Source organism: Rana temporaria, chromosome 6, assembly GCF_905171775.1.
Source record: "Rana temporaria chromosome 6, aRanTem1.1, whole genome shotgun sequence".
Classification (NCBI taxonomy): domain Eukaryota; kingdom Metazoa; phylum Chordata; class Amphibia; order Anura; family Ranidae; genus Rana; species Rana temporaria.
In genome coordinates, this window is record NC_053494.1 from 5,745,796 (window position 1) to 5,867,263 (window position 121,468).

Here is a 121,468-nt window from a genome sequence, read left to right on the forward strand (position 1 = left end):
AAGATTTAAGGCTTATTGTGGAAGAAATAAATATTCGTCTGTTTGCCTATTAGTGCCACCTATCAATGGCCTTCAGTTCCACGCATCAGTGTCACCTCTCAGTGCCCACCAGTGCACCTATCAGAGTTCACAAGTGCCACCTTATTGGTGCCCACCCTTGCCGCCTTATCGGTGCCCATCAGTGCAGACAGATTACATTTTTTTTATATTTTTGTATATTTTGTTATAAAATTTTGCCAACAGGCCATTTTTCTCCTTCATTGATGTACCAGCGTACATCAATGAAGGAGAAAAATGGCCTGTTGGCAAAATTTTATAACAAAATATACAAAAATATAAAAAAAATGTAATCTGTCTTTTTTGAATATTTCCACAAAAAATAAAAACCGCAGAGGTGATCAAATACCACCAACAGAAAGCTCTATTTGTGTGAAAACAATGATACAAATGTCATTTGGGTACAGCGTTGTATGACCGCGCAATTGTCATTCAAAGTGCATCAGTGCTGGAAGCTATAAATTGGTCTGGGTTGAAGTGCCCAGTAAGCAAGTGATTAAATAATTTGTACATTATATCAGTTTGGCGTTCTTCTTTCTACATTTATACATTAGTAAACATGGGTAGGTTGAATAAAACACATTCAAGTTCATGAAAAAAAGATCAAAGGTCACTAAAATATTCATCCCGGGTGGAAGGAGGAAGAAGAGTTAAAGAAATCCAGCTAAGATTGTAAAAAAGAACAATAAACATTACACAGTACAATGTCTCGAAGCGCACACTTTACAAGGGAACACATTTGTGTTGAAACCTCCGGGAAAGCTTGTACACAAGTGCCCAAGAGTTGGATACAAGGAACGATTATTTATCCTACATAGTTTAGGTAGATTTAATAGATGTGATTATGGAAAAATCAAAGCTGTGGTCACAAATATGAACTGGAGAGACGTCACCTTTGGCCACATTCGGGAAGGTGTGAGGATCGGTGTCATGTCAGCAAGAGAGGTATGATTGTTCTACATTAATGATTGATACTGCATGTTACTTTTATGAATTTTAAGTTACCATTTGAATCATTTTATGATTGCTTTGTACATTAACATGGCTGATTTATAACAAATGTATCAAACAGGACGTGAAATGTATAGTGAGATAAGGAATGATTACTATAGTACCGTATTTGCCGGCGTATAAGACGACCTCCTAATTTTCCAGCTAAAATGTTGGTTTTGGGATATACTCACCGTATAAGATAACCCCTCACTATGCCATTATACATGCCTCACTGTGCCATCTGTACATGCCTCACTGTGCCATCTATACATGCCTCACTGTGCCATCTATACATGCCTCACTGTGCCATCTATACATGCCTCACTGTGCCATCTATACATGCCTCACTGTGCCATCTATACATGCCTCACTGTGCCATCTATACATGCCTCACTGTGCCATCTATACATGCCTCACTGTGCCATCTATACAGGGCTGGACTGGGACAGAAATTTGGCCCTGGACTTCATCCAGACTGGCCCACTTTGACAGGTCTCTCCCATGGCGGCCGGACAACTCCTGCACCCCCCCCCCCCCTAGCCACCCGAGCCCCCTCTCCTCCTTAACTAGCCATTCTACTTTATTATAGTAGAACGGCTGGTACTGGTACTCTTAGAGGCAGTACCAGTGGGGAAGCTAGACATTATTTCACCCGGGGCAAAGAATCAGTTCGGTGCCTGTTAGATTTTAAATGTATTGATATTATGTTATAAAGGTCTCTGAATCAATGCTTAAACATGGTAGCATTTGAAGGTTTGTTAAAGACAAACGAAGGTCAATGTAGGACAACAGAACAGATGGTAGGTTAGGCCATATCTATTCTTAAAAGTCCTAAGTCAAGGATAGGGGAGGAGATGTTACTTAAATGTACATAGCGAGCGTTAGAGCTCATCGCGACCTTGTTTGGAAACGAGCCAATTGTGCTTAGTTAGCTGTTAAACCTGTATAAATGTACACGTGGTAAGCATAGTAAGTTAGGATTTCCTGGGTCTCCCGGCCCGACAGGAGAGATGGGGGGAGGGATGGGACCCTCTTCCAAGCAAGAGAGATCAAATCATCTTAACATCTATTTCCTCCTTCTGTAACTTTGTGATGCCTACCTGCCATGATGTTTGACTAAGCTGTAACAACGTAAGCATGAGTCTGTTTGCTGTCATAATCGTTGGAAGAATAAACCATCATATAATGAAGTTATGTCTGAATATTTTGGAAGCAACGCCTGGATAGGAAGAGGTTTTTGACAACACATCGCATGACACCTGTTAGAGGCATATGTCCACTATGTCCTCTGTTCTATCTCTGTCACCTCTTCCCCATGCCCCTCGGCATTTAACATTTGTCGCGCCAGCCAGACTGGTCATTTTTTTCCTAAAGCCTTGACAAGGGGGAACTGAAGAAATGAAGTCAAAGTTGTTCTTTCAAGTCTTGAAGAAAAATACGACCAAAGAACCTATAGAAACGAAAAGGCATTTGTGTTCCATCAGACAACAAGAAGGCTCTAAAACACAGGGTGAGTTTTTATTTGTTTTCTCACCTGTCAGAATGCTTGTAGATTACGAGCAGAAGAAAAAAAAAAAAACGTACAAGGCTTACACAGGGCTACTGAGCCAAAGCTATTTTGGACAGAAGGTTTCAAGATATCATGCAAAATCCATTGAGGACTTTTCAGGTTATGGAGAAAAATCGTAGACGTTTACGTACGTGAAGAAAGCTGCCAAATAGAAGCTTCACGTTATTTTTTAAGGCCACCATTGTAGTCACACAGGCAGATGTACACTTTGAGTGAGCTATTATGGATTTTGATGTTTGAACTGTCCAAGAATACACTATACATTATACATTCCTTTCGCATACACAAAAAGGAGAAAGACATTATTTTTTACGCACGCATCTTTACATTGGTTTACTTGAGGCTACTTTACAAGCTTAAATAAACATTTACACTAACACGTGAGCCAAAAAGAAGGCGGGCCAGAGGAAAAAGACAAGAACTGTTAGAAAATTAATTCTTCAATGAATAAGATAAGGACATTACTCTTCCAAGATAAAGCAACGTATGAAGATACAGCAACATGAAAATGCAACAAGAAAAATCACCAAAGATAGACAATGTAACAAACAAACGAAAGAAACTAAAGTTAAGAAGACAAAGTTAAAGGACATTGCATCTCTTGTTTTTTTAAGTGTACACAGGAAAATCATTCTAAACAAGGGGTAAATATGTTTTTTATATAAGTGGTTTAACATGGGATGGTTAAAAATCTCAAGGTTCAGAAGTATATCTCAGTAATATTCGGGAATTTATATATTCTATATATATATATATATATATATATATATATATATGTGCAGGCATGTAAACAGTAGTGGGGTAATTAATTAATTAATACCAGAGTGTAAGAAGTTCTTTAATAAGGAAATTAAGTTTAATGCTGCATATATATGTTTAGGAATATTTTAGCCCTAAACAACATAAATGTGTTATTGCATGTCATTTAAAGCACAGAACAGGGGTAGAAGTTTAAAGGAAAAACTATTGATTAAGATTATGTAAGAACTGTATAAAATTCAGTTAATGGTAAACAACAAGGTATTTAGTATTTAACAAAAATCCTACAGATTTGGTTGTAGAAATAATAAGTTAAGGATTGAGTAATTTTACAAAAGTTTCCAAACTTGGGTTTGGTTATTTAATTAAAAGTAGTAAATTGTTCTAAATTACTAAAGTTTACCCAGGAAAAATATTAAAATATGAAAGTTTTGTTCAATCTAAAATTAGCAAAAATTGAAGAAAAAGTATTGTTAAAAGTTTTTATAATTGACTATTTCAGATGAGAATGAGAATTTTGTTTGGAGGAATTTTCTCAGGAAATTGGCCAATTCACAGTTCATTAGGCTGGAACTAATCTGTGAAGTTTCATGAGATTTTATCCTAGACAATGTTTTGTCATTATTATAATCAAAGTCATATTATAATGTAATGTACATGATTTTTAGCAGATGTACAAACCAAATATGTTTTAAAATTTTGAAAAAAGGTTAAAAATTGTAAAAACGATAAAATGAGATTGGTTGAAAATTGTATAGTGAATGGTAGCTAAGACTGACAGTGACAGATCTTTCTCTGAGAGTGTGTCATTAACAGAGAAATGGAGGTAGAGTTACGAAGCAGATGGTCAGTCATGACAAGAGTTTTTTCCCCTATGGATCTGAACACGTTAGTGTTTAAACTTTTTTCAGAAATCTGAAATAAAGTTTCATGGATGGAAAAAAATATTTAATAAGGTATTACTAAGTACTAACTAAAGTAATTGTTTTAAAAAAACACGTGGATTTTACACCATTTGTTAAAGGTGTTATTTTTAAACATGAGGTGTCAACACAAGACTTTGATTAAGCTTTTGTCTGAGTGACAACTGGATGTTAAAAAGTAAGGTCAGTTGAAGCTAAAATTATGCAGTGTAATAAGCCACAATTATGCAAGTAAATCATGCAAAGGTTACTTTATCAATTTTTCAGTGGATATTTATTGAGAGGGTTTTTTTGCTTTTATTAAATGGATCCAGGAGGCACAGATGAAACTTTCTGAGTATCTGTCTACACTGAAAAAGTGATCTTAAGACTTGTTTGTTTAGCAGTCAGAGTGACAGGGCATGTGGTTACAATTAACCATACTGTATAAGTTGGTTAAAAAGGAAAAATACTTAAACATGATTTAAGTTTCTTTTTGAAAAAAAAGATATTTAGGATACCCAACCTAAATGTTCTTTTGCAAAATTAAAGCTATTATAAGTAAAGTATAGTAAAGAAAAGTACAATAATATGATAAAAATATTACTTTTACAAAATATAATTAGTCACAGAATAAAAAGGGGGACGATGAAAATTTTGTCTCAGTACAGACTGATAATGAAGATAAAATTCATTGTAAAAATAATTGATTCCAACAATAATGGATAGAATTATTTTTAAATGAAAATATTTATTTTTGCATATCCAGGTACCTGACAGATTGACTGACAAATTGATTAATTGATTTTTTTTTTTTTTTTGAGCTAATGAAAGAAATTTTGAACTACTCATTATTAGAGCATTTTTGTCATCAAACTTCTTGAATATTGTTTTATTATGTTTATAGAGCAATCCAAAAGGCAAAGAGTGATCTGATACTATAAAGTATTGAGAGATTTGCAATATATGTAGATTGAGTATATTAGATTTTTTTCACCTGCTGAAGGAGTATACAAGTATATTTTTAGTTAATTTTTGATAAAATTAATTGAGGTAATTCTAGGAAAAAAATAATATATTTTTAATGAAAGCTAAGTTATGAACTTTGTCACATTCCATTGGGGTTGTTTTCAAACCATGGAATCAGATAATGATTTTTTCATTTTTATAGGACAGGTGATGGAGGACATGTATGCAATTTTAGTATTTGATAAAGTTATTGTTTCTTATCATCTTTAGTACCCAGAGATTATAGAACACTACAATAGTATTTTAGAGTCTAAATAGGGTAAGATGATTCAAGAAAAGGTAAATACTAAGTGACTTATTTGCCTGTTATATTTTTGGTTTAAAACCTTTTCTAAAGTAAGGGTTGGTTACATTTTTTTTGAGTTAATGACAGGATGAAGAATGTCTGTTCTTCTATGTTTTTTTAAAATTAGCATATGTAGTTATTTGCAATCTGTTGAATAGGACAAAGTACAAGTATAGGAATTTCAGAAGTTTGTTCACAAAATACGGCTAGGCCTTTGCTAAATTTGAATAGAAATTATGTTTTGAATAAGATTTCTACTTTTTATGAGTATGTTTCATAATTTATTCCAGTAGCTAAAGTTAGGAATTATAATTCTGAACGTACCAAGGATATCAATAGGAATGCCAACTGAAATATCAGATTTCAATTGGGAAGGTTATTTTATTTTTTGTTTTCTTTCATGACCATGAAACAAGCACAACTAAAATTCTATTTTGGTTATTACTTCTAGTTTTTTCAAAATTATTTTTTGATTATGTTATCAAGGATCAACATTTTTGGATGAACTTCAATGATTTATTCATATGGACTTACATCAAAAGTGACATATTGATCGATTGATCATTATGTAAGGGGGAGTTGGAATGTAATTCTAATATAGGAATTTTTTGAATTTTTTGAAATATGGAAAAATAGTTGTTATATTTTGGTTTCTAAATCTTTTATAAGAATACATATTGATACACATAAAATTATTATTTCACATAGAATAATTACTTTTTTATTCATTTTTATAGAACACATAACTTGGGAATATTGGATGGATAGTTTGTTATTACACGAATGTATAACAAAGTATACATTTGAAGTATTAATATAGTTAAACATACAAGTTTGTGTGGAAGAAAAGGATTTTTAAAGTATCTAAACAGAATTATTGTTGAATTAAATAATATGGAACATTGAAAAATAAATAAAAGAAAGAGTTGCTTGCCTTTTCATGGATAGATAAATAAATGATATGGATAGATAAATAAATTATATAGATAGATAAATAAAATGAATAGATTAAAAAGATAGAAAATAAATAGAAAAAGATAGAATATATAAAAATACGACAATCAAATAATGGGAAAGTTATGTTTTTATGTATCCACAAACAAATAGATTATGTATTATGTTTATAATTGTTCAGTGTCTAGGATAATGTATAAAAAACTTATACTGAAGAAATTTGGTTATTGAAATTTCAAAAGAAATTAAAACATTGTATTTATTAATTAATATTATAGAGAAATATAATTTGATACATCAAAAATATATTTATTTCTTCTTTATGATAAAATATAAAATAATTATATGATATGGTTGAAGTTATAAGAAGTAAAATTTATGAAGGTAAAGGAAGAAAATTTTTAATAGTACATCATTTAGATGGAGAATAAATTAAAAATTAATTAATAATATGATAATTTATAGTTTCTTAAAGAAATGAAATGGTTAAATATTTCACAAGAATATCTCTGAATTTTGGAAAAAGTTTATGTACAATATCTGAAATGTTAAATTGTATTGTTTGTATTTAAAAAAAAAGTGAATCAGAAACCTTTTTAAGATGAATGCACTTATTTTATTTGTTAATTACAGTGCATTAAGGGGGAATTGTTAGATTTTAAATGTATTGATATTATGTTATAAAGGTCTCTGAATCAATGCTTAAACATGGTAGCATTTGAAGGTTTGTTAAAGACAAACGAAGGTCAATGTAGGACAACAGAACAGATGGTAGGTTAGGCCATATCTATTCTTAAAAGTCCTAAGTCAAGGATAGGGGAGGAGATGTTACTTAAATGTACATAGCGAGCGTTAGAGCTCATCGCGACCTTGTTTGGAAACGAGCCAATTGTGCTTAGTTAGCTGTTAAACCTGTATAAATGTACACGTGGTAAGCATAGTAAGTTAGGATTTCCTGGGTCTCCCGGCCCGACAGGAGAGATGGGGGGAGGGATGGGACCCTCTTCCAAGCAAGAGAGATCAAATCATCTTAACATCTATTTCCTCCTTCTGTAACTTTGTGATGCCTACCTGCCATGATGTTTGACTAAGCTGTAACAACGTAAGCATGAGTCTGTTTGCTGTCATAATCGTTGGAAGAATAAACCATCATATAATGAAGTTATGTCTGAATATTTTGGAAGCAACGCCTGGATAGGAAGAGGTTTTTGACAACACATCGCATGACACCTGTTAGAGGCATATGTCCACTATGTCCTCTGTTCTATCTCTGTCACCTCTTCCCCATGCCCCTCGGCATTTAACAGTGCCCCCTCTTATGGTACAAGATTAGGCAGAAGTGAGAAACTCCCAGGCCATAGCTGTTGAGTCAGCTGTCTGTCCCCTCCCCCCATGCTCCTCTGTCATCCCCCCTGCTCCTCTGGTCCTCCCCTGCTTCTTTATTCCCCCCAGGTGAGCGCTGCAGGGAGGGAGAGACAGAGAAGCGGAGGAGGGCGGCAGTCCGCTGTCACTGAAGACGGCCCACTGAGCCATCGGCCCACCGGGAAACTCCCTGTAGTCCCAATTTGCCAGTCCATCCCTGCATCTATACATGCCTCACTGTGCCATTTATACATGCCTCACTGTGCCATCTATACATGCCTCACTGTGCCATTTATACATGCCTCACTGTGCCATCTATACATGCCTCACTGTGCCATCTATACATGCCTCACTGTGCCATCATACATGCCTCACTGTGCCATCTATACATGCCTCACTGTGCCATATATACATGCCTCACTGTGCCATCTATACATGCCTCACTGTGCCATCTATACATGCCTCACTGTGCCATCTATACATGCCTCACTGTGCCATTCCATTCCCTGCCTCGACGATCTCCCTACCTTCTCCTGTTTGCAGAGTATGTCAGACGGCGGTGATTCCATTATTCAAAAGCCGCGCCTCCTCCTCAGGCTGTTCCGTGATAGGCGGAACACTAATTTTCCCAGCAGAGCCTCTGTTCAGTGTTCCGCCTATCACGGTTGCCCTCTCATCCGAGGCCAAGGCTGAGGATGAGAAGGCATCTGTGATAGGCGGAACACTGAACAGAGGCTCTGCTGGGAAAATTAGTGTTCCGCCTATCACGGAACAGTCAGAGGAGGAGGCGCGGCTTTTGAATAATGGATGGCCGCCGTCTGACAGACAGGTACCCGGCGTATAAGATGACCCCCGACTTTTGGGGCATGATTTTTGGATGCAAAAAGTCGTCTTATACGCCGGAAAATACGGTACATTGGTATGCATGCCAGGTTGCTAGTGACAGCGCACTAATTGTCGCAATTCACTCCACTAACAATTATCTCAGGGAACACCTGGCGGCTACTTTTCCAATCCACTCCTACGAATTGGTTCACAAGTTTTAGATCAGCAGATCAGTACACTTTTCTGAATTGTCTGAGAGTTTCGTGAAGAGGGAAGTGAGGTGGATTATGGGGCTTATCTGAAACTTACCTGTGGGCAGGGATAGCCCGTCCATTGTGGGTGCACGGGCGCTGCCTCCCCTATCCACCAACCTCCCCATCCATGCATCTGGCCCCTTTTAGGACACCAAGCGCATATATTCGTATGGTGGGGGTGGGCGGGGGGATGTTTTTTGAAGCACCAGGGGCTCTAATAAGGATTGGGGCAGCTGGGAGGGGCACTGCACACAGAAGTTTTTTTTTACCTTCAGCCTTTAGAACCATTTTAAGATGACCCAACTACCAGGTCATTGCCTTAAGTACAAAAAGGTGGCAATGAGTATAGACATTAGAGCAAGAGAAGAGAGAATGGTAGGGAATAAGCAAGGAAAATTGTATGTGGTGTGGCAGGGGGCACTTAAAGAAGGATAGGGGACGACATTGGAACCAAGAGAAAACCCCCTGAATCCTTGGGGCATCCAGGAATTGCTTAAACTAGAGGGTCATAGGAGTGTACAGGGGGTGTGCCGTATGTGCCTAGGCACACCCTAATCACCAAGGTTGCCAATCATGTAGTGTCTGTAAAAAGCCCAAGGCTACAGTCCACGTCTCTGCTGCCTCCTTAGTCAATGGGAACGACACTGTTCCCACCCCTTTTCCCAACGTTATTTGATTTTGCAACAAGCGGTGCCGGAAGCTTGAGCGGAAGGGAGAGGAAGGAGTAAACACAGCCTGAAGTGTGGGACGGACTCCAGCCTACCAAGAGAAGCTGGGCAGAGCACAATGTAGTCAGTACACATACATACACACGCATGCATGCGTGCATGAGCTTTGGGGTGCACACCCTAATGCAGGGGTGCCCAACCTTTTGAAGAGTGAGGGCCACTTAAGCAACTTGGTAACCAGTCGCGGGCCACATTGAGCGGAGCGGACGGATGACAGATCACGGCTACTCTATAGGTCCTCCGATCCTCCCAGATGGAATGGGACGAATTCCCTTTTGTTGTTTGAATTAGAGGTAGGCGAGCGTAAACGGATATCTGTCGCTCTGTAGAGGTTAATTGAGGGTCCTATTTGGTTGGGCTGATCGTGTGAAAAGGGCCTAAGACTGCTTTCACCCTGATGTGCTGTGGTTTACCCACAACGTGGGTGCAGCAAAATGCACCTGTGTCTATCCTGCTTTATTTGCCATAGACTAGCTGTAGAGAAAGCATCAGCCTATGGGGCTCTGCTCTGCAGCCGCTTTCTTCCTCTACCACCACCATTCACAACACTGATGCTGCAGTATGGCGGGTTGGCAACCTGCGATCTGGGCTTGTCAACCCACCATTCCAGAGCAGGAGGTCGTGGGCCACATCAGAGGGCTCCGCGGGCCACATGTGGCCCCCGGGCCACTGGTTGGCCACCCCTGCCCTAATGCAATAGGCTGCCCTCACCTACTGTATGTAGGGGGTGTCAAATAGTCAATAACGAGCGATCAATATCCTGCTGGAGATAGTGAGTAATCAATGGATTGCAGGTCTTTTTAAGCTTTGATTTGTCCATGTGTTTATTTTAGATCAAGTAGCTTTTGAAGCTCAATTGTATATTTTGTTTGAAAAGATCACCTTGACAGCTCCATGTCCAGAGAAGCCCGGCAATTAGGGGGGGAAAACTGGCAGCACACTGACGGCATTTGATGGGGCAAACTGGCAGCACACTGGCAGCATTTGATGGGGCAAACTGGCAGCACACTGGCAGCATTTGATGGGGCAAACTGGCAGCATACTGGCAGCATTTGATGGGGCAAACTGGCAGCCACGCTGGTGCCATTTGATGAGGCAAACTGGGAGCACACTGGCGGCAATTGATGGGCACACACTGGCAGCAATTGATCGGGCACACTGGCAGTAATTGATGGGCACACACTGGCAGAAATTGATGGGGCACAGAAGCTGCGTTTGATGGCACAGTGGTGGCAATTTATGGGCACAGTGGCTGCATTTGATAGGCACAGTTGCTGGGTTTGATAGGCACAGTGGCTGCCTACCTAAAGGGTAAGCAGATAACATCTGTTATACAATAGTCATGGTTTCTTTATTTTTCTTGTTTTAGAAATATTATTATTGAATGCACCATCCAGAGGAATTTCAGACCAAGAGTTCAATTACTAGCAACAGAATGGATCAGACTGTGAGATACACCTTTCCTAAGCCATAGATAAGAAAAATCATGGAAGAGATGCAAAGTAAGTCCTATGGACTGTTGATGATTCTGTCCAACTTTTATTATCTTTCTGCACAATTATTTCTATATGACCAAATGTGAAAATGTTGATAAAAATCTCTTAAGCATTGTAGAATATTTTTAAACCATATTTGTTTTTCTCTGTTGCCTACAAATTTCAGCCCATCATTAATATTATTGCCATGAATGCTGCAACGGCTTATCAAAAATCATGGGAGCTTCTACTAGGACCACAGTCCAACATTTCTTGATTTGTACATTTCTTCCTTCCTTATTAATTTCATCCAGATATCATGATCTGGGTCAACCAACGTGTTTTTCTACCCACTTCCAATCTGGGCCTTTCTGACACTTTTTATATATTTTTTTATGTCGCGCGGTATTTGCGTAGCTGTTTTTTTTTGGTGGGGGGGGGGGGTAATGTTTTTTTATTTTAATGCAAAAAAAAATCATAACACAATTATTTTTGTAGAATGTGAAAGATGATGTTGCAACAAGTAATTAGATACCAAACATGTCACGCTTTAAAATTGCGCCCGTGCTATGGCAACAAACAACGTAAATGTTACTATTCATAGGTGACGCTTTAAAAGCATTTACAGGTTACCACTTTAGATTTATAGAGGAGTTGCTGGAATTACTACCCATGATCTGATGTTCACGGCGATCCCTCACATGTGTTGGCCGATCGTTGTTTGCTTGCATGCGGATTAGTGTTTTTGAAGGTGCCCCTTCCCTGTTCCACCAGTGCACAAAGCAAGGTCCAAGACATGGAAAGGTGTTTCGTAAAGGCATCCCAAGACTTTTGACAATATAGTAAGATAAGCTATAGTAAGACAGGTATGGGGTAAGATGGGAGAAAGGAAGGAGAGGAAGAAAGTGGGAGGGAAAAGGAGGATGTTGGTCAACTTTCAGTGGTGCCTTCATCATTACTACACTACAGAGTTCTCATAGGAGGGAGGACAATCTTGTTGTCATATGTTTCTTGTCCAGCATTGCTTGAAGTCCCTAAATATATTCCGTACCCCAAAACATGTTGCTGCAAGGAAAAAGGTATATTTTAAGCATAATGAACCATTTATTGCCTGGAGATTATCTTTATTTTTCTTCTTCTTCTTCTTCTTCTTCTTCTTCTTCTTCTTCTTCTTCTTCTTCTTCTTCTTCTTCCTCTTCTTCTTTCTCTTCTTCTACTACTCCTTCTTCTTCCTCTTCTTCTTCTACTTCTTCTACTACTTCTTCTTACTCTTCTACTACTCCTTTTTCTTCCTCTTCTTCTTTTACTTCTTTATCTTCCTCTTCTTCTACTTCTTCCTCTTCTTCTACTACTCCTTCTTCCTCTTCTTCTTCTATTACTTCTTATTCTTCCTCTTCGTCTTCGTCTTCCTTTTCTTCTTCTCCCTCTTTTTCTTCTTCTCCCTCTTCTTCTCCCTCTTCTTCTTCTTTTTCTTCTTCTTTTTCTTCTTCTCCCTCTTTTTCTTCTCCCTCTTCTTCTTCTTCTCCTTCTTCTTCTTCTTCTTCTTCTTCTTCTTCTTCTTCTTCTTCTTCTTCTTCTTCTTCTTCTTCTTCTTCTTCTATCTCCTAACCTCTCCCTTCATGTAATATCATGCTGTTCCAGGTTACCAGCTCTTTTCCAACCTAAAGCCCACAGACCTGGGGAGATCTTATGTCTCCAATCTATCACCTCCACAAAGAAATCCCTACAATCAAGGTGAGTATTTATTTATAGACTGTAATAATGTGTTGTTTGTTACAATATTATATATATTCGTTGATGACATACCTTTGTTTTTTATTTAGAAAGTCCCCCCAGTTCATCCAACACAGATCCCCCCCAGGTAAGTAACGTGTATAGAGTTGACCCTGCTTTGCTTTTATTTCAGTCAACAGAAAAGGCAGAGTTGCCTCGTTGATTATAAGAGATTAGATCGATTCCTTCAATGCAGTATTTCAACACCTTATAGTGGGTTGGTGTGACATCTTAAGTAGTGTTGCTCACGAATATTCGCATTGCGAATATTCGGCTCGGATATGGCATATTCGAGAAATCGCGCTATATTTCGAATTTCGCGGTGAATATTCGCAATTCCGAATATTCGCATTTTTTCAATTTGATTTTTAAAACAGATCACATCCTATCGACGTCTAAAAGCATTGCTGGTATGATTAGAGACCCTGGGCCGAGTAGCTAAGCTGAGGCGATCCTTTTATGTTGCCAAATTGAAAAAAAAAAATTGTGATTTTTCGCTATTGCGAATGCGAAAATGATTGCGAATTTTCGATAACTTTGGTAGGAGAACTCTGATTGTCTCTGATGCAAAAGGGGGGGGCTTTGTGTATGTGTATGTTATGAATATTTGTATGTTTGATATTATTTTTTTTTGTAAGAAGGAAAAAATTGCGCATACCTTAAAAAAAGGGGAGAATACAGCAGCAACTCAAAAATGTTATACAACATAAATTAATACAAGACAGAAAATGGAGTCGCTCTACAAGAATAAAAAATATGTCTAGTGACAAGACATGTGGGCAAATTATAAAATAAGCAAGCGCAAATAACTTGTGAAATACACAGTGAAACAAATATATAAAGAAATATAGTCCCAATAATAGAAAAATAATCTTTCATAAAAATGTCTTTGATATGTGAAGTGAAAAAAAGTCCAAAGCATGCAGCATGAACGTGTTCAATCTTCAAGGTGTTTGATTGACAAACGGCTGTGACAGATGGATAGAGTAAAGAATCACCACCAATGCAAAACACTTTTTATTTTCTATTGTAAAATATCAAGAATATTCTGAGCCAATCAGAGTGCTCCTTCTGCATTTGCCGAATATTCGCAATTATTTTGTATTGTAAAATATCAAGAATATTCTGAGCCAATCAGAGTGCTCCTTCCGCATTTGCCGAATATTCGCAATTATTTTGTATTGTAAAATATCAAGAATATTCTGAGCCAATCAGAGTGCTCCTTCCGCATTTGCCGAATATTCGCAATTATTTTGTATTGTAAAATATCACGAATATTCTGAGCCAATCAGAGTGCTCCTACAGCATTTGTCGAAATTGCGCAGTAAATATCGCATTCGCATGTTGCGATATTTCGATAAAATATCACGAATATTCTGAGCCAATCAGAGCGCTCCTCCAGCATTTCTCGAAATTGCGCAATAAATATCGCATTCGCATGTTGCGATATTTCGATAAAATATCACGAATATTCTGAGCCAATCAGAGCGCTCCTCCAGCATTTCTCGAAATTGCGCAATAAATATCGCATTCGCATGTTGCGATATTTCGATAAAATATCACGAATATTCTGAGCCAATCAGAGTGCTCCTACCGCAGTTATCAAAAAATCGCAATTATTTTCGCATTCGCAATAGCGAAAAATCGCAATCATTTAATTTCGATAAAATATCACGAATATTCGAATTTAGCGAATATATCTCGAATATTCGAATATATATTCGAGATATATCGCGAAATCGAATATGGCATATTCTGCTCAACACTAATCTTAAGGCCCCTTTTAACCTAAACACTAACATTTTATATACTGCAGCTTGCCACTTTAAAATTGCCTTTTTTTGGGGGGGGGGGGGGGCTTTTTTTCCTTTTATTTTCACCTGGTGAACTGGCCGACAACAGACTTCCTATCATGGGCCCCTTTCACATGAAGGGTCCAATCAGGTCCTCATGTCAGTTTTTCATTTTTTCACCATTGTGCACTGGTCCAAATCATTTGGGAGAGGGGGAATAATGGTGTGGGGATGTTTTTCAGGGGTTGGGCTTGGCCCCTTAGTTCCAGTGAAGGGAACTCTTAAGGCGTCAGCATACCAAGACATTTTGGACAATTTTATGCTCCCAACTTTGTGGGAACAGTTTGGGGACGGCCCCTTGCTGTTCCAACATGACTGCGCACCAGTGCACAAAGCAAGATCCATAAAGACATGGATTAGCGAATTTGGGGCGCAGGAACTTGACTGTATTGCACAAAGTCCTGACCTCAACCCCATAGAACACATTTGGGATTAATTAGAGCAGAGACTGTGAGCCAGGCCACCAGGCCTCCATCAGTGCCTAACCTTACAAATGCACTTCCGGAAGAATGATCAGACATTCCCAAAGACACCCTTCTAAACCTTGTGGAGAGCCTTCCCATAAGAGTTGAAGCTGTTATAGCTGCAAAGGGTGGGCCAACTCAATATTGAACCCTACGGACTAAGGGTGTGATCAACAACTTATAGCGGGACTGCGACATTGGACATTATGTGACACTTTTTTGGGGACCAGTGGCCAGTGCTAAAAAATATGCACTGTCACTGTACTAATGACACTGGGAAGGGGTTAACATCAGGGGGGTCAAAAGGTTAAATGTGTTCCTAAGGAGTGCTTTCTAACTGTGGGTGAGGTGCTTTTACTGTGAGAAGGCAGAGATCCATGTTACTGCTTAGCAGACGCACAGGATTTCTACCTCTCCTTCTCACAGAATGGCGATCTGTCTTTTTTACATCAGCAGACCGCCGTTCTGTCTCTTTCTCTGGAACGATTGGCGGGTCCTGGCAGACTTAAGGTCGCCAGCGCCGCATGTTCGTGCCTCAAATTCAGAGGTGCAGAATCACATACAGGTACATAATTCTGCACAGGGAAGCCAACTTGCCAAAACACCCTCCCATTGTTGAGGGCATGTGGCCTGGTACAGTTCCAGGGGAGGGCGATCTCTTGTCCCACCCCTTTTCCTGCAGCATGCCAGGTTGCGTGGTCGGATAAGGGTCTGGTATGAATTTTGGGGGGACCCCCATGCCATTTTTTTAAATCTTGGTGCAGGGTTCCCCTTAATATCCATACCAGACCTTAAGGGCCTAGTATGGATTTTAGGGGGAACCCCCACGCCATTTTTTTTAATCTTGGCGCGGGTTTCCCCAAAGGGCCTGTTAACGGACTGGGGGGGACCCAATGCCGTTTTTTTCAATGATTTTTTGTATATTGCTGGGATCCGGCAATACATTACAGCTGCGAGCATGTTTTAAATGTCATTTTGCTGCTCTCATTCATAAAACTATGTACGGCTGCTATGTAAGCATCCTAACATATTGTGGGGTGTGGACCTTTGGCCAATCATGGCTCTCACAGCAGAGCGCGCTGTGATTGGCCAAAGCATGCAGGTCAGGTACATGCTTTGTGCTATCATCAGCCGTCAATGCACTGCGATCTCGCAGAGCATTGACGGTCTCGCCGTTCATTATTGGGGCGTTCCACGGGTGCTCGAATTTCCTGCGAAGGCCCCATAATGTTCTTAATTCGGCCATAAACACCCGATATTCGAGTCGAACTTACGCTCGACTCGAACATCGGTCTCATCCCTACATATTAGCATATTATGTGAAACTTACCTCTGAACGAAGCCCTTCCAGTGCCGAGCTGTCACTGCTGGAAGGGCTTCCCTCTTCACCCGGTCTTCTTTTGCAGACTGCGGCTGTGTGAGTGGCCGGAGCTGTGATGACATCACTGCAGCACGGGGAGCCGCTGTTTATGGCACAGGACTCTGGATGAATAGCCTAGGTGGTGATGTCACAGTAAATATCTCCTAAATGTTGCACGTTTAGGAGATATCCACAGCACCTATAGGTAAGCCTTATTATAGGCCTACCCATAGATACAATTAATGTATGGGGGTTTACTCCCACTTTAATTTCATTGATTGGTGGGAAGATCTGATTATGTTCATTTATGTTTATGCTCACATGCTCAGTAATGAATGAATATTTATGTATAAAGCCTCGTACACACGATCGGATTTCCATCGGAAAAATCCGTGGATTTTTGTCCAAAGAGCGTTGGCCGTAAACTTGTTCTGCATACAGACGGCAGAACTTTTTCAGCCAACATTCACCAAACTACATGGTTTTCATGCTCTTTACCGCCACCCTTCGGGCAACTTCTGCTATTGTTGTCTGATGTTTAGCATTGGTTTGCGTGCGTGTTTGTACTTTGGATTTTAGTCCAACTGACTTGTGTACAGACGATCAGAAAATCAGGCGGAACACATTTGTTGTCGGACAATTTCAGAGCATGACCATCCAACATTTGTTGTCGGATATTCTGACAACAATTGTCCGATGGAGCGTACAGACTGTCCATCGGACAATTGTTGTCGGAATATCCGATCGTGTGTATGGACCTTAAGACTTCCTCCAAGATAATACATTATTAATCTTCCTTTGTTTTTATTTTGTCTTATGAACTGATGGGACATCTCAGAGGGACGTTGTTGGGATCTTCTCCAGATCTTCTAGTGAGGATTATTCCTGGCTGGTGGAACTCCTGAAATCAAAAAAGACAATTATAGAAGTTAGACCTTGTTACATCTCCAACAATGGATTCCAGTTCATGGATGATTTGTCTCAGTGCACATTTGGGATTCTGTATCACACCAAGAACAGAGGAAGAGTCAACATCACCAACGTCACAGACTCCCTGTATGATGAGGAGTTGGAGAACCTCAATAAAATACTTGGTATAGAACACAGAACACAACAAAAGTGAACTTTCTGTTAGCTAGGAATCAATAGGAAACCAGACACTCCCCCTTCTTTGCCAGAAGCTACTACCATCCAACAGTCCAACATACAAACACACCATATGTAATGAGTATCACTTATAGGAAGACATACTGTATTTATCGGCGTATAACACGCGCCGGCATATAACACGCCCCCCCAAGCTTAGAAGGGAAATTTAAGGAAAACGATGTTTAGGAGGGAAGTTTAACCACTTAAGGACCGCCTCCTGTACATATACGTCGGCAGAATGGCATGGCTGGGCACAAGCATGTACAGGTATGTCCTCTTTAAATGCCCAGCCGTGGGTCGCGGGCGCGCGCCCACGGCGCGCACCCGTGACCCTGTCCATTGATCCCTAATTCATTCATAAATAAAAAAAAAATGTATGCAAAACCGCTATACAGCCCCTTTAAAATAAATGTCACTAAATTAGAAGTTTTCATTCAAATTATACATTGTACATAAAGAGAGGGACATTCAAAGAACATTTTCACTGACAGACATTTCAAACAATACAGGTCAATTAAAATGTATCTATAATGACTGATAACCTCCTCTGTGTGCCCAGGGAAGGACAATGTCATTGTGGTGGTCGATGATCTGGAGGACAGCAGTGAGCAGGAGAAGTCTCGGATCCTGGAGAATCAGCCCCGTATTGAAGAATGGGCCAGTGACATCCTCCTCATATCACAAACACAGAAAGCTGATACAAGAGAACTTGAAAGAATACTGGAGAGTGTAAAGCGATTTTGTCATCCGTCAGGTAATTATCCTTTGATCTCTGTCCATTGGTGATAATAATATGGTAATTCACAATGCTGGTGGGTTTAACAGGGGCATTGCTAGGATCCCTAAAGACCCGTGGACACCCCTGGACACATAGGCCCCGATTCACAAAACACTTACGCCAACGTATCTCGAGATACGCCGCGTAAGTGTAACTATGCGCCGTCGTATCTGTGTGCCGTGCCCACAAAACTAGATACGCCTGAAAATAGGCTTCCTACGACCGACGTAACTTGCCTACGCCGTCGTATCGTGGGCGCATAGTTATGTCGGACGCTCCCATAGATTTGCACATATGCAAATGAGGGAGATACGCCGATTCACAAACGTAGTTTCGCCCGGCGCATCATATACGCGGTTTGCGTAAGTCGTACGTCCGGCGTAAAGTTATTTCCCATATAGGAGGCGCAACTCATGCAAAGGTATGGACCAGGGAACACAGCCGTCGTATTTTACATCATTTATGTAGTTTGTGAATATGGCTAGGCGTAGGTTACGCTCACGTCGTAGGCAGTGATTCGACGTATCTTAGGCAGTTGTTTCGACGTGATTCTGAGCATGCGCACTGGGATGCGTCCACGGGACTGCGCATGTGCCGTATGTTATTCGTATCTTTATGGTGCTCAATCCATCATTTACATGGGGTCACGCCTCATTTGCATGGCTCACGCCCACTTCCACTTACGACGAGTTACGACTAAGAAACCCAGCGTAGATTTGGAGGCAAGTGCTTTGTGAATTCGGTGCTTGCCTCTCTGCGCTACGTCGGTATAGCGTATATTAGATACGCTACGCCCGCCTAAATATACGCCGACGTCTGTGAATCCGGGCCATAGCCTGAAGTTATTATAGAGCTGTAGTGATGACAGTGGAGGAAACAAACTCACCAGAAAACTTAAATAAATACGCCTTGTATCAATTACATGAGTCCCACAAGTCCCATGGTGGGCAGCATATCTGAAGGGGATGGTTCTTGGCTCCAGAGGTACCTCTTTATACTGATCTACCATAAAAGCTTGTTTAACCACTTGACAACTGGGCACTTAAACACCCTTAATAACCAGACCAATTTTCAGCTTTCGGTGCTCTCACATTTTGAATGACAATAACTCAGTCATACAACACTGTAACCAAATGAAATTTTTGTCCTTTTTTTCCCACAAATAGAGCTTTCTTTTGGTGGTATTTGATCACCTCTGCGGTTTTTATTTTTTCCGCTAATAATGAAAAAAGAACGAAAATTTTGTAAAAAAATGAATTTTTTTTCATTTCTATTATAAAATTTTGCAAAAAATGAATTTTTCTTCATAAATTTGGCCTAAAATGTATACTGCTACATATCTTTGGTTAAAAAAAAAAAAAAATTGGGTTATTATTTAGTCTGGGTGAAAGTTATAGGGTCTACAAGCTATGGTACCAATTACTGAAAATTTATCAATTTGATCACATCTGAAGTACTGACGGCCTTTCTCATTTCTTGAGACCCTAACATGCCAGAAAAGTACAAATACCCCCTAAATGACCCCTTTTTGGAAAGAAGACATTCCAAGGTATTTAGAAAGAGGCATGGTGAGTTTTTTGAAGTTGTAATTTTTTCCCACAATTCTTTGCAAAATCAAGGTTTTTTTTTTTTTTTTTTCCACAAAAGTTTCATATTAGCAGGTTATTTCTCGCACACAGCATATTCATACCACAAAATACACCCCAAAACACATTCTGCTATTCCTCCCGAGTATGGCGATACCACATGTGTGAGACTTTTACACAGCATGGCCACATACAGAGGCCCGACATGCAGGGAGCACCATCAGGCGTTCTGGAGCACCCAGACCAGTTCTGACATTTCTCTCCTACATGTAAAAATCATCATTTATTTGCTAGAAAATTACATAGAACCCCAAAACATTATATATGCTTTTTTAGCAAAGACCCTAGAGAATACAATGGCGGTCGTTGCAACTTTTTATCGCGCATGGTATTTGCACAGCAATTTTTCGAACGCATTTTTTTTGGCAAATAAAACAGTTTTGTGCTTTTTAAAAAAAAAAACATTAAAGTTAGCCCAATGTTTTTGCATAATATGAAAGATGAAGTTACGCCGAGTAAATAGATACCCAACATGTCACCCTTCAATATTGCACACGCTTGTGGAATGGCGCCAAACTTCGCTACTTAAAAATCCCCATAGGCGACGTTTTAAATGTTTTTACTGGTTACATGTTTTTAGTTACAGAGGAGGTCTGGGGCCAAAATGATTGCTCTCGCTCTAACGTTCGCAGCGATACCCCACATGTGTGGTTTGAACACCGTTTTCATATGTGGGCGGGACTTACGTACACATTCGCTTCTGTATACGAGCACGCGGGAACAGGGGCGCTTTAAATATTTATTTTTTATTTTTATTGTTCATTTTACTTTATTTATTTTAGTTTGACACGTTTTTCCCCAAAAATAAATGTTTTGATCACTTTTATTCCTATTATAAGGAATGTAAACATCCCTTGTAATAGGAATATAGCATGACAGGTCCTCTTTACAGTGAGATGTGGGGTCAATAAGACCCCACATCTCACCTCTAGGCTGGGAAGCCTGAAAAAAAACAAAAAAAAAATGATCCTGGCTTCGATCGCAGCGGTGAGTCAGAAGAAGCACCGGAGGGTGAAGGGAGTGGGGACGTCCACTTTTGCCTCCCGTAAGAACGATCAAGAGGCGGAACAGCCGCCATGATCGTTCTTATGGTGTAGAGAATCGCCGGCTGAAAAAAATGATATCTGAATGATGCCTGTAGCTGCAGGCATCATTTAGATATCCCTGCACAAAGTCAAGGACCTCATATGACGTGGGCGGGAAGTGGTTAAAACACATTTTTTTCCCCAGAGTATTTTCTGGGTATTGCAGAGTATTGGCCGGGGTATTGCAGAGTATTGGTGCGGGGGTATTGCAAAGTATTGGTGTTGGGGTATTGCAGAGTATTGGCCGGGGTATTGCAAAGTATTGGCCGGGGTATTGCAAAGTATTGGTGCGGGGGTATTGCAGAGTATTGTGTGGGGGGTATTGCAGAGTATTGTGTGGGGGTATTGCAGAGTATTGTGTGGGGGGTATTGCAGAGTATTGTGTGGGGGGTATTGCAGAGTATTGTGTGGAGGGTATTGCAGAGTATGGTGCGGAGGGTATTGCAGAGTATGGTGCGGGGGTATTGCAGAGTATTGTGCGGGAGGTATTGCAGAGTATTGTGCGGGGGGTATTGCAAAGTATTGTGTGGGGGGTATTGCAGAGTATTGCGCGGGGGGTATTGCGCGGGGGGTATTGCAGAGTATTGCGCGGGGGGTATTGCGCGGGGGGTTTTGCAGAGTATTGCGCGGGGGGTATTGCAGAGTATTGCGCGGGGGGTATTGCAGAGTATTGCGCGGGGGGTATTGCAGAGTATTGCGCGGGGGGTATTGCAGAGTATTGCGCGGGGGGTATTGCAGAGTATTGCGCGGGGGGTATTTCAGAGTATTGTGCGGGGGTACTGCAGAGTATTGCGCAAGGGGTACTGCAGAGTACTGGCAGGGGGTACTGCAGAGTATTGCGCGGGGGCATTGCAGAGTATTGCGCGGGGGCATTGCAGAGTATTGCACGGGGGCATTGCAGAGTATTGCGCGGGGGCATTGCAGAGTATGGCGCGGGGGCATTGCAGAGTATGGCGCAGGGTTTTTGCAGAGTATGGCGCAGGGTTTTTGCAGAGTATGGCGCAGGGTTTTTGCAGAGTATGGCGCAGGGTTTTTGCAGAGTATGGCGCAGGGTTTTTGCAGAGTATGGCGCAGGGTTTTTGCAGAGTATGGCGCAGGGTTTTTGCAGAGTATGGCGCAGGGTTTTTGCAGAGTATCGCGCGGGGGGTATTGCAGATTATCGCGCAGGGGGTATTGCAGAGTAATTGCGCAGGGAAGGCAGAGTATTGCAGGGGTTAATGCAGAGTATTGCACAGGGAAGGCAGAGTATTGCAGGGGTTAATGCAGAGTATTGCACAGGGAAGGAAGAGTATTGCAGGGGTTAATGCAGAGTATTGCACAGGGAAGCCAGAGTATTGCAGGGGTTAATGCAGAGTATTGCACAGGGAAGCCAGAGTATTGTAGGGGTTAATGCAGAGTATTGCACAGGGAAGCCAGAGTATTGCAGGGGTTAATGCAGAGTATTGCACAGGGAAGCCAGAGTATTGCAGGGGTTAATGCAGAGTATTGCACAGGGAAGCCAGAGTATTGTAGGGGTTAATGCAGGGATGGCTGAGCAGGGATGGATGGATCTGTGACTGCAATAGTCACAGATCCATCCACAGCGCTGCTGACACCCCGCGCTCCCCCCTCTCACACTGTATCGATCGGTACAGCGAGAGGAGGGAGGAACCGGCGTCATCAAATGACGCCGGTTTGTTTACCTGTGATCGCGCCGTCATTGGACGGCGCGATCACATGGTAAAAGACCGCGGTTGTCGGTCAATTACCGAGATCTGTGTAGCGCCGGGTCTCATAGACCCGGCGCGCACAGAATTTTCAGTGTGCGCGCCCGAGGCGGCGCGCATTACTGCTTCTGGTGGGCGCCGTTAAATAACGGCGACCCCCAGTTAAGCAACCACCTTGCCGCCGTTATATGACGGCGGCTGGTGGTTAAGTGGTTAATATCACAGTGCAGTACGTTTAATAAAACATCAATTCAAATAAGTGTATATACGAATGCGCACTTACATTTCCAGGTGCTGTAAGTCAGCATCGACATGTACAGCCAACCAAGTGCTCTCGCCATCTTTCCAGGTTGCGGAGTACATTCCAAAGCATGGCGGAACCAGAAAAACCCGGAAGTGGCGCTATTAAGGGCAGACGCACAGCCTCAATGCATTTCGTGATCAACACGTCATCACGTCATACATGCACAAAGAGAACCATGCGATTAAGGATGGGCGAAGGATTCGGCCCAGGCATGAGTTTGGCCCGAACATTGGCTGTTCGCCCATTGGACGGACACCCGAATTATAGACCGTTTGTTCGGTCCGTTGAATGACCACAATGCACTGCGCCACTGCACAGTGCATTGTAATCCCTGATTGGTTGAAGCAATGAAAGCGTTGTCCAATCAGGGCACAGAGCACTGTCAGAGCCATGATTGGACACTGTCATGGTGACTCTATCCAATCATGGCTCATTGCTCTTAGTCCAGCCACACACTATAAAGTATTCTTTCAATAAGGGCCATTTGTAGTGTGATATCAGAAAATAATACAGGGCTCTGTTCGCTGCTACAAAATACTGATTGTCAGTGTAAAATATCAGTTTAGTGTAGAATCTAGTGACAGTTCAGTAAGTGTGAGTGTAGTGACCGTTTACCAGTATTTACCAGTATAATTCAGTGCGTTACTACAAGTTAAATTCCATATATTTCAGTGCATTACGTGCCGTTTAACACAGTATATTTCAGTGCGTTACTGCAAGTTTAACTCTGTATATTTCAGTTGCACTAACTGCCATTTAACGCTGTATATTTCAGAACATTACTGCAAGTTTAACGCCATATATTTCAGTGCATTACGTTCTGTTTAACGCAGAATATTTAATGCGTTAGTGCACTTTTAGTGCAGTATATTTCTGTGCGTTAGTGCGCGTTTAATGCCATATATTTAACAAAAGGGGTGCTATTCTGTTCCTCCTCCTTCTCACTTCAGTCTGCCCCCAACCTCCACTGACAGGGATGTCGGTATAGCGCAGGGTGTCCCAGGTCTTTGCAGCACATATGCCAGCAGCACACATACCAGCACACATACCAGCTGGCAAATTTCTCAGCCCCATCTGCTGCAGCGGAAAAAAACTACAGTCACTGACACCCACATGCCCAGTGTCTAAATGCAAGCTTGTCAAAGCTGCTGGCTCTGTAACTTCTGCCTTGCCGTCGGGTGGATTCTGTCCCCTTCCGTGAATTTGCAGAATGTGCTGTACCACAATGGCAGGTTCCCAGTCATTATTTATTTTCATGTAAGGCCATTCCAGCTCTGTACCATCACATGGAGGGCAATGTTGTGGCATCGTTGGACAAGGAAGTCAGCCGCAAAGTCCACATTACTTCTGAGTCTGACACGTGGTCCAACAAGCATGGTAAGAGACTATATATTTAATTCACAGCACACTGGGTAACTCTGCTTGCAACTTGGAAGAATGCAGAACATGGCTCAGTGCTGCAGCTTTTTGTGCCGCCACGTCTCCATACAGCAAATGTCGATGATGCAACATTTGTCAGCTCTACAACCTCCTCCTCCATGCCCTCCTCTATTGAATTGTCCTACGAACCACAAGTCCCCCCTAAGCGTTCAAGGGGCTATTCAATGAGTTAGGCTAAAAGATGCCATGCAGTGCTTCAGCTGGTGTGTCTATGGGACAGAAACCACATCGGAGTAGAGATTCTTGCAGCTCTGCAGGGGCAGGCCCAGGGGTGGTTCACACCATGCCAGCTGGAGCCAGGAATGGTGGTGTGCGATAATGGCACAAACCTCCTGTCCTCCCTTAGACAGGGAAAGTTAAAACATGTGCCATGCCTTTCACATTTCCTCAATATGGTGGTGCAGCGGTGGTGGTGGTGCAGGGTTGGAAGATCTGCTTAGGCAGAATAGAAGAGTCTGTAGCCATTTTAGGTGGACATACACAGCCAGTGCTTGGTTGGCTGAAATTCAGAAGGAATTCCAGCTGCTTGTAAACCACCTGATTTGTGACATGTCCACCAGGTGAATCTCAACTTTGGCAATGCTGCAGTGGTTGCACATGCAGCAGAGGGCCGCCAACGAGTATCTGTGTGAGTATGGCAAAGTGACAGGCTCAGGCCGGCTCTTCTTTTTTCCCCATGCCAATGACTGCTCATAAAGGATGCATGCACTGTACTGTCACAATTTTAGGAGGCCACAAGGATGGTAAACCACGACAATGCATGGATCAGTGACACAATCCCTGTTGTGTTTCTGCTGGGGCAGACTCGTGGCATTATGGAGAGGGCACAGCAGTGAGTGCAGAAGATGAAATCTCTTAAGGACACCTTAAAGAGGAGCTTATCAAACACTTTTTTCAACTTTGGTAGGTTACAGTGTCATCGAAAACAAAGTTTTGAGGCTTCTGTTAGTCAGGAGAGGAAAGATGGAGAAGGTAGCCACCTAAGTGTTGCATTTCACAATTTTCTTAGTTTTCGCCTCCCAGGGCTGTCAGTTTCTACATCTTATCGGCAGTATCTGCATCACATGGTGGATGATTATTGTTACTAATAATAGAATGTGTCTGTCCATAGACTCCGTGGACTGTCTGACATTTATCAAAATTAATCAGTCCTACATTATCTGCAGCTATGAAATACCTGATGTTGCTGATTAAGTGTTTTTGGGATGTGGAATATCTGCAAGATAGGCTGCCTAGCCTTGTGGGTGTTGATTTTATATGGAAGAATTTCTTTGGTGTAGGTTTCATGGGCACAATTGACACCCAAAGACCAATTTTTCCGCACCTGTTTGGCAGGTGCATATGATTGCAATTTTTGACAGCAAGGCAAATTCTTGCTTTCATCAAGAGTACCTCAATAGGGTTACAATGTGAAGGCACTGCCGACACCCAAAGACCAATTTTTACCAGGACAGATCTGGGCATCCTTCTATCTCCTCTTCAACACTTGCACAAAGAGAGCCTTACAATAAAGCTACTTCATAGCTGCAGATAATGCAGGACTGATTAATTTTGATAAATGTCAAACAGTCCATGGAGTCTGTGGACAGACACATTCTATTATCAGTAACAAAACCTCCAACAGCACTGAATGCCCATTCAGAAAACATGCTGGATGCAGGGCAGCCCAGCAGTTCAATTGCATACTGGGCAAGTTCTGGACAGTGGTCTATTCTTATGACCCAGTAAGCCAGTGGATCGCCGACTGGAAAGCTCTCCATCTCTGTTTTTCCCCATCTTTGTCTATCTCCTGACCTCTTCCCCAATGTGATATCATGCTGTTTCAGGTTACCCACCACCACTTTCCAACATAGACCCCTCAGACCAGGGCAGATCTGGGCATCCTTCTATCTCCTCTCCAACACCTGCACAAAGATTGCCTCAAAATAAAGGTGGGACATTTTTTATAGACTGTTATGTGGTGTCTTCTGTTTTTCCTATCTTTGTATATCTCCTGACTTCTTCCCCCATGTGATATCATGCCGTTTCAGGTTTCCCGCAACCACTTTTCAACATAGACCCCTCAGACCAGTACAGATCTGGGAATCCTTATATCTCCTCTCCAACACATACACAAAGAGAGCCTCAAAATATAGGTGGGAATTTTTTATAGACTGTAATGTGGTGTCTTCTATTTTTCCCATCTTTGTCTATCTCCTGACTTCTTCCCACATGTGATATCATGCCGTTTCAGGTTTTCCACAACCACTTTCCAACATAGACCCCTCAGGCCAGGACAGATCTGGGCACCCTTCTATCTCCTCTCCAACACCTGCACAAAGAATGCCTCAAAATAAAGGTGGGTATTTATTTATAGACTGTAATGTGGTGTCTTCTGTTTTTCCTATCTTTGTCTATCTCCTGACTTCTTCCCCAATGTGATATCATGCCGTTTCAGGTTTCCCGCAACCACTTTACAACATAGACCCCTCAGACCAGGACAGATCTGGGCATCCTTCTATCTCCTCTCCAACACCTGCACAAAGAAGGCCTCAAAATAAAGGTGGGAAATTATTTATAGACTGTAATGTGGTGTCTTCTGTTTTTCCTATCTTTGTCTATCTCCTGACTTCTTCCACCAATGTGATATCATGCCGTTTCAGGTTTCCCGCAACCACTTTACAACATAGACCCCTCAGAACAGGACAGATCTGCGCATCCTTCTATCTCCTCTCCAACACCTGCACAAAGAAGGCCTCAAAATAAAGGTGGGAATTTATTTATAGACTGTAATGTGGTGTCTTCTGTTTTTCCCATCTTTGTCTATCTCCTGACTTCTTCCCCCCTGTGATATCATGCCGTTTCAGGTTACCCGCAACCACTTTCCAACATAAACCCCTCAGGCCAGGACAGATCTGGGCATCCTTCTATCTCCTCTCCAACACCTGCACAAAGAATGCCTCAAAATATAGGTGGGACTGTAATGTGGTGTCTTCTGTTTTTCCCATCTTTGTCTATCTCCTAACTTCTTCCCACATGTTTCAGGTTTCATGCAACCACTTTCCAACATAGACCCCTCAGATTTGGGGATTTTTTTTTTTTTAGCACAATTTATTTGGGGTGAGCAAAAATGGACAATATAGTATCCATAGCATCAGAGGGAGTTATGAATATTCAATCATTTTTTCATAATAAAGTTCAGATTTTAGAGAGTCTGTATTGCAACATTGTGTAACATTTTAGCAAATGTATTGAAATAAAAGTTACATTTTAGGCCCCTTTCACACGATAAGCCTGCTTGCATCCACCTGTCCGTTTTTCAGGCGAATCCGAGCGGGCCACCCATTGACTCCTATGGTCAGGCGGATGTCAGTGGAGATGTATCCGATGACATCCGTCTGCCAGACGATCTGCTCAAAACAGACATATGGCAATACGTTCAGCCATCCAGCTGGCAGACCGAATCGGATGAGATCTGATGAAAACGAACATGGTGTCTGTTTTTGTCCGATCTCCCCATAGAAATCAGCGGGGCTCTGACAGGTCCCTCCCCGCTCAGTGAGCGGAGACGGACCTGTCATCCGCCGGCTCAGCGGAGATCAGCAGATCGATCTTCCGCTGAGCTGGCGGACTCCGCTGAGCGGATCTGTTCCCGTGCGAAAGGGGCCTTAGGCATTAGTGGGTGAGGTGTGTGATGATTTCAGTGCATCACCATTTACTGTTTGTACTGATTAGTTCCCACGTTGTGGCCCTGTGACAGTAGTATTTTATGAATCAGGCTTTTGTATTAGTTAAAGCAGGGATCTTCAAACTACGGCCCTCCAGCTGTTGCGGAACTACACATCCCATGAGGCATTGCAAGACTCTGACATTCACTGACATGACTAGGCATGATGGGAATTGTAGTTCCTGAACAACTGGAGGGCCGTAGTTTGAGGACCCCTGAGTTAAAGTATATGTACACACATGCAGAGCAAAAACTCTTTATGTATTTTTATATATTGGCCCAGATTCACAGAGAGCACGGCGCACATTACACCGCCGTAGAGTAATTCAGAAAGTCAGTGCTCCCAATGCTGCGCCAGCGTGGCGTGGGTATCAAAGGCGTAAACTGGCGTAGGTGAAAGTGGGCGTGGCCCATGCAAATGAGGCGTGACCCCATGTAAATTATGGGCCGAAAGCCAGACAAGTACTTATAACGAACTGCGCATGCGCCGTAACGTGGACGCATCCCCCTGCGCCTGCTCACAACCACGCCGGAATAACTGCCTAAGATACGCCGGATCACTGCGTACGCCGTGAACGTAACCTACGCCCAGCCAGACACACGTCCAACGTAAAATAAGCCGTCTTGTGTTCCCTGGTGCAGACCTTCGCATGTCTGCTGCTGGGTTACACCTCCCTTATGGGGCATAACTTTACGCCAGACGTACAACTTACGCGCACCTCTCGTAGCCTGCGTCGGGTGCACGCAGGTTCGTGAATCGCCGTATTTCCCTCATTTGCATGTTTGAATAGCTAATCAATGGGAGTGACACCATGTGCCCAGCCTAAATGTGTGCCCACTCTACGCCGGCGTAAGCAAGTTACGTCGGCAGGGTGAACCCTATTTTTAAGCATATCTCTGTTTCTGGGTCTTGCGCACAGATACGACGGCGCACATTTGCACTTACGTCGGCGTAACTTGATATACGTCGGCATAAGTGCTTTGTTAATCTGGGCCATTGTATAAATTCAGCTGCCTGTGTATCTGGATTTGCCAATTTGCATTGATAGTTGTAAATGTAAGGCCTCGTACACACCAGCGGATCTGTCCGCTGAAAACGGTCCGCCGGACCGTTTTCAGCGGACATGTCCACTGCGTCCGCTGCCGGATTTCTGTCTGATGGTTGTACACACCATCAGACAGAAATCCGCGCGGACACGATACGCGGTGACGTGGCCGTGCCGTCGCCGCGATGATGACGCGAAGACGTGCGCGGCCCTGGAAGGTCAATGCTTCCACGCATGCGTCGAATCACTTCGACGCATGCGATGACTTTTGGCCGATCTGAGTCTGTACAGACGACCGAACATGTCCGACGGACAGGCTTCCAGCGGACATGTTTCTTAGCATGCTAAGAAACATTTGTCCGCTGGAAACTGTCCGATCCGCCGGACAATTGTCCGGTCGGCCGTGCACACGACCGAACATGTCTGCTGAAACTGGTCCGTCGGACCTGTTTCAGCGGATATGTTCGGTCGTGTGTACGGGGCCTAAGATGTGTAAATGTAAAGTTCGGTTTACTTAAAGTCACAAAATTACTAATTTTATACCAAATTCGTAGCCTGTGTGGCCCTCAAAGGATATTGAGTTTTACATCCCTGTATGTAGAGCAATGACATTTATATGAGTTCTAATGATTTCAATAAAAAAGACAGTTACTCTTGTCTCTACAACTTTTGTATTTTTTTTAGACAATTTTTCAAAACAAAGCCGACAAGATCAAAGACCAAAAGAGTTAAATGTGAGTGATAAAGTCAAATAATTTTCTGTTACAAAATGTTTCTAGACAGATTTATTTGGCTCTCCGAAGACTTTTATTTTGTTGTGAAGGTTATACGGATTATACCAACGTGTCCTAAGTCCTGAAAACAAATATATTGTGAAACTATATGATTGGTCTTCAATTTTAAAGATAATATATAACTATGAAACCCTAAAAATCTCAAACTTGTGCCGCGTACAAACGATCGGAAATTTCGACAAGACAAGTTTGATGTGTGCTTTTGGTCGGAAATTCTGTCCGTGTGTAGGCTCCATCGGACATTTTCTGTTGGAATTTCCGACAACAAAAATTTGGGAGCTGGTTCTCAGTTTTTCCAACAAGAAATTCCGCATCTTGCATCTTCTGTATGCAATTCCGATGCACAAAAATCCTACGCATGCTCGGAATCATTGAACTTAATTTTTCTCTGCCCGTTGTAGAGTTGTACTTTGCCGCGTTCTTGACGGTCGGAATTTCCGACAACATTTGTGTGACTGTGGGTATGCAACACAAGTTTGAGCCAACATTCCGTCAGAAAAAAAATCCATGGTTTTCTTGTCGGAATTTCCGATCGTGTGTACGCGGCATTAGTATGGCAACTTTCTTATTTGTATTTTTTTTTACCATTCATATGTTCTCAGGAGGAGACATCGGCACCAACAAAACCCACCATTTCTGTCTTCTCCATATCAGAAGAGGGTCACATTGATTGGCTGAGGAGATTGCTGTCATCGGACATATTTGGTCACCAACATGTTACCTTCCATAGTATCTCTATAGATGATAAAGGAGATCTCAGGGATATGGAATTTCAGTGTGAAGTTACCGTCTTATATCACACTATGAAGAGTGGAGAGTTTCCTACCACCCCTCGTGGAGAATCTCTGTATCGCAAAGTGTTACAACAAATGTCGGAAAAACTTGGTAAGGTTTCTGCCCAGATTAAAACTTTTTGCCACATTTTATACTTTCAATGTGTATCAAGAGTAACTTGCCATAGGAGAAATGCATTTGTTGCCATCTAACTTCTTTCTCAAAATCAAAGAAAGAACTGTATTGCTCCAAGTCCCATGTGTGTTTCTCGGGTTCCTCTTCACTTGGGTTGTTGGCTTATAGGAGCCCTTCCACCTCAGGCATGTATAGCAAAAACAAAGATTAAAGCCCCACTCCACAAAGTCACACCATGAAGTTTAATCAGTATAGATGGCTTCCAACATCGTCCCTGCCTTAAGGCACTCCCCTCTGAAGCATTTCACTTTAATTGGGCTTCTTTGTAGAGAACCAGTGGACCCAAAGCGAGCCTCTAGATCAGGATTAGAGGTGAGCTCAGGGGTCCTCTGAACTAATCTCTATCCAAACTTCCAAGTTGCGTTTTTTTTTTTCACTTCAATCAGCTGTGGGTCGTGTCATTCTCTGCCTTGCAGCACACAAAGGTGTGGGGCGCTGGTGACCTCGGTGCTCTTATATGGACACATCACCATACTTAGGCTCCATGCACACTGGGTATTTAGGAGAGTTTCACGTTTTTTTCTGGCAGAAAGTTCCAATCAAAAATGCAAACCAGAAGGGTTTTTTCTGCCTCTAAATGTTGAGCTTAAAATATGCATGTAATCGCCCTAATGTACATGGACACATAGAATAACACTGAGCTGCTTCTACAGGCAGAACATGAAACTCCTCCATGCAGTCTACATTCAGCCCTCTATACAGCCTCCATTCAGTCCTCTATACAGCCTCCATTCAGTCCTCTATACAGCCTACATTCAGTCCTCTGTACAGCCTACATTCAGTCCTCTATGCAGTCTCTATTCAGCCCTATATACAGTCTTCATTTACTCCTCTATACAGTCTGTATTCAGTCCTCTATGTAGTCTCCATTCAGTCCTTTATTCAGTCTCTATTCAGTCCTCAACACAGTCTCCATCCAATCCTCTCTTCAGTCTCCATTCAGTCCTCTCTTCAGTCTCCATTCAGTCCTCTCTTCAGTCTCCATTCAGTCCTCTCTTCAGTCTCCATTCAGTCCTCTATACAGTCTCCATTCAGTCCTTTATACAGTCTCCATTCAGTCCTCTATACAGTCTTTATTTATTCAGTCCTCTATACAGTCTCTATTCAGTCCTCTATACAGTCTCCATTCTGTCCTATACAGAGTCTCCATTCAGTCCTCTATACAGTCTCCATTCAGTCCCATATACAGTCTCTATTCAGTCCTCTGTGTAGTCTCTATTCAGTCCTTTATTCAGTCTCTATTCAGTCCTCAACACAGTGTCCATTCAATCCTCTCTACAGTCTCCATTCAGTCCTCTATACATTCTGTATTCAGTCCTTTATGCAGCCTCCATTCTGTCCTCAATACAGCCTCTATTTAGTTCTCTATGCAGTCTCCATTCGGTCCTCTATGCACTCTTAATTTAGTTCTCTATGCATTTCTTCATGTGGTCCTCTATGCACTCTAAATCCACTCATCTCCACAGTCTCCATTCATTCCTTGGTGCATTATGTGTTCAAACTCAATATAAGATTGAAGGATGTTGGTCCATAGGTGAATACACAAGTGTAAGATTTTGAGATGCAGCTCTGGGCTCCTGGATGGGGTACAGGAAAGTATAAGACTGGCAGGTGAAAGGGGGCTCCTGGATGGGGTACAGGAGAGTATAAGACTGGCAGGTGAAAGGGGGCTCCTGGATGGGGTACAGGAGAGTATAAGACTGGCAGGTGAAAGGGGGCTCCTGGATGGGGTGCAGGAGGGTATAAGACTGGCAGGTGAAAGGGGGCTCCTGGATGGGGTACAGGAGGGTATAAGACTGGCAGGTGAAAGGGGGCTCCTGGATGGGGTACAGGAGGGTATAAGACTGGCAGGTGAAAGGGGGCTCCTGGATGGGGTACAGGAGAGTATAAGACTGGCAGGTGAAAGGGGGCTCCTGGATGGGGTACAGGAGTATAAGACTGGCAGGCAGTGGCATAGCGTGGGGGGTGCAAGGGGGGCCACCGCCCCGGGCACAAAATATAGAGGGGCGCTGTCACGAGTATGGATAGGAGGGAGCACCAACAACAGATGGGACATAGGAACATATGCATGTCACCACTCCAGACTTTACCAGTCATTATCAAGCACGCTCTCCTCTTCCCTACAGCCACCGCTGTCTCACACAGTAGATCATGTGACCAGACTGGAGCTAGCTGAAAATAGGCAAGTTCATGGGTCAAGGGGGCGCAAATTACTTGCCTCACCCCGGGCGCTGACATCCCACGCTACGCCACTGCTGGCAGGTGAAAGGGGACGGCTAGATTGGGGGAAGGGGAGGATAGGACTAAAGGGGGGCTGTTGGGTTAGAGATGAGTGATGATAAGACTGGAGGGGGGCAACCTATAATAGTCAATATTAATTACCAATATTGTGACTAATTGCAATGACAATAAAGAAATGATGTGTCTAATTATCTATCTAATTAACTATTCTGATTATTACTTTCGTTTTGTGCGCAGGAAAGGGAAATGTGGTTATGATAATTGATGACATTCAGGCTAAAGAACTGCTGCGGCTAAAGAAGATAATTTCTGAGATTGAGAGATTAGCGGAAGATCTCTGTCCCATTTCACCTAAAGATAAAGACGATGAAATGAAACTGGTACAGATACTAAAGAAAGTGCGACAATTCCGCCACATGTCAGGTAATTTCCTTTAACCGATTTCACCTGCAATGTTCCTAAACAATTCTGTCCATGGAATGAAGGTGGGATATCAGGCTGAAGGCTGACAACTGGGATCTGGGAAGTGATGGTAACAGTGATAGGAAGAGCACAAGAACTTAAAGCGGAACTCCAGACATACATCTTAACCACTTAAGGACCGAGCCTCTTTCTGAGATTTGGTGTTTACAACAATTTTTTTTTGCTAGAAAATTACTTAGAACCCCCAAACATTATATATACCGTATTTATCGGCGTATACCCGATACCTTAAAATCAGGGGAAAATCATGGGTGCATGATTTACAGAGATCCTCCTCAGAGACAGCCGATCCCCGCTGTCTCTGAGCGCCGCCGACAAAGCCCGACAAAGACCGAGCCAAGCCGAGTGTACTGCGCACTCAGCTAGGCTCGGCCACGCTCGGCTCCGCACGCAGCCACGCAAGAGGAGCCGAGAGAAGCCGAAAGGAGCCGAACACACCGGAAATCCGGCTCTGCACAGCTCGACCGAGGCGCCAAATTCAACGCTGCAACCCCCGGCAGACGGACACGATGGACACCGACAAGGCTGGATGGACCGGCAGACGGAGGGCTTCACATCATTTTTTGGGTTCTGAAAAACGATAACATTTTTTTTCCGAACATGCTGCATTTTTTAATAACGTTTTAAACAATGTCGTTGTTCGGGTTGTAAAAAATTATCGTGTGTGGGCTAAAACGAAGTTAAAAACCCGCGCATGCTCAGAAGCAAGATATGAGACGGGAGCGCCCGTTCTGGTAAAACTACCATTCATAATGGAGTAAGCACATTCATCACGCTGTAACAGACAGAAAAGCGCGAATCGTCTTTTACTAACACAAAATCAGCTAATGCAGCCCCAAGGGTGGCGTCATCCGCATGGAACTTCCCCTTTATAGTGCCGTCGTACGTGTTGTACGTCACCGCGCTTTGCTAGAGCATTTTTAAAAAACGATGGTGTGTAGGCAACGTCGTTTTAATGATGAAGTTGGAAAAACTTCGTTTTTTTTCATGCCGAAAAATGATCGTGTGTACACGGCATTACTCTTCCATCTTATTACAGAGTTATACAGGAAATCTCTTTATTGTACTCAAAATTATAAATGTACTTTTATTTTTTACAGAACATTCTCACAAAGTGGATCTTGCTCCACAAACCTCGAAAACAGTAAATGTGAGTAATAAAAGAAGAAGAATATATTATTGGTGTGAAGATAAATGTCTAAACCTGCAATACTGCAGTCTAGTGATATTTGCTGCACCTTATTAGAAGAACAGTGGGAACTAGTTAAAATTTCTATATTTTTTATTGCCTGAAAACTAAGGCCCAGATTCTTGTACATCGCCGTATCTATGCGGCGGCGTAACATATCCGATTTACGTTACGCCGCCGCAACTTACACGGGCAAGTGCTGTATTCTCAAAGCACTTGCTCCGTAAGTTGCGGCGGCGTAGCGTAAATCACCTGGCGGAATTCAAATTCGGCGGGTAGGGGGCGTGTATCATTTAAATCAAGCGCGTCCCGGCGCCGAACGAACTGCGCATGCGCCGTCTGTAAAATATCCCAGTGTGCATTGCTCCAAATGACGTTGCAAGGACGTCCAAAGATGGCCGCTCCAAAGATGCTGCTGACAGGAGATTTTTTTCTCTCCCGCCAGCGCATCGCCTCAGTGTGAAACCCCTCGGGCTTTCACATTGAGGTTGCTGGGCAGGAGTTTTTCTGGCGGTATAGCAGCGCTATTGTTAGCGCTGTACCGCCTGAAAAACTCCTCAGTGTGAAAGGGGTCTTAGATACTATCCCTCAATGCAGTGAGACAGTGGCGTCACTAGGGTTGGTGTCACCTGGTGCGGTAAAATATGGTGTCACCCCCCCCCCCCAATAAAAATTTTCAAATATTTTTTACCCTACTGTTTGCTCTCTGTTCTCCTTTCTTCCCCTTTTCTCTCTCTCCCTATCCATCTTTCTTGTTCGTTCTATCCCTTCTTCTTTCTCTCCATTTTTCTTTGTCCCCTCCCCCCACCTCTCTTTCTCCAGGACCGGAATTCACATCTCAGGAGCCTATTGTGTTCCACGTCTCTGACCAATAGAGAGATATCCATTACATGTTTCCCGTTTTTGGGACTGTCCCTGTACAAAATGTAATTTCTGAAGGAAAAAAAGTCATTTAAAACCACTCGCGGCTATAATGAATTGTCAATACAGAAAAAAAATTAATTGATAAAAAAAAATGTGTGGGGGGTCCCCCCAAATTCAATTACCAGGCCCTTCAGGTCTGGTATGGCCGTCAAATAAAAAAAAATGACGTGGGGTTCCCCCCAAATATCCATTCCAGACCCTTCAGGAACCATACCAGGCCACATGCCCTCAACATTGGAAGGATGCTTTGGGGGTCTGTGACCCCCTCAAAGCACCATGCCCCAATGTTGATGGGGAGAAGGGCCTCATCCCCACAACCCTTGCCCGATGGTTGTTGGGATCTGCGGGCGGGGGCCTTATCGGAATCTGGAAGACCCCTTTAACAAAGAGGACCCTTAGATCCCGGCCCCCCCCCTATGTGAATTGGTAATGGGGTACATTGTACCCCCTACCATTTTACAAAGAAAGTGTAACAGATTGTAAAAAAACACACAGACTAGGGATGAGCTTCGTATTAAAGTTGAACTCATGTTCGACTCGAACATCGTATGTTTGATCGTTCGACGAAATACAAACAAAACGGGTCGTTCGCGCCAAATTCGAGTTACGTTTCACAGACCATAATTCACTGCAGCATCGCTGGCTGATGATTGGCCAAGCATGCACTATGACCCGCATGCTTGGCCAATCACAGCTTGCAAAAAACAAAGAGCCATAATTGACCAAAGCAGGGTGGCTTTGGCCAATTATGGCTCAGGGGCTTTAGTACACGCCCCACACTATAAAAGGCCGCCTGCAGGTCAGCCTTGTGTAGTGTGTTGCGGTGGTTAAGAGAGGACAGAGAGAGACAGAGAGAGAGAGACAGAGAGAGTGTCATATTTTGCAGGTAGATAGAGCAGGCAGGCAGGCTAGTCAGTTAATGTTACAGTGTGTAGAGGATATATATACATCCCAGGTGTTGTACATATATTTATGGCTGCAGTATTCTTACATGATTTATTGCCTGTGTCCTCTGTAGTTTGCACCTAAAGCTACTTGGTGTGTACTGGCCGTGTGCTCTGTAGTTTGTACCTAAAGATTCAGGAGCAGTGATTTTAATGATGCTTAAATAAAAAAAGAAAAAAAAAAGAAATGAAAAATTCCTTTTAAATATTGTACCTGCTGGGTGTCTATAGTATGCCTGTGAAAACGTCTTTGAGGACCCGGGTCTTGCCCGAGGGAACATGTATCAATGGAAAAAAGTTTTAAATAACTGTAAATTTTTCAGTCCTGAAAAAAAAGACCATTTTTAAAACTTTTTTTCCATTGATGCATGTTGCCTGGGGCAAGACCTGGGTTCTCAAAGACGTTTTACAACAATAACTTGCATATTGGGCTTTAAAATTAGCACTTTTGAATTAGAGCGTTCGAGTCCCATAGACATCAATGGGGTTCTAAATGTTCGCGCGAACGTCCGGTCCGTTCAAAGGTTCTGGTGGGAACCGAACGGGGGAGGTGTTCGGCTCATCTCTAACACAGACACAGTGCCACACGGCGGTAATTTAAAGGGGACATATCTATACATCCATTTGCGCAGCCGTGCCATTCTGCCGACGTATAAGTTCCTGCGGCGGCCGGCAAGCGGTTAATGGAACAGTGATATTCCTTTTCTTAATTATAAGTCATTGAATATTTCTTATGTTCAGACCCCTCAGAAAACACCAACATCTCAGGGATCCATCATTGGTGTCTTCTCTGTCTCAGAAGAGGGTCATATCGATTGGCTAAGGAAAATGATGTCATCAGACATGTTTGGACAAAGAGAAGTCACCTATCATAAAATGCCATCATATGATAATGTGGGACTTGAAGATGGAAAACTTCAATGTGTAGTGGCAATTCTATATCACAATATGAAGACTGGAAAAGTTGTCACTTCACAGGGGGAATTTCTGTACCAAAAAGCAACAGATCAGCTGGTAGAAAAACTAGGTAAGAGTCTTCCTGACTGAAACATTATATCCATATCTTAAATGTATCAAAAGATCTAAAGGCAGAAGTTTATTTTTACCCTAATGTATTCCATGCATTAAAGGAAAAGTACAGGAAAAGCTCATTTGGCTGTATTTGTCCTGTGGATTCGTTCTGCATCCTTGTGACCCATTTTCAGCAGACAGCGGACTGAAGCCTGCTGTCGGCTGATGCCACAGAGCCAGTCCAAGCTCGGGCAAAATATGGACAATGAAGTTGGGATCCGCCCGCATGCCTGGATCGACACCCGACTGAGAGCCTGAGCAGGCCGCTCCCACCCCGTCCACAGCCCAGTGAGAGGGAGGCAGAGCAGAGAGCAGTGACTGACAGTCGCCAGCTCTCTGCTTAGGGAGCCCTGAGTGTGTTTGATCGCTCGGTTCTCAGTCTTGGACCAATGCTGCATCCACCTAGGTAAGTATGATTCTGAAAAAAAACATACCTCTTTTAATGTAATAAAAACCTTCCAAAATCAGCTCCCCCCAGCCACCCCACAAATACTTACCTGGGTGCTCTTTTGATCCAGTGCTGTGCCAAAGAGCAGAATCATTGCTCACTCTCTCTCCCCACAGGCACAAAGACAACAATGGGAGCCATTGGTTCTAATTGCTGTCAATCAAATCCTGTGGGGAGGGAGCAAGGGAATGCCTTTTTTTAAACATTTTTCTATTGCTGGGTAATTGCCGGCATCGTTTATCTTTTTTTTTTATCAACAGCATTCTTTATCTTTCATTTATCTGTCAGTGAGGAAGCCCACTGACAGGTGATGACTTATTGTTGTTAAGGACAAGGTAAGGATGTTAAGGATTTACTAGTAATGGCGGTGATCTGCGATTTTTATCATGATTGCGACAATGTGACGGACAGATTGGAGACTTTTGACACATTTTAGGGACTATTGATATTTATACAGCGATCAGTGCTATAAAAATGCACTGATTACTGTGTAAATGTCATTGGCAGGGAAGGGGTTTACACTAGGGGGCGATAAAGGGGTTAACTGTCTGTTCCCTCAGTGTGTTCTAACTGTGTAGGGATGGGAGTGACTAGAGGAGAAGCCATATTGCTTTTCCTACTTCGTACTTTCCTACTTAGGAAGAAACGATGTGTCTCCTCTTCTCTGACAGCACAGGGATTTGGGTGTTTACACTTGTGCACGCGATTGCATGTGGCCAGTCGGTGATAATGCCCGCAGGTCACGCGCATCGGGTCCCCCGCTGTGCAATGGGCACGCGCCCTCTGGTGGCCAAAAACAGGTAGGACGTACCCAACGGGATTTCGCTCAGGAGAGCCATTGTGCTGCAGTATATCTTCGCGACACAGGTTAATGAAATCTGCACATTATTAGGGTTGAGCAGCCTACCGGGTTCGGTACGGACTTTGTGTTTTTCCCGAACCCGGACCCGAACCCGAATAATTGAAAAAAGTTTGGGTCCGGGATCAGACTTCGGGAAAAAAAAAATGTGCGGAGGTCCCCGCAAATTCAATAACCAGACCCTTTAGGTCTGGTATGGATATTCAGGGAAACCCCGCCGTCAATTTAAAACAAAAATGACGTGCGGTTCCCCCTAAATATCCATAACCAGACCCGTTATCCGAGCACGTTGACCTGGCCGGCCACAGAAAAGAGGGGGGGACAGAGTGCGGCCCCCCCCCTCTCCTGAACCGCACCAGGCCACATGCCCTCAACATGGGGAGGATGTCCCCATGTTGATGGGGACAAGGGTCTCATCCCCACAACCCTTGCCCGGTGGTTGTGGGGGTCTGCGGGCGGGGGGCTTATCAGAATCTGGAAGACCCCTTTAACAAAGGGGACCCCCAGATCCTGACCCCCCCCTGTGTGAAATGGTAATGGGGTACACTGTACCTCTACCATTTCACGAAGGTGAAATGGTGTGCCCAGCGGTGAGAGGAGGTCCGGGATGCTGCTGCGCTGGATGAATGGATGTTCTCATCGCCGGAGCGGAGATCACCCGACGCAGGATCTTCTCATCGCGGGAGATCACCCGCAGCCGTTGCAGGATCAGGACAACGCAGGAAGCCGGGAACGAGTGGATTTCTCACCGCTGGAGTTTTTTTTTTTTTTAATAAAGGACTTTATTCTTTGGTGTCAGTGTGTTTTTTTACAAGACTTTACACTTCCTTCGTGAAATGGTAGAGGTACAGTGTACCCCATTACCATTTCACACAGGGGGGGTCAGGATCTGGGGGTCCCCTTTGTTAAAGGGGTCTTCTAGATTCTGATAAACCTCCCGCCCGCATACCCCCACAACCACCGGGCAAGGGTTGTGGGGATGAGACCCTTGTCCCCATAAACAGGGGGAGATCCTCTCCATGTTGAGGGCATGTGGCCTGGTGTGGTTCAGGAGAGGGGGGGGCCGCACTCTGTCCCCCCCTCTTTTCTGCGGCCGGCCAGGTCAACCTGCTCGGATAACGGGTCTGGTTATGGACATTTAGGGGGAACCGCACGTAATTTTTGTTTTAAATTGACGGCGGGGTTCCCCTGAATATCCATACCAGAACTGAAGGGTCTGGTTATTGAATTTGCGGGGACCTCCGCACATTTTTTTTCCTAAAAGTCCGTGTCCCATTGACTACAATGGGGTTCGGAGTTCGGGTTCGGGTTCGGACCCGAACCCGAACATCCAGGTGTCCGCTTAACTCTACACATTATTAATTATTGATCTCTTCCTTGTACACAGGGAAGGACAACGTGATTGTGATGATTGATGATCTGCAATGTTATACAGATAAAAAATGGGCGACGTGTGTTCAGTCCAGGATTGAAAAGTGGGCTGGTGATCTCCTCTACTTCCTTCAAGAAGAAAAACGCAACCGAACGGCGCTGGTTCAGAAACTAAAGAGCCTAAAGTTGTTCCACCAACCTCAGGGTAATTTTTTCACAACTCTCTTTACCCATAGCTAGAGGAATAAGACTCCAACAGGAAGATAACCTAATCTCATCAATCACTTAGAAGCTGATATAGAAACTTTGTTAATTATTGTCTTGTATTGTAATTTCTATATTTTCTAGAATATCTTCCAAATGAAAACACTGTTCAACCAGCACCGGGAAAATCCTATGTGAGTAAATAATCAGCAACGCCACAGTGTACTAACATACTAAGTTGTATATTTTTAGTTTTTTTTTATCTTATTTCTTTTTATTCATATATATATATATAAATGGTGCTATATTCATAGTCTATGCGTATTCATAGCAACACCATGAATATTAGATCACAACTCAATTGGATCTCTGTAATAGGGATCCACCATATCTGGTAAGAGGCCAACTTTACTTTATGAAACATCATATTCCAAGTCATTGGAGATTACTTACAAGTGGAATCCAGCAGACATCTTGCAAGCTTTCAGTGCTTTTCAGCATAAGGGAGTATTGCAGGAATCTGTCTGAAAAGATTCCACAAGCTGCATCGTTGCTCATGAATATGAACTTTGTGCAATACAATTGTTTATCACATAAGGCACAATTTTTCTATACATAGATTGTTTATTGATATGTACTGTTTTGAGCACCTTAAGCCTCGTACACACGACCGGTTTTCCCGGCAGGAAAATTGCCAAGAGAGCTTTTGGCCGGGAAAACCGGACGTGTGTATGCTTCCTCGCAGTTTTCCCGACAGGAAAACAGACGGGGATCCCGTCGGGAAAATAGAGAACCTGCTCTCTATTTTCCCGTCGGGATCCCGTTTTTTTTTTTTCCGCCAGTTCTACTACTTTTCTATGTAAAACACTGTGAGCAGTGCCGATGGAGCATACACACGGCCGGGATTCCCGACCAAAGCTCCATGGCAGTTTTCCTGCCGGGTTCTCGGCTTTCCTCTCGGTTTTCTCTGCAAACTTTTTACCGCCGAGAAAACTGTGCATGTGTACAGGGCTTTAGAGCGTCACTTATGTAACAATCTATTTAGTATTAGTCCCAATTTATTAAGGCAATTACCTCACATACTATTGTGTACACACCAGTCACTCTTTGTTCATCCAATATAGTGTGTTCCATATTTTAACACAGGGAATAACGCACCATTTATAATTTTAGTATTTATTTGATTCCTTCCTGGTCTTGAGTAGCAGCTGTTTCACCAATTCAGACCAGCGTAGAGATTTCGATTTATACACATCGCCTGTAGGTACAGTGAATATCTCCTACACTGGCACTGCTATCCTATAGAAGGATATGCTTTGTTCATTTTTTGCATCCAAGGTTTACAACCACTTTAACCGCTTTAACCACCCACCATACATATACAGTACCTGACCACGATATTGTGTCAATCTTGCCTCTGTTATCAGCGAGATTGACACCTGCGAGCCCCGTCGCGGGAGACAGCGCCGAGCTCTGTCACTCATTGGGAAAGGAAAATGTGTTTTTTCCTTTCCCAATGAGCGAGAAGGCATTGCTGACATTGAGGCGACAAGTCCCCTCCACTCTCTTTTTCGCGCTCGCTGCAATAGGAAAATGTGTTTTTTCTATTGCAGTGAGCACGAGATGTACAGTCTGCACCGCCGAGCACCAGCGCGATGGGATTGCGCTGGAAACACATTCTCGCGGGCAGGTACTGTACTGCAGCAGGGCGGGTGCTCTGTGCTGGATCATGTATCCAGTACAAAATCTGCGTGCCAGGGTATGGGGCGAACTCAAATGTGCCTGCCACCCTGTCTGTGCTGCGATTCGCTACAGTATAAGCCAATCAGCGGGTGCCAGCTGCTGATTGGTCACTGGCATGCGCCGAAGGGCTACGGTAATTATCAAAGAGCACTTCTCTTCTTCATAATTCTCTTCTGACAGCAGATCATGTTTTTTTTTTTTCTGCCTGCAAAACACATTGTTTAGTAAAAACAGCACACACATTACACATTGTTAGGCACACAGTTAACCCCTTGATCACCCTAGATGTTATCCCCTTCCCAGCCAGTGTCATTAGTACAATGTCAGTGCGTATTATTAGCTCTCATCATTCTATTAGTGTCACTGGTGATGTCAGTGTCAGTTAGTTCCCACCTCAGCGTCAGTTTACCCGCCGCACTATCACAGTCCCACTATAAGCCGATTAGAAGATTATAAAAAATAAAAAATTCCAGTATATACTGTATACACCATTGTTTGTAGACACTATAACTTTCATGCAAACCAATCAATATACACAAAATAGATTTTTTTTTTACCGAAAATATGTAGCAGAATACATTTTTTATTAGATATGTTTTATAGCTTAAAGAAAAAATATATATATATTTTTTTTTTCAAAATTGTCAGTCTTTTATCATTAATTTTACAAAAAAAATAAAAACCCAGTGGTGAACAAACACCAATAACAAAAAATTGAAAAAAACGGCATAGTCATGAAGGGGGTAAAATCTTCCTGAGCTTAAAGCGGATCTCCACTCTAAAGTGGAGTCCCGCTGATCGGCACCCTCCCCCCCTGGTGTCACATTTGACATCTTTCAGGGGGGAGGGGGGTGCAGATACCTGTCTACAGACAGGTATCTGCACCCACTTCCGGCCCTACGATACGGGCAAAAGACAGGTTTTTCCTCTGCTTCCCGTCCGTCCCCCGTTGTATGCTGGGAACACTCGGCTCCCAGCACACAGCGGGAGCCAATCGGCGGGCGCAGCGCGACTCGCGCATGCGCCGTAGGGAACCGGGCAGTGAAGCCGGAGCGCTTCACTTCCTGGTTCCCTCACCGTGGATGGAGGGGGGAGCAGCAGGGTGACGAGCGATCGCTTGTCATCTGCTGCGATCGGCGCTGGACTCCAGGACAGGTAAGTGTCCTTATATTAAAAGTCAGCAGCTGCAGTATTTGTAGCTGCTGGCTTTTAATATATTTTTTAGTGGCACATCCGCTTTAAGTGGTTACTTAACCACTTAAATAAAGAGGATATTTGTTTAAGAGGTCCAAACAAAAATGTAAAAACTGCTCTGGTCCATAGGGGGTGCACAGGGGTGATTGATATGGTAATGATATGTATATAATTGGTGAAGTGTACCCCGGTCTCTCTCATAATCTTCTCTTTGGCTCCAATTTATATTTTCTTCTTCTCAGACGATATCATCTCCGGCTAGTTCTGTCATTGGCGTCTTCTCCTGTTCAGAAAAGTCCAAGTTTAGCTGGTTGGACAGACATTTGTCATCTAAAGAATTTGGGAACCACCAAGTCATATTTCATCAGATTTGTCCTGGCAATGTGAAGGAATTTCATTCGATGGTATCATATTGTAAATTCGGGATCTTGTATCACTGTATGGAATGGGGGTACAAACCTCTCACAGATCTGGATAATTCTCTGTATGATGAAGAGCTGAAATACTTGTCAACTACACTTGGTAAGATTAAGATGTACTTACTCTATGGTTCAATTATACTGACTTTATTTTCTTAGTAAGGAAGAAAGAGTCTACCGCTAAGTTAAACCCACTTCCAATGAATTTGTTACTAAATATACCTGTATGGTTCATATTTGGAAGATAATTTTGATTTGGAGACTGCACTGTGCAGAGGGGCCTTAGCATGGCTTTGCATGTTTTTGGGATTAGAGATGCGCTCAAGGTGCGGTCTGAACACAAGTTTGGATCACACTTTGGCTATTTGGGCATTCAGATGAATGGATAAACATTGACCCGTGTGGCAGGAGCTGAACATAATGTACAGTATAATAGTGGTCTTACTTCTGCTACTGTAATATACATGATAGTTTCCCGCTGTCAATGGATGTTAAAGGGGTTGTAAAGCTTCACGTTTTTCACCTTAATGCATCCGATGCTTACAGCCCCCCATTTACTTACCTGAGTCCTCGAAAGTCCCACATCGTGAACGTGCTGGCTTCTCGGCTCTTCATTGGATGATTGATAGCAGCGCAGCCATTGGCTCCCGCTGCTGTCAATCAAATCAACGACGTGGCACGCCGGTGGGCGGGGGCAAATGATACAGTTGGCGGCTATGGCCAGCAACTGTATCACGGGAGTGTGCCCGCAAGTTAACCCCCTTGGGAGAGCGCTTCCCAGAGGAGGGTTAGCTCTTGCGGGAAGGAGCCAAGACAGTCGCCGAGGGACCCCAGAAGACGAGGATCGGGGCCACTCTGTGCAAAATGAGCTGCACAGTGGAGGTCAGTATGACATGTTTGTTATTTAAAAAAAAAAAACATTTACAACCCCTTTAAGGATGCCAGCACTGCTAGTAATGTCATTGGCCCCATTTTCTTAGTGGGAATCTCCACCCAAGCTGTTTTTTTGACAACCCTATTTGCCCAGAAAAATGGGCATTTTTGATTTGACCAATTGTCGGTTTGGCATCTGAACTTCCGCCCAGGGACCACCTAGGCGAATCCTCCTCTCGTCTTAGGTGGCCCCTCCCTCTAGGCGATCTCCTGGGACACGTGACAGGTCCCAGGAGATAGCCTGTCCACTCCTAGTGCGCAGCGCGAATCGCGCATGAGCAGTGCATGCCCAACCATGAAGCCGAAAGCTGTCATGGCCGGGGGCCCACAGTCTGAATGGAGGTGCCGGCGGAAAGGGGGGAGAGGAGCGATTTCCCCCTGTGTGGCCGCATCGCTGGACCGTGGAACAGGTAAATGTCTGTTTATTAAAAGTCAGCAGCTACACTTTTTGTAGTTGTTCACTTTTGATAAACATAAAAAGGCCGGAGCTCCGCTTTAAGCAACCATACTTTTCTAATGACAAGATGAATTGAATGTATGAAGCCTCGTACACACGTACGGGTTTTCCGGCAGACTTTTTACCGCCGGGAAACCCAAGGGGAAAACCGAAAACCTGCTCAGTAATTTTTTCCCCCCCTAAACACGATCGGGTTTCCTGACAGAAAAACTGCCATGTGAGCTTTGGTCAGGAATCCCAGCTGTGTGTATGCTCCACTGATATGTTTCCCATTGGAAAACTGCAGAGTTAAAAACCGTCGGGAATCCTGGCAGGGAAAAAAGAAAACAAGTTCTCATTTTTCCCGGCGGTTTTCTTTTCGGGAAAACTGCCATGGAGCATACACAAGCCCAGTTTTTCCGGCCAAAAGCTGTCATGGCAGTTTTCCTGACAGGAAAACTGGTCTTGTGTACGAGGCATAAGTCTTTCAATTATTTCCTGAGACTAATGTCACCACTTGTGATTGTTACAGGTAAGAGTCGAGTGATTGTGATGGTGGATGAATTGGGTAACAGCAATAAGGAGGCAAAATCCTGGACTCTGGAGAATCAGCCCAGTCTGGGGATGTTGGCCAGAGATGTTCTACTCTTCAGTAAACAAGAAAACACACATCAAGAGAATCCCAACAGAAGTGCCCATGTAGATAGGAATCTGGACACATTGTACGAGAAACTTAACACAATTAAGGAAATTCTAAAGGATGGAATGATTTCTGCTTAATTTTCCAGTTGGAAAGAAGATTTGGTATAACTCCACCTCAGTATTTATTATAATATCTAGTTGGTTGTTTCTAATAATTTCTCCACTGATATCACTTTATGTGGTGACAGACTTTGGATAAAGTGAGCTCCTTGGACAGCTATCATCACCCCAGGACACCAATGGGTTCAGTCCAGATATTACTGCCAGCAATCCAATGGGTTACACATCTTTCAAGAGACAATGAAGTTGGAAAATAAAGAAGTCTACAACTTTTATGATTTTTTTTTTTCTTTTCATTGAACTTGCTTAATGTTATTTCTCTCAAGGATACTTTTGCTTAGTATTCTTAAAATGTGTGTAAGCCCAAAATCAGATCTTTCAGTATATAGTATTTCATGTCATATCTCATTATATACTGTTTTCTTGAGCAGTTGTTGTGTATCTGTTGCAAACTTTCTTTACTTGGAGATCCTGCCAGTAACTATACCTCTGATCAGAGGTGTAGCTTAAAGCTTGTGGGCCCGAATGCAAAAGTTGACCTGGGCCCCTCCCCACTACCACCCACCACTTCCACTGTGCATGCAGATACGCCCACCACATGCCAAGATACTCAAAGTGGCTTAAGAGTTTTGAGTTTTCAGAGTTCCTCCTTACATCAGAGAACAGGTATCACCTCTGGAGAATCAGAGGACAGGGATCACCTCTGGAGAATCAGAGGACAGGGATCACCTCTGGAGAATCAGAGGACAGGGATCACCTCTGGAGAATCAGAGGACAGGAATCACCTCTGGAGAACTAGAGGACAGGGACCCCTGGCAGGTCACTTGGAAGAACTCCTTTCCTATCTCAGCACTGTATAGAGATCCCCCCCCCCCACACACTACACAGGGCTGAAGAATCCCAGCTGATGACTAGGAGACCCTGAGCGGTGTCTTACCTCATCAGTGACATTGGTCCCATTGTGGCTACAGGACGGCACTCTCCTCCTCTTGTCTCACTGAGCTTGTTTACCATTCCATGTTGCCAGCACACAGCACAGACACTTTCCCATCCCCGGCTGTTCTCACTCCGTGCTCCTCTCCATTTAGGAAATGGCTCACAGCTTCTCCCCAGCCAATGAGAACAGAGGGGTGTGGACTGTGGAAGGCAAAGTGGAAGCCCAATACTGGAGCATGGCTGTGGGGCCCTAGGGCAGATCAGACCTGGACTTTGTGGAGGATATGATAATATGACAGGGAGGCTGCAGCAGCTAGGGGCGGGGTTCCGATTGTGACCCCTGCAACCCCTTATGCTATGCCCATGCCTCCGATTGCTTTCTGACAACACTGACAACTCACAATTAGCAGCAGCAGTGTCAGGCTGTCCTGTGCGTTCCTCGATTTGCTGCCTATCTGAAAGACCCGATAATCAGTACAATTGTCTACTAAAGGAGAGTGCAGGGCATGCTAACAATGTGTGAATATTTTATAGACATGCAAAGACATCTATAGACACCTCCCCAACATGTGAACACTGACAACAAGCAATTTCTCTATAAAACATTATTTATAAGGTTGGTGAATTTCCTGTCTGTTCTTGTAATATAATGGGCTTAACACATTATCAACACTACTGGCTTAATAAAATACCAGAAAGAGTCAATATGTCTTGGTCTACTTTACCTTCTAATAGAAAAAACAATAAAGATATTCATGTGGTCGTTGATTTCATTATATTTACAATCCTAACTATTTGTATTTAGTTTTATACATGCCTGTTAATTGGTGATGGGATTACATGCCATGGGGAAATTTGAACTGCATTATTCTAATTTTCTCATCACATTGTACCACATTTGGGGTTTGTGTTGTCATGATGGTTACTAACCATTAAAGCAGGGATCTTCAAACTACGGCCCTCCAGCTGTGGTGGAACTACACTTCCCATTGTAGTGATATCATATCCAACACAGAACAATAAGATCCAAAGTAGTGATATAATGTATAGTGTCCAGTAGATAATTGATATTTAGGTATTAGTATGATGAATTTAAATTATGTTCCGCAGCAATACCCCAGGTTCTCCAGAGAGTGCATTTATTTGACTTTCAATACAGAACAAAGTCCAAATCCAACAGAGTATATAATGCAGAATCCCATCTTTTCCTAGACCTGTGCCTTCATATTCAGGGAATATACAGAGAATATTTTCAGTGACAAGACTCACCTCCAGAATTATATTGCCTATCCACTGAATGGCTGAGCAGTTTGATTGGCCGTCTTTGATCTACATCCTGTCTTTCAGAGTGACAGATAATGACCCCAGCCGGAGATATGCCCTAATTTGCATTCTAACAAGTCTCCCCTGATATGGGTAATTAGATTACAGATACAAAGGTGGCCTGAGCACATCAGAGTCATTATCTGTCCCTTTTGATATGTGTAGTAAATCTTGTTTGGCCACTAAACCCTTTGGTCAGCAAACATGTGTAATCTTGAATGCCTGTATGTAACACATATATATTGTGCCATACATATAACACAATATATATATATAATATCTACACATATATATTACAACACCCATGAGGCATTGTAAAAATCTGAAATTCACAGACATCTATAGGCATGATGGGAATTGTAGTTCCTGAACCACTGGAGGGCCATAGTTTGAAGACCCCTGCATTAAAGGTTAACTCGACTTTCGTGAGGAAAAAAACAAAAACAAAGAAAGAAAAAATAATATAGCGGGTACACAGGGCCATCTTTAACACAGGGCAAAAGGGGCAGCTGTAATTGTTGTGGGGCCCAAAGCAGCTGTCCCTTGAGCCCGCAAGTAGTTGATAAGTGGATTCGGGAGGGCCCAAGACAATGTTTGCCCAGGGCCCAATCAATGTTAAAGATGGCCCTGACAGGGCTGTCTTCAACACAGGGCAAAAGGGGAATCTGCCCCAGGCCCAGTCATTGTTGTAGGGCCCAAAGCAGCTGCCCCCTGAGCCAATAAGTAGTTGATAAGTGAATTTGGGAGTGCCCAAGAAAGCGTTTGCCCAGGGCCCAATCAATATTAAAGACGGCCCTGCGTGTACAATTACGATACAAGTCATATTGTAAATGAATGTTATTAAAAATTACCTTTCCCTTTCAATCTGTAGCTGCTGTAATTTTCTATAAATGCAATGCAATATGGCTACATGAAGTTGTTCTGTACACAGAATGCGTACTGACCCCTCCCTCCCCCCCTGCAGAAACATAATTTCCTGCTTGTGTGATTGGCTCACCAATTTTCCCAGAAGTCTGCACCAAGATGCAAGTCAAATTTCCGGCATCCCCTGCATCAAAAATTTAATTTTTGATGAGATATTTCCAATAGAAACACGTCTAATGAGATGCAGACCCAGCAGCTTTCCTCATTAGTGCTCTGCAGCTGTCACAGCTGACTGATAATGATGAAACCACTCCCATTAGACTCACTCAGCACAGAGGAACAAACAGGAATTTCTTCAGAATAACAAAAGATAGGAAACAGCAACAAAGTTTGTTATAATCGTTTCAATCTACATAGATCACTCAGAGCGGAATATTTTTTTCTCAACTAAAGTTTTGTTACGCTTTAAGGCCTCATTCACATGATGGGCCATTCGGGTCCGCCTGTCACGGACCTGAACGGCCGCTCCATGCATCCCTATGGAGCGTCGGATGTCAGCAGAGACATGTCCGCTGACATCCGACCCTATCCGATCCGCTAAAAACAGACGTATGGGGGCCACGTCCCCATCCGTCCATGCGGATCGGATCGGGTAAGATCTGATGAAAAGGGACATGCTGTCCCTTTTCATCAGATCGCTCCATAGGACACAGCGGTGCTCGACAAGCCCCTCCCCGCTCAGTGAGCAGAGAGGAGCTTGTCATCCGTCGGCTCAGCGGAGATCTGCGGACTGATCTCCCGCTGAGCTGGCGGGAGCAGGCGGACTCCGTAGGAACGGAGTCCGCCTAGTGTGAATGAGGCCTTGAGCAGAAGTAGACCCATCCATAAAACAGTTTCATTGCCGGAAATGTAACACTCCCATTGGTTGTGTTCTTAACCAAACTGTCAAACCATCCAATGGCTGGTTTAATAACTGATCACATGTGCAGCATCAAGGCAGTTGTATATTAAACAGAGGCCAAGATGGCAGCTTCCTTGGCTCAAGACGATAGGGGGGCTTTACTTACACTTTAAGGATGAGACGATGCTTCAGTCTGAACCTAGGTTAGGAGTTGGATCAAACTTTGTTTTTTGGGGGTCCGGACAAACATTATTGTCTATTCAGCAGGAGCTGAGCATTTCTACACCTTTTATGCGACAGCTTCCTTCTGTCACTGGTTCATATGGAGGAACCTTGCCCCCACAGTATCCCTAGGAACCGGTGATATCACTGAGAATCAAAGGGATAGCAGTGACATTATTGTCCAAATATGACCATATATCACCATATTTGTGCATATAAGACGTTGACGAAATATGACCATGGCCATGTTTGGTCAATGATGTCACCATCATCCCTGCCCTTCCCTTATAATGCTGGTGAAAGCTCAGGGAGCTCTCATTTGGCTATGTGTACTGTCGGGATCGGTAATGTCTCATTAGAGTCCGTGGGCAGACGGCATTGTGATATATGATGCATTGACAATGAGCGTCATTTTTGGGGATTTTTATTTTTTAATAAGGGATTAAAGAGAAGAAAGAGTTATAAGGCCCAAGAAACAAGTTGACTTATTCTTCTGACTTCTCGTTATGAAACATAAAGCTCTACTGGGTTTAGAGAATTGCAGGGCTGTCACATTTTGCATTTTCTTTTAGGCAAGAAATAAGAAAGTAGAAGGGGAACACAGTAAAAAAAAAAAATAAACAAATAAAATGAATTTACATGAGATTATATAAGGGAGAGTGTAAAGGAAGTGACTTTGAAAAAAAGTTTTAATAAGGATGAAAGGTCTTCTTTATGTTCTATTTAGTGTTTCTGTTTAGAAGAGAATATTCATCATGTCAGAGAGATCCCAAAGGTTGCTGGATAGGCAAAGGTGTTAGTGAATCAGAAAAGGGATTTTCAAAGATTGAGCTGTAATAAACAGGATCATAAAGGGGGGCAAAGTACATACCTCACTAGAAAACACCCCCAGCCACCTCTGTATCAGCTTTATAATTCACATTTCTGATGGATACACTATGAACATTTATCAATGTTATAAATCAGAAGGACCTACACCTAACAAGAGCAAACGGACACAAACCACACCAGGACAACCTACATGCTGGAGAGACACCACTTTCAACACGCAACATCAGGGAAGGTATGGAATTACTAAGAATATTGTTCAGTTAACAGTACAGTAAAAGGGACATTTTATCTAGATAGATAGCCGTAAGTGGAAGTCTCACACCTATGGCTATAGGCAGTGGGTGGGGCTGGAAACTCAAATACAGAGGTCTCACCTCTGGGTCTTGAAAAAAAAATGTCATTAAAAATTTCAAATGCACTTACCTTAATTAAATGATATATATATACACACACATTTTATTTAATCAAGGTAAATGCATTTGAAATATATATTTATCTACTATATATATAAAAAAATTCCCAACATTCAATTTTTCTTTTCAAATTGTATTGAAAGATGTGTAAATCTTGAATTACAATATATATATATATATATACATTCATCAGTTTTTTTTGTTGCTTTCAGTTTATTTTTCAAGCTTTCATTTAAGCTTCATACAATTTTTTTCCAAATTGTATTGAAAGATGTGTAAATCTTGAATTACAATATATATATATATATATATATATATATATATATATATATATATATATATATATATATATATATATATATATTCATCAGTTTTTTTTGTTGCTTTCAGTTTATTTTTCAAGCTTTCATTTAAGCTTCACACAATTTTTTTCCAAATTGTATCGAAAGATGTGCAAATCTTGGATTACAATATTAAAACATTGACCCCCTCCCCCCAATGTGTAATAAATAGATTATTGCAGTGACACATGTTTCAAATAATTTGTGTGAGTTAATTTTGTACAATGTAGTTCTTCATGATTAAGGTAAAACATAATTTTAATAGAGAGAGCCTCCATTAATGACGGTTAGTGATATACCTGTTTGTTTATTCTAACCTTTTAATGGAAGTATTGATCGCTCTCTTTTTTTTTTTCACTTATCTATCCTGAATAAAACCAAATTCCTCTTTAGTTCAATAAAATTGTATTTTATTTAAAATCAAATAGATATTACATTTAACATATAGAAATATACAAGCTTAGAAACACAGAAGAGTGACAGGAGAAAAAGAGATGAAGCGGTCCATCAACTGAACTTCTTTTTTATTTATGAATTTATTTTTGTTTTTGACAATTTGTTGGGTGAGTATAGAAATGTTTGACCAAAGCATGCTTAAATCCACTTCTGATTGACTCTTTACCTCTGCTGGAAGTCTATTCCAAGTGCCCATCTTTTTGGCAAAATAATACTTTATAAAGTTAGTTCTGCTGGTTTGAGGTCACATTTCTCTTATTCCTTCACTTTTTTTTTTATCTCCAGCCATCCAATAGAAATATTAGTGCAAGGCTCTAATAATTAAAGATATACATTATTGGGAACATTTAGGAACATTAACGGGGACAATGGGAACACTGGCCCGGATTCAGAGAGCAGTTACGACAGCGTATCTCCGGATACGCCGTCGTAACTCTGAGTTGCGGCGTCGTATCTATGCGCCTGATTCCTAGAATCAGTTACGCATAGATTTCCCTAAGATCCGACCGGCGTAAGTGTCTTAGGCTGCATATTTACGCTGGCCGCTAGGTGGCGCTTCCGTATATTTACGCAAATAATATGTAAATTAGGTAGATACGTCGATTCAGAAACGTACGTCCGCCCGGCGCATTTTTTTACGTCGTTTACGTTAGGCTTTTTCCGGCGTAAAGTTACCCCTGCTATATGAGGGGTATCCTATGTTAGGTATGGACGTCGTTCCCGCGTGGAATTTTGAAAATTTTACGTCGTTTGCGTAAGTCGTTCGCGAATAGGGCTGTACGTAAGTTACGTTCACGTCTAAAGCAATGACGATTTGCAGCGTAATTTCGAGCATGCGCACTGGGATTCTTTCATGCATGCGCCGTTCGAAAAAAACGTCAAATACGCAGGGTCACACTAAATTTAAATAAAACACGCCCACATCATCCACATTTGAATTAGGCAGGCTTACGCCGGACAACATACGTTACGCCGCCGTAACATAGGGCGCAAGTTCTTTCTGTATACGGAACTTGCGCCGTAATTTATGGCGGTGTAACGTATCTGAGATACGTTACGCCCGCGGATAGATACTCCATTGAATCTGAATCTGGGCCACTATGTTTAGCTACAACTAGTTACGTAGTTAGTCAGGTTCCGCAAGTCCATTTAGTTCAAACAATAGTAAACAGTTCACAGTTTCTTTGTTTTTGGTCCTATTTATATCAAATAATTTTCAGCCTAATGCAAATAATGTGTCCAACAGATCTTATTTATCAAACAAATAGCTAAACCAGTGGTCATCAACCCTGTCCTCAGGACCCACTAACAGGCCAAGGTTGCAAGATAACTGAAATACATCACAGGTGATATCATTTTCTGCTCAGTGATTGCAGTATTCTAGTCTGCATCTCCCCAAGGTAATACATAAAACCTGGCCTGTTAGTGGGCCCTGAGGAGAGGGTTGATGACCACTGTGCTATACGACTTTATTGAAGCAAGTTATTAGACCTGAATTATACTTTTGGTGGACTCAATCTTTATTAGGTGTTCACTTTTGTGTTTGGGACATCTTTCAGGATTAAGCCGCAGATATGATCAAATCTGCGTAGCTACGCTAGGGAACTGGGACCAGACTATACATAGTAATGTAAAGGTATTAATAGTAAAACACACAGCAAACATAAAAACAGAAGTGAACCACAACAAAATAACCAAAATGCCTAACTAACAGGAAACCTAACTACAAACTAACTATATACAATATGTACAAAAATGGGGAATACGGATAAACAGGGTAAACTGGTGATTCAGGGAACAGATGGGAAGGGGGAAACAGGACTGGGATCAGGTACAAAGGGTGCAGAAATTAGGCAGTGAGGTACAGGATACAGGGCAAGAGCATGATCAGGAGCAGGATAAATGGCACACAGTAGCTGGCTAGCAATATAAAACACTAATGCAAGGTGTAACAGCAGACAAGGGACTAAATACCCTCCCAGCAGCCAGCACCAGGTGGAGCTGATTACTGGGAACATCTGCTGGTGGACACTAGAAATACAACCCTCTAGGAACCACAGTGCTACCATTAGGTGATTCAGGTAGTGACAACATCCCAGAAAGGCAATTAGCTGATTTTGGAGTTTAAGGTTGTCACTGGGCCCCTTCACACTGCTGAACTCTAATATCTAATGCTATACTTCTGCATTTACAGAGTTGTCAGTCATTCAGTTTTTACACATGAGCTCAGAAATGTTTGACACAGTAGTCTGTATTTTTTATAGTCAGGAATATATATTTTTTTATAATTTAGGCAGATTAAACTTCAGCTTTAAGGCTTTGGGCAGACTAATAGAAAACAATCATTAAAGTTAATTTCCAATATTGATTTAATTTTTTCCCTGTTTTTGTATTTTCTTTCAGAGGAAAGCAGCAATGAAACACTCAGTTGGCATATTCTCCAGATCTGACAAAGGTGATTATGCCTGGCTGGTGACACTTTTCTCATCGAGTGACTTCAGTGATTGCATCCAGGATGTGAGGTCCACCGTCATATCCAATAGTGGTTTTCAGCAGTTTATAGATGATGCATCTCATTGCTCTCTGGGGATTATATATCACACCAAGAACAGAGGACGAGTCAACATCACCGATATATCCGGATCACTCTACGATGAGGAACTGGACAGCCTGAATCAGTTACTTGGTAAAAGATATATTGACAGATTAAGAGAAAGTTAGACTGGCTGATAAATATATAGGGGAGAGGAGAGGATATAATTCTAGAGGGGAGGTGAGAAGAGAGGGTGAGAAGAAGGAGGAAGATATGATTCTAGAGGATAGGAGATAAGTGGAGATATCACGTACCTGGTAGCAGAGCCTGATATGATAAGGAAGGCCTCCCTTACACCTCTGACTCAATAGTGTAGACAGGAGGCGCAAGAGTACAGAGTGGCACAAGTGCTTGTAAGACTTGCTAGCAGTAGGGTAGGTGTCCATGCTGGGCAGCAGAAGTCATCAGAAGGCTCCAGTAAGCAGGTGAGCAGCTAGTAATGGTGACAGAAGGCAAAGTAGCCAGGTCATACACAGATGGGATCGATTAGATGCAGGGCACAGGCAGGAGCGTGGTTAGAAAATAAGCTGGGTCTGGAACCAATCACTAAAGTTGGAGCCAATGGTGCACACAGAAGTGGAGGTCAGGGTACAAGTCGAGGTCAGTGCAAGTGGAGGTCAGGGAACAAGTCAAGGTCAGTGCAAACGGAGTTCAGAGAATGGTCAAGACAAGCCGGGTGACAGGTCAGCAACTGGAATCAGGATGTAGAATCACAGGTCACAGGAGGCTGAAGACAAAGCAGCACTGATCCTGAGCACTGGCCAATTTTAAATAGCCCATTTAGTGCCAACATCTGTCACAGGTACACGTACGCACTGGCACACATGAGAATGCACAAGGGCATTAGCCAGTGCCCAATTCCTGTTAGCACAAAAGGGAACATGTATTAGCCTGTGCAAAAAAATCCACTAAGAGGAGTTATTTTGTCTATTGGCTATAAACTGAAAAAACCTTGATAGGAGTGGGATTTTTAAGGAAACAAATATAAAGCAACAAAATTCATAAAAAAAAAGTATAAATTTATTACGATACATAAATATACTAGAAAAACAATATCAATAATGAAGTAAGGATCATCAAAACAATTCAAATGATACTGTCCGTCACCGCATGCCCATAGTCAGCGAGCTGTAGGCGTGCAGGACAGATATTCCAAAGCAAGCAAGGGGGTTCACCATCCCTCCAACCCATAGGGGTTTTATTCTGCCCCCCTATGGGTTGGAGGGGTGGTGAACCCCCTTGCTTGCTTTGGTACCGAGATTGAATACTACCATCTGGGTTCCTCTGAGATGTACATCCTGAGACTTTGACATATATACCTCCTGAGGAAAGGGTGAGTCATTATTCACGTCTACTCCTTGTGGTGTGACATGGTGATGATTAGCCTTTTTTAAGTGCCTAATGTGTATTTATTTTTGTGTTTTTTTGTATTTTTCTACTTTAGAATCTGATACTGTAAATTACCCTGAGGAAGAATGTCACACATTCGAAACGCGTCGGAATATCTGTCCTGCACGCCTACATCTCGCTGACCATGGGCATGCGGTGACAGACAGTATCATTTGAATTGTTTTTATAATGATCCTTACTTCATTATTGATATTGTTTTTCTAGTATATTTATGTATTGTAATACATTTATACTTTTTTTATGAATTTTGTTGCTTTATATGTGTTGCCTTAAAAACCCACTCCTATCAAGGTTTTTTCAGTTTATAATTGATTTAAGGGATGATGGCAACCACATGCCACTGTACATGAGTTAATTTCTTATATTTTGTCTATTGGCAAGCCTTTCCTTACAGTGGAGGATAGAAGGGAAAGGAAAAGGAATAAGACAATAAAGAAGAGGAGTGGAGGGATCAATAGGAGAGGAAGGAAGAGAAAGGATGAAAAGGGCAGGAGAGAAAGAGAGGAGGAATGGTGAGGGGGCGAGTGATGGAACACGAATGTGACTAATATGGTTGATACTTGTGTGCATCCACAGGGAGAGACAACGTGATTGTGGTGATTGATGATGTGGAGGACAGCAGCCATGAAGAGAAGATTCGGATCCTGAAGCTTCAGCCCACTATTGAGAAACTGGCCCGTGATTTGCTTCTCATTTCAAAAACTGAAAAAAACAACACTAAAACCTTAATGACAAAACTGAGAAACTTGACAGCTTCTACTTCAGGTATGAGAAAAAGTAAAAAAAAAATGAATAAAAACAAAATTTCAATTGTGTATTTGTCACGAGAGCCATGTACCTGAAGTGAGACCAAAGTAGTCGGGAGGCCTCCCTTGCACCTCGGGTCCTTGAAGCCTCTGGAGATGGAGACAGAGACTTGGTGGACACCGAGTGGCACGGGTGCCAGGGGTGTGGAACACCATGCAAGCCTTAGTCTGAGATCCGAGCCGAGGTCAAGTCCGCTCTGGCAACGGAGTACAGAAGGGTTAATCAGAAGAACAATGGTCGAGATCCAAGCCGGGGTCGGTTCCAATCTGGCAGCTGGTACAAATCTGAGGTCAATGGCAAGCAGCAATCTTGCCATTTGAGTAGTCAAATAGGTTTCCAGGTCACAACAAGTTCAGACAGATCACACACTAGCACAGGAACAAGGGGGGACTGAAGATATTCCAGCAATTTGGCAGTGTCTGATCTGGGCTTATATAGGGAAGTCTGAGGCCACTTCTTGTGCGCCTCCTGGGCAGTTTCCTGCCTTTTTTCGATCAGGTTGTGGTCACTTCCTGTGTGTCTCCTGGGCATTTTCCCGGCTTTTTTTCGATCAGGTTGAGGTCATTTCCTGTGTGTCTCCTGGGCATTTTCCCACCATTTTGTCCATCAGGTTGAGGTCACTTCATGTGTGTCTCCTGGGCATTTTGCTGCCTTTTTCCATCAGGTCTTGGCGCACTGAGGGGTCTTCTGGCGCATGCTCAATTGGCATGGAATTCCTCCTGCGGCAACGCACCATTGACGCATGCGTAGTAAGCCCTGGACCCTTACAGTATTATATAAAATCAAAAATTGTAGACATAAATAAAAGTAAACATTTTTCTTTTATAAAAGTGGAAAAACAGGTTTGACCAATTGGTCAGCCAGTATCCAAAAATTGGTTACATTTTAACAAATAAATATCAATTAAACATTTTGTACATTGTTTCCTGTCCTATGGTCTTCATATGGAAACATGTTCTCTTTCTTTCACACATATACAGAGGTACATGGACGCAGCAACCATGGAGGTCCTGATCCTCATGTCGGCAGAAGCAATCTGGAGGAAAAGCTCACAGACACCAATCAAACAAAGTGCAAAACTAAAGATTCAAAACCACTGCGTGGTGACAAGAGTCCTAACACAAAATCAACACTTGAGATTTTAATATCATGTAGCAGCAAGAGTCCAGGGGTATCATTCAGAAACGAGGGTCCTCAAACATGGAATGACTGTGATGGGTATGAGTTCATGAGGGGATTTCAAGCACCAGTAGGCATCAGTGAGGAGTCTCAGATGCCATGCCAAAGTCAAAAAATGCCACCCAGTATTGAGAACTTAGAGACGTTGGACAGCTCTGAGACTGAGAACCTCTATGAGACTCCTGATACGTGTATCAATGACAAACCTAAGCCACGGTTGAAAAATCAAAAGTCTACAGTTTGGTACATTTCTGAAAATTTGGAGAAACTGCCCAACGATGAATTCCAAAAGGATGAATTCAGCAGCAAAACTTCTAAGATAGGGTTCAATTCTGAGAGTTTGGAGAAACTACCTAGCAAAGGTTACCCAACAACCCAACTCAACAATGAAACTTCTAACATACCGTACAGAATTGAGAGATCAAATAAACCACCCATTGATGAATTCTCCAAGGTCCATTTATACAATAAGCCTTCTGAGGTTGGGTACACCTATAAAAGTTCTGAAACAAAACTCAACCATGAAAGATCAAAAGAACTATGTGATAATAGTGACTCACAGTGCAAAGATGAGAGCTTTGTTGTCACCCCACCAAGAGAGAAGTGTCCAAAGCAACTATCTTCACAAAAAAGCCCCGAAAGTCAGTCTAACAATGGGAAATGGTCTTGTGTGGTAGATGAACTGAAAAAAAAACAATAATATAAAAAAATAATACCAGTGACAGGTCTCCTTAGACACTGCATCAGAATGATTACGAATTTTCTAGTCTGTAACCCTATTTTTATGTTGCTTTTATTTCTGTGAATATCTGGAAGGCACATGCTTCTATCTTTGATCTCCTTTGGTGCGCTTGGTTTTTGGTCAGTTTCTAATATTATGCACTATGACACTTTTAAAAATAAAAAACGTCCCACACTCCACTTGAGTGCTTTTGTCATATACCGCTTCCTCCCCAGTCTGAATATAGATATCAGATATTCCAACCGCTATCAATAACAAACAAGACTATACTTGTTTGATTGCTGAACATGGACTGTTTATTAGAAGTATAATACAAGTCTTATATACAGTTGAGGAGGAGGAGGTTTCTACCTCCTGCTCATATTACTCTAACAATACACCTGTAACCAGAAACATCAATTAACATGAGCTAATTAACTAATGCCTTACAGCAGCCGATGTGACTACCAAACTACAATACACATTATCATACATATCAACACAGAACTCCTTCATACAATTGCAGGGTTAATTAGCACAACCAACAATGGGTGAAAGACTCTTAGGCCTAGTACACACGACCGGGATTCCCGACGGGAAATCCCAAGGGGAAAACCGAGAACCTGCTCTCTACTTTTCCCCCGTACAGACGATCGGTTTTCTTGTCGGAAAACTCAGATGAGAGCTTTTGCTCAGGAATCCCGACAGTGTTTATGCTCCATTAGAGTGTTTTCACGCAGGAAAACTGCCAAAAATTGCAGTTTTCTGCTACACATGGACGGGTTTTCTGACGGGGAAAAAGTCCGTCGGGAAAAAAGAGAGCTGGTTCTCTTTTTTTTGGCCCGTGGGTTTGGCAGTTTTCCCATCGGAAAAACTGCGAGGGAGCATACACACAGCCGGGATTCCTGGCCAAAAACTCTCCTCGCAGTTTTCCTGTTGGAAAACCTGGTCGTGTGTACGGGGCTTCAGAAGTTATACGAGACTCATTTACATTATAACAGACAACAGACAGACAGGTGGCAGGAGTTGACATCAGCATCTTCTAACAGTATGTGTCCCAACATTATGAATCAGTCACTCTTTCTGATATGGCATATGCAGGGTTCCCAGAGTCTGTGTGTCTTGGGGGGACATGGAACTGAATCCAAAGTAACACCACCTCAGGGGTCCCCGGGCATACAGCTCACAAAGAGAACCGTTTCCCCAAATGCCAGGGCCCATGATCACAAGGCATGATCTCCAAAAGTCTCTGTCCCGGCTAGGTCTGTCACAAACAGCATTTATGCAGACATTACCCTTAATGGGGCGTTGCTTGGTATTCATATACACATAGGGCGGGGCTACAAATCTGTAATGTCATCATGCCCACTGATGCCAGCTGTCAGTTAGGCTTTGTGCTGTATGACTGCATATGATTTATTTTTGCAATGTGGGTACCTTTCTTCATTTTTAAACAATAAACATACATCTACAGTATTCACACTATGTGCACCCTTGTTCCATTCCCTTGATGGCGACTGTCTGAGATTTTATGATTCGGGGTTAAGGCAATTATATTGGTGGATATTATATGCTGGGACCCAGTGGACCGCACTTGTCTAGCCCGGGGACACCAGGAGGTGTCAGATGTTCGGTACGTGTGTTTGATCTCTGCTACAGGGGATCATATTTATCCGGTAAGAGGCTTTTATTGCAGTGGAGGGCACATGTGCTTTCTGGACTATCCAATCTTTCCACGTGGCTTGGTGTTTAGTGGAGCATACCACTATTTAAAGAAGAAACTGATTACTACAATTTTCTAAAACACTACAGTATATGTAGTGGCAGAGGCAGAGATACAGCAGTACACCAGTACAAAGGTGAAGGTGGAGACCGCATGGGGGTGTGTCAGCAGAAGCAGAGATACAGCAGTACACCAGTACAAAGGGGAAGGTGGAGACTGCATTGGGGCGTGTCAACAGAGGCAGAGATACAGCAGTACACCAGTACAAAGGGGAAGGTGGAGACTGCATTGGGGTGGGGCGTGTCAACAGAGGCAGAGATACAGCAGTACACCAGTACAAAGGTGAGGGAGGAGACTGCATTGGGGCAGCAGAGGGGGGAGAGAACACAAAGGCACCACTCTAAGTGCAGTATGTTGCATATAATTTATTGAGCAAGTAGAGAAAACATTCTCACAAAAGTAGATACAATTTTGCGTGTAAAACCATGGAACATCCGGGAGGAAAGTCATTTTAAATGGCTGTGATCTGGTGTAGTGAAGGGGGTAGCGCCAGTGGATGGCGACGCTTCCTGTATCTCAGTCACACAGGAAGTCGGGGCTGTGACGTCAGTTCCAGGTGAGCGGTGGACCGTGTCGATGACGGCACTTCCGGGTGACTCGAGGGACCAATAGGCGACACGTTTATGGAGCATGCGTTCCTTCTTCAGGCCTAACGGGGGCCATGTTGGATTTGGGCTTATATGCTCTGATTTGCTTCATATCTTCACTGGGCTGCCTTCAAGTGCTTTAGCACGGACTATAAGGACTTAAACACAGTCTCATGTTTTTACCATTGCCTTGATTTTAAGAGTTTTTTCCTGAGATACAGCAGTACACCAGTACAAAGGTGAGAGTGGAGACTACATGGGGGGCGTGTCAGCAGAGGCAGCGATACAGCAGAACAAAGGTGAAGGAGGAGACTGCATGGGGGCGTGTCAGCAGAGGCAGCGATACAGCAGAACAATGGTGAAGGAGGAGACTGCATGGGGGCGTGTCAGCAGAGGCAGCGATACAGCAGAACAAAGGTGAAGGAGGAGACTGCATGGGGGCGTGTCAGCAGAGGCAGCGATACAGCAGTACACCAGTACAAAGGTGAGAGTGGAGACTGCATGGGGGCATGTCAGCAGAGGCAGAGATATAGCAGAACAAAGGTGAAGGAGGAGACTGCATGGGGGCGTGTCAGCAGAGGCAGCGATACAGCAGTACAAAGGTGAGGGTGGAGACTGCATAGGGATGTGTCAGCAGAGGCAGAGATACAGCAGTACACCAGTACAAAGGTGAGGGTGGAGACTGCATGGGGGTGTGTCAGCAGAGGCAGAGATACAGCAGTACACCAGTACAAAGGTGAGGGTGGAGACTGCATGGGGGTGTGTCAGCAGAGGCAGAGGTACAGCAGTACACCAGTAAAAAGGTGAGGGGGGGAGACTACATAGGGGCGTGTCAGCAGAGTCAAGAGATAAAGCAGTACAAAGGTGAGGGTGGAGACTGCATGGGGGTGTGTCAGCAGAGGCAGAGGTACAGCAGTACACCAGTAAAAAGGTGAGGGTGGAGACTACATAGGGGCGTGTCAGCAGAGTCAAGAGATAAAGCAGTACAAAGGTGAGGGTGGAGACTGCATGGGGATGTGTCAGCAGAGGCAAAGATACAGCAGTACACCAGTGCAAAGGTGTAGGTGAGGCTGCATTGATGGGTGCTGGTGAGGCTGCATTGATGGGCTCTGGTGAGGCTGCATTGATGGGTTTTGGTGAGGCTGCATTTGATGAGCGCTGGTGAGGCTGCATTTGATGGGCACTGGTGAGGCTGCATTGATGGGCGCTGGTGAGGCTGCATTTGATGGGTGCTGGTGAGGCTGCATTGATGGGCTCTGGTGAGGCTGCATTGATGGGTTTTGGTGAGGCTGCATTTGATGGACGCTGGTAAGGCTGCATTGATGGGCGCTGGTAAGGCTGCATTGATGGGTGCTGGTGAGGCTGCATTTGATGGGCACTGGTGAGGCTGCATTTGATGGGCACTGGTGAGGCTACATTTGATGGGCACTGGTGAGGCTGCATTTGATGGGCACTGGTGAGACTGCATTTGATGGGCGCTTCATTAAAAAGGTGGTGTATATATGGGCAGGGCAAAGGAAGGTGGAGTCAGGGGTGGAGCCAAAGAGGGGGCATCGGCCCTGCACATGTGTGACTACAGATCTAATATTTCCCCCCCCCTCGTTCCCCGTGGGTCACAGCTCCGCCTCCTGAAATATTTCTGAACACCCAAGCAATACATTAGGCTGTCAACAAAATTCAACTTTGATTTTATGCAAACAAAGCAATAAAACAACCAATCAGGAAGCAGGATAAGACCATTAGTTGGATTTTATTGTAGTTTCACTGTAGATTATTTTCGGTAGTTGTATAGCTGAAGGGAGCAAAGTACAGATGTAGACCGGCTCCTTATCACAAGGGGAAATCTTCCACTGTACTATGTAATCTATTAAATCTGTTTTATTACCGCATTTCTAAAGATTCTTAAACTGTACAACATTACAAAGTGTTGATTGATTTGCCTACTGTGCTGAAAGGAAGCACAAATTGTATCTGATACGTTTTTTTTTTTGTTACTTTGCCATCAGATCCAGCAACAAATGATACAAGAAACCTAAGAGCCGGTTCACACTGGGGCGGCACGACTTCGGGGGCGACTCGGCAAGGTGACCTGAAGACGACTTCAGAGGCGACTTGCAAAATGACTTCTGTATAGAAGTCAATACAAGTCGCCCCCGAAGTCGTACAAGAAACTTTTTCTAAGTCAGAGCGACTTGCGTCACTCCTATTAGAACGGTTCTATTGAATAGAATGGGACGCGACTTGTCAGGCGGCTGTCGCCCCTGAAGAGTCGCCCCAGTGTGACTGGACTCTAAAAAAGTTTGGTGAAAATAATTGTTTACACACAAAGTTTTTCTTTTTTATTATTATCATTATTAATATGCAGGATTTATAGTACAGTGTAACTTTGGTTTACGAGTAACGCGGTTAACGAGCGTTTTGAATGACAAGCAACTTTTTTTTTTTTTTTTATTCTGTTTGTGAGTGTTGTCTTGCAAAATGTGCATAATTCAAACTAATGGGGTGTGCAGTACCACATTTGGCCAGAGGTGTAGGGGCGCCGGTGACACTCGGAACAGTTTGGAGCCGTTTGAAATACTCAGAATCACTCGGAAACCCTCAGAAATACAAATTTCCAGAGTGTTTTGGAGCCTTTCCAATGGTTTCCGTGATCAGCCGAGCGGTCCACGCGTATTTACGAGGCTCTACGGCGCACCCCCCCACCTCTGGCCACATGCAGTATTGCATGCCTTAGAAATCAATGTGGAACAAATTATCTTAAAGGAGTTGTAAAGGAATTTTTTTTTGCCTAAAATGAATGTCTGCAAGGTAGACAGACAGAATAGTGTAATGATTCTGTTAAAAAACAAGTAAATACCTATTAAATTCCTTCATCTATATCACCTCCGGTGTTCTAGTTTCTGTTCTCTCATTCACTTCCTGGTTTGCGGCGTTCGTTCATGTAAGAACTACATTTCCCAGTATGCATTGCGGCACGCCCAATAATTCACACCTCCTTGAGGTCTCTAACACGTAGAGAGCGTCCTGCCGCACAGATGTAGTTCCCAGGAGGGGGCGAGCACGTCACTGACCACCGCAGTAAAGCCTCCCATCACGGTGGTGAGTAACAATCAGACAAGCAGGAAGTGAACAGAACAGAGAAGAAATAGAGCAACTTCTGAGCAAAAACCAACAATGAGGAAGTGAAAAGAGGAATGTCTGCAGGTAAAGGATGCTTATTATGAAAAAACAAAAATTCCTTTACAACCCCTTTAATTTCCATTGACTTCTATGGGGAAACTTGCTTTGGTATGCAAGTGCTTTGGATTACAAGCATTCTCCTGGAACGAATTATCATCGTAATCCGAGGTTCCACTGTATATACCGCCAACAGTTCGCTTAGAGCTTTACAAAACGGAGGCAGACATTAGAGTTGCAATGCAATTTATTGCAAGAGGAATCAAAGGTCCTGGATGCTCCTTAGAACTTTTTCTTAAGATTCTTGGTTAATTTTTTGCTGGATCACATGACAAAGCAACAAATAAAAAAAAATATGTTTATGTATATACGATATCAGATACAACTTGTGTTTATTTTTTTCAACTCAATGGTACAATATACTGTACAATACACATATAGATAGATAGATAGATAGATAGATAGATAGATAGATAGATAGATAGACAGACAGATAGATAGATAGATAGATAGATAGATAGATAGATAGATAGATAGATAGATAGATAGATAGATAGATAGATAGATAGATAGATAGATAGATAGATAGATATGCAGTATCCCTCTCTCTCTCTCTCTCTCTCTCTCTCTCTCTCTCTCTCTCTCTCTCTCTCTCTCTCTCTCTCTCTCTCTCTCTCTATCTAATACATACAGTATATATATATATATATATATATATATATATATATATATATATATATATATATATATGTATATATATATAGATAGATAGATAGATAGATCTCTCTCTCTCTCTCTCTCTCTCCCCCTCTCCCCCTCTCTCTCTCTCTCTCTCTCCCCTCCCCTCTCTCTCTCTCTCTCTCTCCCCTCCCCTCTCTCTCTCTTCCCTCTCTCTCTCTCTCTCTCTCTCTCTCTCTCTCTCTCTCTCTCTCTCTCTCTCTCCCTCTCCCCCTCTCTCCCCCTCTATAGAGAGAGAGAGAGATTTTTTTTAAGATTCTTGGTTAATTTTTTGCTGGATCGGATGACAAAGCAACAAATAAAAAAATATGTTTATGTATATACGATATCAGATACAACTTGCGTTTCTTTTTTTTCAACTCAATGTTACAATATAGTGTACAATACATAGATAGATAGATAGATAGATAGATAGATAGATAGATAGATAGATAGATAGATAGATAGATAGATAGATAGATAGATAGATGCAGTATCCCTCTATGTATATATATAAATATATATATAGATATATAGATATATATATATATATATATATATATATATATATATATATATATATATATTTATAAATATAAAATCAAGGTTTATCTGTTTGCCTGGATTAATGAAAAAAAATGACATATATAACATATATTTTATATGAATATTTGAATATTTACAGTACCCTGTTTTTAGTTCATTTTAGTTCATTTTTTACAAAATATATATTCCAATATCTTACAGAACTGTTGATGAATCTCTATAGCCCACAAAACATATTGTACTTTTTATGATCTTCTATTATTCTATTTGTTTATTTTTCTATTATTTTTGTACATTGTTATCGGTTTAGTGCTCTTCTGTCTACAATGGGAAAAAAAATATCAAAAAAGTTTTTGAAATTAAACATATTTGAGCATTTCAAAGGTCACCAAATTCCTCCTGGGGTAGAAGGAGGAAGAACAGTTGAAGAAAATGCACTGAGATCATAAAAAGAACGATAAAGCATTACAAAGTACAACGTTCTGCAGAATGAACTTCACAAGGGAACGCAGTTATGGTAATGCCTCCAGGAAAGCCTGGACACAAGTGCCGAGAGTTGGATACAAGGAATAATTATTTATCCTATGTCGGCTGAATATAGAGGATTATGGGAAAATCAAAGCTGCGGTCACAAATGAATTAGAGAGGTGTCTTCCTTTGGCCACATTCTGGAAGGAGTGAAGATCGGTGTGATATCTGGAGGAGAGGTATGATTGTCCTACAGCAATCACTGATACCGAGTGACGTGAATACTAAATGTTACTTATATGATTTTGAAGTTATCATTATAATAATTTAATGATTGTTTTGTGCAGCAGGAGGGTTGATTATATATTTTTTTTTGACACATGTATAAAAAAGATCATGAAATAATATACTGTAGACAGTTAAGTAAGGAATGGTTAGTGTGGTATATAAACAGGGGCGGACTGACCATTTAGGCATTTGGGCACTGCCCGGGGGCCCCATGCCCCTAGGAAGCCCCATCAGGGTTGCCAGACTCAGTAAAACCAGGGACAGTATGTAAAAATCTTTTTTTTTTACATCTGTCCCTGAAATGTCCGAAACCGACATCCTTTTGGTCTAAAAATCACAAGATTATATCTTCCCCGCCTCTCCAGTACCTTTTCAGTGTGTGTATTCTGTGTGTGTATATTGTGTGTCTGTGTGTGTATACTGTGTATGTATACTGTCTGTGTGTGTGTATTCTGTGTGACCCCATAATCTGTTGCCTGGGGGCCCCATAATCTCCTATTGCCCGGGGGCCCCATAATCTCCTATTGCCCGGGGGCCCCATAATCTCCTATTGCCCAGGGGCCCCATAATCTCCCATTGCCCAGGGGTCCCATAATCTCCTATTGCCCGGGGGCACCATAATCTCCTATTGCCCGGGGGCCCCATAATTTCTTATTGCCCGGGGGCCCCATAATCTCCTATTGCCCAGGGGCCCCATAATTTCCTATTGCCCGGGGGCCCCATAATCTCCTATTGCCTAGGGGCCCCATAATCTCCTATTGCCCGGGGGCCACATAATCTCCTATTGCCTAGGGGCCCCATAATCTCCTATTGCCCGGGGGGCCCTATAATCTCCTATTGCCCGGGGGCCCCATAATTTCCTATTGCCCGGGGGGCACCATAATCTTCTATTGCCCAGGGGCCCCATAATCTCCTATTGCCCAGGGGCCCCATAATCTCCTATTGCCCAGGGGTCCCCTAATCTCCTATTGCCCGGGGGCACCATAATTTCCTATTGCCTAGGGGCCCCATAATCTCCTATTGCCCGGGGGGCACCATAATCTTCTATTGCCCGGGGGCCCCATAATCTCCTATTGCCCGGGGGGGCCCATAATCTCCTATTGCCCGGGGGCCCCATAATCTCCTATTGCCTAGGGGCCCCATAATCTCCTATTGCCCGTGGGGCCTCATAATCTCCTGTTGCTCGGGGGCCCCATAATCTCCTATTGGCCGTGGGCCTCATAATCTCCTATTGCCCGGGGGCCCCATAATCTCCTATTGCCCGGGGGCCCCATGAGTTGTCAGTCCGCCACTGTATATAAATATACATTGCAAGTTGATAGTGACAGTGAACTTCAACGATAATTCTCCCAATTTGCTCCACAAGCAATTATCTCAGGGAAGTCTGGTGGTTACTCCAATTTACTACTATGAACCTATTCACAAGTATTGGGTCAGCTGATTGGTCTTCTGAGTCAGGTGTTTCATGAAAGGAGACAAAAGACATACCCCTCTTTACCAGGTACCATTAGAAGATAAGGTGATTGGGGAACGTATGTGTAATTTACCTGTGGGGGGGGGGGCAGATAAACTTGAATGCCGCGTACACGCGATCGGCCATTCCGACATCAAAACCAACGGATTGTTGGCTCAAACTTGTCTTGCGCACACACGGTCACACAAATGTTGTCGGAAATTTTGGAACCTCAAGAATGCGGTCATGTACAACACTATGACGAGCCGAGAAAAATGAAGTTCAGTGATTCTCAGCATGCGTACAATTTTTGCACGTCGGAAATGCATACAGACGCCCCCCATCCTCATTTGAATTAGGCGCGCTTACGCCGGCCACACTTTTACGATACGCCGTCGTAAGTTAGGAGGCAAGTACTTTGTGAATACAGCACTTGCCTCACTTGCCTCACTTACTTACTTACTTGTTGCATTGTTACCGCCGTAACAATGCAACAATCTACCTGAATCTAGCCCTAAATCTTTTGTTTGAAAACATCACCTGGGCAGCTCCATTTTCATTTACTTTATTTTTTGTCAACTTATTTCTTAGAAATGTTGCTAATGAATACACTATATTTTCAGAGTTAAAATACTGGAAACAAAAATTGCAACAATGGAGGAGATCGAGAGACAAACACTTGATAAGCTTTACCATATAAAAAGCATCATGAAAGAGGCACAAAGTAAGTCCCATGGGATGCAGATAACTCCGCCCAGCTTATATTATCTTTTTACACATACAGTATATATATTATTAAATGTGCAAATGTGGGTTAAACGTGGGAGACCATTTTCATTTTATATTTTTTATGTGTTGCTTATAAATGTACCCCCATCATTAACCACTTCAGCCCCGGAAGGATTTAGCCCCTTCAGCCCTGTACACACGATCGGATATCTGATGGAATCTGATCCGATCGATTTTTTCGTCGGATATCCGATGAAGCTGACTTTCATCAGTCTTGCCTACACACCATCAGTCAAAAATCCGATTGTGCCAAAACGCGGTGACGTAAAACACTACTACGAGCCAAAGAAATTAAATTCAATGCTTCCGAGCATGCGTCGACTTGATTCTGAGCAGGCGTGGATTTTTGTCATTCTTCGTCATTCATGTTGAATTGTCAAGTTAGTTCTGGCTATTTTACTGCTCCTCCTCTTTGGTTACAATCAGCCAATAACATTCATCATCATCATTATTTTAATTTTACTTCCCCCACCCAATTCCAGTAGCGATCTTTTCTCTCTATAATGTTGAATCTTTTCTCTCTATAATGTGGAATCTTTTCTCTCTATAATGTTGAATCTTTTCTCTCTATAATGTCAAATCTTTTCTCTCTATAATGTCAAATCTTTTCTCTCTATAATGTCAAATCTTTTCTCTCTATAATGTCAAATCTTTCCTCTCTATAATGTCAAATCTTTTCTCTCTATAATGTCAAATCTTTTCTCTCTATAATGTTGAATCTTTTCTCTCTATAATGTCGAATCTTTTCTCTCTATAATGTCGAATCTTTTCTCTCTATAATGTCAAATCTTTCCTCTCTATATTGTCAAATCTTTTCTCTCTATAATGGAATCTTTTCTCTCTATAATGTCGAATCTTTCCTCTCTATAATGTCAAATCTTTTCTCTCTATAATGTCAAATCTTTTCTCTCTATAATGTCAAATCTTTCCTCTCTATAATGTCAAATCTTTTCTCTCTATAATGTTGAATCTTTTCTCTCTATAATGTCGAATCTTTTCTCTCTATAATATCAAATCTTTCCTCTCTATAATGTTGAAACTTTTCTCTTTATAATGTAGAATCTTTTCTCTCTATAATGTTGAATCTTTTCTCTCTATAATGTCGAATCTTTTCTCTCTATAATGTCGAATCTTTCCTCTCTATAATGTCAAATCTTTTCTCTCTATAATGTCGAATCTTTTCTCTCTATAATGTCGAATCTTTTCTCTCTATAGTCGAATCTTTTCTCTCTATAATGTGGAATCTTTTCTCTCTATAATGTCGAATCTTTTCTCTCTATAATGTTGAATCTTTTCTCTCTATAATGTCGAATCTTTTCTCTTTATAATGTAGAATCTTTTCTCTCTATAATGTTGAATCTTTTCTCTCTATAATGTCGAATCTTTTCTCTCTATAATGTCGAATCTTTCCTCTCTATAATGTCAAATCTTTTCTCTCTATAATGTCGAATCTTTTCTCTCTATAATGTCGAATCTTTTCTCTCTATAGTCGAATCTTTTCTCTCTATAATGTGGAATCTTTTCTCTCTATAATGTCGAATCTTTTCTCTCTATAATGTTGAATCTTTTCTCTCTATAATGTCGAATCTTTTCTCTCTATAATGTTGAATCTTTTCTCTCTATAATGTCAAATCTTTTCTCTCTATAATGTCGAATCTTTTCTCTCTATAATGTCGAATCTTTTCTCTCTATAATGTCGAATCTTTTCTCTCTATAATGTCGAATCTTTTCTCTCTATAATGTTGAATCTTTTCTCCCTATAATGTCGAATCTTTTCTCTCTATAATGTCAAATCTTTTCTCTCTATAATGTCGAATCTTTTCTCTCTATAATGTTGAATCTTTTCTCCCTATAATGTCGAATCTTTTCTCTCTATAATGTCAAATCTTTTCTCTCTATAATGTCAAATCTTTTCTCTCTATAATATCGAATCTTTTCTCTCTATAATATCGAATCTTTTCTCTCTATAATGCCAAATCTTTTCTCTCTATAATGTCCAATCTTTTCTCTCTATAATGTCAAATCTTTTCTCTCTATAATATCGAATCTTTTCTCTCTATAATATCGAATCTTTTCTCTCTATAATGTTGAATCTTTTCTCTCTATAATATCGAATCTTTTCCTCTCTATATTGTCAAATCTTTTCTCTCTATAATATCGAATCTTTTCTCTCTATAATATCGAATCTTTTCCTCTCTATATTGTCAAATCTTTTCTCTCTATAATGGAATCTTTTCTCTCTATAATGTTGAATCTTTTCTCTCTATAATGTCGAATCTTTTCTCTCTATAATGTTGAATCTTTTCTCTCTATAATGTCAAATCTTTTCTCTCTATAATGTCAAATCTTTTCTCTCTATAATGTCAAATCTTTTCTCTCTATAATGTCAAATCTTTCCTCTCTATAATGTCAAATCTTTTCTCTCTATAATGTCAAATCTTTTCTCTCTATAATGTTGAATCTTTTCTCTCTATAATGTCGAATCTTTTCTCTCTATAATGTCGAATCTTTTCTCTCTATAATGTCAAATCTTTCCTCTCTATATTGTCAAATCTTTTCTCTCTATAATGGAATCTTTTCTCTCTATAATGTCGAATCTTTCCTCTCTATAATGTCAAATCTTTTCTCTCTATAATGTCAAATCTTTTCTCTCTATAATGTCAAATCTTTCCTCTCTATAATGTCAAATCTTTTCTCTCTATAATGTTGAATCTTTTCTCTCTATAATGTCGAATCTTTTCTCTCTATGTCGAATCTTTTCTCTTTATAATGTAGAATCTTTTCTCTCTATAATGTTGAATCTTTTCTCTCTATAATGTCGAATCTTTTCTCTCTATAATGTCGAATCTTTCCTCTCTATAATGTCAAATCTTTTCTCTCTATAATGTCGAATCTTTTCTCTCTATAATGTCGAATCTTTTCTCTCTATAGTCGAATCTTTTCTCTCTATAATGTGGAATCTTTTCTCTCTATAATGTCGAATCTTTTCTCTCTATAATGTTGAATCTTTTCTCTCTATAATGTCGAATCTTTTCTCTCTATAATGTTGAATCTTTTCTCTCTATAATGTCAAATCTTTTCTCTCTATAATGTCGAATCTTTTCTCTCTATAATGTCGAATCTTTTCTCTCTATAATGTCGAATCTTTTCTCTCTATAATGTCGAATCTTTTCTCTCTATAATGTTGAATCTTTTCTCCCTATAATGTCGAATCTTTTCTCTCTATAATGTCAAATCTTTTCTCTCTATAATGTCGAATCTTTTCTCTCTATAATGTTGAATCTTTTCTCCCTATAATGTCGAATCTTTTCTCTCTATAATGTCAAATCTTTTCTCTCTATAATGTCAAATCTTTTCTCTCTATAATATCGAATCTTTTCTCTCTATAATATCGAATCTTTTCTCTCTATAATGCCAAATCTTTTCTCTCTATAATGTCCAATCTTTTCTCTCTATAATGTCAAATCTTTTCTCTCTATAATATCGAATCTTTTCTCTCTATAATATCGAATCTTTTCTCTCTATAATGTTGAATCTTTTCTCCCTATAATGTCGAATCTTTTCTCTCTATAATGTCAAATCTTTTCTCTCTATAATGTCAAATCTTTTCTCTCTATAATGTCAAATCTTTTCTCTCTATAATATCGAATCTTTTCTCTCTATAATATCGAATCTTTTCTCTCTATAATGCCAAATCTTTTCTCTCTACAATTTCCAATCTTTTCTCTCTATAATGTTGAATCTTTTCTCTCTATAATGTCCAATCTTTTCTCTCTATAATATCGAATCTTTCCTCTCTACAATGTCGAATCTTTTCTCTCTATAGTCAAATCTTTCCCTCTATAAAATCTTTTCTCTCTATAATGTCCAATCTTTTCTCTCTATGTAGAATAATATTGGACTAATAGAGTTAAGGTTAGGCACATTCGACCGACGAAAATATAGCATTTGTTTATGTCGGATCTTTCGGTTTTCGTATCCTGCGCGTTCGTTTTCGTTTGTTAAAACGATAACGAAAATACCTGAAATTCGGACGAAAATGCATTCGGATGAAAACGAATGCACATGTCTACTCATTATCCCAGTTACAATATCAATAGTACTAACAGGAAATTGTAGATGTTATTTGCAGGTTAGAATAGTCCTGTTATCTCCTGTTTTAAATTCCATTTTTTAACTCACTGATTAGTCAAATTTCCACTTAGTCAAAGTTTCAGAAAGCAAAGGGTGAGCAAGCTCAGAGTGAGTTCCACAGAAAGTTATATAGTGCCTGCAGCACCTGTGAACAATTAACCCCTTCCAGCAGACTGAAGGAGGGAAAGAAAAAAAAATACTATTAAAGAGTGACAGAAAATGTGTTTTATAAAGATGCTGGCAAAGATCTCAGAGAAGAAACTAAAACAATTGCAACCACAAGCAATCACCAGCAGTCTAAAGCAAAACAGTTTTTCACTCTATACTCTTTTCTTGTCCAACAAATGTTTTATGTATAAAAGTTGCAAAACTGTATTCATGCGTTAAGATTTGTTTTGACCTTCATTATAAGCTGTTAATTTAAAGTGTCATGCATTCTACCAGGTCACAAGAGGCCCGGACGGTTTCAGAGAAGAATATCTAGGGTAAAAAATCTTTTCAACATTTATCTAATACTGTCTGTATTTTGTATAAAAATTTGGAATTTTACTAGCATACATCTTATATTATTTTATACAATTTTCTAAACGTTGTGTTCCCTAAAATTTGATATAAACTCTTCTTCATATGATCAGAGGACATCAGGACACAAGGTTGGGATCTTCTGTTCGGAGGAGATGAACACCAGATGGCTAGAAGAAGTGTTGAGTTCTAAGATTTTTAATGGTCAAGTTAGGAAGTTTGAATGCATCATATTTAAAGGCAAAAAGAACATAAAAGAGGACGCTTCCAAGTACACTTTCTGCATCTGCCTTTGTAATAGGCAAAACTGGACCCACATTGTGTCATCTCCATGGAGAGAGGCGGTGGAGATACTTTTGGGTAAGAGCCACACAGACCATTAAGGTCTTGAAGAACAACAATTAACTGACACTAGAAAAAAAATACATGCAACATACTGTAATGCCGCGTACACACGCTCAGAATTTCCGACAACAAATGTTCGATAGGAGCTTTTTGTCAGAAATTCTGACCGTGTGTAGGCTCCATCGGACATTTACTGTCGGAATTTCCGACAGCAAAAATTTGAAAGCTGGTTCTCAAATTTTCCAACAACAAAATCCGTTCTCCTAAATTCCGATTGTGTGTGGACAAATTCCGATGCACAAAATTCCACGCATGCTCTGAATCAAGTACGAGACGAAAGCGCTCGGTCTGGTAAAACTAGCGTTCGGAATGGAGATAGCGCATTCGTCACGCTGTAACGGACTGAAAAGCACGAGGCTGAAAACCGCAAACCGTCTCTCACCAAACTTCTACTAAAATGACTGGTATTGAACGTCCCTTTTGTAGTGCTGTCGTACCGTGTTGTACGTGACCGCGTTCTTGGCGAACTGAATTTCTGAGCAACATTTGTGTGACCGTGTGTATGCAAGACAAGTTTGAGCCAACATCTAAAAAATACACGGTTTTGTTGTCGTAATGTCCGATCGTGTGTACGCGGCATAAGACTAGGATGCAATTACATTTTTGACGGAATCCTTTGTAATTAATTAATACTGCACTATGATTTGATTTACTTTGGCATTATCCTGGTTATTGGTGAATGATTTGGAGCAAAACGGAATCCACATAGAGAGCAGGAGAGGATACCAAGGGATCCTGCTATACAAAGTCCCTAGGAGAACAGAGCACTTTATGGTCTTCATATAACTAGGTTTCCAATTCCTGGGGTGAGTTACGCATTTTTACAATCCCGTGGTGATTCACGAGGTTGAAGGATATAAAAAAAAGAAGAGGACCCAATTGAAGTTCTTTATTTTGTGTTGAGTTATGATATTTGAACTTGGGACATGGATATTGATATTTACATTTTGGTTTTAGTAGTATTTTTTTTTTCACTTGATTTGATTGAACATGAGTACATAAGTGATAGTGTCGGTACTTTGTATATTTAGAGTGCTACACAAGTGTGAATGAGGCCTTACTTTTTATTAAAAGTCAGCAGCTACAAGAAGTGTAGTTGCTGACTTTTAATAAACAGACACTTACCTGCTCCACGTTCCAGCAACACGGCCGCTCCTTTCCCCCCCTCCCCGGCCGGTGCCTCCATTTATAGTGTGGGCACCGGCTGTGACAGCTTTCAGGCTTCACGGCCAGGCACTCACTGCGCATGCGCGAGACGCGCTGCGCTCTATGAGTGGACAGGCGATCTCCTGGGACCTGTCACGGAGGGGCCACCTAAGGCGAGAGGAGAAGTCGCCTAGGTGGTTCCTGGGTGGAAGTAGGAAGTGGGACAGGAAGTCCCACTTCTACCGAAGCCCCCACTCCCCCCCCCCCAAAAAAAATATTACATGCCAAATGTGGCATGTAAGGGGGCGAGGAGTGCTTAAAGCAGAAGTTCCACTATTGGAATTGTCATGACTGACAGAAAACAAAAGATGGACATAAAAGCAATAAAAAGAGACAGAAAAAGCCGTGTATAGTAAAGTTCTGTTGTCATCTTTGTTTTTTTCTCTTTGTATTTTGTACAGGACTGAGGCCCCTGATAGTGGTGATTCTTGATGCGAAGGACAGCAGTGAGAATGGGAAGAAGAAGATTCTACAGACCCTGAGCAATGCTGGAATAGAAAGCAGACATCTCTTTCTCTTTAGCAGATCAGATACCCGCACACAGCACCCCAGTCCAAAAATCCAGACAGAACCAGAGCCCAGAGGTTAGCTTGAAAAACTGTGTAAGAAACGGAAGCACAGGACGGGATTAGGACATTGATACAGAACAATAATTGGTTTTAGATAAATACCTTCAAGGCTTATGAACTTAGGAAAAGACCCCAAGTGTTTGGGTAAAGAAGTTAAGACTTTAAATTAGATCTAAACCCAATTACAGAAGTATAATCTGCTTATATTTTGGCTTGCCTCGTTCCTTCATCCCAATTAACAAGCCAATAAAAAATGTTTTAACAACTTGCTGCCCCCGAGCAGTAGATTTACAGCTAGTGGGTGGCAACTACAGGCTCAGCAACACTGCCACAATCCCATGACTGATGTGTCGGGTGGACACAGCGGATTACAGCGCTTAGTGCCCGCCCACTGTAAACGGCCGGGGTGTCACGTGATCGCTATGAGCAATCATAGAGATCAGAGAAAATAACCGCCCAGTAGTCTTCAAAGAACCTCCTCACTGGAACCAAACCATGGGTGCCGGCAATGCAATAGTGATGAAAAAATACGAAGGAAACTTGGACAGCCGTACTCCAAAAATGTTCTTTTAATTTAAATCGATCACAAAATAAACATGCCACAGCAAAAAAATTGGAACAAAAGCTAACGTTTCGCACCGTAGCTTCAGTGCTTAGTCATAGCTAGTACTAGCTACAGTGCGAAACGTTAGCTTTTGTTCCAATTTTTTTGCTGTGGCATGTTTATTTTGTGATCGATTTTAATTAAAAGAACATTTTTGGAGTGCGGCTGTCCAAGTTTCCTTTGTATTTTTGCAATCATATAGATCACTTGATAACTTGAAAGGAAACTGTTTCGGTTTTCATTCATGACATTTTGCTTAATATCGTGAAGTTGTGGTTGGTCACAAGTGATCACAGCATCACAATAGTAAACACTGTCATGAATGAAATCCATTCATGACTGTTCAAAGGATAGCTTATTTAAAAGGTTGATGATCCCCGGAGATGATGGGGGGGGGGGGCACCAAAGTGTAAATCTTGACACAGCCCTCTACATGTTTCGCAGCTTTGGACTCTTCCTCAGGAGGAGAGGCATGTTCGGGGCAGCCCCTGGTATTTCGTCCTACTAAACCATTTTGAATGATGGCACCCGCCCCAACTTGTAGATTAATCAGATTGAGGCGTTCCTCCATATCATGCATCATCATCCTGTCACATGTGTCTTTGATGAGAACTACAAGAGGCCAGGCTGACATGGTCCACCATTGTCACTGTCAGGAAGTTAAAGCTAGAACAAGTGTATATTGACACAAAGTCGCAGAAAGAGGCTCAAAGAGATCAGAAACACTGAGATGCAGATGCAAAAAGCTTAATTTATAAGAAAAAAACTGTATTCACAAGTTTTCACTTAAAGTGGTTGTAAATGCAAAAAGTGCATTCTATGCATTAGGTTAAAAAACCTTCTGTGTGCAGCAGCCCCCCTCAGCTCCCCTAATACTTACCTTAGCCCCATCATAATACAATGAGAGACTCGGCTGCCCTGGACTCTCACCTCCTCATTGGCTCAGACAGCAGTGAAGCGCCATTGGCTCCCGCTGCTATCATTCAAAGTCAGCTAGCCAATGAGGAAAGAAGGGGGTGGGGCCAGGACACAGCTCTGTGCCTGAATGGATACACAGAGCTGCGGCTTGGTTCAGGTGTCCCCATAGCAAGCTGATTTCTGTGGGGGCACTCAACAGGGGGGAGGGGCCTGGAGCACCGAAATGGGACCACGAAAAGAGGAGGATCCGGGCTGCTTTGTGCAAAACCACTACACAGAGCAGGTAAGTATAACATGTTTGTGTTTTTTAACAAAAACAAAACATAAAATTTAGTATCACTTTAACCCAAAAGTCCTAATTTGGACTACTGTATGTGTCAGCCACATGTTTGATTGCTAGCTATTGGGAAATCACCCCTTTTACCGCCTTTTGTTATTGTATGTGTATTTTTTACCCCTGAAGTAGTTACCAACCCCTACCCCCACCCCTAACCCTACCCCTAACCCTACCCGTAACCCTAGCCCCTAACCTCTACCCCATACCCTAACCCCTAAACCCTAACTATTTTACAGCAAAATATTTTCATTAATCTATTCAATAGGTCCTGATGTTGGCAATGCAAAAGAGAAAAAAAACAGTCTATTTGATACACTGAAAAAAAAATTGACAAATCGTAGTAATCGTAGTAAAAAAGGTAAAAGTTTATTTTCTTTATTGTTCATTGTTACTGGAAATCTCAAAAGTCATCACTAGGTTCACCCCTTTGGCCATTTATGGAACCCCTCCCATTGGTAGGGCTGAAATGTATATTCTGTCAAATAAAAAAAAGAAAATACTGTAAAAAGATGGGGAGGGGTTGAGATGGGGATAGGGAAAGAAACAAAGAGAGAGAGAGAAAGAGAGAAAGAAAGAGAGAAAGAAAGAGAGAAAGAAAGAAAGAAAGAGAGAAAGAGAGAAAGAGAGAAAGAAAGAAACAAAGAAAGAAAGAAAGAAAGAAAGAAAGAAAGAAAGAAAGAAAGAAAGAAAGAAAGAAAGAAAGAAAGAAAGACCCCGTACACACGATTGGATATCTGATGGAATGTAATGCGATGGATATCGGATGAAGTTGACTTTCATCAGTCTTGCCTACACACCATTGGTCAAAAATCCGACGCGATGAGAAAAATGAAAAAAAATGAAGTTCAATACTTCCGAGCATGCGTCGACTTGATTCTGAGCACGTGTGGATTTTTGACCGATGGACTTCAACACAGACAATCGTTTTTTTCTATCAGTTTTTTATCCATAGGAGAATTTTTTAAAACATGTCCTATTTTCTTTTACCGATGGAAAACAAACCGATGGGGCCCACACGCGATCGGTTTGTCAAATGAAAACGGTCCATCGGTCCGTTTTCATCAGACAAACCTATCGTGTGTACAGGGCTAAAGGAGACCAACATATAGGTGAATTTTGAATTGTGCCATCATCATTATGGTACTAAGAGGGAGGCAAGCTTGTTGGCAATCATTTTCGGACAACATTGCTTGGAGTCTTCCTACATGTATTTTTTACTCCAAAATATGCTACATAACACGGGAAGGAAGGAGGAATATATATTGATTATACTGTTACCAGAATATCTCTTCCCTGAAGCTCATCTTAAATAATTAACCCATCTTCTTCTGTTTCCTGAAGTCCTGAAGTCATGTTAGTTGTACTCTAATAGCTAGATTCAGGTAGGGCGGCGCATCTTTGAGGCGGCATAGCGTATTGTATTTCTGCTACGGCGCCGTAAGTCAGAGAGGCAAGTGCTGTATTCACAAAGCACTTGCCTCCTAAGTTACGGTGGCGTAGCGTAAATGGGGCCGGCGTAAGCGCGCCTAATTCAAATGAGGATGAGGGGGGCGTGTTTTATGTAAATGATTGGTGACCCGACGTGATTGACGTTTTTTACGAATGGCACATGCGCCGTCCGTGTACATATCCCAGTGTGCATTGCTCCAAAGTACGCCGCAAGGACGTATTGGTTTTGACGTGAACGTAAATTACGTCCAGCCCCATTCACGGACGATTTACGCAAACGATGTAAAATTTTCAAATTTCTACGCCAAACTCAACGGAAGCGCCACCTAGTGGCCAGCGTAACTGCTGCACCCTTAGATACGACGGCGTAGGAGACTTACGCCGCTCGTATCTTAGCCTAATTTAAGCGTATCTGGTTTCAAGAATACGCTTAAATTTAGGACGGCGTAGATTCAGAGTTACGTCGGCGTATCTACTGATACACCGGCGTAAAGCTATCTGAATCCAGCTATAAAACTTGCTTCAGGTAGGAAAGAAGAATACGTAACTATTATTATACTGTTAGTCCTCGTTTTCACTTGCTTCAAAACGTGGCATTTGACCCACATTTTTGAAGCACTCTGAATGCCAATCAGAGCAGCAATCCCTAAATAAAATGGTAACCTTACAGTCCTGCACAAACTATTGAGTTTGCTTTTCTTTACTTCAGACATTATACCCCACACCACTTTCTTGTAGCTTCAGTGTATCTCCAAAGCCTCCATAGAAGTCCATCACAGTGTTCCCTAACCGCACCTGCAACAGTAGAAGGGAGCTTCAGAGTTAGCTTCACTTTGCATTTCATGTATTGGAAACAATAGAAAGCCAACACACAGGGCATTTTTCAAACTTCATTAAAGCTTAAAAAAAGTCACAAAAGCATCAAAAATGTATGCTAAAGCGGTAGGCGCTTTCATGTGTGTTATTAAACAACACAAGTGTAAACAAGCTCTGTCCCTTGCCTGGAGTTCATCTTTAATAATGGACCCATCTTCTTCTGTCTCCTGACCTCTCCCTCCATGGGATATCATGCTGTTCCAGGTTCCCGGCCTCCACTTCCCAACCTAGACACCCCAGACCAGGACAGATCTAGGAATCCTTCCGTCTCCTATCCAGGACACACACAAGAAAAGCCTTCTTATAAAGGTGAGAACGTATTTAAAGACTGTAATAATGTGTCTTCTGTTTCAATAGAATGTACATCTGTTGACGGCAAATCTGTGTTTTTTTTATATAGAATCTACAAAAATAGAATGTCCTCCCAGTTATTCCAAACTCCCAAAGGTACGTTTTGTTTCTTCTGTCAATAAACAAAAAAAAAGTTGATTTGCCTTGTTGATTTTAGGAGAAGAGCAATTTGATTTGCCAGGTTATACCAAGGTTGAGGTTGATTCCTCTAAAGCAGTATTTCAAAATCTTGGCTGGCTTGACATCTAAGGCCCTGTACACAGGATCAGTCCAAACTAATGAAAACGGACTGAAGTTCAGTTTCATCGGTTCACTGATGAAGCTGACTGATGGTCTGATGTGCCTACACACCATCTGTTCAAAAACCGATCGAGCCCAAGGCGGTGACGTAAAACACAACGACGTGCAGAGAAAAATGAAGTTCAATGCTTCCAAGCATGCGTCGACTTGATTCTGAGCATGCCCGGGTTTGGAACCGATGCTTTTGCGTACTAACCTTTGGTTTTGACCAATCGGTTACCAGTCCATCAGTTCAATTTTAAAGCAAGTTCTAAATTTCTGGACCGAAGGATAACAGACTGATGGGGCACACACACGGTCGGTTTGGACCGATGAAACTGAACTTCAGTCCGTTTTCATCAGTTTGGACTGATCGTTAGTGTTGCTCACGAATATTCGCATTGTGAATATTCGTTACGAATATGGCATATTCGAATATTCGCGAATAACTCGAATTTCGCGGCCAAAATTCGCTATTCCGAATATTCGTATTTTTTCAAATTTATTTTTAAAACAGATCACATCCTATCGACGTCTAAAAGCATTGCTGGTATGATTAGAGACCCTGGGCCGAGTAGCTAAGCTGAGGCAATCCTTTTATGTTGCCGAATATTCGCAATCGCGAATATTCAATTTCTGAATATTCGCGAATACTTTCTCCGCCCTTCTTTTGCATCAGAGCCAATCAGAGTTCTCCTACCACAGTTGTCAAAATTTCGCAATCAATTTCGCATTCGCATTAGCGAAATTTCGATAAAATATCACGAATATTCGCGAATACTTTCTCCGCCCTTCTTTTGCATCAGAGCCAATCAGAGTTCTCCTACCACAGTTGTCAAAATTTCACAAATCAATTTCGCATTCGCATTAGCGAAATTTCGATAAAATATCACGAATATTCGCGAATACTTTCTCCGCCCTTCTTTTGCATCAGAGCCAATCAGAGTTCTCCTACCACAGTTGTCAAAATTTCGCAATCAATTTCGCATTAGCGAAATTTCGCAAACAAAATTTTTTGATAAAATATCACGAATATTCGATTTTAGCGAATATTTCACGAATATTCGTCTATATATTCGTGATATATCGCGAAATCGAATATGGCGTATTCCGCTCAACACTACTGATCGTGTGTACAGGGCCTAAGACTCAGTTCATCCCAGGATTTGGAATCTGACTTGTGAGAGCCCAAGTCGCATGGCATAGGAAATCCCAAGTTAGTCAATGAGAGTTGTCTACCCGTGGATGCTGGGTGGCAGACGGCTCCAGGGACACTGTGCGTAAAGGCCTTGCTGTGGACTATTAGCCAGAAACTAATCATGTGCCAGAAGCTGCTATTTGGACTGGGGCTGCTCTGATAGAGTCCTGAATATACTGGCCATTAACTCCAGGATTGGCTGCTGTATGATGATTTGTCCCAACTCGCTATTAAAGGGGTTGTAAATGATTTTTTTTTTTCATAACAAGCATCCTTTACCTGCAGACATTCCTCTTTTCACTTCCTCATTGTTGGTTTTTGCTCAGAAGTTGCTCTATTTCTTCTCTGTTCTGTTCACTTCCTGCTTGTCTGATTGTTACTGACCCCCGTGAAGGGAGACTTTACTGCGGTGGTCAGTGACGTGCTCGCCCCCTCCTGGGAACTACATCTGTGCGGCAGGATGCTCTCTACGTGTTAGAGACTTCAAGGAGGTGTGAATTACTGGGCGTGCCGCAATTAGGGTGACCACATTTCCAAACTGCCATTCAGGGACACCCCCCCCCCCCCCAAAAAAAGACGTTTTTTTTACATATTTTTTTGCCAGTTTTGGGGGCAGGGGCGTATCATGAAATCAGCGGGCCTGTGTGCAAGATCAAAAGTGGGCCCTAGGCCCCATCTAATGCCGCCACTGTGCCCCATCTAATGCCGCCACTGTGCCCCATCAAATGCAGTCACGTGTGCCCCATCAAATGCAGTCGCGTGTGCCCCATCAAATGCAGTCACTAGTGCCCCATCAAATGCAGTCACTAGTTGTGCCCCATCAAATGCAGTCACTAGTTGTGCCCCATCAAATGCAGTCACTAGTTGTGCCCCATCAAATGCAGTCACTAGTTGTGCCCCATCAAATGCAGTCACTTGTGCCCCATCAAATGCAGTCACTTGTGCCCCATCAAATGCAGTCACTTGTGCCCCATCAAATGCAGTCACTAGTTGTGCCCCATCAAATGTAGACACCTGTGCCCCATCAAATGCAGTCACTTGTGCCCGTGAAATGTCATCACTGTGCCCCATCTAATGCCGCCACTGTTCCCATCATATGCACCTACTTGTGCCCCATCAAATGCACCTACTGTTCCCCATCAAATGCCGCCACTGTGCCCCATCAAATGCCGCCACTGTGCCCCATCAAATGCCGCCACTGTGCCCCATCAAATGCCATCATTGTGCCCCATCAAATGTTCCCACTGTGCCACATAAAATGCTGCCAGTGTGTCCTGCAATTGTTGCTACTGTGCCCCTTCAGATGCTGCCAGTGTGTCCAGCAATTGCCGCCAGTGTGCCCAATAAAATGCTACCAGTGTGCCGAACAATTGCTGCTACTGTGCCCCATCAGATGCTGCCAGTGTGCCCATAAATTGTTGCTACTGTGCCCCATCAAATGCTGCCAGTGTGCTAATGAATTGTCGCTACTGTGCCCCCATCAGATGCTGCCAGTGTGCCCATGAATTGTCGCTACTGTGCCCCATCAAATGCCAGTGTGCCCATGAATTGTCGCTACTGTGCCCCCATCAGATGCTGCCAGTGTGCCCATGAATTGTTGCTATTGTGCCCCATCAAATGCCAGTGTGCCCATAAATTGTCGCTATTGTGCCCCATCAAATGCCAGTGTTCCCATAAATTGTCGCTACTGTGCCCCATCAAATGCCAGTGTGCCCATAAATTGTCGCTACTGTGCCCCATCAGATGCTGCCACCCAGTGTCAATTGCCCCTATTTGCTCACCTTTTGATATGGAGTCATATAATGGAGATGGAGTGACTGTCTGACTGACTCCTCGTCTGGTCACTGGTGTTGGTGGGGGGTCTGAGAGGCAGAGGAGGGGGGTCTGAGAGGCAGAGGATGGGGGTCTGAGAGGCAGAGGATGGGGGTCTTAGATGGGGGTCTGAGAGGCAGAGGATGGGGGTCTTAGAGGCAGAGGATGGGGGTCTTAGAGGCAGAGGATGGGGGTCTTAGAGGCAGAGGATGGGGGTCTGACAGGCAGAGGATGGGGGTCTGACAGGCAGAGGATGGGGGTCTGACAGGCAGAGGATGGGGGGTCTGACAAGCAGAGGATGGGGGGTCTGACAAGCAGAGGATGGGGGGTCTGACAAGCAGAGGATGGGGGTCTGAGAGGCAGAGCATGGGGGTCTGAGAGGCAGAGCATGGGGGTCTGAGAGGCAGAGGATGGGGGTCTGAGAGGCAGAGGATGGGGGTCTGAGAGGCAGAGGATGGGGGTCTTAGATGGGGGTCTGAGAGGCAGAGGATGGGGGTCTTAGAGGCAGAGGATGGGGGGTCTGACAGGCAGAGGATGGGGGTCTGACAGGCAGAGGATGGGGGTCTGACAGGCAGAGGATGGGGGTCTGACAGGCAGAGGATGGGGGTCTGACAGGCAGAGGATGGGGGTCTGACAGGCAGAGGATGGGGGTCTGACAGGCAGAGGATGGGGGTCTGACAGGCAGAGGATAGGGGTCTGAGAGGCAGAGGATGGGGGTCTTAGAGGCAGAGGATGGGGGTCTTAGAGGCAGAGGATGGGGGTCTGACAGGACGAGGATGGGGGTCTGACAGGCAGAGGATGGGGGTCTGACAGGCAGAGGATGGGTGTCTAACAGACAGAGGATGGGGGTCTGACAGGCAGAGGATGGGGGTCTGACAGGCAGAGGATGGGGGTCTTAGAGGCAGAGGATGGGGGTCTGACAGGCAGAGGATGGGGGTCTGACAGGCAGAGGAGGGGGGTCTGAGAGGCAGAGGAGGGGGGTCTGAGAGGCAGAGGATGGGGGTCTGAGAGGCAGAGGATGGGGGTCTTAGATGGGGGTCTGAGAGGCAGAGGATGGGGGTCTTAGAGGCAGAGGATGGGGGTCTTAGAGGCAGAGGATGGGGGTCTGACAGGCAGAGGATGGGGGTCTGACAGGCAGAGGATAGGGGTCTGAGAGGCAGAGGATGGGGGTCTTAGAGGCAGAGGATGGGGGTCTGACAGGCAGAGGATGGGGGTCTGACAGGCAGAGGATGGGGGTCTTAGAGGCAGAGGATAGGGGTCTGAGAGGCAGAGGATGGGGGTCTTAGAGGCAGAGGATGGGGGTCTGACAGGCAGAGGATGGGGGTCTTAGAGGCAGAGGATGGGGGTCTTAGAGGCAGAGGATGGGGGTCTGACAGGCAGAATAGGGGGCTGAAACAGACCACATAGCGCTGTCCCTCCTCTGCTCACCCTGCCCCCTCTCAGTGTGCTGGCATGTATGTACAGGATGCCTGGTACGGTACCTGATAGCCAGCAGTGTGGCAGCGCCTAGTCTCCCTCTAGATCCGGTGGTGCTCGCTGCTCCCCATGTTCTTTTTTTCCGGGTTCCCACTTCCCAGCCAGCCTGTTCTCCACTCCTCCGGCCCGGGCCGCGCGGCGCACGGTTCTTGAAGCAGAGGAGTTGGAGGCATCCAAGTTCTGGGAGCTGGGGGGGGGGGAGGCAGACCTCATCTCTTCGGTGGTCAGGGAGCTTTTACATCCAACTCCCCCCCTCCCTGGCCACCTTCTCCGAATCCCTGCTGGCTGCTGTCTGCTGGCACGCTCCTGCTGCATAAAAAAAGTGCCGATGCCAGAGAGCGGTGAGCGGCGGATTACTGCTTCAAATGTCTGGCCCTGATTGGGCCCCAGGCTGTGCCCACTCGGTAAGACGGCCCTGGCCGCGGTAGGTGACGCTGCTGCTCTCTCTGCTGTGGCTGGCCGCTGGAGGAGGAGGAGGTGGGGGTGGAGTCGGAGCCGCAGAGAGAGAGCGGGACACGGTGACGTCACTGGTTGCTACACGCCAAGCGGGGCGTCCCTAGCAACCAGTGATTTAGAATGATTTTATTACAGCGGCACTGTGTCAGCAGCGGCAGTGAGTGTGGCAGACTGGCAGGCAGTTGATTCCGGGACTGTCTATTGTCCCGGTTTGAAGGCTCCCGGGACACGGGACAAAAATGTATATTACGGGACGATCCCGGGCAAACCGGGACACGTGGTCACCCTAGCCGCAATGCACACTGGGAAATGTAGTTCTTACATGAACGAGCGCCGCAAACCAGGAAGGGAATGAGAGAACAGAAACTAGAATGCCGGAGGTGATATAGATGAAGGAATTTAATAGGAATGTACTTTTTAACAGAATCATTACACTATTCTGTCTGTCTATCTTGCAGACATGGGCCCAGATTCAAGTAGAATCGCGCAATATTTGCGCGGGCAAAGAGCAAATTTTTTTCTCTGCGCCCATGCAAATATTGCGCTTTGCCCGCGATTCACGGAGCAGTTGCTCCGTAAATTGCGCGGGCAATATGCTAAGCAGCCGGGCGCAAGGCTGCCTAATGTAAATGATCCCGCCGGGGGCGGGAATCATTTAAATTAGGCGCGCTCCCGCGCCGAGCGAACAGCGCATGCTCCGTCGGGAAACTTTCCTGACGTGCATTGCGGCAAATGACGTCGCAAGCACGTCATTTGCTTGTAAGTGAACGTGAATGGCGTCCAGCGCCATTCACGGTTCACTTACGTAAACGACGTGAAATTTGAACGTCGCGAGCGGGAGGCGCAGCTATACTTTAGCATTGGCTGCGCCTGCTATTAGCAGGAGCAACCTTATGCTAAAGGCGCCGTACGGAAACTCTGTACCTTGCGTACGCAGGGCCCGCGCAACTTTTGTGAATCGGTGGTAGTATGCAATTTGCATACTACACGCCGATCACAAAGGCCGCGCCCCCTAGCGGCCAACGCAAGAATGCAGCCTGGGATGTGAAGGCATAAGGAGGCTTATGTTTGTCACATCCTAGGCTGCATTCGGTGTAACGAGGTTCCTGAATCAGGAGCACTCGTTACACCGGAGCAAGTAAGCACTTGCGCCACGCAACTATGGTTGCGCGGGCGCAAGTGCTTCTTGAATCTGGGCCATTAATTTTAGGCAAAAAAATGTTTTCCTTTACAACTCCTTTAAGGTTTAATGTTTTGGAGTATGCTGTGTCATTAAACCCTTCTCCTGGTAAAGTTCTTCAGCAATAAATATGTCAAAGACATCCCCTAGACTGACCTTGAAAAGTTGGTATGCATGGGACTATGGTTGTGTCACTGGCAGCCTCTGTACTACATTGGGGGACCTGGGTATATTCTCAGCAACATAGGCGTGCACACAGGGTGTGCCAGGTGTGCCCAGGCACACCCTTATCGCCCTTTACAGCACAGATTCCCCCTACTTCCTCGGCTCCTTCCTTCCCCCTGCAGTGCTACCAGCTTCCCTCCTCTCCCACCAGCTGTTGCTGCAAGGAAGTTTTAGGATGAGTGGAGGAAGGGGCCGGTATATATGTAATTGACCATCTCCTTCCCTTTCTAAATGAGCATTGTGAGTGATCAGTAGTGTGTGTTTGAGCTTTGGGGTGCACACCCTAATGCCATAAACTGCGTACACCTATTCTCAGCAACCCCTTCAGTTGTAAGCGCTACACCAGGGATGTGGTGCTCTACAGCACAACCTGTATATAGGCTTAAAAAGGAATTAATAGAAGTCTACAACTCAGTCATAAGCCAAGATGTAATTGCAAGCTAAATATAGCAGTGCTTAGTCTATTTGATGAAACTATGAACATGGGTGTCCGCAAAGGGGGGACAAGTGCCCTCCCCCCTGGAATCAGGGAGCAGTAAGGTTTCCGCACACAGACCCTGATGTCCATGAGCGGTCCTTGCAGGGTCCGCCATGGCCGCCACTGACATTTTCCTGGGTCTGCTGCTCTCTGACTCTCTGGCTGGGCTGCTCAGCCATTCGTCACCAGTTCCTCCTGTGTACTGTGTGGAGAGAGATGTAGATCTGGCCGGCGTGGCGCTGCCCACTTAAGTGGAGTGGTGGTGGAGTCCTGCCTGCATGCAGAGTGATGTTTGGGACTGTCTGGGGGAGGGACTTGCTGGGCAGCGGCCGCCCAGCACAGAAGAGAGAACCGGAGAACAGGCAGGCAGCCTGAGCCGAGGAGGAGGACTAAGCAAGGAGGACTTGTGCAGTGGAAAGTATATATATATATATATATATATATATATATATATATATATATATATATATATATATATATATATATATATATAATATATTCTTTGCAGAGGGAGAGGTCGGAGAGCTTGGAGTGTGGTGCTGCAGGAAAACCTGGGGTTTCTGATCCATATACAGGTGCAAAAAAGGTAAGAGTAAGAAAACTAAGTAAAGGGGGATCTATTTTATGGGGGACCTGCCCTGGCCTGGCCTGCTCTATAGGGGATCTATATGAAGGACCCTGGCCTGGCCTGCTCTAAAGGGGGATCTATATGGGGGACCCTGGCCTGCTCTAAAGGGGATCTAAATTGGGGACCCTGGCCTGGTCTGCTCTAAAGGGGGATCTTTATGGGGGACCCTGACCTGGCCTGCTCTAAAGGGGATCTATATGGGGACCCTGGTCTGGCCTGCTCTAAAGGGGATCTATATGGGGGACCCTGGCCTGGCCTGCTCTTAAGGGGATCTAAATTGGGGACCCTGGCCTGGTCTGCTCTAAAGGGGGATCTATATGGGGGACCCTGACCTGGCCTGCTCTAAAGGGGGATCTATATGGGGGACCCTGACCTGGCCTGCTCTAAAGGGGATCTATATGGGGGACCCTGGCCTGGCCTGCTCTAAAGGGGATCTAAATGGGGGACCCTGGCCTGGTCTGCTCTAAAGGGGGATCTATATGGGGGGACCCTGACCTGGCCTGCTCTAAAGGGGGATCTATATGGGGGACCCTGACCTGGCTTGCTCTAAAGGGGGATCTATATGGGGGACCCTGGCCTGGCTTGCTCTAAAGGGGGATCTATATGGGGGACCCTGGCCTGGTCTGCTCTAAAGGGGATCCATATGGGGGATGCAGATTCTGCATGTGCATTTTTTTTATAATTCAGTTGTAGTGCCTTAATCATGTGTATATGAATAATGTGGTGCATTCAATAATGTAAACTTAAAAACTGATTAGAAATTGTTAATGATTCAGTGGCAGTTTGATCCTTCTATTAAGCTTGTTCTCAAACCTTTGTATGCCTGTGATTTGTGTGATAATGACTAAGCCCCTCCCCCTCACGACATTGTCAAAAAAGTGGCGGAGAATGGGTGACCCTAAAATGATATCCCCCCTGAAAAAAGTTCTGCGGACACCCCCATGGAAAAGGGTTATACAGTATAATATTCTAGGCAAGACTAGCTTCACTAGATGGTGGGAACAGCTGATAACGTTCTTTTATGTTTATTTTCACATGCTTAATAATGAATCAATATGTATAAAACTTCCTCCAAAATAATGCAATTAATCTTCCTTTTTTATGTCTTGTTTTATCATCTGTTCGATTGAACCGTCTCAGAGGGAAGTTGTTGGGATCTTCTCCAGATCTACTAGTGATGATTACTCCTGGCTGGCGAAACTCCTGACATCAAACCATTTCAGAACGATTGAGGAAGTTCGACCTTGTTACATCTCCAACAATGGATTCCAACAGTTCATGGATGTTTTGTCTGAGTGCACATTTGGGATTCTGTATCACACCAAGAACAGAGGAAGAATCAACATCACCGACGTCACCGACTCTCTGTATGATGGCGAGTTGGGTTGTCTCGAAAGCATCCTTGGTAAAGAATACAGAACAGACTAATGCCGCGTACACACGGTCAGATGTGAGCTTGTGGTCGTAAATTCCGACCGTGTGTAGGCTCCACCTGACTTTTGCTGTCGGAATTTCCGCCAACAAAAGATTGAGAGCTGGTTCTCACATTTTCAGACAGAAACATTTTTGATCGTCTGTAGCAAATTCCGACGCTCTGCCCACAGGGCCAGATCCTCAAACGAATTACGCCGGTGTATCTATGGATACGCCGTGTAATTTCAAAGTTCCCGCGTCGTATCTCTGTTTTGTATCCACAAAACAAGATTCAACGGAATCTGGGCTAGATCCGACAGGCGTACGTCTTAGTACGCCGTCGGATCGTAGGTGCATATTTACGCTGGCTGCTAGGTGGCGTTTCCGTCGAATTCCGTGTCGAGTATGCAAATCAGCTAGATATGGCGATCCACGAACGTACGTCCGGCCGGCGCATTTTTTTACGTCGTTTGCGTTCGGCTTTTTCCGGCATATAGTTACCCCTGCTATATGAGGCGTATCCTATGTTAAGTATGGCCGTTGTTCCCCCGTCAAATTTTAAAAATGTTACGTTGTTTGCGTAGAATGACGTCACCGTCGTAAGCATTGGCTTGTTCCGGTTTAATTTGGAGCATGCGCACTGGGATACTTCCACGGACGGCGCATGCGCCGTTAAAAAAAAAAACATAATTTACGTCGAATCACAAAGTATTATCATAAAACACGCCCCCATCACATACATTTGAATTGCGCGCCCTTACGCCGCCTAAGTTACACTACGCCGCCGTAACTTACGGCGGGAAATCTTTGAGGATACAAAAAAAAAGTAAGTTACGGCGGCGTAGTGTATCTGAGATACACTACGCCGGGCAGGGAGAAGCGCTGCGCTTCGTGGATCTGGCCCATAGGCTATAAAATAATTCTAATGTTGGTTGATTAGTAATAATAATTAATAAATATAATTATTACTAGTGTCATACAACATTAGAATTCTACTATAGCATATGGGCGGAGCATTCGACCGGAAATGTACGATCGCGGCGTCGTACAGTTTAGCTGCTCCGTCGAATCTTCTTAGAACCTTCCGACAGACACCGAGGGCCAGATTCATGTACTTTTACGGCGGCGTAACGTATCCCGTTTACGTTACACCGTCGCAAGTTTTCAGTGTAAGTGCTTGATTCACAAAGCACTTGCCTGTAAACTTGCGGCGGCGTAGCGTAAAGCCGTCCGGCGCAAGCCCGCCTAATTCAAATGGGGCGTGTACCATTTAAATTAGGCGCGTTCCCCCGCCGAACGTACTGCGCATGCTCCGTTTTGAAATTTCCCGCCGTGTTTTTGCGCGAAATGACGTCGTAATAAAAAAAATAAAAAAAACACATATGCAAAACTTCCATCTAGTCCCTTTAAGATACATGACATTAGATTAGACTTTTGTATTCACATTATACCTCTTACATAAAGAGAGGGACGTTGAGAGAACATCAACACTGACAGATATTTCTAACAATACAGGTAACAGACAATTAAAATGTATCTATAATGACTGATAACCTCCTCTGTGTCCCCAGGGAAGGACAATGTGGTGGTGCTGGTCGATGATCTGGAGGACAGCGGGGATCAGGAGAAGACTCGGATCTTGGAGAATCAGCCCCGTATTGAAGAGTTGGCCAGTGACCTCCTCCTCATATCACACACATTGAAAGCTAATGAAATGCAACTTGTAAAGAAACTGAAGAGTATAAAGCAATTCTGTCATCCTTCAGGTAATTTTCCTTTAATTCTGTCATCTCTGTCCACTGATGAGATAACTGGGAAATTTCACAATGCTGGTGTGTTTAGTAAGAAGACAAAGTTTAAGTTTTAAATATATCACAGTGCCGGGAGATAATAAGGCTGCAGATGGGGACAGCGCCGGGGGGACTCAAGTATAAGCCGAGGGGGGCATTTTCAGCACAAAAACTTGGCTTATCCACTAGTCTACCGCCCGCCGGCGGGACGATAATCCTCTCATTCTGGGAGCATGTCATATGACGTCCCCCCCAGCAACTAGGGGGCTGCGTTTGCGCGCACCCGCCGCGTCACTGGGAACACGATGCTCGATGTCCGTGGGGCACCTGTGATTGCCTAGTAACTGAGCAGAAGTGTGGATCTCTGTGTGTGTAAACACAGAGATCTACGTCCTGTCAGCGAGAGGAGACCGATGCTGTGTCCCTTGTACATAGGGACACCGATCGGTCACCTCCCCCAGTCAGTCCCCTCCCCCCACAGTAAGAATCACTCACAAGGATACACATTTAACCCCTTCCTCGCCCCCTAGTGTTAACCCCTTCTCTGCCAGTCATGTTTATACAGCAATCAGTGCATATTTATATCATTGTTCGCTGTATAAATGTGAATGGTCCCAAAATAGTGTCAAAAGTGTCCGATGTGTTGGCTGCAATATCACAGTCACAATAAAAATCGCAGATCGCCGCCATTACTAGTAAAAAAAAAAATGCCATAAATCTTTCCCCTATTTTGTAGCCCTTTTTGTGCAAACCAATCAATAAACGCTTATTGCTATTTTATTTACCAAAAATATGTAGAAGAATACGTATCGGCCTAAACTGAGGAAATTTTTTTTTTTTTTTATATATTTTTGGGGGATATTTATTATAGCAAAAAGTTAAAAATATTGGGGCAGATTCACATATATGTAGAAAAGCGCAGCGTATCAGAGATACGCTATGCCGCCGTATCTTACCTGGCTCTAAGTCGAATCCAGGAAGATTTTGCGCCGTAAGTTACGGCGGCGTAGTGTATCTCTCGGCACGTAATTCAAATTGGCGGGTAGGGGGCGTGAATAATTTAAATGAAGTGCGTCCCCGCGCCGATTGAACTGCGCCTGCTCCGTTTTGAAATTTCCCGCCGTGCTTTGCGCGAAATGACATCATTTTTTTAACTTAGACGTGACTTACGTCCATCCCTATTCACGGACGACTTACGCAAAAAAAAATAATTCAAATTTCGACGCGGGAACGACGGCCATACTTAACATGGCAAGTCTATCTATACGCCACAAAATAGCAGCTTTAACTATACGCCGGAAAAAGCCGACTAGAGACAACGTAAGAGAATGCGATGGCCGCACATACGTTCGTGGATCGTCGGAAAAAGCTAATTTGCATACCCGACGCGGAAAACGGCGCAAACTCCACCCAGCGGATGCCGAAGTATTGCATCTATGACCCGAAGGCGTACGAAGCCATACGCCTGTCGGATCGAACCCAGAAGCCGTCGTATCTTGGTTTGAGGATTCAAACTAAAGATACGACGCGGGTAATTTGAAAGTACGCCGGCGTATCAGTAGATACGCCGGCGTACTCTCTCTCTGGATCTGCCCCATTGTTTTTTATTTTCACAATTGTCGCTCTATTTTTGTTTATAGCGCAAAAAATAAAAACCGCAGAGGTGATCAAATACCACCAAAAGAAAGCTCTATTTGTGGGGAAAACAATATTACAGTCTCATATGGGTACAGTATTGCATGGCTGCGCAATTGTCATTCAACGTGTGATAGCCCTGAAAGCTGAAAAATGGCCTGGGCAGGAAGAGAGGGGGGGGGGGGGTGCCCGGTATTGAGGTGGTTAAACTCAAGTATATACCGTACAGCTGATTAAGAACAAATTTCACCATTTTCTGACTATGTGTCTCCATTAATTCAGAGTAGAGGTGCCCAACTCTAGTCCTGGAGAGCCAGAATTTTCTCTAGCAGACCGGGGAAAATGAAGTAAGCTTTGGTTACCAGGGTCACAAAATGACTCTCCTTATACCAAATGTATGGTCTGGGTGGTCCTCAAGGACTGGAGTTTTGACATCTCTGCTGTAGATTAATTTTATTTGAGTTTCAATGACTTCAGTGATACAGACAGCTACTTATGTTTCTGCAACTTTATTATTTTTCAGACAATTTGTCAAAAAGGAGGACGCTACAAGAACCAAAGGTGTTACCTGTGAGTGATAAAGCCAAATGATCTTCTGTTTAAATACATGTATATAGACAGACTTATTTGGGTCTATAATGACTAGTTTTTTTTTGTTGCATTTTAAGGGTTAAAAGGGTGGTCTCCAAACTGTGGCCCGAGGGACGGATGTGGCACTTTGCTTGCCTTTTTCCGGCCCCTGGGGCACTTTTGCTCCCACTGATACAAGACACTGTTCCTCCCACTGCCACCAACAATGGGGCACTATTCTTCCTACTAACGCCAATGATGAGGCAATATTCCTCCCACTGACACCAACAACGGCACTATTCCTCCCACTGACACCAACAATGGGGCACTATTCCTCCCACTGACACCAACAACGGGGCACTATTCTTCCTACTGACGCCAATGATGAGGCAATATTCCTCCCACTGACACCAACAATGGGGCACTATTCCTCCCACTGACACCAACAACGGCACTATTCCTCCCACTGACACCAACAACGGGGCACTATTCCTCCCTCTGACACCAACAACGGGGGAACTATTCCTCCCACTGACACCAACAATGGCACTATTCCTCCCACTGACACCAACAACGGCACTATTCCTCCCACTGACACCAACAACGGGGCACTATTCCTCCCTCTGACACCAACAACGGCACTATTACTCCCACTGACACCAACAACGGGGCATTTTTCCTCCCACTGACACCAACAACGGCACTATTCCTCCCACTGACACCAACAACGGGGCACTATTCCTCCCACTGACACCAACAACGTGGCACTATTACTCCCTCTGACACCAACAACGGCACTATTACTCCCTCTGACACCAACAACGGCACTATTCCTCCCACTGACACCAACAACGGGGCACTATTCCTCCCACTGACACTAACAACGGCACTATTCCTCCCACTGACACCAACAACGGCACTATTCCTCCCACTGACACCAATAACGGGGAACTATTCCTCCCACTGACACCAACAACGGCACTATTCCTCCCACTGACACCAACAACGGCACTATTCCTCCCACTGACACCAACAACGGCACTATTCCTCCCACTGACCCCAACAACGGCACTATTCCTCCCACTGACACCAACAACGGCACTATTCCTCCCACTGACACCAACAACGGCACTATTCCTCCCACTGACACCAACAACGGCACTATTCCTCCCACTGACACCAACAACGGCACTATTCCTCCCACTGACACCAACAACGGCACTATTCCTCCCACTGACACCAATAACGGGGAACTATTCCTCCCACTGACACCAACAACGGCACTATTCCTCCCACTGATACCAACAACGGCACTATTCCTCCCACTGACACCAACAATGGCACTATTCCTCCCACTGACCCCAACAACGGCACTATTCCTCCCACTGACACCAACAATGGGGCACTATTCCTCCCACTGACACCAACAACGGCACTATTCCTCCCACTGACACCAACAACGGGGCACTATTCCTCCCTCTGACACCAACAACGGCACTATTACTCCCACTGACACCAACAACGGGGCATTTTTCCTCCCACTGACACCAACAACGGCACTATTCCTCCCACTGACACCAACAACGGGGCACTATTCCTCCCACTGATACCAACAACGGCACTATTCCTCCCACTGACACCAACAACGGGGCACTATTCCTCCCACTGACACTAACAACGGGGCACTATTCCTCCCACTGATACCAACAACGGGGCATTATTCCTCCCACTGACACCAACAAGGGGGCACTATTCCTCCCACTGATACCAACAACGGGGCACTATTCCTCCCACTGACACCAACATCGGGGCACTATTCCTCCCACTGATACCAACAACAGCACTATTCCTCCCACTGACACCAACAATGGCACTATTCCTCCCACTGACACCAACAACGGGGCACTATTCCTCCCACTGACACCAACAACGGGGCACTATTCCTCCCACTGACACCAACAACGGCACTATTCCTCCCACTGACCCCAACAACGGCACTATTCCTCCCACTGACACCAACAACGGCACTATTCCTCCCACTGACACCAACAACGGCACTATTCCTCCCACTGACACCAACAACGGCACTATTCCTCCCACTGACACCAATAACGGGGAACTATTCCTCCCACTGACACCAACAACGGCACTATTCCTCCCACTGATACCAACAACGGCACTATTCCTCCCACTGACACCAACAATGGCACTATTCCTCCCACTGACCCCAACAACGGCACTATTCCTCCCACTGACACCAACAATGGGGCACTATTCCTCCCACTGACACCAACAACGGCACTATTCCTCCCACTGACACCAACAACGGGGCACTATTCCTCCCTCTGACACCAACAACGGCACTATTACTCCCACTGACACCAACAACGGGGCATTTTTCCTCCCACTGACACCAACAACGGCACTATTCCTCCCACTGACACCAACAACGGGGCACTATTCCTCCCACTGATACCAACAACGGCACTATTCCTCCCACTGACACCAACAACGGGGCACTATTCCTCCCACTGACACTAACAACGGGGCACTATTCCTCCCACTGACACCAACAACGGCACTATTCCTCCCACTGACACCAATAACGGGGAACTATTCCTCCCACTGACACCAACAACGGCACTATTCCTCCCACTGATACCAACAACGGCACTATTCCTCCCACTGACACCAACAATGGCACTATTCCTCCCACTGACCCCAACAACGGCACTATTCCTCCCACTGACACCAACAATGGGGCACTATTCCTCCCACTGACACCAACAACGGCACTATTCCTCCCACTGACACCAACAACGGGGCACTATTCCTCCCTCTGACACCAACAACGGCACTATTACTCCCACTGACACCAACAACGGGGCATTTTTCCTCCCACTGACACCAACAACGGCACTATTCCTCCCACTGACACCAACAACGGGGCACTATTCCTCCCACTGATACCAACAACGGCACTATTCCTCCCACTGACACCAACAACGGGGCACTATTCCTCCCACTGACACCAACAACGGGGCACTATTCCTCCCACTGACACCAACAAGGGGGCACTATTCCTCCCACTGATACCAACAACGGGGCATTATTCCTCCCACTGACACCAACAAGGGGGCACTATTCCTCCCACTGATACCAACAACGGGGCACTATTCCTCCCACTGACACCAACATCGGGGCACTATTCCTCCCACTGATACCAACAACAGCACTATTCCTCCCACTGACACCAACAATGGCACTATTCCTCCCACTGACACCAACAACGGGGCACTATTCCTCCCACTGACACCAACAATGGGGCACTATTCCTCCCACTGACACCAACAACGGGGCACTATTCCTCCCACTGACACCAACAACGGGGCACTATTCCTCCCACTGACACCAACAACGGGCCACTATTCCTCCCACTGACACCAATAACGGGGAACTATTTTTCCCACTGACACCAAGGATGGGGGCACTATTCCTCCCACTGACACCAACATCGGGGCACTATTCCTCCCACTGATACCAACAACAGCACTATTCCTCCCACTGACACCAACAATGGCACTATTCCTCCCACTGACACCAACAACGGGGCACTATTCCTCCCACTGACACCAACAACGGGGCACTATTCCTCCCACTGACACCAACAACGGGGCACTATTCCTCCCACTGACACCAACAACGGGCCACTATTCCTCCCACTGACACCAATAACGGAGAAATATTTTTCCCACTGACACCAAGGATGGGGGCATTATCCCTTAAATTGACACCAACCACAGGGGAACTGTTCCTCCCTGCAATGTTTACCTCCACTGACGCCAGGATTATTTCTACCCCCAATGACCACAGACCGGCCCACCTAAAGTCTGAAGTACAGTAAACTGGCCCTTTGTTTGGAAAGTTCGGAGACCCCTGGACTATACTATTGTGACCTTCTTGAAAAATCACAGAAAATAAATATATATTGAAGAACTATATTATCAGTTGCTGAAAAGAGAAGGTCTTTGGCCCTAAAATATAACTAAAGTTAAAAAAAAAATAAGATTTGCAAGGTTAGGGTTAGGGTTGGATTAAGGTTAGGTTTAGGGTTAGGGTTAGGGTTATGGTTGGGTTAGGGTTAGGGTTGGGTTAGGGGTTAGGGTTAGGGGTTGGGGTTAGGGTTAGGGTTTTCCCTTAAAGAATAAGGGAATTGGAACAGGGACCTCCCCCAGAGGTCAAAGGTCAGAAGGTGGGTTCCCAGAGGTCAAAGGTCATGAGGCGTGGTTGTTCCCACCCCCACCCCCACCAACTAAGTCGGGGAATGAACAAGTCAGGGTTACACTTGAGCCTAACTAGGTATGAACCATGAGCCTAAATTGTTTTTAGACTGGGTACACATATGTGTGAGTTGCATGTGGGTTTCTCCACATCCAATTCGCATGACATGCGAGTGTGCCCAATGGAAACGGGTTACCCGGGTACGGGACAGATGCGGTCCGCATTCCAAAAGGATCCTATGCGTCTTTGGGTCAGTTCATGCTGGGAACTACGGCCGAACATATGTGAACCCAGCCTTAAAGGATACTTATACTTTTGTGCTGACCTAAATAGATACTTCTCTGGATCTGGAAATGAAAAAATATAGTTGTGTACAGTGTTTAGTTAAAACTGATCTATCATTTATGGGTGGACTGAACCTTTAAGCTATTGTTGTTTGATTGCAAGTGTTCTCCCCACCGACAGTGCAATCTGCAGCAGAGTTTGTTGCCAGCGGTTTAGACATTAATGGCTGTGTGTTGAGTTATTTTGAGGGGACAGCAAATTTACACTGTTATACAAGCTGTACACTCACTACACAACATTGTAGCAAAGTGTAATTTCTTCAGTGTTGTCACATGAAAAAGATAGAAGAAAATATTTACAGAAATGTGACTGAGGGGTGTACTTACTTTTGTGAGATACTGTGTATCACACAGTATTTTTACATGCTGTTTAATCATCTTGTTCTTAGGTAACCTCTGTACCTCCTCCAAGATATGACATTGTCGTTTTCTCCATACTGGAAGATTCCAACACTGACTGGCTACAGAGATTGTTGTCATCTGAGATATTCGGACACAGACAAGTCACACTGCAAAAAATGTCCTTTTATGAGAATGGAAGACTCAGAGAAAGAGCGTTACAATGTAACTTTGGGATCATCTATCACAGTATGAAGAACGGGTGGCCCGTTTCGAGTGAGGAGGGGTTTCTATATGACGGAGTGCTACAACAGATGTCTGGTAGGAGTCTTGTTGGTGCAAACCAACCTGTGCCAAGCAAAGAGCGCACAGATATGTAGATGTCCACTAACTAGACAAAATTATAATTTAACAAGATTATAAACTTCATCTTGACTTCCATGCCATACCACTAACACAGTACGGTCCACATCAGTCCTTGGCGGAGCTCCCTTGTTCTTAGAATACACAGATCAGCACTGAAGGCTATAGCCTGCACCACTGATTGAGCAGATATTTTCCAGCAAGATGGTTGTACAGAAGTTGATCGGTTGGCAGCCAGTGCCAACACGTGGTTTGGCACTGGCCACTGCTGAACCAGCCAAATTATGATCCACCTATGGGCAGCTTAACTGTAATATATTCCATATATTCCACATGAACTGTCCAGGTTACTCCTGGAGAGGTGGCAACCCTAAGCGCAAACCTTCAAAGATCTAAAAACAAGCATTTCCTTCTGACCCAGACCCATTCTTGAAACATCTAGATCAGGGGTCTCCAAACATTCTAAACAAAGGGCCGGTTTATTGTCCTTCAGACTCTTGGAGGGTGGGACTTTGGAAATTTTCCTGGCATCAGTGGGAGAAAACATCAGGTATTATTAGGGGGAGGATAGTGCCCTATTGCTGGTATCATAGGGAGGAATATTACCCCATTAGTGGTGTCAGTGGGAGAAATGGTGCTCCATTGTTGGTGTCAGATACCAGAATAGGGTCTTGTATCAGTGGGAGGGATATTGCCCCAAGGGCCTGATAAAGGCAAGCAAAGGGCCACAGTTTGGAGACCACTGATCTAGATGACAACAACCACCCTATTTTTCCTGAATGTTGATGTTGCAGCCATTGGCGCATGGGGTGTCCTTTTTTTTTGTTGAGTTTCTTTGGCAATTTTGTGGTGATTTATAAACTGGTGAGAATCTGACATGTTTAACAGAAATTAGAATTTCAGGAAGATATGAATGGAATCTATGGAACACATTACAGAATGTTCAGTATTTGACTAACCACATTTTAGATGGTTGCATGAGACGGGATTAAACCTTTTGTGACTTTGAAATACAAAAAATGTAAAACCTTAATAAATGCCAAATATATTCAAAACAAGCGATGCAACATTATAGATTATTTATCCATATAATTAGGATCTCCTGTTTGTGTCCAGATGCGATGGTGATCATTGATGGCCTGAAGGATAGTAGAGAACAGAAGGATATGAGGAACTTTTGTAATCAGCACCAAATTCAAAGGTTGGCCAGTGAACTGTTCCTCATATTATATTCAGAGAATGAAGAGCAAATTATAAAGAAACTGAAAACTATCAAGCAGCTCAACAACAGCCCAGGTAATCCTTTTCATGAAAAATAATAATAATAATAATAATAATAAAAAAAAAAAAAAATATATATATATATATATATATATATATATGTGTGTATATATGTATATATATATATATATATATATATATATATATATATATATATATATATATATATATATATATATATATATATATATATATTAAAGCAGCATCTCAGGTAATCATTTTCATGAAAATAAAATAAATATATATATATATATATATATCTATATATATATATATATATATATATATATATATATATATATATATATATATATGTATATATATATATATATATCTATATATATATATATATATATATATATATATATATATAGCTATATATAGATATATATCTATATCTATATAGATATATATATACATTTTTTTTTTACAAGTTACCAATTTAGAGTTACAGAGGAGGTCTAGTGCATGCTGCAATACCACACATGTGTGATTTGTGTAGTTTGAACAGCGTTTACATATGTAGGCGAGACTTTTGTGTGTGTTCGCTTCTAAACGTGAGCTACCGGGGCATTTTAATTTTTTTTTTTTTTTTTACACATTATTTTTTTTTTTTTTTTTATCACTTTCATTCTTATTACAAGGAATGTAAACATCCCTTGTAATAGGAATCTATTGTGACAGGTCCTCTTTATGGAGAGATGCGGGATCAATAAGACCTCCACATCTCTCCTCCAGGCTTGAAAGCATGAGGTCGTGAAAAAAAATTCACTGATCTCATGCTGACAGCCGCCATTGCGGCTTTGTTTATTTCTCGGGTACCCGGGCGTGACGTCATAACGTTGTGCCCGGGCCTCAGACGGTCATAGAGATGACCGGTAACCATCTGGTCTCCGGTCACCTCTATGGTCCTCAACTGGTGCCGGCTGATTCGTTCTCCGAGCCCCCCGATGGCAAAGGAGAGCCTGGAGAAGCACCGGATGGCGGCGGAAGGAGGGAGGAGGGAGGATGTCCCCTCCCGCCGCCTACTGTATAAGAACAATCAAGCGGTGGAACTGCCGCTATGATCGTTCTTATGGTGCACAGAATCGGCGGCAGAAAAGAAGGATATCTGAATGATGCCTGTAGCTGCCCCCATCATTCAGATATCCCCCACTATAGTCCAGGACGTCATATGACATCCTATGGTAGGGAAGTGGTTAAAGAAATAATAAGCTTGCATTTCACATTCTTGTTAAAGCGGAGTTCCAACCACAATTAGAATTTTTTACATTTATGTCCTTTCATCCTGCGGTTTTATAATATAAATCCGGTCACTTACTATTTTACAATCCGCCGCCGATCCACATAGATATTCAAAAAAGATAGTTTATAAAACTATATCTACACCGTTGTCATTTTGCTTGTGGGCATTGTGAAGCCTACAGGCAATGAGGGCCAGATCCACAAAGAGCCGGCGTAACGTAAAAATTCCCATTTAAGTTACACTTAAATGCGCCTTAAAATTTCTACCTAAGTGCCCGATCCACAAAGCACTTACCTAGAAATTTTCGGCTGTGTAACTTAAATTCCGCCGGCGCAAGGCGTTTCTCTTCAAATAGGGGCGATTCCCATTTAAATTAGGCGCGCTCCCGCGCCGGCCGTACTGCGCATGCTCGTGACGTCATTTTCCCGACGTGCATAGCGCGAAATTATGTTACGCCGAGCTTTGTGGATCGCACCGGGTCAATAAAGTTGCGTCGGGGAAAAAAAAGATACAGCGGAAAAAAAAAAATTAAAACCAAAAAAAAAACGCGTCGCTGGACAGAAGGGTCTGCTTTTACAAGGTGTAAACAGTTTACACTTTGTAAAAGCAGCCCTAATTTTACACATGCAACTTAAAACTTACGGAGAAAAAACGAAGCTGAAAAGCTTTGTGGATCTCCGTAAGTGCTAATTTGCATACCCGAGGCGGCATTTCGACGCAAAATGCCCTCAGCGGCGGATGCGGTACTGCATCCTAAGATGCGGCTGTGTAAGTCCCTTACACGTGTCGGATCTTCTGTCTATCTCTTGGAAACTGATTCTGTGGATCAGTTCCAAAGATAGAAACAGGGATACGACAGCGTATCAGTAGATCCGCCGGCGTATCCCTTTTGAGGATCTGGCCCTTACTTCCTGGAAGTCTTGGATGGGGAGTGATAATTGGACAGCGCACTGCATCCTGGGAAATGATGACACACCTTTCCCAGGAGCATTAGAGGGAGATGATGTCAGAATCCTAGGTGGTTTCAAAGGCAGATTTCGTGGGACCGCATAGCAACAGGCATTTCCAGATGAGTAAAAAAATATATATATATATTTTTTTTTACTTTTTTAGGTCTAATGAGCACAATAATGAAAAAACATTTTTTGGATGGAAACTCCACTTTAATATTATAAACCACTGTGTGCAAATTCTTCAAATTTGTTAAATTGTAAAATTTTTATGGAATAAGTCACTAAATATTATTTAGTTTAAATGATATTGCGAATGAGAATATTGCTTAGATTTAGATGTATTGCTTAGGTATAAGTGCATTGAATGGTTCATACAGTATTTACATTCAAAGGACCCAAGATTTTATAAAATACTACCGAACATCTTAACTTTTTTTTTTTTTACAGAACATTCTCCACAAGAAAACCTAATTATACCAAGATCGCAAATAAAAAACGTAAGTCATTACATTACACAGCACCCTGCACCTCTGGACCCCTTTACATTACACAGCACCCTGCACCTCTGAACCCCTTTATATTACACAGCACCTTGCACCTCTGGACCCCTTTACATTACACAGCACCCTGGACCCCTTTACATTACACAGCACCCTGCACCTTTGGACCCCTTTACATTACACAGCACCCTGCACCTCTGGACTCCTTTACATTACACAGCACCCTGCACCTCTGGACTCCTTTACATTACACAACCCCCACAGTTTGTTACACAGACACCCCCCTAACAGTTCTGGACCCCCTGCATGTTACACTGGGGGGAGACGTGACATGTGGCCCATCACAGGCCACACATTTGCCCGGTATGCCCTATGGCCAGTTCACAAACCAAAAACAATATTTGTGTTCATAGTGTAGTAGTTTAATATTTCCAAATACAAACATCCAGTATAAAAAAAAATTATAAAAACAAATGCCACTTTCAAACGTACATAAGGGGCCGCCAAACCTGCTGAGAATGGCGGCATGACCTCTAGCCCTTCACAGTGTAGCTCTATGTATGGTTCACGCAAATGCACATCATCAGAAGGTATCTGTTTGTTTGTTTGACTACAGTGGCCATTATCATACAGCCTGTAACGGTCACCGCCGTTTACGATACTCCATTCCATCGCCCCGCGACAGCTTATCCGACAGTCCGACAGACATCAGACACGACCCATTTCATTTCCCAGAATAACCGAGACAACACAAGCTCTGGTACTGGTTCCAAAATGAATGAATGACTCCTTTTAATGGTAACTTAGCTTTCTTATATACAGTTCACAACCAAAAAGCATGTTACAGGGACAATGAAACTCTCCACCCCTAAAACATCACACAATGGGGCTTCATACACATTCTTTAACCACTTAAGCCCCGGACTTTTAGGCAGCTAAATGCCCAGGCCAGGTTTTGCGATTTGGCACTCCGTCGCTTTAACAGACAATTGCGCGGTCGTGCGACGTGGCTCCCAAACAAAATTGGCGCCTTTTTTCCCCACAAATAGAGCTTTCTTTTGGTGGTATTTGATCACCTCTGCGGTTTTTATTTTTTGCGCTATAAACAAAAATAGAGCGACAATTTTGAAAAAAATGCAATATTTTTTACTTTTTGCTATAATAAATATCCCCCAAAAACATATATAAAAAATAATTTTTTCCTCAGTTTAGGCCGATACGTATTCTTCTACATATTTTTGGTAAAAAAAAATCGCAATAGGCGTTTATCGATTGGTTTGCGCAAAATTATAGCGTTTACAATATAGGGGATATTTTTATTGCATTTTTATTTTATTTTTTTTACTACTAATGGCGGCGATCAGCGATTTTTTCCGTGACTGCGACATTATGGCGGACACTTCGGACAATTTTGATGCATTTTTGGGACCATTTCACAGCAAAAAATGCATTTAAATTGCATTCTTTATTGTGAAAATGACAGTTGCAGTTTGGGAGTTAACCACAGGGGGCGCTGTAGGAGTTAGGGTTCACCTAGTGTGTATTTACAACTGTAGGGGGGTGTGGCTGTAGGTCTGATGTCATCGATTGTGTCTCCCCTATAAAGGGTATGACACGATCGATGCGCCGCCACAGTGAAGCACGGGGAAGCCGTGTTTACATACGGCTCTCCCCGTTCTTCAGCTCCGGGGAGCGATCGCGACAGAGCGGCTATAAACGAATAGCCGCGCCGTCGTCCCGGATCGCTCCCCGAGGGAATACGCCCGCTGCACGCAGCGGGGGGGGGGTCTCGATCGGACCCCCGACCCGCGCAAAGGCAAGGACGTATATATACTATGTGCCATTTTGCGGACGTAAATAGTCGTGCGGCGGGCGTTAAGTGGTTAAGATAATGACATTCCGATGAGTTAATAACTACTTATTACCCAGACTGTCTGGCTCCGCATTTAGAGGGGTTAATAACTACAGCTTGACAAGTCACATTCCACATCTTAACAGTGTCATTAGCATACACAATGAACAGGTTTTAGGAGCAGACCTAATTAGCACAATGGACACAAAACAGTATTAGCATCACACAATGGACAATGGAATATCTTAGGAGTCTATTGACCTGTTGTGGGTCAGCATGTAATCACCTGTAATATGTCCAGATCTCCTGCAATACATGAATTATCAGTAATGTCCCATCTCATGTAATTTATAATTATAATTTCTCAGTCACCCTATGCCCAAAAGGGGCACAGGATGACCCTAGACCCAAGAGTCATTAGTGACGCTGGCACAGGAGTACCCCACATCCTTCAAAGGTCTCTGGGTGTCAGGGGCCATTCTGTTACACAGCCTTTTTCCGGAGCGCCAGTGCCATGTGAAACCCTGACTGGGCCCCCCAGATGGGGGGCACAGGTAGCTACATCTTGGCGGTCTTTTTAGCAGACCCCTATTGGAGCACAATCCTAGACAGACTGTAGTTATGGCTTGTAAGCAGGTGCTTCCAAATGGCTATTTTTTTTCCGCTATTCTGGCTCATGCCTGGGTTTACTTAGCAATTGTTACAAGATACCATGTAATCACTTTACACCTTTAATTAGGCAAACTCTGGTTTACTTGTTGTTTGTTCATCTTAGACCAACTCTCAGAAGACACCAACACCTACAAGATCCGTCATCGGCGTCTTCTCTGTATCAGCAGAGGGTAATATCAGTTGGCTAAAGAGATTGCTCTTATCGGATATCTTTGGAGAAAGAGAAGTCACCTATCATAAAATGCCATCATGTGATAATGTGGGACTTAAAGAGGGACAATTTCAATGTGTAGGAGCAATCCTATATCACACTATGAAGACTGGACCAGCTGCCACTCCACAGGAGGGATTTCTGTACCATAGAGCAACAGAACAGCTGGTACATACATTAGGTAAAAGTCTTTCTGATGAAAATATTATATCTACTTTTAAAATGTCAAAAGTTATAATACTTCTACTTTGCATAGCATACTAGTTCATTTTGTAATACTCACCTAAGATCGAAGCCCCCGCAGCCGTCCTCGTACACCACTTGGGTGGCCAACATCTCTCCCAGGGTTTACTTCCGGGTATCGCGGCTCCGGCGCTGTGATTGGCTGGAGCCGCGATGACGTCACTCCCGCACATGCGCTTGGAAGCCGCCAGTCACGGCACGATTGCCATTGGTAAAGTGCGCCCGCGCCAATGTCCACTGCGCATGCGCTGTAGATATCCGCGCCCATCATTTTTTTTTTGGAAGCACCTACAGGTAAGCCTTAATTTAGGCTTACCTGTAGGTAAAAGTGGTTGTACAGGGTGTACAACCACTTAAGATCCCTTTCACACTGAGCCGCCCATAGCGTCGGCGGTAAAACTCTGCTATTTTTACCGACGACGCTATGGGCGGATTTGCAGCGCTTTTTCGGCCGCTAGCCGGGTGCGTTTAACCCCCACTAGAGGCCAAGAAAGGGTTAAAACCGCCCTGCTTCAGCAGCGCATTGCGGGCGGTATAGCTGCGCGGTGCCATTGCTTTCAATGGGGGGGAGCGATGGAGGAGCAGTATACAGGGCAACCGGTCCCCAGGGCAACCCCCCAATTTGTGGCACCACCCTCTTCTCAATTCACGCCCCCCTGCTTCTCAATCTGCGTCAGCCCCCCCCGCTTCTCAATTTAAAGGCAGCAGCACCCCCCCCCCCCCCGTTCTCTGCTCCAGGGGGCCCATGCCTGAAGCTGTGTAAGGGGTCCCATAATTCCTGATGGCGGCCCTGCAGGAAGCTCCTCCCATTTAGCGCACAGAATGCAGGAATTGGCTGCAGGTGGTAGTAAGTCTGTGGGAACTACGTGGCACGTTAGCTGAGTGAGGTTTACTAACATATTTGTTTGCATGTACCAATAGATGTCACTGATCAGAGGAAGACTGTTCATCGACAATCCTTTGATGAAATCTGCACATTATTAGTTATTGATCTCTTCCTTGTACACAGGGAGGGAGAACGTGATTGTGCTGATTGATGATCTGAAAAGTGATACAGATAGAAGATGGGCGACGTGGATCAAGTCCAAGATTGAAAAATGGGCTGGTGATCTCCTCTACATAACCCAAGAAGAAAAATTCAACCAAGAGCTACTGGTTAAAGGACTAAAGAGCCTAAAACTGTTCCGCCAACCTCCAGGTAATGTTCCTCAACTCTCTTTACCCATAGCTAGAGGAAAACGCTGGTTTCCTTTTATTATTGTGGAGTTTAGAGTCAGGAGTTGACTATTACGTTCCTGGAAATAAAGTCAGCAGAGATAACAACAGTAGGAGAGCCAAATCTAAATGCCGCGTACACACGATCGCAAATTCTGACGTGTTTTTTTTTCCGACGGAATGTTGGCTTAAAGAGGATGTAAAGGTTCGTCTTTTATTTTCTAAATAGGTTACATTAAGCTAGTGCATTGTTGGTTCACTTACCTTTTCCTTCAATTTGCCTTCTAAATGTTTTTTTTTCTTTGTTTTCTTTGTCTGAATTTCTCACTTCCTGTTTCTCCTCAGTAAGGTGTTCAGTAAGCTGTTCTAAATGACTTTCCACCGCTCGGATGATGGTGGAAAGCTTACTGAGGAGAAACAGGAAGTGAGAAATTCAGACAAAGAAAAAAATAATTTAGAAGGGAAATGGAAGGAAAAGGTAAGTGAACCAACAATGCACTAGCTTAAAGGAACCTATTTAGAAAATAAAAGACGAACCTTTACAACCCCTTTAAGCCCTGTAACACGCCCGGGAATCTCGTCAGGAAAAAAACATTGTTTTTCCTGACGAGATTCCTGGCAAGCTTTCTTGCTCGCCGAGTGTACACACACACACCATTCAAAAGAACCGCCGTTCTTTTGAATGGCAAAACACGGTGACGTCATCGATTATGAGGAGCATGCGCTCGTCACATTCGATGCCGTCGCCGCCATCTTGCTACACCCTACACTATGACTTGGAAGCTACCACGCATGCGCCAAAGTCTCATCGAGCATGCGCAGGTTTCCATGGAGGGAGGTAAGTATACACACACACAGGCTATCCCCCGGGGCACAGGTTGGATTGGATTGGATTGGAATAAATACTTATAGAGCGCCGATGCGAGTTGTGAAACTTGCGTCTAAGCGCTTACCAACAAGCTGGGGGTATCCAGTTCCCAGGACCAAAAAGAAGAAACTAGGACATCTAAGTAAAAGAGGGGAACAGACAAGAAATAAACAGAAATATAAAAAGAAGGGGGGGTGTCAGGGCACAAAAAGCCTATCCCTACTCCCTGACCATGGACTGCAGCCTGGGATTAAGGCAGCGTCCTCCTAAGGGCTTGGAAGGCCAAGTGTCTATCCGTAGGCTTGTGAAAAAAGCAGTGTTTTCAAGCCCTTACGGAAGGCCAACAAGGAGGAGGATGCTCGGAGCTGATGAGGGAGCTGGTTCCAAAGAGAGTTCCCCAGTGTTTGGAGCTGGCGGCCACTTTTTGAAGCTGATCGACTAGATTGAATAATCGCTAACAGGGCGTCATTTGAACAAAGCTCTCTGGGAGGACAGTAGTGTTGTGTCATATTCGATAAGTACATCGGACCTAGTTGCCAATAGGCCCGAAACACCAGACAGAGTGCCTTGAACTCAACCCGTTTTTCTATCGGGAGCCAGTGTAGATTCTTAAGCACCGGGGAGATGTGATTCCGCCTTGGGCAGTTTGTGACTAGTCTTGCAGCATGATTCTGTGTAATCTGCAATCGTTTTATCCACTTCTGTGGGAGCCCTAGAAAGAAAACGTTAGAACAATCTAACCTAGAGTGGAGGTTGTGACATGCTCTGCGATACTACCTTGGCTGTATTGCCCTTGAGGGATTCTCAGTACATAAGTATCTGGATCCAGGTTTGGTATACCTGGTTGTACTACACTGGGTGTCTATTTGCCTCCGTTGTTCTTCTTGTGTACTGTCCCGGAATCAATGTTCCTTTATTCTTGAGCCAATGGAACCGGCTTGGTTTGCTTAATATATGGTGCCCCCCTGCAATTGATACTCTGGGTAGAGGGAGCTTCTTTGGAATCTTTGGAGATAATTCTGGCCATTTTCTTTTATTTATGGAACTCCTCTATCTATGATCCTCCCGACATATAGTAACCGTATTTATCGTGGTATAACGCGCTCCCGCGTATACCGCGCACCCCTAAAGTTGCCCGGAATCCTGCGGAAATATTTTTTTTTTTGTACTTACAGTTTTGGTGTTTTGCGCGGCGTCCATCGGCAGCCTCGTCGGGTCCGGCGTTCATCTGCGGCTTCGGGTGTCCTCTTCGTCGGGTCCGGCGTCCTTCTGCGGCTTCGGGTGTCCTCTTCGTCGGGTCCGGCGTCCGTCTGCGGCTTCGGGTGTCCTCTTCGTTGGGTCCGGCGTCCTTCTGCGGCGTCCTCGCGTCCTCCCCGCTCGTTTCCCGCGCCGAGTTTGAATACTGCGCCGACATATACAGAGCGCAGTACACTCGTGTATTGTCGGCAATGCTCGGCAACTCTCGCGCTGACGTCCTGTATGTCCAGGACGTGAGCGCGGAAGAAGCTGAGACTGCCCGACTATACCATCTTTTGTTGGCGGAAATTCCGACAGCAAAAGTCCGATGGAGCCCGATGGAGCCTACACGCGGTCGGGATTTCCGTCCAAAAGCTCACATTGGACTTTTCTTGTCGGAATTTCCGATCGTGTGTATGCGCCGTAAGAATTCCTTTTTAACATTTGTGGGTTTTGGTTTATTTAAGTTAACAGTTAATGTTGAATATTAGATAAGAATCGTATTGTGGTGGGAACTATGAATGTATTTCTATATTTTCCAGAATATCGTACAAGAACAGACCCAGTTCAACATAAATTGGGACAATTAAATGTAAGTAAATGAACAGCAATACCCAGGCTTTGTGAGGCCTCAGGCAAAACTTAGACATGAGGCCCCGCCCATAATGGGAAAAATAATTCAAGCGAGAAAAATGGCTGGAGTAAATGCACGGATCTAGCACACAGGCAATCAGCACCACTTCTAGGGAACCCTCTGTAATGGCTCTGGTGAACGGAGTGAACCACAACTGCGGTAGCAAGGATTTCAATGCACTTCTTTATGTGAGAATTCAGTATTTTGGCACCAGAGGGGTTCTGGCTAGAGTGACCACGTGTCCCGGTCTACCCGGGATCGTCCCGTAATGTACATATTTGTCCCTGGTCCCGGACACCTTCATTGCGGGACAATACAGTGTCCCGCAATAGAAACTGACAGTCTGGGAACAGGGGAGGACCGAGCCGCCATAGTTCTGGCTCTGGCTCTGCTTCCACCTGATCACTGGTTGCTATAGCCGCTTGGCGTCTGGCAACCAGTGACGTCACTGCCCACGTTGAAAGCAGAGGAGGATTTCACTTCTTCCTCCTCCTCTGCGCTAGCGCTGCTGGGGAGTCATGCTGGTTCTCTCACCTCCGCTCCAGTCACTGGCTTGCTGCTTCTGTGAGGTGTTTCTGTTCCCACAGCTGTGAGGCATTTCTCCCTCTCACTTCCTCCCCCCTCCTGCCCTCCTCACACTAACACACAGACTGAAGCCCCCCTTCTCCTTGGCTCGGATGTCAGGAGGGAAGGAGGGGGAGGAGAATGGACACTCAGGAGGACGGGACATGCTGATCCGAGGTTAGTACACAAAATCTTAATGCTTGGCACTAGCAGGAGAAGGAGACACAGAGACAGGGGGCAAGTTGTCAAAAAAGAATACTTGCAGTGATTTTGGGAGATAAGAGCATGCTGTATGTGATAGGGGGGCACTTTAGGAGGGGAGATAAATTGTTTTTTATTCACCCCCCCCCCCCTTCCAGCACAATTTCTCTCCCCTCCCAAAGTGTGCCCCTCTAGCACATACAGCATGCTCTTATCCCCAACATCACTGCCAGTATTCTTCTTTGACAACTTGCCCCCTTCCCCATCTTCAAAGACAAGCTGTCTGCTATTGAGGGGGGAAACTTTGCTAGACATTCAGGGCAATTGCTCCGGGTGCCAGTGCCCCCCTGTCAGGCAAGTTAGTGAAGCCAAGTGCCTGACCTTTTTTCAGCAATGGGCTCCAAGACTCAGGACTGGTTCACACCACAAATCACATAGGAACACGCTCTGCGTTCCTTTGCGATTCACGTGCCTTCCAGATTCTGTGCGATTTCAGCCCTTTCATTTGAATGGGCTGAAACCCATCGGTCTGCACCAAGAGCTGTGCATGCGCTACTTTACAAAACGCACAGCAACTGGATCACATGGTACTGCTGATCATACAAACACTACATTTGCTACCTGCATTTGGGTAGTCATTAACCCCTTAGTACCAGCCACACACAAATATGCGGCTTCTCTGTGCCTGGGCCTTGGCACAGAGAGGTCACATATTTAAATGAATTGCGATCAGTAGCGCTGTGCCGAGAGCGCACTCCATGAGCACCCCCTTCACAGTTACCGGCGTCTAAGTGAAAGCTTGCGATCACTGCAATCGATCAGGAGTTTTTGAATCGTGTGTGCCAGGAGGTAAAGAGGTTAAGTTGACAACCACAACAGATCGCTATGGGACACAAAACGCAGGATTCCCTCACAGCATTCTGGTATAAACAGACCCTTAGTCCGGATACACAGGATTTCATTTGTATCTCAGAAAGGTCCCACCAAAATCTTGCACATGGGCCCGCTGATTTCATACACCCCTGCCCCAAAAATCGGCAAAAAATATGTCAAAAATAATCTTTTTGTAGGGGGGGGGGGGATGTCCCTGAATGGCAGTTTGGAAATGTGGTCACCCTAGTTCTGGCAGAGCAAGTTTTCCCCAGCAGCCAATCAGAGGAGTTTTCCCTCGCGGGGCATGCTGGCGGCGAGTATATCTGTGACAGGTGTCATGTGCTCAAAAATCTTTGCAGGGTCCCGGGTTCCAGGTGCGGCATCCACCTTCAGGGTGCGCGCATCCATGGACCCCGCCGGCGTGGCCCACCTGGCCAAAATTGCAGATTACACAGAGCCTTATCCGGGGGTAAAAAGGGACTCCAGTGACTTACTGGGTCCCCAGTTCTAGTGATAGCATCCCAGGCTGGGTGCCGTTGGATTGGGGGGTCGGCTTGAGGAGAACCCGTAGGCAGGTTGTCCAACAGGGCTTGAACGAACCAATCGGGGATCTGGTGACTGGAATGCTTTGCTGTCATCCGGTGACCTATGCTAAAACTTACTGGGAGGATTCGCTCCAATCATCCATTTAGCTCGCTTAAAGTAATAGGCCTGTGGCAGAGGCCCTAGAGCCAGGCCTGTGAGAGAGGCTTGTTCCTCCCAGCGAATTCAAATTGACACTTTGGCTGCCAGACTAGTGAGAGGGGTCTGTCCGGGGGCGCTTCACCCACTCTGGCTAGAGTAGCGACGAATCACAAATTGACATGACTGAGAGCAGAACTGCTCGGTTCATATCCAGGCCTGATACAGCAAAGTTCTCCCTTTCTCTTCATCAACCCTGTCTTCCTGTTTGATGTTGATGTTGGCCATGTTGGCCTGGAAATAAAGCATTGGAAAACCTTTATTCTTCGCTCACTACTTTGTTCTCCAACTGCACCCCTAGACCACATTAAGGTAACTCAATATGCCGACCCCAACAACAAATCAGCGGCTGCTTCGGGGGTAGCGCTACACATATAAGAGGCAAATATAGCTCAGGTAATTTGAGTGTAGATGTCCCTTTAAAATATTCCCTAGCAAACTATCATAGGCACAACAGTCTATCCCAAGTAGTATGTTAATAGCCAAAAGCCATAATAAATAACAATTGTTTTAGGTGGAAAGTATGCAGCAGATCCTTCTGTAGAACTACAAGTGACACAATTGCTACTTATCCGTTTGCGGGGCTTCAGTGTTTAGTGAGTGAGTGAGAGACTTGTAAAGCGCAACACATGCGAACTGAATCGCCTCTGGGCGCTGTATCCATTTCATGGGTAAGGAACCCCTTGACCTCAGAAGAGATAGTTTTTAATCTTTCTCCTGAAGGCCAAGTGGTCCCTCCAGTCGGATGCTGGTTGGTAGTGCATTCCACAGGCGAGGTCCTTGGACTGCAAATCTTCGATCTCCTTTGGACTTGTATCTGGATTTGGGTATCTGGAGGAGGTTTTGATTGGTGGATCGCAGAATGCGATTGGGGTTATGGGCTTTTATTTTAGCAGCAAGGGACTCGGTAGTGTAGGGCATCAGCAAGGAAGAACTCCCAGGTTGTCTGCAGCGATGGCAGGCTGGACGCAGTGAATGTCTTTTGCTATCTGGCCATAATGTTGCCTGTCTTGTAGCGTGGCCGGTACAATAGAACGGGGAATGTATGTACAACGAATGCCATTATAGGCAAGTGACCCGGTGCAGTGCATCGCAATGAATTCACGAAAACTGACGTGGATAGCGGCGCACTGCCGCGTTCCAAGCTGGAACGCACGCGGCGCCGGGCGATGACGTCATTGTGCGAGCGCTGTATGCGTTCCAGCATGGAACGCATTACGGCGCTGAAAGCACCTGTTATTACAAGTAACAGGCGGCACGAGGAGCGCCTGTTACACCCCCCTTCAGCCAATGCAAGGGGGGGAGGTGAGAAAGAGAGAGGGGTAATAGAGAGATCCGATGACGCCAACATTAGTATTGATCACAGGCAAAGTGAGTGCGAGGCCTTAGGCGACCGCCTAATTTGCCTAATTAGAGAGCCGCCTCTGGCAATACCTCAGTGTACTAACATTCTACATTTAGTGGTTTTGTATTTTATAAATTTATATTTTCTTCTTCTCAGACAAAATCAGCTCCAGCTACTTCTGCCATTGGCATCTTCTCCCGTTCAGAAAAATCCAAATGTAACTGGTTGGAGAGACTGCTGTCATCTAAAGAATTTGGAAACCATCAAGTCATATTTCATCAGATTTCTCCTGGCAATTTGAAGGAATTTCAATGGATGGTATCCCAGTGTAAATTCGGGATCTTGTATCACTGTATGAATCGGGGGTACAAATATCTCACTGATCATGAGAATTCTCTGTATGATGAAGAGCTGCTATACTTGTCAACTACACTTGGTAAGAACCAAGGATAAGATGTCATTACCCTATGGTTCAATAACACTCACTTATTTTCTTAGTAAGAAGGAAGGGCCTACTGCAAGATAAGTCTGCTCCCAATGTATTGATTGCTATATATAATGTATGTTTCCTAGCATATAGAGTGCCTTGAAAAAGTATTCGTACCCCTTTAAATTTTGAGACTGGGGGGAGGTTCGCCTTCTAGCAGGACAACAACCCTAAACCTACAGCCAGAGCTACAATGGAATGGTTTAGATCAAAGTCTATTCATGTGTTAGAATAGCCCAGTCACAGTCCAGACCTAATTCCCCTTGAGAATCTGTGGCAAGACTTGGACGCCCTCCATCTAATATGACATAGTTTGACATATTTTACAAAGAAGAATGGGCAGAAATGTCCCTCTCTAGATGTGAAAAGCTGGTAGAGACACCCCCAAAAAGACTTGTAGAGAAAGGGGATTCTACAAAGTATTGACTCAGGGGGGCGCCATACAAATGCCCCTCCCCCCACACTTTTCATATATTTATTTGTAAAAAAATTGAAAACCATTTATGTGACACTTTGGGCCAGATTCAGGTAGGAGATACGCCGTCGTATCTCTGAGTCTGAGGCGTCGTATCTTGGCGCCTGATTCAAAGAATCAGATACGCCAGAATTTCTCTAAGATACGACCAGCGTAAGTCTCCTACGCCGTCGTATCTTAACTGCATATTTACGCTGGCCGCTAGGGGTGTGTACGCTGATTTACGCCTAGAAATATGTAAATCAGCTAGATACGCCTATCCACGAACGTACGCCTGGCCGTCGCAGTACAGATACAGCGTTTACGTTAGGCTTTTTCCAACGTACAGTTACCCCTGCTATATGAGGAGCAGCCAATGTTAAGTATGGACGTCGGGCCAGCGTCGAATTTTCCGTCGATTACGTTGTTTGCGTAAGTCGTTCGCGAATAGGGCTGTGCGTCATTTACGTTCACGTCGAAAGCATTGGCTTTTTGCGGGTTAATTTGGAGCATGCACACTGGGATACTTTCACGGACGGCGCATGCGCCATTCGTAAAAAGCGTCATTTACGTGAGGTCACAATAAATTAACATAAAACACTCCCACATGTTCCACATTTGAATTAGGCGGGCTTACGCCGGCCTATTTACGATACGCCGCCGCAACTTTGCTTTGTGAATACTGCACTTGCCTGTCAAAGTTGTGGAGGCGTAACTTAAATAGGATACGTTACGCCCGCTCACAAATACGCGCTCCCTACCTGAATCTACCCCTTTGTGTTGGTCTATCACATAAAATCCCAATAAAATACATTTATGTTTTTAGTTGTAACATCACAACATGTGGAAAATTTCACGAGGTGTGAATACTTTTTCAAGGCACCGTATTAGCTAGGTAATCAATAACCCTTTTTGTCTTCTAATACTTTAGAAAAATGTAATTAGGTTTTCTGTGCTGACTGTTTTTGGAGACCTATAGCCAGATTTAGGTAGGGCGCCGCATCTTTAAGGCGGCGTAGGGTATCGTATTTATGCTACGCCGCCTTAAGTCAGAGAGGCAAGTACTGTATTCACAAAGCACTTGCCTCCTAACTTACGGAGGCGTAGCTTAAATGGGGCCAGCGTAAGCGCGCCTAATTCAAATGAAGATGGGGGGGCGTGTTTTATGTAAAGGTTTGGTGACCCGACGTGATTGACGTTTTTTACGAACGGCGCATGCGCTGTCCGTGTACATATGCCAGTGTGCATTGCTTCAAAGTACGCCGCAAGGACGTATTGGTTTCGACGTGAACGTAAATTATGTCCAGCCCAATTCACGGACAAATTACGCAAACAACGTACATTTTTCACATTTTCGACGCGGGAACGACGGCCATACTTAACATTGGCTAGGCCAGCTATTTGTTGGAATAACTTTACGCCGGAAAACGCCTTACGGAAACGGCGTATCTTTACTGCGACGGGCGCACGTACGTTCGCGAATCGGCGTATCTAGGCATTTACATATTCTACGCTGAACTCAATAGAAGCGCCACCTAGCGCCCAGCGAAAAAATTGCACCCTAAGATACCACGGCACAGGCTGCCGTATCTTAGCTAGGTTTAAGTGTATCTCAGTTTGAGCATACACTTAAACTTATGACGGCGCAGATTCAGAGTTACGTCGGCGTATCTACTGATACGCCGACGTAACTCTCTCTGAATCTGGCTACATGATTCTCCAGTGACAGGATTAATTGAACTTATAAACCTTCCAATTATTTCCTGAGACTAATGTCACCACTTGTGATTGTTACAGGTAAGAGTCGAGTGATTGTGGTGATGGATGAATTGGGTAACAACGATAAGGTGGCAAAATCCTGGACTCTGGAGAATCAGCCCAGTCTGGGGATGTTGGCCAGAGATGTTCTACTCTTCACTAAATCAGAAAATGCTCTTCACCAGAAGCCCAACAGAAGTGCGCCTGTAGACAGAAGACTGAGCACATTGTACGAGAAACTCAACACACTTAAGGAAATTCTAAAGGAAGGAATGACTTTTGCTTCATTTTCAAATTCAAAAGAAGATTTGGTATAACTCCACCTCCGTATTCTTTATAATATCAAGTTGGTTGTTTCTTATAATTTCTCTGCTGATATCACTCTATGTGGCGGCAGGCTTTTGGTATGGAGAACGTGAGTTCCTTGGACATCTACCATCATCCGAGAAGACCCATGGGTTCATACACAGTCCAGATGTCACTGCCAACAACCCAATGGGATTAGTTACACCTCTTTCAAGAGACGGTAGAGCTGAAAAATAAGTCTACAGCCTTGTAAAAAAAAAACTTACCTAGTATTACTTTTCTCAAGGAATGTGCGATATTCTTAAAAATGTATCTCAGCCCAAAGCCAGTTCTTTCAGTAGGTTTCATGTCACGCTTCACTAAATACGGGTTGAGCAAAACATTTTTTGTGTAAAGCCTCGTACACAGGATCAGCCCATCCGATGAGAACGGTCTGAAGGACCGTTGTCTTAGGTTAACCGATGAAGCTGACTAATGGTCCGTCATGCCTACACACCATCAGTTAAATAATCGATCGTGTCAGAACACGGTGGCGTAAAACACAACGACGTGCTGAAAAAAACGAAGTTCAATGCTTTCAAGCATGCGTTGACTTGATTCGGAGCATGCGCAGGTTTTTAACCGATGGTTGTGCCTACTAACGATCGGTTTTGACCTATCGGTTAAACGTCCATCGGTTACATTTTAAAGCAAATTCCTATTTTTTTAACCGAAGGTTAAATAACCTATGGGGCCCACACACGATCGGTTTTGACCGATGAAAAGGGTCCTTCAGACCATTGTCCTCTGGCTATCCTATCGTGTGTACGAGGCCTATCTGTTGCAAAGTTCCTTATCTGGAGATTCTGCCAGTAGAAGCACTTCTTGTTGCTGGCTGACAACGCTGAGTCACTGCCTCATAATTAGTAGCAGTGTTGTCAGGCTGACCTGTGCATTCCTCCAATTGGCCGTTGGGCTGCCTGTCTGAAAGACCCGATAGGCAATCCAGCAGCCAACTGAAGGAGCTTGCAGGGTATGCCAACAATGTTTAAAGGGGTTGTAAAGCTTCATGTTTTATCACCTTAATGCATCCTATGCATTAAGGTGAAAAAACACCTTGCACTCTCCGCCCCCCCCCCCCCCGAGCCCCCGTTTAACTTACCTGAGCTAAGCACCAAATCTCAGCATCAATCCTCCAGCTCTTGTGGGCTCTTCATTGGATGATTGATAGCAGCGCAGCCATTGGCTCTTGCTGCTGTCAATCAAATCAATGACGCGGTGTAGCGGGGGGGGGGGGCGGGGCCACCAACTGTATCACACAGGAGCACGCCCGCAAGCTAACCCCCTTGGGAGAGAGCTTCCCAGAGGGGGTTAGCTCTTGCAGGGAGGAGCCGAGACAGCTGCCGAGTGAACCCCTGAAGACGTGGATCGGGGCCACTCTGTGCAAAACGAACTGCACATGTTTGTTATTTAAAAAATAAATACAAACTAAACCTTTACAACCCCTTTAAATATTCCATATATATCCAATGAAATCTAAAGATATCTCCCCAGCATGTGCACACTGACAACTAGCAGCTTCTCCATAAATATTATTTATAAGTTTAATGAATATATTGTCCTTCCTCCTTGTTATATAATGGGCTTAACATATAATAAACATGACTGACCGAATAAAATACACAAAAGAGTCAATTCATCTTGGTCTACTTTGCTTTCTAATAGAAAATACTATGAAGCTACCCCGCTTGTAGAAGAGGATAATTGTCTGTGGTCATTACGATGCCATCATATTTAGAAGTCATACTACGGGTATTTCGTTTAACAGATGCCTGGTAACTAGTGATAAGGGAATGTAATATTGGGAAATTTGAGTTGTACTATTTCAATTTTCACTTCCGAACCAGCCGTCATAGTTTTACTGCGGCAGGTTGGCTCCCCTGGGTAAAATGGCGTTACCTTACGTCGCTTTGCCCTTTGGCCGCCGGAGCCGATGCGAGTGCCTGGCGGACGCGATGACCGCCGGGCACCTGCTATTGGTCGTGACAGAGCTAGAATTGGGATCTGTGTGTGTAAACACAAAGTATGAACACCGATCTGTCATCTCTTCTAGTCAGTCCCATCCCCCCCCCCCCACAGTTAGAACACACACTAGGGAACACAGTCAACACCTTGATTGCCGGGCTTTCCCAGTGACGTACGAGGATGTGTCAGAGGGGGCGGGGTCACGTGACAGGTGGCCGCTTCCCCTATATAAGAAATGTCAAAGCTCCAGCGCGTCATTCCGCTGGGCTGTGTCCAGCGGAGAGAGGAGCTCGCCTGCTGCGCTCTGGACGGATGGATCTTCTCATCGCTGGACCGGACTGCTGATCACCCGTCGCTGGAGAGATCATCTGTCGCTGGATAGAGGACAACGTTGGAGCAGGGAGCCGGGAACGAGTGGATTACCATCGCTGGATTATTTTTTTTTTATTATTATTAATAAAGGAATTTTTTCTACGGTGTCTGTGTGTTTTTTTTTAACTATTTACACTTCCTTCGTGAAATGGTAGAGGTGCAGTGTACCCCATTACCAATTCACATAGGGGGGAGGCAGGATCTGGGGGTCCCCTTTGTTAAAGGGGTCTTCCAGATTATGATAAGCCCCCCGCCCGCAGACCCCCACAACCACCGGGCAAGGGTTGTGGGGATGAGGCCCTTGTCCCCATCAACATGGGGACATCCTCCCCATGTTGAGGGCATGTGGCCTGGTGCGGTTAAGGAGAGGGGGGCCGCACTCTGTCCCCCCCTCTTTTCTGCGGCCGGCCAGGTTAACGTGCTCGGATAAGGGTCTGGTGTGGATTTTTGGGGGAACTCCAAGCTGTTTTTTTTTTATTTGGGGTGGAGTTCCCCTTAAAATCCACACCAGACCTGAAGGGTCTGGTATGGATATTTGGGGGGAACCCCACGTCATTTTTTTTTAAAAATTGATGGCGGGGTTCCCCTTAATATCCATATCAGACCTGAAGGGCCTGTTAATGGAATTTGGGGGGACCCCCGCGCTTTTATTTTTATTTTTTTATGAATGAATCATCTCTGAATTGCCAGAGCCGACAATTCATTCGATCCGCAAAGCCGGTTTTAAATGCCTTTTTTTCTTTCAGAAATTACACTTTGTGCAGGGACAGTTCTATGTACGGGAAACATGCGCTATTTCACATGCTGACTTTACACCCCCCCTAGGTACGAAATTTAAAGTAATATTACACTTTTATTGTTTCACTTTTAGCATTATTAAATTCACTGCTCTTGAAAAAACGACCGTTTTTAAAACTTTTTTTTGCATTGATACATGTTTCCTGGGACAGGACCCGGGTCCCCAAACACTTTTTAGGACAATAATTTGCATATTAGCCTTTAAAATTAACACTTTAGATTTCAAATGTTCGAGTCCCATAGACTTTAACGGGGTTCTAAAGTTCACACGAACAATTGGTGTGTTCGCAAGTTCTGATGCGAGCCGAACAGGGGGGTGTTCGGCTCATCCTTAGTGATCAGTGGGAATAATGTCCCTTACATTGGTGATCAGTGAGAAGAATGTTTGTTACATTTGTGGTAAGTAGGAAGAACATCCCTTACATTGAAAATATATAGACAAAGTGGCTGATATGTCCTTGTTAGATAAGGCAACTCATCCCAAAAGATTTATTTAAAAAGGGAACAGAGGGAGGGGGATTATTGCAGTACCAAAACAACTCAGTAAAAAGTATCGTTAAAATAACAAATTTTATTACATAGAATTAAAAACAACATTCCAAATATTAATTCACATGAATGTTAAAAAGAGCATATACAGTTTACTGTTGGCCAAGAAGATATTGGCTTGTTATAATGACGGGTCAAGTCTACCCTACTAGTTTTGCCAAGACATTGGCTTCGTCAAGGGAGTAAGACATGACCAAAATAGTTATAGCTCCTATTGCCCAACCTCCCCCCACCCGGGCAGGGTCAATGCGGTGTAGATCCCTTACATTGGTGGTCTATGGGAAAAAGTTTCCTTACATTAGTGGTCAGTGGGAAGAATGATCCTTATATTAGTGATCAGTGAGTAGAATGCCCTTATATTGGAGGTCAATTAGAAGAATGTTTGTTACATTGGTGGTAAGTAGGAAGAATGTCCCTCACATTGGTGGTCTATGGGAAAAAGTTTCCTTACATTGGTTGTTAGTGGGAAGAATGGGGGTTATCCACAAAGCCTTGGCGCAACGTAACTTTTCTGATTTAAGTTACTCCGCCGCAAAATTCCAAAGTTAGGTGCCGATCCACAAAGCACTTACCTGGAATTTTGCGGCGCTGTAACTTAAATCCGTCCGGCGCAAGGCGTTCCTATTCAAATGGGCGAGTCCCATTTAAATTAGGCGCGCTCCCGCGCCGGACGTACTGCGCATGCTCCGTCGGGTAAATTACCCGACGTGCATTGCGCTAACTGACGTCGCTCCGACGTCATTTGCTTAGACGTTACCGTAAATGGCGTCCAGCGCCATTCACGGACGTCTTACGCAAACGACGTAGAATTTAAAATTCGACGCGGGAACGACGGCCATACTTAACATGGCTTAGGACAACTAGGGCTTAGCCCTAGTTTTACGCGGCGGAACTCGACGTAAACGACGTAGATTTAGAGCGTCGGGCCCGTCGGAGCGTTCGTGGATCGCCATAACTGGTCATTTGCATATTCT

At 43.7% G+C, this 121,468-nt stretch overlaps 4 protein-coding genes across 7 annotated transcripts; all 4 read left to right on the forward strand.

Moving 5' to 3' along the window:
• The first annotated feature begins 762 nt into the window (after window positions 1–762).
• On the forward strand, window positions 763–117,220 carry LOC120942951. 2 transcript variants are annotated; one of them, XM_040355939.1, is made up of 21 exons: window positions 763–1,002; window positions 11,089–11,221; window positions 12,836–12,928; window positions 13,018–13,055; window positions 17,483–17,738; window positions 18,353–18,547; window positions 26,579–26,683; window positions 26,783–26,887; window positions 26,986–27,090; window positions 27,190–27,294; window positions 27,395–27,499; window positions 27,599–27,703; window positions 30,189–30,238; window positions 30,901–31,183; window positions 33,746–33,931; window positions 35,092–35,141; window positions 37,790–38,075; window positions 40,814–41,002; window positions 41,146–41,195; window positions 44,181–44,460; window positions 116,505–117,220. In XM_040355939.1, the coding sequence occupies exons 2-21, from the start codon at window positions 11,206–11,208 to the stop codon at window positions 116,780–116,782; spliced, it is 2,880 nt and encodes a 959-aa protein (XP_040211873.1). In that variant the 5' UTR covers window positions 763–1,002; window positions 11,089–11,205; the 3' UTR covers window positions 116,783–117,220. The 2 variants fall into 2 exon arrangements, with proteins under 2 accessions (XP_040211873.1, XP_040211874.1); XM_040355940.1 differs by lacking the exon at window positions 116,505–117,220 and adding an exon at window positions 46,259–46,918.
• LOC120942953 lies at window positions 51,469–59,685 on the forward strand. Of its 2 annotated transcripts, XM_040355944.1 has the most exons (5): window positions 51,469–51,797; window positions 55,179–55,461; window positions 57,355–57,543; window positions 58,566–58,975; window positions 59,195–59,685. In XM_040355944.1, the coding sequence occupies exons 1-5, from the start codon at window positions 51,756–51,758 to the stop codon at window positions 59,462–59,464; spliced, it is 1,194 nt and encodes a 397-aa protein (XP_040211878.1). In that variant the 5' UTR covers window positions 51,469–51,755; the 3' UTR covers window positions 59,465–59,685. The 2 variants fall into 2 exon arrangements, with proteins under 2 accessions (XP_040211878.1, XP_040211877.1); XM_040355943.1 differs by having other exon boundaries at window positions 58,566–59,685.
• LOC120942954 lies at window positions 66,618–88,597 on the forward strand. The gene is made up of 9 exons (XM_040355945.1): window positions 66,618–67,002; window positions 69,128–69,228; window positions 73,872–73,912; window positions 74,063–74,309; window positions 75,962–76,144; window positions 78,254–78,346; window positions 80,518–80,622; window positions 80,714–80,760; window positions 88,277–88,597. Exons 2-9 carry the CDS (start codon window positions 69,159–69,161, stop codon window positions 88,463–88,465), a joined length of 975 nt encoding a protein of 324 aa, XP_040211879.1. The 5' UTR covers window positions 66,618–67,002; window positions 69,128–69,158; the 3' UTR covers window positions 88,466–88,597.
• Window positions 89,161–107,424, forward strand: LOC120942952. Of its 2 annotated transcripts, none has more exons than XM_040355941.1 (8): window positions 89,161–89,801; window positions 91,381–91,575; window positions 93,758–93,804; window positions 98,819–99,089; window positions 100,248–100,427; window positions 103,059–103,108; window positions 105,739–106,027; window positions 107,099–107,424. In XM_040355941.1, exons 1-8 carry the CDS (start codon window positions 89,498–89,500, stop codon window positions 107,371–107,373), a joined length of 1,611 nt encoding a protein of 536 aa, XP_040211875.1. In that variant the 5' UTR covers window positions 89,161–89,497; the 3' UTR covers window positions 107,374–107,424. The 2 variants fall into 2 exon arrangements, with proteins under 2 accessions (XP_040211875.1, XP_040211876.1); XM_040355942.1 differs by having other exon boundaries at window positions 89,162–89,801; window positions 93,758–93,802; window positions 98,826–99,089.
• Window positions 117,221–121,468: the final 4,248 nt, after the last annotated feature.

Coding starts and splice junctions, on each gene's coding strand:
- LOC120942951 (XM_040355939.1), top strand. Junction 27,295..27,394: donor AAGAAGGCCTCAAAATAAAG/GTGGGAAATTAT, acceptor ATGCCGTTTCAG/GTTTCCCGCAACCACTTTAC. Junction 27,500..27,598: donor AAGAAGGCCTCAAAATAAAG/GTGGGAATTTAT, acceptor ATGCCGTTTCAG/GTTACCCGCAACCACTTTCC.
- LOC120942953 (XM_040355943.1), top strand. CDS start 51,756: ATGCTGGAGAGACACCACTTTCAACACGCAACATCAGGGAAG. Junction 51,798..55,178: donor AACACGCAACATCAGGGAAG/GTATGGAATTAC, acceptor ATTTTCTTTCAG/AGGAAAGCAGCAATGAAACA. Junction 57,544..58,565: donor CTTGACAGCTTCTACTTCAG/GTATGAGAAAAA, acceptor ACACATATACAG/AGGTACATGGACGCAGCAAC.
- LOC120942954 (XM_040355945.1), top strand. CDS start 69,159: ATGGAGGAGATCGAGAGACAAACACTTGATAAGCTTTACCATATAAAA. Junction 74,310..75,961: donor GGCGGTGGAGATACTTTTGG/GTAAGAGCCACA, acceptor TATTTTGTACAG/GACTGAGGCCCCTGATAGTG. Junction 78,347..80,517: donor TAGTAATCGTAGTAAAAAAG/GTAAAAGTTTAT, acceptor ATGCTGTTCCAG/GTTCCCGGCCTCCACTTCCC.
- LOC120942952 (XM_040355941.1), top strand. CDS start 89,498: ATGTCTTGTTTTATCATCTGTTCGATTGAACCGTCTCAGAGGGAAGTT. Junction 89,802..91,380: donor TTGTCTCGAAAGCATCCTTG/GTAAAGAATACA, acceptor CTGTGTCCCCAG/GGAAGGACAATGTGGTGGTG. Junction 93,805..98,818: donor AAGAACCAAAGGTGTTACCT/GTGAGTGATAAA, acceptor TCTTGTTCTTAG/GTAACCTCTGTACCTCCTCC.